This window comes from Mixophyes fleayi, chromosome 6 (genome assembly GCF_038048845.1).
Source record: "Mixophyes fleayi isolate aMixFle1 chromosome 6, aMixFle1.hap1, whole genome shotgun sequence".
NCBI classification, from domain to species: Eukaryota; Metazoa; Chordata; class Amphibia; order Anura; family Limnodynastidae; genus Mixophyes; species Mixophyes fleayi.
In genome coordinates, this window is record NC_134407.1 from 222048290 (window position 1) to 222174952 (window position 126663).

At 41.9% G+C, this 126663-nt stretch overlaps 2 protein-coding genes and 1 long non-coding RNA gene across 6 annotated transcripts; all 3 read right to left on the reverse strand.

The window, feature by feature from the left end:
• Positions 1 to 20641: 20641 nt before the first annotated feature.
• On the reverse strand, positions 20642 to 62716 carry LOC142095285 (uncharacterized). Of its 2 annotated transcripts, none has more exons than XM_075178232.1 (5): positions 62623 to 62716; positions 57088 to 57189; positions 56834 to 56963; positions 25169 to 26745; positions 20642 to 23102 (listed from the first exon to the last, which is right to left on the reverse strand). In XM_075178232.1, exons 4-5 carry the CDS (start codon positions 26625 to 26627, stop codon positions 21166 to 21168), a joined length of 3396 nt encoding a protein of 1131 aa, XP_075034333.1. In that variant the 5' UTR covers positions 26628 to 26745; positions 56834 to 56963; positions 57088 to 57189; positions 62623 to 62716; the 3' UTR covers positions 20642 to 21165. The 2 variants fall into 2 exon arrangements, with proteins under 2 accessions (XP_075034333.1, XP_075034332.1); XM_075178231.1 differs by having other exon boundaries at positions 57006 to 57189.
• Positions 62717 to 69467: 6751 nt separating this feature from the next.
• Positions 69468 to 75572, reverse strand: LOC142095286 (uncharacterized). 3 transcript variants are annotated; one of them, XM_075178235.1, is made up of 4 exons: positions 74893 to 75067; positions 74302 to 74704; positions 73340 to 73425; positions 69468 to 71875 (listed from the first exon to the last, which is right to left on the reverse strand). In XM_075178235.1, exons 2-4 carry the CDS (start codon positions 74337 to 74339, stop codon positions 70911 to 70913), a joined length of 1089 nt encoding a protein of 362 aa, XP_075034336.1. In that variant the 5' UTR covers positions 74340 to 74704; positions 74893 to 75067; the 3' UTR covers positions 69468 to 70910. The 3 variants fall into 3 exon arrangements, with proteins under 3 accessions (XP_075034336.1, XP_075034337.1, XP_075034334.1); XM_075178236.1 differs by lacking the exons at positions 74302 to 74704; positions 74893 to 75067 and adding an exon at positions 75488 to 75572; XM_075178233.1 differs by having other exon boundaries at positions 74302 to 75067.
• A 16911-nt stretch (positions 75573 to 92483) lies between these two features.
• LOC142095287 (uncharacterized) lies at positions 92484 to 103865 on the reverse strand. The gene is made up of 4 exons (XR_012677771.1): positions 103718 to 103865; positions 101861 to 101911; positions 94303 to 94383; positions 92484 to 93623 (listed from the first exon to the last, which is right to left on the reverse strand). It is a non-coding gene; the product is annotated as an uncharacterized LOC142095287 (long non-coding RNA).
• Between the last annotated feature and the right edge of the window lie 22798 nt (positions 103866 to 126663).

A 126663-nucleotide genomic window follows, 5' to 3' on the forward strand; every position in this document is an offset into this window, starting at 1 on the left:
TTTAAATACTTTGACTGTTCCACCTGTAAGAGTGATCGCACAGTCACAATGTCATGTCATTTAATATTTGGCTCTTATGTAGAGGAGAGGAGGGGCCCACAGTGGATGACAGTTGGTTTATAAATTAGGAAACAATTATATTTGTACCATATTACGTACAGGCCGACTGTCCTAATTCGTGGACCTCAAAAGCTGTTTAGTTTGATGAAAAAGTGCATTGGATCCAGGACTTATCCTGGTTTTGCATGTATAAATGTCGGGAGGTTGGATAGTATTAAAAGGGACATCGTGAGGGCGACTAGTTTTTTTTTTTAAATTCTTTATTTTGGTTGGTCATATAAGCAAATACAGGGAATAAAAGTGTTATTATTGAACAGACGTACAAAAACAGTCAGAACAATTGAATCAACATGTACGTAGAAGCTTATAATGAGACAACCATTTTTACAATTTTATATGCGGTATCAAATTGTATATAACTGTAGTGAAAGTGTGAAATGTGGGAGTGGGGGGAAGGGAATCAGAAAGGAAGTGGGGGGGGGGAGACCACAAAGCAGGTATATGAAAGAGCTCAGGGGGTGGAGAGTGTGTAGACGACTCAAGAAGATAAGGGGGCAAAGCGTATAAGGGAGCTGGACTTACCCCACATGGGTCCTTATCACGGGGCTAATTGTTAGGGGGACGCGAGCTTTCCACAAACTGCCAAGGAGCCCAAACCTGGTTAAAAACATGGCCTCTATCATGGAGGTAATAGGTAATCTGTTCCATGGCTGCGACATGCCAGATTTGTTTTTTGAGGGCTGTTAGAGAGGGGGGGGACGTTTTTTTCCAGTTTAGCGCGATAAGGGATTTAGCCGCTGTCAGTATATGTGAGGCTAGTTTTTTGGAAAATTTGTCAAGTTCTGGAGGAGGATAGCATAGTAGAAAGACCCAGGGGTCCTTTGCGACGGGAGCCTCAAATAGAGAGTTTAGAATGCCACAAACCACATCCCAGAAGGAGGAGATAGTTGGGCAGGTCCACCATATATGGAGCATAGTTCCCCTGTGGCCACAACCCCTCCAACAATAAGGTGAAGAAGAGGGAAACATGCTGTGGAGTCGAGTAGGGGTATAATACCAACGGTAATAGATTTTATAAGAGGTTTCTTTAAGTTTGGTGGATATGGAGCTTTTGGCTATCTCCAGTCTCATGTCGTCCCATGCCTCATCGTCCGGAGGGGGGCCTAGATCCTTTTCCCAATCAGCCTCATGTGCCCTCGGAGTAGGAAGGACAGCAGCAATAAATATACCATAAAGTTGGGATATCAAGCCTCTGTCCCTAGGGTGATTTTTACAAAGATCTTCAAAGGGGGTTAAATCTCTCAAAACACAGGTAGGTGGGAGGGATCGCAAAAAATGACTAATTTGGAAAAACTCAAACGGACTAAGTATGCGGGATGGGGAGTGACGTTGGAGTTCTGCCAGTGGGAGCCAGTTGTTTGCTTTGGAAAAGTCTATCGGGAATTTAAGGCCAGCTTTATTCCAAAGACGAGCTCTCGCGGCGGAGAGTCCAGGAGGGAATACAGGGTTGTGCCAAATGGGGGTTAAGGGGGATAATTGTGTGGTAAGCTTCAGTTTAAAGGAGTAAAAATCCCATAACTTGATGTCAAACTTGATAGTAGGGAGCATTTTAGATGCAGGAGGGCGATGTGCAGGGGAGAGACCCCATAAGGGTGTAAGATAGGGCAAGGTAGTATAAGCCGATTCTATATCGAGCCAGGAAGTGGAGCCTGGGGGGGCATATGAGGTAACAATTTGTGAAAAGTGGGAGGCCAGGTAATATAGTTTAATATCGGGGAGACCTCTGCCGCCAGAAGAGATTGGTCGTTTGAGAATGCTGGCTGAGATCCGTGGGGGTCTGTGATTCCAAACAAAACGGATGAGGGATTTTTGTATGTTAGAAAGGAAGGAGGCAGGAACTGCGACCGGGAGTGTTTGAAAGAGGTATAACCATTTTGGTATAATAGACATTTTGATTGCTATGATCCTGCCCAGCCAGGAGATAATGAGGCGTTTCCAGGAGGTCAGGTCAGAGAGCATCTTAGTGAAAAGGGGAGGGAAGTTTTCAGGAAAGAGGAGGTCATAGCGTGAGGTGAGGAAAACTCCCAAATATTTGATCTTTCTTTTTTGCCACTTAAAATTGAAGGTTGTCTGGAGGAGATCCGTTTCCCGAGGGGAGACATGCAGCAGCATGGCCTCTGATTTTGCATAGTTTATTTTATAACCAGAGGTGATCCCATAGGCTTGGAGAATTTCATAGAGATTGGGGAGGGAGATCGCTGGTTGGGATAGAGAGAGGAGGACGTCATCCGCAAAAAGAGAAATTTTGGAGTTGATGCTACCCACCTGCACCCCCTGAATGTTGGGATTGGATCTAATTTGGGAAGCCAAGGGTTCGATCACCAGAGCGAATATAAGGGGTGATAGGGGGCAACCTTGCCTTGTGCCGTTTTGGATCAAGATCGGGTCTGAGGGTATACCATTAATCAAAACTTTGGCACGGGGAGTCGTATATAATGCCAGGACGCCAGTGAGGAAGCTGCCAGCAAATCCAAAGGCCTCAAGGGTGGCCCTCATAAAGTCCCAGGAGATCCTATCAAATGCTTTTTCAGCATCGAGAGAGAGCATAATAGTTGGGGAGCTCCTTGAGTTGACAACGTGGATAATGTCAATGGCTCTTCTGGTATTATCTCTCGCCTGGCGTCCCGGGATAAACCCCACCTGGTCATAATGGATAAGGGAAGGGAGGATTTGGTTTAAACGATTCGCCAGAATTTTGGCATATATTTTCAAGTCAAGGTTAAGAAGGGAGATTGGTCTGTAACTTGCACAGTGGAGGGGGTCCTTCCCTTCTTTGGGGATTACTACAATTCTAGCTTCGAGCATTTCAGGGGGGAAGGAGTCTCCCTGAAGAACATTGTTGTAAAGGGAGCGCAGGTGGGGAGCAAGCAAGCCCGAAAACTTCTTATAATAAGCGGCCGTGAAGCCATCGGGGCCTGGGGCTTTGCCTTTTTTTTGCCCTTTAATGGTTTGCTGGATTTCCTCTATCGAGATCTCCTCATTGAGATGTTCAAGAGCTTGGTGGGGTAATTTCGGAAGTTTGGAGTTGGCTAGAAATTCTGAGATCAGAGTGGCATTGGATTGTTGTGTTGGGGAGGTGGGGGAGGGTGGGAGGTTATACAATTCTGTGTAATATTGTTGGAAGGATTTTCTGATGGCCGCAGGATCGTAGAGAAGCTGGTTGTGGGAGTTACGGATCGAGACAATATTATTATTCGTCCTAGCGGTGCGGAGACGTGATGCCAGAATTTTATCTGCTTTGTCTCCTTTCTCATAGAAAGTTTGGCGAAGCCATTTGAGTCGCTTGGCAACTTGTTTGGAGAGAAGGAGATCCAGTTGAGCTTTTGTTTTATGTAAGGCCACTAACGTGGCAGGGTCAAAGGTCATCTTATGTTGGGTTTCTAAATCATGGAGTTGGAGTGAGAGTTTATTGATATTGGAGAGGGTTTCTTTTTTATTCCTGGAGGCCATGCTGAGCAGATGTCCCCTCATGACCGCTTTATGCGCCAGCCAGAGAGTAGACTTAGAGATCTCCTGTGAATCATTTAATTCGAAGTAGGTCTCTAGGTGTGATCTAAGCTGGGATACTATGTCTACATTGTGGAGGAGAGATTCGTTAAGGCGCCATGTCATGGGGCGTGGACGAGGTGTGAGGCCAGAAAGATCAATGGAAATGGGGGAGTGGTCAGACCAAATCAGGGGATGGATCCGGGCCTCCTGGAGGTTTAAGGCAAGGTCATGGCTGAGCAGGATCATATCTATGCGGTAATAAGATTGGTGAGGTGAGGAGTAAATTGTGTAGTCTCGAGCTGTTGGGTCTTTTACTCTCCAGGAATCATAAAGAAGCTGGGACTTCATGAGACTGAGGAGAGATTTAGAGGAGAGTGGGTCTGAAATGGGTAGGGCTGCAGCCACAGGGGAAGAGCGGTCGAGAGAGCTATTTAGGACGGTGTTGAAGTCTCCCGCTACTATAAGGTCCCCCTGACGGAGTCGTGTCAACAAAGTATCCAGTTTTGAGAAAAAACGATGTTGGTTTTGGTTAGGGGCATAGATGTTAACCAGGGTACAGAGTTTATTGTTAAGTTTACCTACCAAGATGAGGAACCGACCCTCTTTATCAGCGAGTGAGTCAATGAGTTCAAATGTAAGGTGGCGCGAAAACATAATGGCCACTCCGCGTTTCTTGGCTGAGTGATCGCATGCATGATGAGTGTTAGGGTAAATTTTTGAGCGTAACTCAGGGTGGCAGTTGTGTAGAAAGTGCGTTTCTTGTAGGAAAATTAGATCGCCTGTATGAAGTTTGAGAGTAGCAAAGAGTTTACCGCGCTTCTGGGGGGTGTTAAGGCCCTTTACATTAAAGGAGAGAACTCTAAGACCCATGTGAGGTAAGAAGGAAAAAGATAGAGATAGAGCCCAATGTGTAGGGGGCCGTGGGAAGTCTCAAAAAAGTGACAGGAGGGCACTTGGGGGGTTGTGCAGTACACGGGGGGGTAGGTGAGAAAGTCATATCTGAATGTTTCATGTGGTCGGTTTGAAAAAGGGGAAGGTTGGTGGTGGGAAAAGGAGGGGAAAGGGTAGGAAGTAAGTCACACGGCAAAGTAGGCCGGGACCAGTGGTGCCGACATCTGGAGAGGATACTATGTACTGGGGGAGTACATAGGTCAGCATAGGAGCTAACAGCTCCGGGGGAGCGTGGCGAGGCATCCAGCAGACGCATCGCGCTGGCCAAAGAGAACGGGTCAGAGGGGTGTATCCCTCTGGGTTACCTGAAATAGAGGCTTTGGTAGTGGATTAAATGTGGGTGTTGGGCGAAGCAACCTGGGAGGGGGGTGGGGATAATGAATTTATGCAATATTGTAAGGGGTGGGAGTTGAGGTGAAGTATAGGAGGGGGACGGTAGGGAGTGTAAGAGGAAGAGGGCAAAGGTATAGCGAGGAGTAGAAGTATGGAAGGTATAGCGAAGAGTAGAAATATGGAGCAAGACATATCAGTGTAACCAAACATATTGAAATTAAACAGAGTAGAATAGCACTAAGTGGTATTGTAGTGAAATACTGGAACCATATAACCATATATTTAACAATTACTCATGGAAAAGAGGTATCAGTTGCTAGTGGAGTAAAACAAAGATTGATAACTGATCGGGTGATCTCATGTAACAGCCCTCATTCAAAACAGGTTAGGTGGATAAATAAAGCGGGAAGATTAGGCAGATGACAGCCTGGGCCATCAAGAGGCACCTGTAGTGAGGGTCTGCGACACAAGAGCACCCAGCAAAGATGCTAATAAACAGTACTACTAGCGAGTATAATGCAGCACAGTACAGTGGAAAAAAGGTTAAAGATCTACCAGGAGCTAGGGTCTCCCAGACAATATTAAACAAGATGAACCTAACCATGTAATAATATAGCAAGTGGCATACAAAAACATAACGGGGTTTTAACATGTGAGACGTTACGGAATAAAGTAGTGTTCCTTTGCGAGCCCCTCAAAGTGAGGGGAGACCTCACTAGAGGTGTGGGCCCATTGGTAAGAGAAGAACACAAATTACAGGGAAAACAAAACCTAAGAATGGTAATCAAGTCACGGAAGCTTCATCAGGTGGTGGCGATGATGTCGGCACAGTGGTCCATTCAGCACTGGGAGCTTGACGTGACGGGGGTCTTGCTGTTTTCTGAGGGAGAACGGATGACTCAGAAGGGGTTGGAAGACCGGTAGTAATTCCAAGTTTCGGGAGTAGGGAGTGGGCTTCAGATAGAGTTCTGGCCATTAGCATTGAGCCCTGATGCCAAATCAGGATGCGAAAGGCGAATCCCCAACGGTATTTAATTTGTCGCTGTTGAAGAAGTGTGGTGATAGGCTTAAAGTCTCTCCTTTTGGCTAGGGTGATTGGGGAAAGATCCTGGAAAATTTGAAGGGTAACATTGTCGAAGGTGATGGATTGAAGGCGGCGGACTTCTCTCATGATTTCTTCCTTCGCTGTGAAGTAGTGCATTCTGAGTATGACGTCCCTGGGTTGGGACGGGTCCTGGGAGCGGGGTCTCAGCGCCCTGTGGGCTCTGTCCAGGAGAAGGTGTTCCTCAGGAGTAGAAGGGGAGAGCTGAGAGAAAAGTTTCTTGAGGTAAAGGTCCAAGTGAGCTGGCTCGATCTGTTCCGGTATTCCGCGGATTCTCAGATTGTTGCGTCGTGCTCGATTGTCTTGGTCTTCTTGTCCTTCTTGCAGTTGGGTAATGTCTTGGCGAATTTGGTGAAGGTCTGTTTCGTATGATTGTTGATAGGTTACCACTTCTTCCACTCTGTGTTCCAGATGATCGGTTCTACCGCCTATTTCAGCAATATCTGCTTTAAGTGAGTGGAGGGCTTGGACCGATGTTTTGACTTCCTTCAGTTCTTTGAGGAGAGATAGAAAGTCTCGGCGAGTCAAAGGAGAACAGTCCTCACTTTCAGGATCTGAGTCAGAGTGATCACTAGATCTGGCCGGAGTTTTCTGTTTGGAGAGATAAGGAAGGAGATCTCCTCCTGAAGGTTTCTTTCCTCCTCTGGGCATCGTAGTAGAGTGGGAAGAAAACCCGTTGAGGAAGTGGTGAGGGAGGAGGATCGGTTGCTTCGCTATGTGTGGTTCAGGGCCGAGGGGGATAGAGAGACATGATTAGCATCTAGACATCTGTTGATCGTCTGGTGGGAAGTGTGGGAGCCCCCGCATTATAAGGAATTTGTCGGTCAAGGCCCTTCTCAATAAATGGAATTGTATAAGCACTGAAGAGACCTATGGATATATAGGTATTATTTCTTAGAAAGTTATAGAGCGCAGTGCCCGGTATTGGCCACTGGGTGGCAGCACTGGTGTTGAAGTGCAGATAGGAACAAGCAATTTCTATTGTAAAGATCTGGTTGACCCAGGTGGGTTAATAACAATGAAGATTTATGTTCCTCCGAACTCCTATTCCCAGTAGGGGATCTTAGAAATTTGTGTGGCAGCCAGCCTCAAGGCAGAAGGAGGGTATTGTGACTCACCGCTTGGAAGAAGACAGGAGCAGGTCAGTGCAGCGTCAGCAGCTCCCAGGATGGACAAGGGCTCCCAAGCCACACAGTGCAGCTAGCAGACTCCAGGGGGAGAGAGGCCAGATGAGATGGAGCTGCCCTACAACTGGAGGTCCTGTGAGGAGAAGCGCCTTCGCGGCAAGATGGCGGCCGCGGGGTCAAAATCGAGGCCCCGGCTTTCCGGCGCGGGCTAGGCCTCACTACCGTCGGGAGGTCCAGGAGCACGGCGGAGATCCCGGGGGCGATCTGAAGTGCAGCAGCGACCTCCGGTAAGTCGCGGAAGCGCTATAGGCAGGGTCTTGACTATTGGGGGGCAGTGTGGAGTCCCTATTGACAGTGGACTTCCACGGAGCTCAGAGACAGCGCGACCGTCCGTCGAGGGCGACTAGTTTTGTCTAGTTAGTGATTATAAAGTACGATGATTGATAATGGCTGACCAGCCAATTTGGGCCACCAAATATTATAATGTATAATGACATAAAAGGATTCTTAAAATTGTATCTGCCTGATTGCTGTACGTTTTATCTTACAGTTATTAAGTAGCACGGCTCACAATCCCATTGTAGCTGTTGTGTTGTGCAAACAGTGGAAGGGACATATGACCTGTGAGGGGGCTGGTAGAGGAGGAGGGGGGCTACCAATAAGTAAAGTTCCTCATATACACATCAGGCTCTGGTGATCGGGTCTAACTCCGTTCTACGGACATCACAGGAATAGTAGTTGTGCTTGGTAATGGGGCAATCCCGGATATCGCACTGGTCGTCAACAAATTTCTAAACGTCCATGTTCCCTAGGAGCTAATAGAGGGAGAATGTAAGATGGAATATATTAGAGGCTTCTGTTGTATAATCCTGCACTTCACAGGTATAAAGGAGCAGCTCTCTTACCCAGATAATTTCCACCACCTTGGACACTCCCAAGACAATGACTTCTAGCCATGAAGTTTAAGGCTTCTGTGTACTTACTCTTCCCCCTGTCCTTCTGTGGGTCATGTCATGGATGACTCCTTTACACCTTTCCAGAAATAAATATGGCTGCTTACAGATCATGGGGCCGATAACATTTTGAGCAAATGTACTTAAGTAGAAACATCTGCCCAGGTATGTACCTCTTCAGGGTAATATTGAGAGAATGCTTAGCAAAGACCAAAAGGAAAATAATACAAGCACTCCTAAAGCAGCTGGATTTTTTTTAGGGGGGAGGGGGGGGGGAGGCATTAAGGGTCTACTGATTCCCCTTTAGATGAAGACCAGAAAAGTAACAAGTCAAAACACAGCGCTGAAAGTATATCTTCATCATATCACTGAGGTTATATTATAAGGTTATTATGAGGTTGATTATACTGTATAATTGTAGTATAATCTCAATCCTTAAGTAGGTATGTTGGCAAACTAAGCCTCCAGCTATTGCACAATGCCAACTTGTAGTTGTAGTTCCAAGACAGCTGGGGAACCATATGTAGCACTGTTTAACTAATAAATATATAAAGATATAATTTATAATAATTACTTCTATATATTTTTTACAACACTGATGAATTATCTGAAAATTGACGTCTTCCTTGTAACGGCCACTAGATGGCGCCAATGCATCACCGAAGGACTTGCTCAGCTTATGAAGCGCTCCTGAGTAGCCTTTGGCTGGGCAATCACGAGGGGTCTTGGAACGCAGAGCCTGGAAGTGAATTGGGAGATGCAATATAGTGCAGGCACATAGAGGAATTGCATTAATTCATAGTTAATGAGCATTGTACAGACGAGAGCCTTTTCTTCCTCTGCTCCTATGATTTAGATATGTGGAGATAGATCACATGCAGACGAAAAGTGGATTTAGCTGCAGTTGTTCAGGTTAAATGCTGTATATAATACATGGATCTGGTGTGAGTACTGCAGCTGTTAATCCCTACCAGGCCATTCCTCCATCATGCTATCTAGCAGTGGCTGAAGTTGTACATAGATTTGAACCACAGTTTTGCACCCTGCAGGGTTACATGGAAGGCAGAATATAATATCTGGAAGCACAAAAGGGGGAATGGAGGATTTACTTTGGAAAGAGACGTATTCTAGGAAAAATGCATTTTTTTATTGCATTCTGCTATTACCGTATATACTCGTGTATAAGCCGAGTTTTTCAGCATACTTTTGTATGCTGAAAAAGGGCACTCGGCTTATACACGGGTGAACTTACCTGGTGTCCGGTCCCTGGCTGTCAACTTCTGCATATGCGTTCCAACAACAGGAAGTTCGGCATTTGGAACGCAAACTTGCGTTCCAAATGCCGAACTTCCTGTTTTTGGAACGCATATGCGTTCCACTGCCGGGTAGGTAACAAAAAATCTCACCCTACGTCCGCTTCCACCTGTAGTCAGGAATAACGGCATAGCGGCATCTTTTGGACACTGCCTTCTCCATTCATCTGTCTTGATCTCAGCAGCGGCAGCTCACTATACTGATGTTCCCTCCCGGCGGCTGACAGGTAAGCAGATAATGCAGTTCGGCTACATAGGTTTGGAGACACTAGATATTGCTATCATAGAACAACTGTATGCTGCTAAGATATTCTATAAAAACGCATCATATGCACAGTATGCATTGAAAGTCTCTCTCTCTCTCTCTCTCTCTCTCTCTCTCTCTCTCTCTCCCCCTTTATTTAAGTTAGTTTGTACCCAATGATTTCATAATCATTTATGAATGTTCCTTGTCCTCTAGCTAGAAATGATTTCATAGATTGAACCTATCATTTTCATTTAGGTTTTTAATTTAGCGCTCTTTTCCACCCTAGGCTTATACTCGAGTCAATAAGTTTTCCCAGTTTTATGTAGTAAAATTAGGTGCCTCGGCTTATATTCGGGTCGACTTATACTCGAGTATATACGGTAAATTTCCACCTGTACTTTATATTCATACCTCAGTGATTTAGCTGCTGGAGGAACGATAAGCTGCGTCCTGTGACTAATTGTTTCATTCCACCATGTGCTTAGGTGACAAGTCCACATTAAGGGTCTCGTATCCGATGCTCCTTCTTTATAAGAGCTGGTCTTGAAAGTATCTAATAATTATAGTTGATGGGTACAAGGAAAATATTCTGATTTACTAAGGATGTTTTCTTGCTACATATGCAAAACATTTATCAATCTTCCGATTGTGCAAACTCAAATCCGTCTTTCCCCTCATCCCCATTATCTCATCTTCACCGTCAGATCAGAGTTGTTGTTTTTGTGGATCTGATCTCATAATTGTGAACTAAAGTCTAAGCTACTGGTCCCCACTATCTTACTTCCAGGTGTTATGGCTCAAATGATTTTATTCACTTGTAGACATTTCATTAATTGAAAGAAGCGCACCTTTTTCTCTTTCACTAATCTCTAGTTTGTTGGGGAGTCGACACCACTCCCTCCACGTGCTGCAGGCTTTATAAGATGGAGGTTCAGGGGAAGGTTTTAAATGACACACCCTGGGGGGTATTCAATTGTTAGCGAGTTTTTTTTTTGACTGTGTTGTCATTTTAATGCTGTTTTTTTTTATCATTTTTGAGCGAGTTAACTTTACCCACAGTTCAATTTATTTTTTAACGCCACGTTTTTTTTCATGAAACGCTCCTCTCGCGCTCCAGTAGAAGGTCTATTGAAAGTATAGGGAGTGCGAGAGGCAGCCGCGTTAAAATTGTTTTTTAACGCAGCGGGTAGAATAGGCAAATATGCTGTTTTATCTCACACCTCTTTGGGGTGTGCTAAAAATAAAAAACCTCTGAAAAGTATTTGAAATCATGTAATAATGTGGAAAAACGTTAAACGTATGTTTATCACTAATTCCTAACTTGTGTAAGTTGATTTTCTTGTGAAAAAATAATGAAATAAAAAAAAATCACTAATTAGTTATATTTATGTATGTTTTTGGTACAAATATGAATGTAGTAATGTGTTTTGACATGGAATAGATGATTGTATGGTAAAAAATAGTTCAATTAAAAAATATGCTAAAGAAAGTCCTGTAATGTAGATATTATCAATGTGTAATGCAATCTAATGTATGGAAATTCGTTTTCTTGTGTTATACATGACTGCGTGAAAACTCCCCTTTGCTCCCCTAAAATCTCGCAAACACAATGTTTAACGCGCGGGGGCAACGTTCCCTCTTTTTCTATTGAATTGCACAAGTTTTCCCGCTGCACTAAATCAAAACGGTCGCTATTGTCCTCAAAAAAAACAACTCGCTAACAATTGAATACCCCCCCTGAATATAAATTTGTATGACTAACTTAGGGACTCGCCTACAGGAGATGCCTTGATGTTGGCAGGTGAGCTTAACCCCAATATAGCTATATTGTGCACAGAATTCTCCTTTATATTTATGCTGAACAAATAGTGAGTCATATATTGTTTGTTTCTTAGCGCCGGACAACATTTTTCTTTTATTTGCACTTTTAAGAAGTGCACCTTTTTCTCTTTCATGATATGAATTGAGGGTTCAATGGTGTGAACTGGGGCACTACTGTGTGGCATAACGTTTATTTGCTGGTCCTATTACTGTTAATGACGTAATTTTATATATATATATATATGCCCAACTGGCACACCTGGGCTTGACTAGTTTGTAACCGGCACCATGATAGATACAGGTGTTGTACACTATTTATCTTCAAATTAAAGCTATGTCAGCAATGCTAACTACTGCGGCACCACGTGTGGCCCCTATAATCCTACACGTCCCCAAAATGTAGAACCCTTTTTGTATATTACTACTTATCATATAAAACAACCAATGGCAGGATATCATAGATAAATCAGCTCCAATTTGCCAAGATAAAAAGTTCAATTAAACTTGTATTTTATATCCACATACTCTACAGCGTCTAAACAGGTAAATGCTATTATACGGAAACATTGGCATGTCAGCTCTCACCAAACATCCTCCACGTATCTGCTACAGACATAACTCGGAGGACCTTTCAGTCCATTCTGTATTTAAATGTGGTCGTTAAGGAGAATCATCAGGTGTGACGTACTGGTTAACACCAAGCCTAGAAGTGATTTAGGTGTGTCCATCTCTCATATAGAGTAACAAAAGTAGGTTACAGGTCCAAGATTCTGGCAGAGAGACATATTAGAGTCATTTTCATACTCTTGAAGATTGTGTTTTCAATAGGGAAATGTAATATACTGTCTGTCTTAGAAAGTATTAGTTATCAAACAACATACCATGGATTGTATTACATAGTTGGATGTCTATTTACTATAGGGAGATAAGTCAATGGACATGGTAAAAACACAATATGAAGGTACCGGTATATATGTATACAATATGCAAGATATAAAATACCCTGATGCGTTTTGTCTCTATACAAGACTTTGAAAAAAGTATTGTATCGATACACATTAAGGAGAGAGATTGGACTATAACTCGGACATCTAGACGGATTCTAAGGCTTGTGTTGTGAATCGATCTCGATTGGAGACCGAGTTGAAAGCCTGAAGCATTAAGGAAACTAATTTTTCTTTGAAGGTTTTATAATAGGTAATGGTAAACCCATCGGGACCCGGGCTTTTTCCAGATGGCGTAGATTTAATCACATCTACTAACTATATAGTGGTAAAAGGAGAGTGGGGTAGCCAGCGTCTGCTAGATAGGAGGCATTGTTTAATTGTTTCTCAAGTATGTCGTTCTCAACGCCTTGGGACAAATTATATAATGTGGAATAATAGGTATAGAATGCTCTAGCAGGGAGGCTATATCTTAGGTGGTTACATTTAGTCCCCTTGTCATCAGATATTGTCTGAATAAACAAGTGGCTCTTGTAAGGCCTTGGCCAGCATCTTCCTCGGCTTATTGCCCCATAGCGGCTACTATCATGATCATGTAGAACAGGATGTAGAGGTCTCCACCCAGCCGCCTTTCCCATAGAGCTTGTTGTGCTCACAGGTACTCAGATGCCTCCAGATCTTACACTCAGCGTAGTGCAAGCTTATGATGTAGCGCAGCATTGGAAAGCGGGTGATGACAAGCGAAGCGAGGTCAGGAACAGGCCGTGGCCTTGGGTCCGAAGCAGGTAATCTGTAAGAAACAGGCAAGTGGTCAGGGCTGGCAGCAATCAAAGGAAAGTCCATATAACTAAGCAAAGGTCAGGGCAATCAGCAAACAATCAAAGGTCCAGGAAACAAACAGAGGGTCATGCACAGAGAATCAATCCAAAGGTTCCAGCAGACACGAACTGAACGCTATAACCGGCAGGGAGGATAAGCCCTCCCTGCCTTATATACTCAGACTGGACAATCAAAGAAGGGAGACACAAAAAGCCTAATCAGCCTCGTAAGGCTGCTGATTAATTACCCGACTGACAATTTAGCCGGGCCGTGGCGGTGAACAAGAGAAGCGTCCCGGCTGTCTCCCTGGTGACTATCAGGATGTGCGGGAGGAAACTTACGTCACTGGCCGTCATGGTGATGGCCTGGATGCGAGACCCAGCTGAGAGCGAGCCGCAGCGCACTGCAGTGAAGCCGCGTCTCATGACACATTGAAAGTGTAGTACAGTATGAGTTCTGCAATAATGTTTCATTTAGTTTCCAGAAACTTAAGATTTATCAAATTAGAGCGTAAGAGAAACTGGAGCGTGGTCAGACCAAGTGGCTTGCCCAATTGCTGTGTCCTGTACCAAGTGCAAATGTCTATGTGTGAGAAAAAAATAATCTAATCTAGAATAAACTGTGTGTGGGTAAGGAAATAAAGTATAATCATGATCAGTGGGACGGCGGAGTCTCCACACGTCAGCCAGCTGATGGGCACGGAGGGTGGAGAGTCCAGTTGAGGTCCCCACCAAAATTCCCTCCAGGAATGAGTCGACTTGCTCCATAATTTCCTTGAAGAAGCCAGGTTGACCCTCGTTAGGTGAGTAAATATTAACAAAGGCGAAGGTTTGGTTATACATTTTACATTTCAGCAGAATACCCCTCCCCTCCTCCAACCTATGTTTTCTACATTAATAAGCGGGAGTTGCTTAGAAAAGAGGATGGCCAAGCCCAGAGTCTCCCCCTTACTGTTATTACTAAAGTAGGCATGAGAATAATAGTAATTACGAAAGGAAGATGCTGAATCTTGTTTGAAATGCGTTTCTTGAAAGAGAGCTACGTCGACCTTATCGGCCTGGAGTTCCCGTAGTGCCCTCGATCTTTTTTCTGGGATATTTAACCCCTTTGCATTGATAGAAACAATCTTTAGTTTCACTGCCATGATATTACAATCAACCAAATGAACATCCATTCAATCTTGTCACAATTTACTTGTAAAGGGGCAAAACAATTGAAACGCATGAAAATGACTGTAAGAGTGTATGAAGACTGGATCCTGACGGGGGAAAGGAAAGAGGGAAAGGACCAGGAGGGGGGCAAGGGGAAGAAGTAAAATTAAAACAGCATACAACCAAAAAGAACCATACCACATTAGAAATGTGGCGATATTTAAACCTCTCCTGATACGAAAAAAGACCATCCATGTGCCGGAATTGGGGTGTGCGGTTAAAGGGGGGGGGGGGGGTTCACAGGGGGCGGTGACAACCATAAAATAACAAATCTATTCAAAAACAGATATATGTGTAAAGCACATCAATAACAAATTAGAACACTTACTTAATGTAAAAAAATAACACCCTTGAGAATTACAATCTTATTTGAGTGGTAAAAAGCAGTATGTATGGAATAGACCGATGGTGGACCTATATCTTGCAACACTCAAATCTCCAAAAAGTGGACTAGAAATCTAATAAACCATAACCCAATAGTCTGACCAATTAATACTTGAAATACAAAAGGATCTTCTGACTGGATCTTGCTCCTACAATGTCTGTGCCAATGATCAGAGCATAAGCCAATCTCATCTAATGCACCTGTAGAGATAAAGGGAAGAGACATATAATAACATGTAGGCGAGAATTAACTATATGTCACCAACTAGGACATCATTGAGATCAGCAAAGCGTCCAAGACCTGAGAGGTCAATTCAAGAGAAATTAAGGTAGATGAGTATGTTGAAGTATTTTCTTCAATAAAAGAACTTTGTCGTCTCCTGGCATTTCTCTTCGGCTTCCCTCCAGTTGCATATTTTCAGAGCCTGCTGAAGTCATTTGTGGAGAAAGCAGTTGACGATGAGTCTGCCATTCATATAGATCACCTGAAGGTCAAGGGCGTTACAGAAGGACTCCAGCTCAGAAGGTTCACGAAGAATCACGGATGTCCCTTTGTGAGTAACCTGGAGACTCGTTGGATAACCCCATCAGTATCTGATATTGTTCTTACGAAGCCCTGTCGTTAAGGGTCTTAGCATTCCGCAAATTTGTAACGTATGCCAAGATAAATCTGGAAATATTTGTATAGTGTTGCTGTCAAATTCAACATTATCCAGACATCTGACTTTGTTAAGGATCTCCTCCTTCTGGGTAAAGTAATGGAGCCTGCAGATCTCAAGGTTTTTCAGTTGCAGCACTTGTCGGGCAGAGAGCTGTATGTGCTCTGTCACATGTAATAAGCTCATTTGGATCTTGCTCCAGGATTTCGTTAAAGATTTTTCTTAATACATTAACTAAGCCTTGAGTCGGGATATCGTCTGGGATTCCACGTACCTGTAACATTGTTTCTGCGACCCCTGTTGTCCAGGTCATCCATCCTAGATTGTAAGAACTTCAGTTCTGTGACTTGGCGCTTGACCACTTCTTTAAGGCTGTTAAAATTTTCTGTAGCAACCTCTTTACTCTCTTCCAAAACTGATATTCTGGTGGTGATGCAAGAGAGACCTGCCTGGATATGTGCCACTTCCTTAGGGACTATATCTTGGAGCTTAATTTCCAGTTTCTCAAAGTCCACCTTAGTCGGTAAGTCTTGTTTAGTTGGTAAAGACTTAAGCAATTGTAGGACTTCACTTATGTCATGAGAACCATCTAGAAGATTGGAAAGCTGACCATTATTTAATGGATGGCAAATCAGAAGATGTCAAAGAGGCAGGAGATGACTGTTGGAGATGTTCAGACACTGCCGTTGAGCTGGAGACTTTTAGACACTGATGAAGATCAGAGCGATGAGAAGAATTAGATAGGCTCATTGACCCTTGTTTGGAAGCGCCTCTTCTATCTGTACCTATAGATCGGAATGGTCCGAATATTAGGTTAGTGTTAAAACCCAGAGTGTTGCTGAGATGTACTGTAGATTCAACGGTAGTCACTGGCCACTCTCCGTGTTGAACCTAGGCGGCCACTTAGACTAGATTGTAGACATCAGTATACAAAGGTTACGTTTGTTTCGACTCAAAGCACTGTGCATAGCATTTTAGTATTGAAAAAAATGGAGTCAGATGGCTCTGCATTCACTGTCTACAACAACCAGAAGAAGGCAGTTTGGCTGTTAGAGTAGAGAGAATGGTAGTAGTGTGCTCTATAAGTTAAGAGCGTGGGCTCAAAATACAGCAGTCAGTAGCAGTTTGATTTGCTGAATAGACTTAGAGGTGATGTCACTTCAGGTATTGCAGATGTACAGAGGATGATTCTCAAAGTCATGGCTCCAATTACAACTTTTGCCACTAGATGGCAGCACAGTTTATTATACAGCAATTGAATGGCAGAGGAATTAAGACGGATTGAGTGGATTAACAGGTTCTGCCACTAGATGGCGGTGAAGGGACAGATTCTCCTTTGCACCACTGAATGTAACGTGCCTCTGTCTGACAGGTTGAATGGCTCATGTAGATGAGGCAGCATTAAAAGTAAACAGCATGCAGATGGAATCTGGCTTTAGAGCAATGTGGAAGTGAGCACAGGAGTATGCAAGTAGCCCAGATAGAGGTGCTCTTAATTAGCTCTTTAACAATGCAGATGAGTTCACATCTATGTAATAATGTGAGAGTCTTTCCATGAACAATGTCCCACACTTGCTCCAGTCTCCCACCTCTGATACAGCGAGCTTATACCCGGTGACCATAGTCTCTGCAGATCTGCCTTAGCAGCTGTGGATGGGAAGCGGGTTGGGTACGGTTTGCAAAAAACCCGACACCCACTTGACCTACAAATAAAAACGAAAGTGTTAAAAACCGAGGTAAATATTAATAGACTTCCCTTTAAACCGACTGTGCAGATCACCAATGGAGCAGTAAGCCAGGCCCCCGCAGGTTAAGTGTTTGTACACTTTACCCGACATTGCCACTTTAAATTCAGATTAATAGAAGTCGTGATGACACTAAACCCTAGTGCCGGACAGCTCTTCAGACGAATCACTTGCGGTCAGCATACTGCTCTATCGGTGATCTGCACAGTCGGTTTAAAGGGAAGTCTATTAATATTTACCTCGGTTTTTAACACTTTTGTTTTTATTTGTAGGTCAAGTGGGTGTCGTAATTGTATTAATGATTACCACCGTGGGAAGCAGGGTCAGTGAGAGGACCTGAGAGTCGCTTGCTGTAGAGTTGTTAGATGAGGTGGGGTCAGCAGAACTGTCACTCCTCTGATTTCAGTGTCCAGAAATGTTATCACAGGGGGAGGGGAGGGGGACGGGGACTGGTCAGTGTAAGGTCTCTCCTCTCCGGCAGCTACACTCCATCATCAGCTATTTATATAGCACCACTAATTCCGTAGCGCTGTACAGTGAACTCACTCACATCAATCCCTGCTCCTTTTGGAGCTTACAAGTTTCCTAACATACAGACATACAGACAGAGAGAGACTAGGGTCAATTTTGATAGCTTGATGGTTGTTCAGACCCCACCTGACACTCAGGGGGCAGACTCTGGAAAGTGCACACTGCTGACAGACACTGCAAGGTGTCAGAACTGAAGGGTCTTTACTCGGGGTGGTCTCGCACCTCTCCTCTCACACTCACCCAGTCAGCCAAGGGTAGCCACGATTTTATGAATTGCTAGCTGGTGTCCGTACCCAGAGGTCTGGTTGGATGAGAGGTAAGTGAGGGCACTTATTTTAGTGAAGGCAATCAGCCACTCCATCCAGGGGTCCACCGAATAAAGGAGGAAGGGGTGCTGGTAACAGGCGAGGAGTATTATCCGTTAGTTCAGCACAGCCGATCCAATTATGGTGCCAATACGGCGTTGGCGCCAAACTAGTGTCCTGACAGGAATCCCTCCTAAAAGTGTAGTTGGAGAGCTTCTCCATCAGATGACAGCTCCTCCAGTATGGAAGCTGATTCTATAGGCTGTATTAAGATTTGTGTGCTTTGCTGTAAGTTGGTTTAACGATCTGACACAGCCGTAAGGAGCCATCAAAAAGCTTGTGCCGCCATCTTGGTAGCCATGCCACGCTCCCCGGATATGGACTCTTTGAAAAAGTCTCGCATAGAAACTAAAAGCGGTATTTTGGACAAAGAGGATGGACACTTTGGGGCCAATTCAAGTCGGCCACGTTATTCTATGAATAATGCGGCATGCGCACTATCATCGTTAGTACGGTAAAAGTGCGCAGTATTAACGTTAGTACGGTCATTTTAATGCTGATTTTTGTTTGCACCTCTCGGGGCAATAATGCGTGAAATAATAAGGTTGGAAAATTGCCTTTATTGAAGACGAGCCGTTACCCGATCCATCAGAACATCCCCCAACTTGTCCAGCTTCAAACGGGCCTTAAAAACCCACCTCTTCCTTAAAGCCTTCCTGTCCCCCTCCTACCCCCCCTCTCCGTCTCTGCCTCCGTTCTCCCCCTTTCCTCCTCCTACACTTGCGTCACTGTCCGTCCTACCCTCCCCTTATATTGTACACTCCTTCGAGCAGGGCCTCCTCTCCTCCTGTTCTCCACCACCTTAACTCTGCTCTCCAGCACCTTGTCTCTTCTGTGAGGTCCTCCAGCCCTTCTACCCCTCTCTCTACCCCGCTGGGGGCTCTCACCTCTCATCTAGCTACTTTGAGCTTCCGAGTTAATGTGCTTTTTTGTTAACTATACCGTGCTGTCTCACCCTGTATCATGTTTCTGTTTGTCCCTGTATGGTGCTATGGATACATAGTGGCGCCCTATAAATAAAAATTGATATTATTATTTTATTATTCTTAATTTTTATTTATAGGGCGCCACTAGGTGTCCATAGCGCCGTACAGGGACAATTACAATACAACGTGTGACGGAACAGTACAGTAAACAATAAGCACAGTAACTCAGTAAGCTCAAAGCACAGCTAGAGGGGGGAGGGAAGACCTGCAAGCGCCGGAGCCCAAGAGGCAGGGCGCGGATGACGGGGAGACCCCCAGAGTGGTGGGGGGAAAGGTAGCTGGAGAGCAGAGTTAGAAGTGAAGGAAACAGGAGGAGAGATGTCCCTGCTCAAGGGAGCGTACAATCTAAGGGGAAGGGTAGACAGAGAGACACAGGGGTGAGAGGGAGAGAAGGGGGAAACGGAGGCAGATTCAGGGGAGGGGGAAGAAGGGGGAGAGGCAGAAGAAAAGGTAGGAAGTTAAGAGGGAGACTGGAAGGCTTTGAGAAAGAGGTGGGTTTTTAGAGCCCGTTTGAAGCTGGACAGATTGGGTGATGTTCTGATGGAGGGAGGGAGCTTGTTCCAGTGGAGGGGGGCATTAATAATAATAATAATAATAATAATAATACCCGCATTTTTCCACATACATTAAGGTGGAGATTGTGTGCACTGACTCAGTCCATATATTGGAGTTTTTTTTTAGTGTTTATGGTATTATTATTACATGTTGTATGTATAACACATACCTCAGTGACTGCCCTGGAGCTCATTGTTAGATTTTGTTCACAACATATTTATTTACTGTATACCTACTTTCTAAACCATATTAGCAGCGTTTTATTAGCCCTGGATTACTTTTTGCTGCTTACAGCTGTTATTTAATTCCTACGGCAACTTCGGTGGGCTGTTACTAGTACTAGTTTATTTATATTACATTTATACACTTTGCTGCTTTAGAATGATGAAGCGTATTTTTTCTATATAATGATGCCCTTTGTCAGACATTAATATATATATAAACAATATGAATTTTGGATTTTCTTTTTCTATTTAGTCACGGGATATAATTATTTATAAGGACAATAATGTTATACAAGGGAATCCCCATATAAAACATGATTTTCAATACAGATCACATTTCTTTTGCACAGAAGCACGTTCTCTTTGGATATTATCGGTTTTATTGTGAGATGAACTATATTGGTGGCAATCAGTTCATATAATTGTGGATTTCATTCTTGTGTGCTGTATTAAGCCAATTGTGTCTCTTGCATAGTATTTGTTTTAAATCACGTCATGGATAAAAATAAAAACTTTTTATGCACTTCTGTTTTGTCCCCCTGGACTTTCATCCTAGAATTGTGGGATCCTTATATAATTTTCCCAAAAATTCCTACCCTGGATTGACAGTGATACATTGGTGAGCGATCCTGTGTTCTAATAATCTAAAACAAGCGTGAATGTAATGTGCCCAGCAATTACCCTCCGTACCAACTCCAACGCCAGCTGATATGGACCAGAGGCACCACAAATAATTGTTTATTTTTTTTTACAACAAAGCTTTATTGATATTACCCAAGCATAGTAATATATTATCACACTGTATTAATAAATTAAATCTATAGCGGGTCGCTTGACTGATGTGTTAAGAATACATATGACATTTTACAGGCATTTATTTGCTCCATTACTTTGGTCAAATGTGTTATAGAAACATATTTTTATGTAATAAAGTAAGAAAATACAAAACAATTTGGATAGTTTATTTTCTTATTTTTTACACCTTAAATGCCGTTCTTTAACCTACTCCCTTTTCCTTTATACAGCTTGACTTCTGTACGAGATCTTTTTTTCATGGTCCTTAGCTGTAAACTTCCTACATTATTAATGCTCACTGTGCAATGCCGGAACTACTGTCGTTGAATCTGCTGCAGCAGATACGGGACCCGGTAGAGCAGAGCATGGGTGGCGGGACAGCATCAGAACACCTTCAAAGTTTCGCTATGGGTCCCAGTAGTGTAGTGTTCTGTCCCTTCCACTGTGCATTATTTCTGTGAATGTATAAAGTTCTTGCATACATTCAGTCATTACTGAGGATCGTCAGATATATTATCTTCATGGATTTTTAAGTGCTCTTTTAGTTGACTTTTATAAGGAAAATGTTTAGCGCATTCAGGACAAGAAAGCTGCCGCCGAACTGTGTGAATTTTCCGATGTATGTTGAAGTTGGACTTGGTAGTAAATCCTTTATTGCAATCGGCACAGATGTAAGGTTTCTCTCCTGTGTGGACTCTTTGATGGATTATCAGATGGTTTTTCTGCTTGAAACTACTGCCACACTCCGAACACACAAATGGCTTCTCGGTTGTGTGGATTTTTCTGTGGTTTATAAGACCTGACCCTGTGCTAAAGCACTTGCCACAATCAGAACATACAAATGGCCTCTCTCCTGTGTGGATTCTCTGATGCTTGACAAGCTCGCCATGTCGAATAAAACACTTCCCACAGTCAGAGCAGACGTAAGGTTTTTCGTCCACATGACAGCGCTGGTGTCTGAGAAGAACTGCGTTGTGGGTAAAGCTTTTCCCACAGTCAAAACAAGAAAACGGCTTCTCTAACGCATGAAATCTCTGATGCTTCACAAATTTGTGGTGATCGATGAACCACCTTCCGCAGTCGGAACATGTAAACGTTTTGTCACCCTCATGCTTTCGCTGGTGGCTGATTAGGTTATCTTTTCGAGAAAAACATTTCCCACAGTCTGAGCAAGAAAAAGGTTTACTCCCCGTGTGAACTCTTTTATGTTCTGCGAGGTTTGATTTATTGGAGAATTGTTTCCGACACTCAGAACATGCAAACGGCTTCTCTCCGGTGTGAATTCTCTGATGTATTACTAGTTGGGAGTTACAAGTAAATTGTTTATTGCATTCAGAGCAATAAAGATGTTTATCAATTTTGTGCACTTTTCGATGTGCCAACAGGTCACATTTAAAAGAAAATTTGGCTCCACACTTTGAACAAGTTGATTTTCTTGCTTTAGGAGGGTCCCGCAATGACTTGTCGATTTTGTGGGATTGCATCTGATGGACCAAAAGGTCTGACTGAGACAAAAACTGATCCCAGCAAATTGAACAAGTCGGCTTCTTTCCTTTGTGAGCTTCGCGGTGTTTCACAAGATTCCCGTGATTATTAAAACTTCTCTGGCACACTGGGCATGTGTACATTGTCTTAGTGGTTTGAGAAGATGGAGCTGTGAATTTAATATATTTACTGCCTTGTGCTAAATGTGGAGGTATCTGTTTTTCTTCAGCATGTCCGTTCCCATCAGTATATTCCCCAGTAAAAGTAAATGCATAAATGTCAGTGCCGATGACATTCCCTCCCTCGCAAGAGACTAATTCCTCCTTAATATGAGTAGATGTATATTGTGTATGATCTGTGGGTGTATAAATGTCAGTGTCTGTGAGGTTTCCTCCTTCACATGAGACCGATTCCTCCTTAATATCAGTAGAAGTATATTGTGTATGATCTGTGGATATATAAATGTCAGTGTCTGTGAGGTTTCCTCCATCACATAAGCTTGATTCCTCCTTAATATCAGTAGATGTATATTGTCTATCACCTGTGTGTGAATAAATGTCGGTGTCTGTGAGACTTCCTCCTTCACATAAGAGTGATTCCTCCTTAATATGAGTAGATGTATATTGTCTTGTATCTGTGGATGTATAGATGTCAGTGACTGTGAGGTTTCCTCCTTCACATGAGACTGATTCCTCCTTAATGTGACAGGAGTCTTCTTTCGTATGCGTATATAAACAACAGTTGATGTCTGTGATGTTTCCTTCTTCAATTGATATTGAGTCTTCAGGAAACTTTTTAACAACATTTGTCAGGTCCGGTTTATAGTTTGTTGAGCATTTTATTTTTTGAGTATTCCTAATTAATTTGTATTTGTTATTACCAGAAGTCAGAGAAGTAGTAGAGTTGACGATTTTTCCATTTGCATTACTGCCCTCCGAAAAATCTGTTGAAAAAATATTTTACAATTAATAAAAATTAATAAAAATGGTCGCTTGAAAGAAATTAATTACACTAGTGACATTGACATTTATATTTTTCTGTAGTCTTATATCACAAACAAGAGTTCAGCCCCACCTATAATTGCCAGTCAATGTACACTGCATGATTGAAGAAAATCATTGCAATACAAAACAGGTAAGAAGCAGATGACATAGAAAACAATAAGTTATGAAATGGTCAATCTCCATTATTAAATTAATCTCTCGAGATTGTTTGTCTAAAAATTGCTGCTTTAATGGCCAAATAATTATACCATGAACTCACTTACAGAAAATGTACTTAATTGCAATTTCCAGTATTGTACGTAAATGATAGGAACAGAACAAGATTTTAATGATGGTATTGCTTGTGCTTTGATAATAACCTAACAAAATAAAATTGCACAACTTTCTCACTATTACCAAGCCCAGTTAAATAGCATATTTATAGCTATAAATTATATTTTGAAAGCATACATTTAATCATATCTATTGGAAATATAGTTTATTCACTATATTTGCTTGACTCACACAAATACTTAGAAACTCACTTTAGATTCCTCTTAGGACCTGTCCTTGCATTGAAGCAAAGTTACAGCAACGGCCAATTTTCTTTTTCATCTACTAAAAACTTGGCTGAATTGGTCTCATCCCTCTTTTCTAACTCTTGAAACTTTTTGTGCTGGAGACACTATTCTATTTTTGTAGCCATTCTTTGGTTCTTCTCTGGGGTATCAATATCCTAAATTGTCCAGAAGAGGACAAATGTTCTGAACGGTGTTAGATGTTCTTCTCCTGAGAATGCAGACTATCAGCTATAACTACAGCCTTCAGTCTGTCGTCCAGTGACAAAGCACCCGGATAACACAAAGGTTAACACCTGCAAACTTCTAGACGAGCTGCAATTCTTAGTAACGCATAGTATTATAAAACTAGTGGATGTTAACAATAAAACAGAGGACAAGTCTTGTATGCTAAAGAAAAACTTTTATTGAAGTTACACTAGATGTTCAGCAACATTCACCAATTGATCTGCATTCATGAAACTGTAAATTTACAAAGTATACAATATATATCTTTGTCTTGCCAACCATACGGATTGTGAGAAAGTACAGCATTCACAGGAATCCGACACAGGTATGCTGAACCACTTAACTGTTTATTAGCAGTTGTCAGGATGGTAAGCAGTTCTAGTGATGGTACATCAGTCATCCAGAAAAAGCAACACAAAAATCCCCACCACCTACACCTGGCTAAACATTACTTCCCTGTCTGCAAGCCAGCCACTTACTGGCATCGGTGGTCCCACCCACACATACAGTGTTTTTATCCTCCACCCCAAGCACTACAAACACATCATAGCAAAGCATAACCAATCACACCCATGTGGGACACCTGTGTGTGTGTGTGTGTGCTTAAAGAAGATCCCAGGGAACCTTTAACCCTGTCTGCAGCCTGCTGCTGCAGACTACCTATGTTTTTATTAGTTCCCTTATTGGGGAACTGTGGCAAATATGCCTCTTTGCCACAGTTTATGTTTAATAACTTAAGAACAAAATCATAGAAGCATAGTAATGTGGACTAATAAGAACAGAGGAACTTGTTAGGTTGAGTTTCACCCAGACTAATATTATATATGCAGCATAAACAAGTTGAAGATTTTTTAACCATTACGGAGGATCATCAAAGTTACCTTCTTCATGGCTTTGCAAATGTTCTTTTAGTTTACTTTTGTAAGGGAAATGCTTACCACATTCCGGACAGGAAAGTTGTCTCCTAACCGTATGAATTCTCTGATGTATATTAAAGTTTGACTTAGTATTAAAACCTTTACCGCACTCAGAGCAGGTAAAAGGCTTCTCTACTGTGTGGATTCTCTGATGTCTAATGAGGTTGTTTTTCTGTTTGAAGCTATTGCCACAATCGGAACATGCAAAGGGCTTTTCCGTGGTGTGGATTTTCTTGTGGTTGAAAAGACCCGACCCAGTGCTAAAACATTTCCCGCAATCGGCACAGGCAAAAGGCTTCTCACCTGTGTGAGTTCTCTGATGCTTGACTAGTTCACCTTGTCTCGGGAAACATTTGCCACAGTGGGAACAGATAAATGGTTTCTCATCTACATGAGTCCGTTCGTGTCGAAGGAGAAGAGCCTTATGAGTAAAACATTTCCTACAACGAGTGCAAGAGAATGGTTTCTCCAACATGTGAAATTTCTGATGTCTGACGAATTTGTGCTCATCAACAAAACACCTTCCACACTGAGAACATGTGAATGTTACGTCTCCCTTGTGAATCCGCTGGTGACTGATCAGATTATCTTTTCGAGCGTAAGATTTTCCACAAGCTGAACAACAGAATTGTTTCGATCCGTTGTGAACCCTCATGTGTTCGCCAAGATTTGATTTATTGGAAAACCGTTTACCACAATCAGAACATGCAAACGGCTTCTCTCCTGTGTGAATTCTCTGATGGATGATGAGATGCGAGTTGCTAGCGCACATTTTATCACATTCGGAGCAGTACAAACTTCTACTTGCTCTGTGTGTTCGTATGTGCACTGAAAGATCAGTTTTATTGCAGAAGTCGGCACCACACTCTGAGCAAGTCATCTTCTTTCCTTTGTGTGTTTCTCGGTGTCTTACAAGATTACCATGATTATTAAAACTTCTCTTACAAACAGGGCAAGTATACATGGTCTTTGTTGCTTGGAGAGAAGATTTGTCTTGTGGGGGCTTTTTTTTTTCTTGGAGATTATCAATGCCTTCAATATATTCTCCAGTAATAGTAAAAGAATATATGTCAGTATCTGTGAGACTTACTTTTTTACAAGAGACTAATTCTTCCTTACTATGAGTCAATACATGATGTGAGGATGTGTGAATGTTGGGGTCTGTGCTGTTTCCTCCATCACATGAGACCGATTCCTCCTTAATACATTGTGTATGATCGGTGGGTGTATAAATGTCAGGGTCTTTGAGATTATCTTCTTCAGAAGGGACCGATTCCTCTTTAACATGAGTAGATGTGTATTGTGTATGATCTGTGGGTGTATAAATGTCAGTGTCTGTGAAGTCTTCTCCATCACTTGAGACCGATTCCTCCTTAACATGAGTAGTTGAATATTGCGTATGATCTGTGGGTGTATAAATGTCAGTGTCTGTGAGGTTTCCTCCATCACATGAGACTAATTCCTCCTTAATATGAGTACATGTATATTGTGTATGATCTGTGGGTGTATAAATGTCAGTGTCTGTGAGGTTTCCTCCATCACATGAGACTGATTCCTCCTTAATATCAGTAGATGTATATTGTGTATGATCTGTGGGTGTATAAATACCAGTGTCTGTAATTTTTCTTCCTTCAAGTGAGACTGAGTCCTCTTTAACATGATCTGTTGAACTACATTCTATCTTCATCATGGGTGTATTGATATTTAGGCCAATTAGTTCCTTAAGTGAGGTTGACTCCCCCATACCTTTTAAATAGTTCATTTTTTTGTCTTTTGTTATTTCTTTGGTGTGTTTAACAAAGGTTTAATCTTCACTTTAATGGTTGGATGTAGAAATAATTGTATTGAATCCTCCAGATCATTCATGGCCTCTCAAAGACCTGTTAGAAAGAAATACAAAATAAGTACTTAATTCTTTAACCATCTGCATTACCCTAAATTTTAAATCCAAAAATGTGTTTACATATTAATCAAATGTTTTGCTTGGAAAGTGTTTATGATTAAAATTTTCACCGATGCCAGTGTGGTAAATGAATGAGCAGCTACACAGACTCTCCAGCTCCTTGTTATAGTGATGAACAATACACAACTTATAATCCATGAATAATAAATCAAGGTGCTTCACTACGCAATATTAAAATACCAATAAAAATAATGCGACCATAGTATATGAATTATATAACCTTGTTATCATGAAGTGGCCGTGTCATGAAATGTGTTGGGTAGGTGAAGTGGCTGTGTCACGAAATGCATGGATCGGTGAAGTGGCCGTGTCATGAAATGTGTTGGGTAGGTTAAGTGGCCGTGTCACGAAATGCGTAAATAGGTGAAATGGCCGTGTCATGAAATGTGTTGGGTAGGTTAAGTGGCCGTGTCACGAAATGCATAGATAGGTGATGTGGTCGTGTCATGAAATGCGTTGGGTAGGTTGCAGTAAGGAGCAGAAAGACTCCCTCTACGTGTGATATGACTAGTAATATCTTTTATGTCTCTAATTGGTTCCTAGATCTGCCATTGGCTTCTATAAATCATGAGCTCAAGAACGTTTTACAAGGATCTCTGTTTTGCAAGTACATTTTTCAAGCTCTCATGGCTGTTTTTTAATGAGTCGTCATTGTAGCAGAATGAGGTCTCTTTTCCAGGGCCCCTTCCTGTTACCTGAAGCCAATATCATCCATAGTGGGGAAGCGTAAGCCATCCAGTCCTCTTCAATAATATGACTTCTGATAGCTGCTTCAGGTAATAGGGACAGGGCAGTATGAAGAGGAAAATATACTATATTTCTAATAGTCTATTAAATGTTCAGTAAATGTGTGGCCATATCTATAGCATTCCTCACTATTCATAAATATTATCAGCGCAAGTGGCAGTTTTGCTTCCTTCTCTGATGTAAAAAGAAATGTCATCCATAGACAAAACGGACATAGTCTTTTAGGCACAAGAAGTACTATTTGCCATTATTAAATTATAATGTTTGAAAAAAGTCAAGAGATGGATGTGTCCTTGTTTTAGTACAGAGACGTTTTTTGGTATGGTTTTAGTAAAATATCCCTTAAAAAGTTGCCAATCTACGTGAAAGAACACATGACAATGGTTACTCTGATTTGACCCACCCTAGTGCCACTGATTTGGCACTAGCGATCATTGATAAGTCTTCATTGTCTGGCGAAGTTATCTTGGTTCTTCTCAGACGTCTTTGTGTATGTTTAGACTGTAAGCTCCAATGAGTGATTCTGATTGGGAACCCCTAAGGTTAAGTGTTTAAACACTTAACCCGACATTGCCGCTTTAAATTTCTATTCACAGAACATCGTGATGACGTCAGCCTGCAGTGCCGAACACTTCTTCAATCAGAATCGCTTGCTGTCAGCATCATGCTCCCATCGGTAAAGCGAACCCAACCCCCAATGAGGCAGGGACCGATGTGAGTACGTTCTCTGTACAGCGCTGCGGAATTAGTGGTGCTATATAAATAAAAAAAATGATGATGATAACTCTGGGATAACCTGTGTCGTACGATGATAACTCCTCTTCAAGCTTTCAAGCTTAGTCAATTATCTTCTCTGTAGACTCTTACAGATGGTGACCTTATTACTTCTTTTGGATTTAAGAATTGCCTTTATATGTAGACAAGACTCAAATACAGTATATTTATCCACTAAAGAAGTTCTCTAAAAACAATCCTCATGGATTACGTGATACCTTTTAAATTAATCAAAATCTGAACTTGCAACTATGGAACCACAAGTTGTCTCTGACAACAGGGGTGTAACTTCCCTCCTCTCTCTCACCAGAGACATGGTCCCCACACACTGCAATACATCCGTTTGGCATGTCAGCTGAATCAGTGAGGATATTGGCCACACATGTGGAAGACCAAGCTGCTGTATACTAGCTGTCCAAGGCCCGATCACTGGTATTTACCATGGCCACCTACGTTTCCAACTCCAATAATGATGCTACTCATCCAACGAATGGAGGAGGGAGGTGAGAATGACCAAACTGTCTTTTCTGGAATATAACTTGAAATACGATCAGGCTGGATTATTTTAGGTGATTAGTCTGTGATAAATTATTATGCTGATCTTGTTCATCGATTTTATATATCCCTAACCCCACACTGTTCTTAATCCATATTGCTTATTTCGGTTATTAAAAAAAAACAAAAAAAAAAAACACCCCAAAAGTTTCATCTTAAGGGTTTTTTTTGGAGATGCTGTAAGAAAGTAGACTATGGCTAAAATGATATTCGGTGCAAAATAAAAGAGTGTTGCTTTTTTTTAAATATAGTGCCATTGTAAATCACAATTTTATTAAAAATAATTTTATTGACGGTCAATGGTAAAAATGTGTTTATAATGCCAATGTTATGTTTACTTTACTAAACACTAGCTCATTACTACATTTTATTCAAATCCATCCACCGTCTACAGACGGTGAAGACGGCCATTTTGTGTGGGCCAATATTCATAAGAAGGCAGCCTATGATTCCATGGTAAACTAGTGACTCCAGCAATATTCTCCATGTTTTCCATCAGTGATATAGGTCACTGGTGACGAGTGAATTGACATACTGCATTTTTATGAATATTGATTCAAGCCACAAAATGGCTGTCTTCACTTTGTCCCTGGGTAATGTCCTGTGACACGATGGACCTCCTATGCCACCCTGTCTGTTGTGTTGCTGGGGACTGGCTGGGCTTGCCTTGCCACCGTCCCCTTTTCTTTAGCCCACATGCGGCCTCTAACCTGCAGTAGCAGGGGCTTTTGCTGCTGCCACCACTGGGCCCCTTAGCAGCATCTACACGTGGAAGCTTCTCTCTCACTGCTAGTGTACCCCCTTGTTTGTATATCAGGGCTGGTACCCTTGACTTCTTGCCTTCAGATCAGGGTTGCTGTGGATGGTTCCCCCTGACCTATCACACTGGCCAGAGCTGCAGGGTATCGGGTAGAGAGTTGGTACCAGATGCTGGGTCCCAACCACAGAACAGCCGGATAATGGATTAGATTAGGTCTAATCTATAGGTCACAGGAATTACATCAGGTAAGTAGTCTTTAAAGCAGGTTCCTTAAGCAGTGATGTTTATTAGCTCAGGAAGTCCTAAAAGGACAGTTACACACTCACTAGTTTGAGGTACTAGAGATATCCAGAAAGTACAGATGGAATACTACATGATCAAACAGTGTCCTTTTATACAGATTTACACAGATACCCTGACAGGAGGTAATCCAAACTCCTGCCCCTCTAACCAATCCAGGTGCTTCCTGCAGCCTGCCCCTTAAATCACCTTTTTACTACTGCTACTAGCGGTGCCATGAAGTCTGAGCTTTTCTATTAAATGTTTACCACCAGGATATAACATTTATCTAATCTTGCTTTGAATGCTATTTAACTTGCAAAATTCACATTCATCTGTGATCACTTGCATAGGGGGTCTACTAGCAAGTTTAATTACCTCCTCCTGTCTTTCAGGCTCAACAGATGTTTTGGAAAAGGTCTAATTAACATGAGATTACCTGTCTCTAGACAGTTGCAAAACGCAAACGTGACATACTGTCTCAGAAGTCCATACATACCAATATAAAAAAATAAGTACATTTGCAATGATATAAATGATTTATATGTGATCCAGCCAAAAATAAGTTTTTTTTTATAAAAGTGATACAGTCACATGTCGCTTGTTGCCAGTGAATTGGTACTCTACATAATTAGTCCAGCTAACAAAATGGCAGCCTCCACTTTGCAAAGACAATGGCATTGCCTAATTTGTGTTGTGAGATGTGCAATGGCTAAAACCCTTTCTTTTCATATATACAACTCACAGATATACCAGCATATAGGAACAATGTTATTTCAGCTGGAAGACTAATGCCAATGTATTACCATTTTATCTCTTAATAGTACTAGTCCTCCCATATACACCGATCAGTCACAACATTAAAACCACCTGTTGTATAGTGTGTAGGTGTCCTTTGTGCTGCCAAAATTGCTCTGACTCGTCGAGGCATGAACTCGACAAGACCTCTGAAGGTGTCCTGTTTGATCTGGCACCAAGACGTTAGCGGCAGATCCTTACAGATGTGCTGCAAGTTGAGAGATGAGGCTTCCATGGCTCTGACTTTTTTCCAGCACATCCCACAGATGCTCGATTGTATTAAGATCTAGGGAATTTGGAGGCCAAGTCAACACCTTGAACTTGTGTTCCTCAAAACCATTCCTGAACAATTTTTGCAGTGTGGCAGGGCGTATTGTCTTGCTGATAGAGGATATTGCTATCAGGGAATACTTTTGCAATGAAGGGGTGTACTTGGTCTGCAACAATGTTTAGGCAGGTGGTAACATCCATATGAATGCCAGAACTTAAATTTCCACAGCCGAACATTGACCAGTGCATCATACTGCCTCCACTGGCTTGCCTTCTTCCCAGAGTGCATCCTGGTAAACGGGGCACACTCACCCGGCCATCCGCATGATGTAAAAGAAAACGTCATTCATCAGACCAGACCATCTTCTTCCACTGCTCTATGGTTCAGTTGTGGTGCTAATGTGCCCATTGTAGGTGCTTTAGTGGTGGACAGGGGTCTGCATGTGCACTCTGATCGGTCTGCGGCTACACCGCTCCATATGCAGCAACCTGCGAAGCACTGTGTGTTCTGACACCTTTCTATCGTAGCCAGCATTAACTTTTTCAGCAATTTGTACTACAGTAGCTCTTCTGTGGCGTTGGGCCAGACGGGTTAGCCATCACTCCCCATACACGTCAATGGGCCTTGGGCACCCATTGCTGGTTCACCGGTTGTCCCTCCTTTCACCACTTTTGGTAAGTACTAACAACTGCATACTGGGAACATAAGCCGTTTTGGAGATGCTCTGACCCAGTCGTCTAAGCATTACAATTTAGCCCTTGTCAGAGTTGCTCAGATCCTTTTGCTTGCCCATTTTTCCTGCTTCCAACACATCAACTTCAAGAACTGACTGTCCACTTGCTGCTTAATATATCCCACCCCTTGACAGGTGCCATTGTAACGAGATGCTAAATGTTATTCACCTCACTTATCAGTGGTTTTAATGCTGTAGCCGATTGTTATATGTAATTAAAATCAACGATGCTTATCCGTTTTCCTCAGCACCCCAAACAGAGTGTATATCCCAGGTTTCAACACAGAATTACAGGTAAAATAATATAAATTGAACATGGACCTTTTACAAATATCGAACCTCTTATATACACACATCTGACCCTGTGGGAGAGATGCAAACAAAATGCCATCTGTATCTATAGTTGGGAGGATTGCTTGGGGGAATTATTCCAGTTATGGGATATGGGAGGAATCTTTAAAAACCTATGGGGTTATGGATTTGATTTCCACCAGGTCCCGATCTGTGCGGAGTTTGTATGTTCTCCCCCTATTTGCATGGGTTTCCTCTGGGTGCTCCAGTTTCCTCAGACATCCCAAAAGGGTACTAGTAGTTTCATTGGCTGCTGACAATACGGACCCTAGTGTGTGTGTGTGTGTGTGGTAGGAAATTTAGAATGTAAGCTCAAATGATGTGAATGATTGCACATTCTCTGTACTACTCAGCGCAATATGATTGGTGCTATATGAAACAAATCTAAATAATTAATGAAAGCCATCTATTAAAAGAACAAAAAAAAAATACCAAAAATTACATGTTGACCCAATACGATAGTATACCATGCAAAAGAAAACATAGGAGCGCTATGTCAATCACTTTATAAAAACATATTCATTTATTAATATCATAATATACTTGTGAATATGGCCATAGACACTGAGACTTTAAAAAAAACCATGTAACAATAAACTGTCACATGAATATTTAAAACATATGTAAATACATAGTGCCGTTGTGGAGAAATGTATAAAACTACTAGAACAAAGGATGATATCCGTTATTGAACTCTACAGTATAGTTTTTTCAAGTGGAGCTGAGATTGTGAATATGATATCCCTATTATCCAGCTCTTAAGATCCAACCTGTAAAACACGGGAACTGAACCTCGCTGTCCTCCAACAGAGTATAGTCAAATATCCCCAAAGTTCCCTATATATATAATGTCATATCTTCCGCTGTGAGACTGTTCGTCAATACAGCTAAGAATATATACATAACTCACTGACTTACTGGCAGCCAAACATTTTCCCGTAGGAGTACTGAATAGGTATCACCTGATTAATCTTCCAGCCAGTTTTTTTTGTTCTGGCCCCAGTTTTAGATCATAATTCAGAGCACACTGTATGGTCATGCACATAGAGAGGAGTCCCCGGGGTCTCGGCAATCACATAAAATCACAAACAGCTTGACGCATTTCTCACTCAGCCTTACGGCTGTTTCATCAGAAGCAAGTCTGATAGTATACCATGTAAAATTAGTACAAGCACTACAAATTTTAAAGAAGGTATTTGGTAATATCTGATAATTTTTCAATAATTGAATAGGTAAAATTATCTTTCACGTCCTTAGCATTAGAAAGTAAAAAAGGCGGGAAAAAAAATCTTCCCTCGCAGTACTGGCTTCTCCCTTGCAATTATAACAGGTTTTTTTCTGTTGTTTGTATAAAAACCTGAGGAATACTAGCAAATATAATTAAACTCGTGAATAAAAAAAATATACCGATTGATAGAATGACTTTGAATTGTTTTAAAACTGAGGAATTCGTTGTATGCAGTGATTCCAGTCTGTCGGAGATTATAAACGTCAGACTTGTTCTGGATTGTTACCAGTTAGTGTTAGGAATCCTAGTGCATTCATGAGGCAGCAACAGAAGTATGAAACCAAATGTCTTCATTCAGGCAAAATATAGGACAAGGATTCTGTTCTGAGAATATGCAGATTTCGGAAAGCAGGATTAACAGGTACACTTCAACCACAGTTATGAACAGGTGTGATTAATGGCAAAAAATGTCCACAGAAATAACAGGTTCCTGGACCCTGCAAACGTGCAGGGTCCAGGAATCAAGCCGAGGGTCACAACAGAAGATCAAGCAGTAATGGAGCAAACACAGGAACAGGGTAGCAGCAGCCAGGAATAAACAAATGAACTGCACAGAGCACAGCTTGAGGCAGGTATTTGAAGCAGTGCGACAGGTGCAGTTCTAATTAGGCATCATGCAAGGAGATTAACTACTTCAGGCATGTAGAAGAGTTCAGGAACAGAACAGCAGCACCTCTGGTGGTATGAGGTACTGCTGCTAGATACAAAGAACAGGCAGAGTCGTAACAGTTAGTGAATCATACTGCAAGCACGTTAAAATGAAACGGTAAGAAGTACACAAGACTCTTATTACAAAAACATTTTTTATTGAAAGTGCACAGCTTACATAGCAATATAAATATAATATTACTCTGCATGCTAAGCTTATAGATTTCACATAGATCTGTATTAATAAAATGGTAGATTGATTTTACTTCACTGAAATCAACAACAAAAATATAAAAGCAAGATAACATTAAGGACAATAGTAAGCAAGGATACAGAATGCATGCTGTGGCTGGATCACTTAGAAATAAGTTATTGTATAGCACTGCAAATGTACTGATTTTTGTATTGTAAATGTACTGATTCCTGAGGCAGTATGCCATGTTTCTGTAGGACATTCTATGCGCATGAGGGGGCTGTTATCCTTTCATCCTGTGTCTTAGAGAGAACCTATCTGAATAACATAACAGCAAGTAATTTGGGAAATCACAGATTGATGTAAATTTTGTTAAGGTTAAATTGCATTAAATCCAAGTATAGAGAATATATTTAATCCTGATGCTAAACATTGGATGGTATATCTCTGACATTGTAGTGCCAGGTAGAGGCAGGGGGGTGATTTACCCTCTGCCAACATGTGTATCAGAAACAGTATTTAAAGAGCTGTATTTTGCATTTCAACTGATATATCCCATCTGAACTTCTGGAGATCACTAGTACCTCTAACTAATTTGTAACAGTCCTTATAATGGCCCTTTCTGGGCAATAACCATCACTGCTTCAGGATCCTGCTTTAATGTCTAATTACCTGCTCTAATTCCTGTGACCTACAGATTAGACTACTCTAAAAAAAAAAATACTTTTGAAAATGGTCACATTGGAAATATATAATAAATTGCAAGTACTCCTGTCTACTTTTTCTACAGCAGCAAAAACTCGAAAATGAAATAGTACTAAATAAACTGCAAAAAATGAAAGCACCTGTCCTGACAAAGACTTTAATCCAATCCTCTCCATTAGTATAACTAATACATCTAGTATTGTAATAACCATCTACCTGCTGATTTTTTCTGGGGAAGAGGAAGAGAGTTGGCCAATTCAAATACTGCATATGGAGTATCTGTAGCCCGAAACGACAACATAAAAAATAAAATAATAAATCGTAGACAAGTATAAATAATGGTCTAACGCAGGGGTCGGCAACCCCCGGCACGCAGCCCCCTTAGTCCTGGCATGCTGGCTGTCTGACTGTTCTAAATGACAGCCGGAGAAGAGCTGAACTGCTGCGCAAGCGCAGCAGTTCAGTGTCGGCTGCGCAGTTCCTCCCAAGCACCTTTGCGGACCGGATCACTGCTAGAAGAGGTAAGTATAAAATTATATAATTTTTTATTAATTTATTAGTGTCCTAAAAAAATGTTTTATGCAATTCTGAGGCCATAAGAGTAAATGGGGCATAAAAGATATTGGGGACATTACTGTGGCATAAAATGTATTGGGGGCAACTGTGGCATACTATGTGTTTCTGGGGCAACTGTGGCATACTATGTGTTTCTGGGGCAACTGTGGCATACTATGTGTTTCTGGGGCAACTGTGGCATATTATGTGTTTCTGGGGCAACTGTGGCATACTATGTGTTTCTGGGGGCAACTGTGGCATACTATGTGTTTCTGGGGGCAACTGTGGCATACTATGTGTTTCTGGGGGCAACTGTGGCATACTATGTCTTTATGGGCAAAGTATGAACTGGGGGCACAATTATGAGGTATGATGTGAACTGGGGCACTACTGTGCGGCATAACATTTTTTGCTGGTTCCTTACTGTTAATATGATATTAGCCTCATAAAATGAGAAATAATTATATATATATATATATAGCCGCCGAGAGGGGAGGGGCGGCTACAAATTGCCTGGGCCTGCATGGTGGCCCGAGTCCCCTCTGGAGACCTAATTTTGAAAAAAAAAATAATATTTTAAAAGTACTTTTTTAAAAAAAAAATTATTGAGTGCAGGGGGATTGGTAGTGACTAAATCCCCTTCAGCTCAGGTACCTTCAGACACCAGGTCATGTGACTGCAGTGGTCACATGGTACTCGGCGGGCTGCTGGATATCTTCCCATGCTGTGCAGTGGAGAATAAGGTAAGAAGAAGGTGTGATGGAGAGGGGCATGTGTCACTAAAGGTGCTGGAGAGGGGCATATGTCACTAAAGGTGCTGGGCATAGGGGGGGCAAGTGTGATTAAAGCATGTGGGCAGAGGGGACATATGTGAGCAAAGCTGCTGAGCAAGGGGGCATGTGTGAGTAATGCATTTTTCTGTAAGAGGGTGGCCTGGTGCTTTTCACCTGCTAGACACGCCCCCAATGATGTACTGCCACACCCCCAATTGTACAACCACTCGCATGGGGAAAAAATGTCGGCGGCGGCAAAACATTTTTTTAACTATGCTTAACTATAAGGGAGGATCCATGGAGTTGCTGTACTGGGGCCATGAATTTCTCTAGGCAGCTCTGTATGTGTGTGTATCTAATATATAAATGCTTAGTGGCATCTGTGTGTGTGTGAAAAAAGAAAAACAAGTTGCAGCGCCACCTGCTGGGCAGAGTTATACACTGACCTACTAAATTCTTAGTGTGTGTGGGGAAAAAAATTCAAAAAGGGCTGAAATTTGGTAGGGCTCAAACTCATTTTCGTGAGGTAATTTTACCTCATGAACACACATGTGTAGAGGCGTGCGTTAGTGTGTGTGTGTGTGTGTGTGTGTGTGTGGAAAAAACTATTTTCTCAGAAAGGGCTCATCCAATTGACCTGAAATTTGGTATACTGACATTATTTGACAAAAAAATTAGAATAGTCAAGTCAGTTTTTCTTCATAGCTCCAGCAATCATGCAGCGGACTGTCAATCATATAGGATCAAAAGGAAGTTTGATTGACAACCCAGCTCAGAATCTGACAACCACAGGACAAATTAGTTATGGAATTTTTAATTAGAATAAACTCAAAAGGCAATTGTGTATCGATGGTGAATTCGTCTATAGGTCCACTTAATGTGGACAAAGTATATAAGCAATTCAGCTATTTAAGGTTTGGTTTATTAATTAGCGAAAATACCATTAGTTTGCTTGCACATACTGTCACGCCAAGGAAAATCTAGCCAAATTGGCAAAAAAAAGTGTTTTGCTATTTTTTAATTGAAATTGAATTAAAGAATACTTGTGTATTTTATTTTCTAATATTTTCCAAAAAATACTTTGTGTTCTTGCTTTAGCAATAATCCACCTTTCCAAAACAGCAAAAATCAGAATACTACATTTTATTTTGCAGCCTTGAACGAAATGCATAAAATGTGTAGGCATAATATGGATCGGCAACCTATAGCATCAAATAAGGGTACCCCTGTGTTTACTGAAGCCAGGATGAGGGAGATCTGAGCATTAGAACCCCCCATCTCTGGACTTATTAACACTTTCTGTAGTGTCGGGTGTTATTGTCTGGTGATTACCAAACAATAACTACTAAGGGAATACATCATTTTATAGAGGGAGTCAGGATGGGGGAGATCCCCCTCCTAACTGAACTTCTTAATGATTTCTGAAGAGGTTTTATCTGGTGATCACACACGATCACCACAAAAGAACTTCTCTGGGTCAAAACAGTTTAAAAAGAGGGAACTCTCCTCTTGCAAAAGAGAGTAATCCTGAATGTTTAGGTGCCAGAATTAAGGACATATGGCACTTAGGGGCGTATTCAATTGTTAGCGTTAACGCTAACAAACGAGCGCTCGAAAAATCTTACCGTTAATATGGTAATTACTCGCGGAATTTCAGCTCGCCGTGAAATTCCGCGAGTAAACTACCGTATTAACGGTTTTCGCGCGCAATATTACCGTATAAACGGTAATATTTTTCGAGCGCTCGTTTTTCAGCGTTAACGCTAACAAGTGAATACGCCCCTTAGTGTCAGAATTTACCATACAGCAGTCGATTGGAAGGGGCGGGGCATATTGACATCATTACGACACCTTGCTGACATCATCAAGTCTTGGCTATTTCTCCGCCTCCCACTGCCATTTAATACCTTACAAGTACTTCTCGTTACTTTTTTTTACATTCTTTAAACTTTTGCAGTGCAAAAGAGGAGTGGAACCCATCCTTGGCACTGAAGGGGTTAAAGGTCAAATTTTTACAGGTGGCTGGACAAGACAACGAATATTTCCTCTTAGCCCATGAACACACAAAGACTGATATAGTTAACGGTCAACATGAAATTTCTTCGGGCTCAATTAAATTTCCATTCGTTTGGACCAACCTTGATTTGGACCAGTGGTCTCTGGGCTTACATGTGGTCATTTCAGACAAACTTCACCATCCTCAATTCTGACAAGTTGACATAAATTTTACATATACCGGATCTCAAAGTGTAGTGTATATTAGTAATTTACTAGATTATAATTGCCAGCATTGTACTTAAATGATAGTAATATAAAAAGACGCTAATGATAGCACAATGATAACACAATCGATACTTTCTTACCGATAATTTATAATAACCTAACAAAAAAGCACTGAACAACTTTCTCAGGATTGCTTAGCCCAGGTAAATATCATATTAATATCTATAAATAAAATTTTGAATGTGTACTGTGGCAAAGAGGGATATTTGCCACAGTTCCCTGTAAGGGAACAGGTAGGAACACAGATAGTCTGCAGCAACAGGCTGCAGACAGGGTTAAGTTTTCCCTAGGTTCCTCTCTTAGCACGCACACACACACACACAGGTGTTCCTCATGGGTGTGATTGGTTTGCTGTGATTTGCTGTAGTGCTTGGGGTGCAGGATAAAGCCACTGTCTGTATGTGTGGGTGGGACCACCGATGCCAGTAAGTGGCCGGCGAGTAGACAGGGAAGTAATATCTAGCCAGATGTAAGTGGTGGGGATATTCGTGTACTGTTACTGGATATGATGCTGTACCAGCATTGGAGCTGTTTTACCATCCTGACAACTGCTAATAAACAGCTAAATGGTTCAGCATTACTGTGTCCGATTCCTGTGAATGGTGGACTCTCTCACAGTACATTTAATAATATTTATTGGCAATATACTTTATTCACTACATTTGCTTGACTGAACCCACAAAACTTTATAAACTGAATGATGTACTCCTTTTTAGGACCTGCCTTTTCGTTGAACCAAAGTTACAGCAACGCCCATCTTTCTTTTTCATCTATTAAAAGCTTCGCTGAATTGGTCTCATCCCTCTTTTCTGACTCTTGAAGCTTTTTGTGCTTGAAACCCTACTCTATTTTTGCAGCACTTCTTTGATTCTTCTCAGATGTATCAATATCCTCAATTGTCCAGAACGGGCCCAATGTTCTGTACGGTGTTAGATGTTCTTCTCCAGAGAATGCAGACTATCACTATAACTGCAGCCTTCAGTCTGTCGTCCAGTGACAAAGCACCGGAATAACACAATGGTTAACACCTGCAAACTTCTAGACGAGCTGCAATTCTTAGCAAAGCAGAGTATTAAAAAAACTAGAGGATGATAACAATAAAGCACAGGACAAGTCTCGTATACTAAAGAAAAACTTTTACTGAAGTTACACTAGATGTTTAACAACATTCACCAATTGATCATCATTGGTAAAATTGTAAATTTACTAAGTATACAATATATATCTTTGTCCTTCCATCCGTACATATAACTGTACTATAACTGTAAAAACAAAATCATAGGAGCAGGGTAACATTCACGAATAAGAACAGATGAACTTGTTGGGTTGAGTTTCACCCTGTCTCAGACTAATATTATATATGCGGCATAAACAAATGAAATATTTTTTTGCAAGTTCAACCATTACTGAGGATCATCAGAAGTTATCCTCTTCATGACTTTGCAAATGTTCTTTTAGTTTACTTTTATAAGGGAACTGTTTACCACACTCCAGACAGGAATGTTGTCTCCTAACCGTGTGAATTCTCTGATGTATATTAAGATTTGCCTTTGTATTAAAACATTTACCACACTCAGAGCAGGTAAAAGGCTTCTCTACTGTGTGGATTCTCTGATGTCTAATGAGGTTGTTTTTCCGTTTGAAGCGATTGCCACATTCGGAACAGGCAAAGGGCTTTTCCGTGGTGTGGATTTTCTTGTGGTTCAAAATACCTGACCAGGTGCTAAAACATTTCCCGCATTCGGCACAGGCAAAAGGCTTCTCACCTGTGTGAGTTCTCTGATGCGTGACCAGATCACCTTGTCTCCGGAAACATTTGCCACAGTGAGAACAGAGGAATCGCTTCTCATCTACATGAGTCCATTCGTGTCGAAGCAGAAGAGTCTTATGAGTAAAACATTTCCTACAACGAGGGCAAGAGAATGGTTTCTCCAACATGTGAAATTTCTCATGTCTGGCAAATTTGTCCCCATCGACAAAACACCTTCCACACTGAGAACATGTGAATGTTACGTCTTCCTTGTGAATCCGTTGGTGACTGATCAGATTATCTTTTCGAGCGTAAGATTTTCCACAAACTGTGCAACAGAATTGTTTCGATCCGGTGTGAACCCTCATGTGTTCGCCAAGATTTGATTTTTTGGAAAACCGTTTACCGCAATCAGAACATGCAAACGGCTTCTCTCCTGTGTGAATTCTCTGATGGAGGATGAGATGTGAGTGGCTAACGCACATTTTATCACATTCAGAGCAGTACAAACTTCTACTTGCTCTGTGTGTTCGTATGTGCACTGAAAGATCGGTTTTATTGCAGAAGTCGGCACTACACTCCGAGCAAGTCATTTTCTTTCCTTTGTGTGTTTCTCGGTGTCTTACAAGATTACTGTGATTATTAAAACTTCTCTTACAAACAGGGCAAGTATACATGGTCTTTGTTGCTTGGAGAGATGAAGAAGCAGATTTGTCTTGAGGGGGCTTGCATTTTTCTTGGGGATTATCAATGCCTTCAATATATTCTCCAGTAATAGCACAAGAATAGGTGTCAGTTTTCGTGAGATTTTCTTTTTTACAAGAGACAAATTCTTCCTTACTATGAGTCAGTGTTTGATGTGTGATGTCTGTGATGCTTCCTCCATCACATGAGACTGATTCCTCCTTAATATCAGTAGATGTATATTGTGTATGATCTGTGGGTGTATAAATGTCACTGTCTGTGAGGTTTCCTCCATCACATGAGACTGATTCCTCCTTAATATGAGTAGATGTATATTGTGTATGATCTGTGGGTGTATAAATGTCAGTGTCTGTGAGGTTTCCTCCTTCACATGAGACTGATTCATCCTTAATATCAGTAGATGTATATTGTGTATGATCTGTGGGTGTATAAATGTCAGTGTCTGTGAGGTTTCCTCCATCACATGAGACTGATTCATCCTTAATATCAGTAGATGTATATTGTGTATGATCTGTGGGTGTATAACTGTCAGTGTCTGTGAGGTTTCCTCCATCACATGAGACTGATTCCTCCTTAATATGAGTAGATGTATATTGTGTATGATCTGTGGGTGTATAAATGTCAGTGTCTGTGAGGTTTCCTCCTTCACATGAGACTGATTCATCCTTAATATCAGTAGATGTATATTGTGTATGATCTGTGGGTGTATAAATGTCAGTGTCTGTGAGGTTTCCTCCATCACATGAGACTGATTCATCCTTAATATCAGTAGATGTATATTGTGTATGATCTGTGGGTGTAATAATGTCAGTGTCTGTGAGGTTTCCTCCACCACATGAGGCTGATTCCTCCTTAATATGAGTAGATTTATATTGTGTATGATCTGTGGATGTATAAATGCCAGCAACTGTGATTTTTCTTCCTTCACATGAGACGGAGTCCTCTTTAACATGATGTGTTGAACTATATTCTATATTCATCATGGGTTTACTGACATTTAGGTCAGTTAATTCTTTACGTGAGGTTGACGCCCCCATATGTTTTAAACAGTGCATTGTTTTGTTTGGTGTATTTAATAAAGATCTAATCTTCACTTTTTACAGTTGGATGTAGAAAATAGCGGTAACTGAATCCTCCAGATCATTCATGGCCTCTCAAAGACCTGTTAGAAAGATATACAAAGTAAGTACTTAAATCTTTAACCATCTGCATTACCCTAAATCTTAAATCCAAAAGTATGTTTACATATTAATTAAATGTTTTGCTTGGAAATTATTAATGATCCCAAATTCTGACTGATGCCGCCGTGGAAAAATACACAACTTACAATCCATGAATAATAAAACAGTGCACTTCACTACGCAATACTAAAATACCAATAAAAATAATGCGACCACAGTATATGAACTATATAACCTTGTAAATATGTAGGGCCCAGTGTCACGAAACGTGTTGGGTAGATTGTAGACTCCCTTCTAGATTTGATATGACTAGTGATAGCTTCTATGTTCTAATTGGTTCCGAGATCTGCCACTGGCTTCTTGTAACCACTCTATAAATCATGACCTCAAGAACTGTTTTTTAATGAGTGTCAAAATTGTAACAGAATGAGATTTCTTCCCCGGGACCCATCCGGTTACCTGAAGCCGTTATTATCCATAGTGGGGAGACTTATTCCCTCCAGTCCTTTTCAATAGTGCAATGATATGACTTCTGATAGCTGCTTCAGGTAATAGGGAAGGGGCACTGTGAAAGTGAAAACATACTGTATTTCTAATGGTCTATTAAATGTTCAGTAAATGTGTGGCCATAACTATAGAATTCTTCCACATTCATAAATAATATAAGTGCAAGTGGCAGTTTTGCTTCCTTCTCCGATGTAAAATGAAAAGTCATCTAAAGACAAAGAGGACAAAATAATTTTGGCATAAGAGGTACTATTTGCCATTATTAAACTATAACTTTTGAAAAAAGTCCAGAGATGGATGTGTCCTTGTTTTAGTACAGAAGACGTGTTTTGGTATGGTTTTAGTAGCATAAGCTTTAAAAATTTCCCAATCCACTAACTTTCTCTAAAGTGGCTTCTTTTTTCTTTGTGTGCTTGTCTTAAGAAATCCCTGGGCCTTCTGCACAATTAATAATGTTCTCCATGCTTCCACGTGAAATAACACATGCCTATTGTTACTCCGTTTCGACCCAGACGCTACATTTGGCATTAGTGATCATTCGCTTCTTATTCAGACACTGTCGGACAATGTTATCTTGGTTCTTCTCAGACTTTTGGCTAACCTGTGTCGTACGGCGATACCTTCTCTTCATCTGTAACCTTGATTTCAAGTGAGCTTTCAAACTTAATCAATTCTCTTCTCTCTAGACACTTGCAGTTGGTGACCTCACCACTTCAACTGGATTTAAGAAATCGACTTTATATATAGACAACACTCAACCACAGTGTATTTGTCAACTCAAGAAGTTTTCCAGGAATAAAATCCTCATAGATTTCCTCCTGAATAACCTGATGCCTTTTAATTTAAATGCATCAACAACTGAGCTTGTAATTTTTTTTCCCCAATAAGTCCATGGAACCACTGGTTGTCTGACAACAGGGATGTCATTTTCCTTCTCTCTCTCACCAGAGACATGGTCCCCACACACTGCAATACATCCGTTTGGCAGGTCAGCTGAATCAGTGGGGATATTGGCCACAAATGTGGAAGACCAAGCTGCATTTTCCATGGGCACCTACATTTCCAACTCCAATAATGATGCCACTCATTCAACAATGGAGGGGGAGGTGGGAATGCCCAACGTGTCTTTTCTGGAATATAACATGAAATACGAACAGGCTGGATTTATTTTTATTGTGTGTAACATTTCTTATAGTATCCGCTCGCAGGCCAAGTGCTCGTGAAAAATGCCCCCTTTAATAAACCTATTGGCACCCTGTGTAGGCAGCTATATTATTTCCTGCTTCTTCTATATGAGAAAAGGTGATTAGTCTGCAATAAATTATTATGCTGTCCTTGTTCACCAATTTTATATTTCCCTAACTCCACACTGTTCTTGATCCATATAGATTATTTTGATTATATAAAAACCCAAAACAAAAAAACCCCAAAACAAAACATCCACAAAAGGTTCATCTCAACGTATGTTCTTTGGAGACGCTTAAAAAAAGTAGAGTATGGCTAATAAGGCGCAAAATAAGAGTGCCATTATATATAATGTCATTATAAGTCACAATTTTATTTAAAAATTGTTTTATTGATGGTCAAAGGTAAAAATGTGTTTATAATGCCAATGTAATGTTCTGTAGTAATGAACTAAACATGAGCTCATTACTACATTCTATTTAAATTCATCCGCCGTCTACAGACGGCGGATGAATTTGGTTGGAGGTGGTTATTTTGTGTGGGCCAATAAGAAGGCAGCCTATGATTCCACAGTGAACTAGTGATTCCAGCAATATTCCCCATGTTTTCCATCAGTGATATAGGTCACTGGTGTTCAGCGTTGCCAGTGAACTGATAATCTGCATAATTAGTCCAGTCAAAAAAATGGCAGCCTCCACTTTGCACAGACAATGTCTAATTTGTGTTGTAAGGTGTGCAATGGATTAACTCCATTTTATCCTAACTTATTGTTAAAACCCTTTCCTTTCATATACACAACTCACACATATTCCAGCATATATGAACAAAGTTATATCCGCTGGAATGCCAGTGTTTTACGAATTAATCACGCAATAGTAGACCGATCCTCCCATATAAGTAATTAAAGTCAGCGGTGCTATCTGTTTTCCTCAACTCACAAACAAACTGTATTTCCCAGGTTTCATGGCAGAATTACAGGCATAATAATATAAATTGGACATAGACCTTTCACAAATATTTAATCTCCGATATACACACTTCAGACCCTGGGGTCATGCAAGGCGCAATGGAACTTCTCGAAGAGAAGCGTGAACAATATGGAGTGGTTACTAACAAGTCTACCTGTTTGCCAGACCAGATTCATTTTCACACTTCAGTCTCCCAGTGCACTTGCGTGTTTGCTGAGTGTGTGGGGCCACACATCCCCAAATACTCTCTTCCATGAAGCTTCAAAAGCACGTCAACAGTCTTTCAAAAGGTGCTCAACTTAAACGACACAGAATTGGGTCAGTTGGCGGAATTCCTTGAGCACAACATTAGGGTGCACTGGCAGCATTATCGCCTTCCAGAATGTACCCTCCAACTTGCCAAGATTAGCAAACTTTTATTGACTCTGGAGAGTGGCAAACTGGCTGAATACAAAGACAAGAATTTGTACGAGATGGACAATAATCTAGGCAGTAAGTTGGAAATATTGTGTCTGATGCATCGTTTTGCAATGCAAAAGCACGTGGTCTTCTCTTATTTTTCACAGATTGGTAATGGACCACTTTGCTTCCTTGCAGGTTGTAAAGAAGTGTGGAGAAAAACCTGCGACAGAGATTAGGTCCAAGCTATGGCGAGAATATGATCAACGTTATCCAAACAAGCCGGGTACACGGACAGCGTGACTGCGTTGCATGCCTCATGGCTGAACAATCAGTAGTGAAAGTTCGGAACTAATCGGCTGCGAAATTCTACATAAAGAACTGTATAACAGCTTTAAAGAGAAATCAAACTTTTTAAAACGATACGCAGTGGTTGACTAGTGCTGTAACATCCATGGCTAGGTGTCTGTGGGCGTGTGGATGCCCTCACACACCTGACATACATAAAACTTTCCCCATTATGCAGTCCCTGTCAGTACTTTGTAAATCTCAAGTGGTGACAAACAGCTCCTACACATACCCATATGATTCTCCTGCTGACAGGGCATTAGGAAGGTGGTGTCACTATGTGGCATGTTCCAGACATGGGTCCTCACGATGCAATAAAAATAAGTATGTGTTAGGGAATTTAGAATGAACGCTTCAATTATGTCAATGATTACATATTCTCTGTACAGCTCAGCGTAATGTGACCAGTACTATATGAAACAATTTTCATCTGCTATGTTTTTGCTGATGGCTTGCCAGACTTTCTTTGCTGGTAAGACACGTCCCACATTCTGAGCCAAAAAAAATAAATGGTTTAGCACCTTTGTGAATTTTCTGATGTGTAACCACATTTGATTTATTGGGAAAACGTCTCTAGATAGGTTTGACAACAATACAATCTATTTTTTTATGTGCATTCATATAGTGTATTATATATCTGTTTCCTTTCAGTGCTGCTTTAGGACCATGACAGTTTTGTGTAGATTTATGTTCTTCTGTGTACTCTCCTGTGTAAAGGCCAGAATTGCATTATCACTAAGATCACCAGATGAGGTTCCATCCCAATTAGAAGTAGAAGAACATTCTGCTGGTTTATGTTTTAAAATACGCTCATCAATAGAAGATCTGTGGGTGTATAAATGTCAGTGTCTGTGAGGTTTCCTCCTTCACATGAGACTGATTCCTCCTTAATATCAGTAGATGTATATTGTGTATGATCTGTGGGTGTATAAATGTCAGTGTCTGTGAGGTTTCCTCCATCATATGAGACTGATTCCTCCTTAATAACAGTAGATGTATATTGTGTATGATATGTGGGTGTATAAATGTCAGTATCTGTGAGGTTTCCTCCATCACATGAGACTGATTCCTCCTTAATATGAGTAGATGTATATTGTGTATGATCTGTGGGTGTATAAATGTCAGTGTCTCTGAGGTTTCCTCCATCACATGAGGCTGATTCCTCCTTAATATGAGTAGATGTATATTGTGTATGATCTGTGGGTGTATAAATGTCAGTGTCTGTGAGGTTTCCTCCATCACATGAGACTGATTCCTCCTTAATATGAGTAGATGTATATTGTGTGCCCTTACGTACATTACGGGCATGTTCACCTACCTGAGACACAATTAGACTTGAATATATCAGCGGATGTACTTTTTAGGAGGCATATTCTCTTGGGAGGGTTGGTGCGATGATAATGACAATCGCCAGCACTATTTAGCCGGCGATTGGCAACTGGCATTTTTTTTTGCAGCTTCTGGTGGTGCGGTACAGGTGGAATGAGTAGAGATAGGCTTTAGCTTTTGTGCTGTCTGGGCACTCTTGGGCTATCTGCCAGCTTGGAGTAAATTTATGCCCAGGATTTTTGTTGGCATCATGCTTGGACACAGAGCCTGGAGACTTGTTCACCATGTCTGCGGTTGCTACCACCAAGGAGGCTGCCGAGATTGCCAAAGAGGAAGAGAGATGGCAACAGCAATAACAGTTGAACTGTCTGGGTCCAGCAACTGAACTCAGATTATATCCAGCAGATCTTCTAAACAACCACCCTGTCCTTGGTGTGAGGACTTTTCGGCACCACCATGTAATGCCCTACCACCAAGGAGGCTGCAGAGATCGCCAGAGAGGAAGAGAGATGGCAACAGCATTGACAGTTGAACTCTCTGGGTCCAGCAACTGAACTCAGATTATATCCAGCAGATCTTCTAAACAACCACCCTGTCCTTGGTGTGAGGACTTTTCGGCACCACCATGTAATGCCCTACCACCAAGGAGGCTGCAGAGATCGCCAGAGAGGAAGAGAGATGGCAACAGCATTGACAGTTGAACTCTCTGGGTTCAGCAGCGGAACTCAGATTGTATCCAGCAGATCTTCTAAACAACCACCCTGTCCTTGATGTGAGGACTTCTCGGCGCCATCATGTAATGTCCTACCACCTTCACAAATTTGTGACTGTTTAATAGTTGTGAGAAGACGAGTACATGGGAGGAATGGCACAGACCTGATTAAAGTGCAGCCACGTCTAGCTGCTGTCTGAATGCCAGTACTTAAATCACTTGAGTCGTGGTTATTTTATATCAAGTCACAGTATATTCACATTACTTACTTGGCATATCCATTTTGATTACTTTCCTAAAGTTGATTCCGATTTGATTGTAAGGGTTAAAACAACAGATGTTTGTATGTGATTTAAATCTTATATGAAAAATGAGACATCTGCATTATTAATAACAGCCCAGAAACGATCATCTCTTTAGTATATAACACTTCTTTACATTACCCTATTCGTACATAATATAGTAATATGACATTATCATTTACTACTAACACTGTCACACACGCTAACTGTCCGCTATCTTCACACTATCATGGGGTCTACGCATACGCACTTGTATTCTTAATGTACCTCTGGTGCAAATGCTAATGTTTTACAGCTGGACGCATCATGGAGCTATATCATGAACACACGCACATAAATACTGTTGATGTCAAATAATTGGATGGAGTCGTTCTAAATGATCAAATATCAATTGTAATCTTTTCTGTGTGATTGCGATTAGCACGCTACGTCATACCAGGGCTAATAACGCAATGGCACGGGAAAACAACACACACATTTACACTTGGACATAGTACACATTTAATAAAGTTTTCACTCACATCAATTTATTAGCAAAGGTTATTTATGCAAATATAAATTTACATTACAGGTATTTATGGTTGAAGCACTAAGAAATGTATGGTGTTTGGTCCTCTATCATTCCTCATTTCGCCAGAGTAGCGATCGCACCTACAGGTCGTTAGTTATGAATAAAATAAAATTGATGCTCTATAATACTGTAGGCAGCACATGTTTATAGGTTGGTTTAAAGTGGATTAGGTGGGTTCCCTAAGGTACAACATGTGCTCAGCTGCTGGGAGTAAGCTGCTCCCACCTTATCAGAGGAATCCTTTGAACTGACCTATAATCATCACCGCTTATTTATACAGCGCTGCTAATTCCGCAGCGCTGTACAGAGAAGTCATTCATATCAGTTCCTGCCCCACTGGAGCTTACAGTCTAGTTTCCCTAACAAGCACAAACACAGACTAGAGTCAATTTGATAGCAGCCAATTAACCTACTACTATGTTTTTGGAGTGTGGGAAGAAACCGGAGCACCCGGAGGAAACCCACGCAAACACGGGGAGAACATACAAACTCCTCACGGATAAGGACATGGTCGGGAATTGAACTCATGACCCCAGTGCTGTAAGGCAGAAGTGCTAACCACTGAGCCACCGTGCTGACCTGCTCCATACCTATGACACACATACATTGTATTTAGAAACACTGGTAGCACAAACAAATAAACAAATCTACTATTATCCCAATTCAAATTTTTTTTTTAAATTAAAGTTACCAAATATTTTCAGACAGGGCATGCTGGGACTTGTAGTTCAAAAACAGCTATAAAAGGCCCTAGAAAATAACCCATAAGATATATTTCAACTATATAGTTATAATGTGACAGCATATTTGATCTACATAAATTAAAATAACATTAGAACAAATAAATAGAAAAAAAGAAAAAGAAAATGGAAGGTAAAATCAGTAAGTTGAACCACCGAGTTATAAGTAAAACAAAAGTACAAAATGAATTAATCCAACATTAATTCAAAGATTACTATAAAGGTGTGGTTGTATTTTGCTGCTTGTATTATTGAAATTAGTCCAATTTGCTCAGTGTTTATTTTTAGCGTATGGAACTTGCAGTTCCACAATGGAGTTGAAGAGCAGTTATAGATTTAATCCTAGTTCTTTGTACATCATTATTTCTTTGTTCTAGCTAGAGCAATCCACTACAAGTTTGGAGGTAATAGGAGAAAAGTATGTCAGCCAGATGGCTCAGGCCCCATTCCACGTGCTTCAGTAAAATATTTTAACCTTACTTTCCACATACTAGGGTTGATGTGTGAGCAACAGAACATTAATATAGAAAAATGAATACGCTAATATATATATATAATGTGATTTTTTGTGTGCTAGGCTGGGCTGTGCATTAGGGAATTGTTTTGTTGGTATTGCTTCTCATGTATATGGATGTAGAATGTACCGATGCATTTCTGATGTATAACGCCCAGGGCATGTTTTGCACGAAGCTGTGACACAGGATATGAGAAGTTAATTGCGCATCTGGTCTGAGCCCGGGGAGGGGTATCACATTGACCACTACATTCTTTCGTTGATAGCTGGGAGAGGCACAGTGTGAGGTCTTCCTATGTAGAGGAGGACTGGTAGGGAAAACTGCCCTAATGGTAAATCATACCTGTATAGCTATGCAGTTACTAAGGAAATAGCAATGGATAAGAGTTTAAACCAGAGAAATAAATCTGTTAATATTCATTAGATATCTACATGGTATAGTAGATGTAGATTAGAAACAATAACTAATTTAAATATCATAAAACAATGTGCATTACAGAAATTAGTAAATATTCACATAATAGTAAATATCATACAAATGGGATCAATCCTTAATGTTAATATATAATCTTAATGTCATTGGTAATCTATTACAAACTACTAATCTCAGTGAGGTTACAAATATCCACGCAATACACAGAATACAATTAGAGACAGATACAAACTTAAGACTTCTTTCTCTTGGCAAAGGAAAATGAATGAAAAGATTGGCCAGTGATAACGGAACCACAGGCACTTCCACAGTGGTAAATAATTCATATTAATAATAGAAAGAAACCCCACAGAGCACATAGTTCATCAATCCACAGCACAAAGCTGTCAGTTCTTATATCAAACGGAGGATCGGAGTAAGATGATCCGTATAACATAGAAAGGATTACAATCCTCATGTATCAGCTGTCTCAGTGGGGAAGCCTTACTGATTTATGTTACACTACTGTTAAGAACTGTGGGGATTATCGCTGAAACTTACAAAGTGATTAAGGAATCACAAAATACTGTTGAAAACACTTAAGCAGACAGTGTCCCCTGTGATTGGGAGCCAACACCATGATGCCAACTATTAGTGATGTATCTACACCATCTCCCAGATTGGTTTAAGTGGTTGTGTCTATTTGATGTTATGGCGGTGATGGAAACTGCTTTTACCTCTATATAAGGAGCACATGTCATTGTGTATGTTTGTCTCCACTACCTTAAAGTGCTGGTACAAAATATATATTTTTTTTTATTTAAAAAAAAAAGTCCCGGTCAGCAGCTGATTCATGGATACACGCTATTGGCGTTTTACCGTCAGATCTGTGCTCCTCATCTGCCATAGCCACAGGCTGAAAGGATATCCAGGTCCAGCGGTTAACACCAGATAACCCGTCTGCTACACTGCAGCATAACACCCAGGTTCAACCACTGCAGAGAGATGACGAAGCCAAGTACAAATTTGGATGCCGAATCGAGCAAGACACACAGAGTTACCCTACAGGCTAGGACAGGCGTTCCCCATTATTTCCGCATTATACTTTTTTTTACTTATTCACTGCGTGTAATAAGTATGTGCCACTCCAGACACACACACTTAGCATACAAGACATTGCACACATGTAGCAATGCAAAAGCTGTTACCGACACCTGTCTGCAGAACTAAATTGAGTTCTGCAGATTTTTTTCTTATCAAAAAACAAAAAGTCACAGTATAGTATTGTCACGGTAACATACAGGAGTACAGCTAGGAGCCACGAATATGGTGAAAACACTCTGTTTATTTGCAGAAAAAGTATAAATAACAGGTAATCAAGAGTAGTCATAGATACCAGGTGCAAGCTGATGCAGGAAGTAATATGAATGACCAGAAACCAGCAGGTACACAGCTAATGCAGGGAAGCAGGAGGTATGAACGGATTCCATGCAGCATGTAACCAGAGGAGCAAGGCAGCAGAAGAATCCACAAGGTGCAACAACAGGATATGACATCAATAACCAGCAATGTGTGTTGGGAGTGACAGGTATATAAAGGGAAATTAGAACACACCCAGGTGCATGGAATAATTAGTGAACAGTGTTAACTCCTAAGGTACTAGGAGCACAACAGGCACAATAGCAGCACCTCTGGTGAGCAGAGGTACTGCTGCTAAGACACAAAATGAACACAAAATAGTAAAGACTGATAGTCCAGGTTAGGAGCTGCCATGCAAAGCAGTATGCTGCAGGCAGATCGTGACAAGTATCTTCTAGCATATGGCTAGGTATTGGATGGGACCTAGTCACACATTTTGCACACTTTGTAGTAATATAGCACAGTATATCAGACAACCCTGTGTGCGGAGTGTGGATCTGAGAACACGTGGGATAGGTCAGTGTGCGAATGTGTCATGGTGTGGAATATGCTGTACTCCCAGTACCTGTCCCAGTGCGTAGATCTGTAAATGTCTATGTGACACTTATATGTGAGTGTGGGTCTGTACGCGCTGTCACACAGTTTCCATGAACCTGTCACTGCTGCCAGGAATATCTCAATACACGAGGATTAAGCAAGAATAAAGTACCTAAGTGTCTGCACTGATTACTGGTTTGTCACATTTATATCTAGCACAATAAGAGGGAATACGTCAGTAGACATAGTTTCATCTCTCCCACTGTCTGCGAAATTAGTGTGTGTGTGTTTATGTGTGTGTATGTATTTTGTAGGGGGATCGGTGTGTGCTGCATGAAGACTGGGGAGAGGGAGTAGTAGAGAAGAGTGTCTCCGACAGTCTTGAGTACCTACACACTGTAGAATTGCAATAATATTGTTCCACCGTTGAACAACATTTTTAGTTCAGTTTAAAAATCAAATGAAATGATACGTTGTGCTTTGGAACAATAATCGTTCATCGTTGCAGGGTACATACTAATGCTATATCAGGTCGTATATTTGTTTATCGTTTCATTGATCCGATACTGGGCTGAATCACTGCAGTGTGTATCCAACCTAAGTAATAAACACTATTAATAAAGACTTGCTATATCCTGTGACAGATAGGGGCTAGAACTCTAATCTGTCACCCGCCGGTCCTGTGTTGAACCCAGCATCATGGGACATTGATCTGCACTAACCACACGTCCTGATCCAAAGTAAACGGTCAGGATGAACCCAGCCACACATCACCAGCAAAGGGCTACACACAATCCAGAAGGAAGCGATTCCAAGTGCCGTGGGCGAGAGTGGTGGTAGTGGCAGGGACCACTCTCCTGCAACTGGGGCAAGACAATCTGTAACTCCCCAGACAGGCTGGTAAAGTAATCCCATCCTGTCACAAAGAGAATTCACCTCTTCCTATTGATACAAAAGCTTAAACAAATCCAAACCTGTTTGTAAAAAGGTCTGGTTTGTAATAGGTAAGTAACCAAAGTGATTTCTCCAGCGCATTATTATAATATAATTTATCAGTAATGATCTGTGTTTCTTCCATATTCTTATATTATATTTTTATTAAATGCCCATGAATAGCGTGTAAACATTCTTAGAACTAGTCTCCAAGCCAAGCGGGACCTCAGTGATGGACCTATACCCAATGCATCCATTATGTAGACGGTAGTTGTCTGAGAGACCAGTTGTTAAAACACAATAAGTTAACATAATAAAATATGTTTTAACAGATAGGTGCAGGCATAATCATAATACATGTGAACACATATGACGAGAAAAAAAACAGACTACAAATAAAACAGTTGCAAACACTATTTTACCAACAAGCTAGAGGTAAAGTAGAGAACAAACGGTACTCTAAACAACATTCACATTGGCTATAGTATAAGTCCAGGAGACTGGGCCATGATCAAGGACACACCAGAAGAAAAGTTCATTAGATCCCAGGTGGAAGGTCCATACCAGCTACTGCTGACTTATAAGACCTTGGTGAAGTGACAGCCAGCAAGGATACACAGTACGTCCTCCTAGATAAGAAAGCCCATCTGTAACATACTCCCTACCCTTAGGTTCAGGATAATAAATGGCTCCCATCTGACTGGCCAGGAAGCTGCAATATAAGACATGTATTACCTGCAATGCAACACTCCCCTTCCTTACCATGAGGGATGATTAGGAACGTCAAGAAATAAATCTGATAGCCATGACTGATGGAGCATTTGGAATAGTCTTTCATCACTCTGCAAACGCCTGTATTGGCTCCCCGTTTCCTCCAGAATTCAATTCAAGCTTCTCTCTTCAAAGCCCTCACCAACTTCTCCAGTTCTATTATCTCTGACCTCATCGCCCTCGATCTGCCTCTGACATGAACCTCACCTCCTCCCTTTCAGCACTCTCAAAAAAAAACCACCTCTTCACTATAGCCTCTCTTACCCCAAACCTATACTTCTCCCTCTGTATGTTCTACCAGCTACAGTCCCACCTCCACTAGGAGTCCTACTTGCTCCTAATGTCTCAGCAGTGCAATCTGTCTAAACTGTAAGCTCTCATGAGCAGGGTCCTCTTCACCCTCCGTCTCACGTCTGCACCTCTTCTGTCAACCTCACCTGTACTTGCTCTATATTGTTATGTATTTTGTATGATTTATAAGTCTGACTGTTAAGAGTCTTCTGGTGTCCAATAAACTTTGACAAGGATTAAAATGATAGTTTTTCCCCCATAAAACGTCAAAGATTACATGGATTAGGGATTAAAATGGTTAACAAAACGACCCCAGCCCTGGATAAATGAACTAAAGAGGTCAAAACTACTAGCACAGTTGCCCTTCAAAACAGAGCAGCTGAAACTTTATTGGTTTGAGTCTGTGTGAGAGCGATATAGGGTGGCTTGAAGCCCCAATACCCAAAGACATTCATAAAACGGACCTCACACATTGCATTTTATATTCGTACGCAAACTGTAGCGGGATTACTTGTTACATGGCTGATGTCTCAACGGACAGTTTTATAATGTTTATTTTATGAGTTAATGTTTTCGTCTTTAAATGAGGACAACTTGTATAAACTTCAGTAACAGAATGTAAATGTTTATGTTACGCAAGTCAAATATCTTCTACATACATATATAATTACATGTTAACTACTACATGGACTCACAGGCATTATCCCGTGTTCTGTACAACAATACAATCATATAACTTAATAGTAGATTTTCCAGATCGGCCATTTAATACGAGACATGTACAGAAGGGTTGCATTGCATTGATACTTGATGCATACTTTTATGGCTATTATTTATTTATAAGACTCCACCGATTCTTTCCTGGTGACTTCTATATTCTATTACATGGACTATACAGCATTATCAGATATCATACCCAACAGGCTTCCTGTATAGGTATTATTGCAATATATCAGCTTCTATTGTACACTACCACTTTACACACCATCACGAGCTCCTGTGACATCTTCTATATAGACACAGATGGACGTTAAACACAAACACAAACAAAATGTGACCACGCATTAACCAGAACAATGGACCAAGTTACATGATAAATTATTGGCTTACATTCCCTATATGTTTACAGGTTTGCATTAATAAAGCACATTTCAAACCAACTCACGGCGCTGTAGTTTACTCTGTAGAACCCTGTATTGAAAAGTTTGATCAGCAGTCTATACATTACCCACAATGCTTCTGTTCTGTGCCAAAGTTAGCTGGCAAATTATATATTCTGGAATATTGAGGTGAGTGGTTTTAAATTTATAAATAATCCATAAACGGTCCATGCAATTTTTTTTATATAAAAATATATGTTTTTTACATTTTCATTCAAACTCAAACTTATTTACCGGTATTACTTTTAGGATAAAAAATACGAAAACAGGTTTCTAAATTAGTACGATTTAGTTACTTAACTTTTAACGCCTTAGTTGCAGTTTTGTTTTACTGAAAACAAGCATTTACAAGGCCCTAACTTTTAAAATAATACATATTAGAATATTAAGGTTGACAAATATGTTTTTGTGTACATTGTTTTGTGCTGTTTAAAAGTATATGATATAAAATCTCATGAGAAAAATAGTGTAATGCTAGGGCAATAAAAAGATCCTAAAATGCGGCTTTTTGTTGCTGAGGACATATGTAATAAAACATAAATGCACTCTTTCTGTGAACTAGAAGGATATTAGAAGTGAACTTCTGGCTCTGTGTTCCACATAAAACTATTTGGAAGGCGGTCTTGTCCTTTATATCGGAAATAGAGACAAACTTGCCTAGGTGCTAAAAACACAATAAAATTTACAATGACACATTTGAGATACAAAAAGCAGCGACTTCTGGGAAATAGCTCTGAACGCCTCAAATCTAAGGACAAATAGGAAAATCAGAAACATGCATGGACACTCATTGGCTATTGGGGATTTAAATTTCTACCCGGATATACAGGTGAAAATTGCAAATCGAAGAAAGTAAAGAAACGCGTCAGTGACACTATATGTGTGATTTAGAATCTACTGATCCTTCATCGGACCACTGACCGCACACATCTGTCACCACTATCTCTGCGTTATACAGCCGCCAATGTTGGGGACACCAAAAGAGTCTATGACATAATAGGCTGGTGAGATAATACCAGCGTATTCTGTTCAACCACTCCAGATTAATATTATATTTATAACTGAGAACTCTTGATTGCAGTCTACTGAGATTTATATACAAAGCTCCTACCATCAATGTGTGTCAGATACTGTATACTGGAAAAGGCCGATTTAAATACATTTGTTATTCTTTGCCAAATATTATTCTTTATTTGAAATAAATGTCATCGTAATTTTTTTGTTTTAAAAGAATCCCTATTTTATTTTAACTATGTTCTTCTATATATTAGAAGAGAAAGAGGAGGCAGATTCAGCAGCGGGTTAAAGACTAAGAGGTTTCTGACGCTGTCCTGGGGAAAGGAACTTGAAGGTCTTTTCAAAAAGGTCATTCTGGTTTATAACACACGGTATATTACAGAAACAGTAACATGATATTTTAAAGAGTCTCACTAAACTATGAAACATGTGAACATTTGGCCACATTGGGTCACTGTGTGCAGGAGGTTCTAATTCAAAGGGGTGAGGGGGAAAGTGCTGTAGAATAAGTAAGTAAGGCGGTGAAGAAATCTCCTCTTACCCGTTGACGTGAGGGTCTGGTGAGTCTCCATTGCCGCGTTCTTGCACAGACCCCCTGTGTCCTTTAAATACTCCCACTCCACTTCATGTGTCAGGATTGATAGAAATGGGGCTCTGGATCCCGGTCAAACCTCTTGACTCATAGGGAGATCTGATGGGGGGTTGAGTCACACCTCTTGACTCTTAGGGAGATCTGATGGGGGGAGAGTCACACCTCTTGACTCTTAGGGAGATCTGATGGGGGGAGAGTCACACCTCTTGACTCTTAGGGAGATCTGATGGGGGGAGAGTCACACTCCTTGACTCATAGGGAGATCTGATGGGGGGAGAGTCACACTCCTTGACAACAATATAATTCTGTGAATAGAGAGACACGTCAATATTAGACAATGAAGAGGTTAATAGAGAATTGCATGAAAAAAATTGTAATTTGGGCAATAAATCCCCATTTCCCGGTATAGCACAGCCAAGGGGATCCCAGGCACGATTCAGGAGAAAAACCAGACCCTTCATTTCCCGTAGTCCCATGATCCTGCACGGGGTTTAAATGTGATCTGGTGTAAATGGGGGCTGTCAACATGGCTGATGGGACGTCATGTTGTCGTTGCATCTTTAGTTTACCTCCAATCACCTGGCTGTGAGCCCGAAGCGTCATAGTCTTACAGGAGACAAAGGGCCTGATCTTCCCCTAAACAGCATAGTACCAACCATGGCACCTCTGCTGCTCTACTTGCTTGTAGGAGGGGGACACAGTTCTGTTATGTCCACAAAGTTGGGCAAAAACAAGAAGGAGAGTTTTTTTTCAAATGCATCCTATACCCTGAACCCCCCCAAGCAGCCATCTACCTCATTTATTTGTCAACTTACAGGTACTAAATGTTACCGTTTTACACAGAAAAATCTATGTGATGTTAAATAGTTTTGTGTCAAAAAAACAAACGTATTATAGGAGTGATACCTTTATTGGCTAACCAAAAAAAAATATTATTATATTTGCTGCTTTCAGAGCACAGAGGCCCCTTCGTTAGGCAAGTTTACAAATGAATGACTGAGAAACAGGCACAACATTTAAGAGCTGTTACATGAAGAAATTTGTACAGGGAGGGAGAGCAATACATCATCAAGATAAGATAAAGTAATAAAAAGGAGGTTTTCATAATGGATGGAAGAGTAAAAGTCCTACGAGTTTAGAGATCTGGAGTCACTTTGCTGTGCGGTGTGAAGTGTATCCATGTAGTGGGTCATAAATCCAGGTGTTAGATTGAGCCCTTCAGTTAATGACTGGAATGTTCTTATCAGCTTGAATTCTCATATTTTTCTCTCCCTGTCATTTTTTAAAAAGACCTCTCCGTATTAGGGCTTTTAAATCTATCATACTGTGTTCTGGTCCAGAGAAGTGTTTACCCACAGGGGTGTCCAGACGTTTCTTTATTCTGTGTAGATTCATCCTGGATTGTAGTTTGTGCTTGGTCTCTCCAATGTAAATTCCCTCGGGGCACCTTGTACACTGTATCATGTAAACCACATTGGAGGATGTACATGAGAATGTGTCAGTGATTTTATAGTATCGTTGTGTGTTGGGTATGTGGACTTGCTTTGTTGGTAGGACATGGGTGCAGGTTTTGCATTTTTTGTTTTTGGGAGGCTGTTTATATGAAAGGAGAGGTAAATCTGGGAATATTTCCTTCAGTCTGTTGTCTCTCTGAAATATGGGTTGAAGGTCAGCAGCAATTTTCCCCAAGATGTTCATGTGGGGATTGTAAGTGACCACTAGGGGCACCCTGATGTTAACCTCCTTTTGTTTGTAATAAAGGAGGCTACTCCTTGGGATCCTTGTGGCTCTGTTCATCTATAACTGTTGGATGGTATCCTTGTTGTAGGAATGTATTCCTCAGTGATAACAGGTGTTGTTTTCCGTCTTCACTGTCTGAACAAATCTGAATGCATCTCAGAGCTTGGCAGTAAATGATGGACTTCTTTATGTGTCTCCTTTCTCCCCTCCGCTCTATACTCAACGCGGCTGCAAGACTCATCTTCCTCTCACGCCGCTCCTCCTCTGCCGCGCCCTACACTGGCTTCCCTTCCCCTACAGAATCCTCTTCAAGCTCCTCACCACCACTTACAAGGCTCTCTCCCACTCTACTGCCACCTACATCTCTAACCTCCTCTCCATTCACACTCCTGCCCGTTCCCTACGCTCAGCCAATGACCGCCGCCTCTCCTCCACTCTTATCACTTCTTCCCACTCCAGAATCCAAGACTTTTCCCGTGCAGCCCCCCTTTGCTGGAATGACCTCCCTCGTTCCATCCGTCTCTCTTCTAATTTGTGCTGCTTCAAACGTGCACTAAAAACTCACCTCTTCCGCATAGCCTACCAACCATCCACTTAACCCCTCACCTCCGCTACTCGCTCTCCCTTCTGGCTCCCCTTGTGCCTGATTCTGTCTACCCTCCCTTAGGATGTAAGCTCACATGAGCAGGGCCCTCTTCCCTCCTGTCTCCTCACCTGTTCTTCTGCTCCGTGCTTATTGCATTAGCCTGCCTGGAGTTTCTGAAGTATTGGTATTTTTGTTTATTGTTCTGTACTGTTTCACCCTGTATAGTCTACTGTTTGTACTGTGTACGGCGCTGCGGAAATCTTGTGGCGCCTAACAAATAAATGATAATAATAATAATGTGTCCTGGGTGTATGCTGTCCCAGATACAACAATCTGAACAGCTGTCGGTGACTGGTGTTACCTTAGTTAATTAACAATAAATACACCTTTTCTGCCACCGCGAAGGATTTATTATGGTGTCCTTACGTTCACCAGAACCACTTATTAATGTTTCACACTTCAATCGCATACACATGTAGCATGAGCCTACCTGAGCTTCGTAAGTTCACAAAGAATCACGGAGAGTACGCTAGATAAAATATGTTTAATCTGAAAAATGTTTCCAAGGCTTATTTACATAAAGGTAATAAACAGACATACAATAGGTTTTGCACAAAAGAGTTTCAGAAAATAAAATAGGAAATAAAACAAGAGTCCTTACTTACAAGTTCAGGATTTGGCGTGTGAGGAATATACATTGAGGATAATGGCACATTTCAGCCTTGACAGGCTCCCTCAAAGAAATGAACAATGTGGTGTACATGATACAGTGTACAAAGTGCCCTGAGGGAATTTACATTGGAGAGACCAAGCAGAAACTACAATCCATGATGAATTTACACAGACACACAATAAAGAAGACTCTGGACACCCCCGTAGGTAAACTCTTCCCTGGGCCATGACATAGTATGACAGATTTAAAAGTTCTAATACTAAAAGGTCTTTTTAAAAATAACAGGGAGAGAAAAATATGGGAATTCAAGCTGATAAGAACATTCCATTCATTGACTAAAGGACTCAATCTAACACCTGGATTTATGACCCAATACACGGACACACTTCACACCCCACAGCAGAGTGCCGACTTCTGAACTCGGACTTTTACTCTTCCATCCGTAACGAAAACCTCCTTTTTATTACTTTAGCTTATCTTGATGATGTATTGCTCTCCCTGCCTGTACAAATTTCTTCATGTAACAGCTCTTAAATGTTGTGCCTGTTTCTCAGTCATTCATTCTGTGCTCTGAAAACTAGCAAATATAATATTTTTTTTTGTTAGCCAATAAAGGTATCACTCTTATAATACCTTTTTTTTTTTACACAAAATTATTTAACATCACATAGCTTTTTAAGGTACAAATCTGGGATTGAATAATGGCATTAACAACCAGGAGGAAGACAGGGGAAACGGAGTTCATTTATGGGATCCCGAAATCTGAATACACAAGACAATGATGGGAGGATGGAAAATAATTGTGTACAAACATGCCACTCTTCAGACCAAGACCAAATGATGTCCTATTACCAATTGTCTGTGTAAGGAATGATATATTTCTATGGCATCACTAGAGGTGGAATGAATGCCAAACTACACAAATCCGGGCGCCCTTACCCCCTGCTGCCAATGTCACCAGAAGTGTATTCATGGTGAGACAGTCATACCTGGTGGTGATGACTTAGTAAGAGGATTCAGATGCTGTCTAGATCAAAGAGTCAGGCAGCAGTTACCATTAAGAGGGGAACTATCACGATACCTCCTAAATTCTTGCTTCTATGCTACCTTAATTGCACACCCATTCAATGACATGACGCCCTGTATATAAATGTTGTTCTGTGGGTGAGAAAAAAAAGGATGTGCTGTACTTGTTGTGTTTTGTTGTGTGTTGTTGTTGTGTGCCTCCAATCAGCTTACAATAACAACTAAAAACACCCTCCCCTATATCACAATTATTTAACCAGCAACATAATACATTATAGAAGTCACTGGACTATTACAAAACAACATTATAGGAGGGTCTATTCCTGACATATATAATATACAGTAATAACACTGATATCAGGAATAGACCCTCCTATAATGTGATATAAGATGTAAGATGTATATAATATACAGTAATAACACTGATATCAGGAATACACCCTCCTATAATGTGATATAATATGTGACATGTATATAATATACAGTAATAACACTGATATCAGGAATACACCCTCCTATAATGTGATATAATATGTGACATGTATATAATATACATTAATAACACTGATATCAGGAATACACCCTCCTATAATGTGATATAATATGTGACATGTATATAATATACAGTAAGAACACTGATATCAGGAATACACCCTCCTATAATGTGATATAAGATGTGACATGTATACAATATACAGTAATAACACTGATATCAGGAATACACCCTCCTATAATGTGATATAATATGTGACATGTATATAATATACAGCAATAACACTGATATCAGGAATACACCCTCCTATAATGTGATATAAGATGTAAGATGTTTATAATATACAGTAATAACACTGATATCAGGAATACACCCTCCTATAATGTGATGTAAGATGTTTATAATATACAGTAATAACACTGATATCAGGAATACATCCTCCTATAATGTGATATAAGATGTAAGATGTTTATAATATACAGTAATAACACTGATATCAGGAATACACCCTCCTATAATGTGATATAATATGTGACATGTATATAATATACAGTAATAACACTGATTTCAGGAATACACCCTCCTATAATGTAATATAAGATGTAAGATGTTTATAATATACAGTAATAACACTGATATCAGGAATACACCCTCCTATAATGTGATATAAGATGTATATAATATACAGTAATAACACTGATATCAGGAATAGACCCTCCTATAATGTGATATAATATGTGACATGTATATAATATACAGTAATAACACTGATATCAGGAATAGACCCTCCTATAATGTGATATAATATGTGACATGTATATAATATACAGTAATAACACTGATATCAGGAATAGACCCTCCTATAATGTGATATAATATGTGACATGTATATAATATACAGTAAGAACACTGATATCAGGAATACACCCTCCTATAATGTGATATATGTGACATGTATATAATATACAGTAATAACACTGATATCAGGAATACACCCTCCTATAATGTGATATAATATGTGACATGTATATAATATACAGTAATAACACTGATATCAGGAATACACCCTCCTATAATGTGATATAATATGTGACATGTATATAATATACAGTAATAACACTGATATCAGGAATAGACCCTTCTATAATGTGATATAATATGTATATAATGCACAATAATAAAACAATAACACTGATAATAACAGTTAACCCCTCTCTCACCGGGATATATTGGGGTAGGTGTGATATCCCAGCCGCAGTGTTCCCCCTTTTGTGTTAAAGGCCTGGACCGGAAGTGATTACCCCTCCTGTCATCTACATCCCGGTCTGCGTTCCACCTGACTTCCGGGTTGTGCGTGTCACCGTGCGCCTGCGCAGTTCTACCCAGGAGGTCTGCTGCTTTCCCTGGTGGAACGCACATCCCAGCATGCATCGCGGCGGCCTCATCTACTGCTGAGGTCTCACTAAGCTGAGTGATTACCCAGGAGCCCAGCTCTGCTGTATTCTGTGTATATAAATATGTATTATCATATATAAAGCCAGTATTATATCCCTGTGAGAGCTAAATGCTGCTCCCACTACTATAATAGTACATAGTAAGACATGGATATTATAGTTACTGTACAGGCCTTGTATAATTCCCAGCTCTGGCTTTTCTGGGCAGTAACAACACAATAAAGACATTACAATGAATGCATTATTATTACTGGTCAATACGGGCATAACTGGCAGCAACATCTGAGAAGGAGGCTACTGGAACGATATAACCTTTGTTTAACCTAAATCCCGGCCACATTGTATATTAATGTTCTTAATTATCTCCCTGGACAATCTCTTGTGACTTTTTATGTTGTGGTTATATCGTACACATATATGTAATAAGAAAATGCTTCCTTCCGTGCAAGGAGCAACGTGTGGAAATGCAAGGGGAACATTTCATTGATATTGACAATATTGTCAAAATTTGCATGGGTCTATGGCAAGTGTTACCACACTGACAAGCGAATCATTTTCCATTTGTCCTTAGGTCCTCCAAATAATTATTTCTTGGATGTAATGGTAGAATTATCTAATAATACATTTACCACAACTTTTTGTCTTATTAAAACTCAATTTAATAATGTCCTGTATTTGTGTTCTTAAATACTTTTTATGATGCTATATTTATGCTGTGAATTGTTTGGTTTACAGTAGCTCCGATTAAATTATGGTGTGTTAGTGATTTGAGAGGTATTCCTAGTGAACGCTACCTGAGGGATATTTATTTAACTGCTTCATGGTAGGTTTAGTATTCCTTCAGCACATTAGAGAGTGTTGTTGTGGCTGGATCACTTATTTATACTTACTGTATAAATTTATTTAAATTAGTGTCGCAGTGCACCGATTTATATAATTGCAAGTGTACTGATTTTTCATATTATTTAGTGGAAATGTATTGATTTCTGAGACAGCATGCCAGGGGAGAAAATTGTTTTTTGTTTTTTTTATTACTTTGCCAAAAGAAGTGCTAATTAGGCTTTTCCATTTGTGAATGACCAACACTTGTTTAGCTTGAGCATCCAGCAGGGAGTCGTTAGACTCCTATCTCTCTAAGAAAGGATGCAAGTTATTTAGGAAATCACAGATTGATGTAAATTTTGTTAAAAGTTTAAAATCATGTTTGGAAATGGGAGATTGGGCATGTTAGTGACTTATTGAATTGTTTGAAAAAATGTGAAAATATGTATTTATTTCATAATGCATCCAATTGTATATGTGATATTGTATACCTCAATAAAAAACTGTTTATAAAAAAAAAAAAAAGTTTTAAATCACGTTAACGCCAAGTTTGGAGGATATATCACATCCTGATGGTAACTATTTGATGTAATATATCAGAATTTATGGTGCCTGGTCTGAAAACTGAGCTGGTTTACCACCTGCCAACATGTGTCAGAATCTGTATAAAAGAGCATTGTTTGACCATGTAATGTATCATTCCATCTGTAACTTCTGGAAGACCGCTAGTACCACAAACTAGCGTGTAACTGTCCTTATTAGGATGGCTTGAGTTAATAAAACATCACAGCGTCAAGATCCTGCATTGATGCCTACTTACCTGCAGTAATTTCTGTGACCTACAGAATAGACCAATCTAATCTGTTATCCAGCAGTTCTGAGGTTGGGACCCAGTTTCTAGAACCAACGCTCTGCCCACTACCTATCAGCTTTGGCCAGTGTGATAGGCTAGGGGGAACTATCCACAGCAACCCTGATCTGAAGGAAGAGGTCAGGGGTACCAGCCCAGGTGCCCAGCAAGGGGGTACACTAGCAGCGAGAGTTAGCCAGAAGGAAGCGGTTATAGGTGCCAGTGAAGGAGCCTAGCGCTGACAGCAGGCCCCTACTACTGTGGTTAGAGGGACGCAATTGGGATAAGGAAACGGGACCGTGGCAAGACAAGCCCAGCCGGTCCCCAGCAACACTAAAAGGGTAACATAGGAGGTCCATCCTGTCACAGTTTTGCTGCTCTGTTATCACAAGAATACTTGAAGTAAGTCAACCAGTGACTGCATGAGGAGCTGGGAATATGAAATGTATAAGAAATAATGATAAGACTATTGTATGGGAGAAGGTGGCGGGCATGAACACCAATGTCCATGGAGGCTTGACTCATCATTCATCATGGATAGTGGATGCAAGCAATATTAAAGCCCAGGATATTCTCAAAATTTTCACCATCGGCTTTCCGTTCATCATATACACAATGAATGACACTGGCCGAGTCTTTGTGACCTACTGTGATGTTACCTTGATTTTAGATTAATGTGGGCAAGAGTGGCCGCTGCTTTTTTGCCTCGGCCATATGAGTTAACTGGTGTGTAGTCAACATAAATTTGCTTATAATAGTCCTTTCAGAAGCTACTTCTGTATGCCCTACCCCCCAGATGTCCAGGTAACCTATTTGCCATGACCAATCAATGAAAGTGAGTAGAGCAATGTTCTTTATGTTATTTATTTTCACTGTGGTATTCTCTCGCTTTTTGTCATTGCAGATACGTAAAGACAGTTTGACCAAATCTGAAGAGGCTGTGTGCCACACACCCGTGTTCTAAAGGATGCATGAATATATACATGATTAAATGTGTTCATCAACCCACCAGATTTACCTTCCAAGAGCAACATCTGGTGGACCCCAATAAGATGTTGATCGTAATCTGGTGGTCTTTTTAGGTCCATATAAGCTGAAGTTTGTGGTCAATTAGGTCTAAAAGGGCAGCACAATGGTACAGTGGTTGGCATTGTTGCCTCACACCGCTGGGGTCATGGGTTAGATTCCAACCATGTCCCTATCTGTATTGTTATTATCGTAGATTTGTAAGGCGTCACAGTGCTCCACAGCGCCGGACAGTAGGGAAAACAGGACATACATAAAACGGACATACAAGGTAGACAAAATAAATGCAGACATGAAAACAAAGGGTATGAAGGACCCTTCTCATTACAGAGCTTACATTCTAAATGGAAGAGGGCACAGCTGAAACAAGAGGAGCTAGTGTGGCTTAGAGTGGAGTTTGTATGTTATCCCCGTTTGCGTGGGTTTCCTCCGGGTGCTCCAGTTTCCTCCCACAGCCCAAAAACATACTGGTAGGTCAATTGGCAAAATGAACCCTAGTGTGTGTGGTAAGGCATATAGATTGTAAGCTCCAAAATGTCATTGTGATACTCTCGAGAAGCTTTCTCAAAACTTTCCAGAGTCAAATCTGAATTGCTGGTGGAACTGTGGACATAAGGTTACAATATTACACAGTTGGCGGACTTATCCTTGTATAATCCCTTTTTGGGACAAAGTCCATCCAATTATTAACTCGATGTCCGAGCAGCCAGTACCCAAAGACCCATGTAACTTTTAGCTTTCCTGCCCCTGACAAGTTGTGAGTAGTTAAACTAACATTGAATAAGAATACCGTTGAAATATATTGAATAAGAACAAAATCCATAGTCTGTCTGCGCACGTGAATTTGTGAGTCGAATGTGTTTTTTATTTAGTGTTATTTGATTATTATTCAAGATGTGTTTTTGCTTAATTAGTAATTACAATTTATTGTAACTTTTGGATAGTCATTACATTATATATATATTTATTTTTTTATTTTTACTTTTGTCAAAAATATATATCCATATTTATAATTTATCTGTTCAAGTATTATTTTAGTATATGATTATATCCATCAAGTTTTATATAATATTTTTATACGGTTTATTATTTTACATATTCTAGAATATTGAGCCTTTCTATGTTTTTCACCCTTTCTTCTTTTTTTTCCTGTGTATTATTTATATATGAGGAAAATTGTATATTAGCTTTGTATTTTAATTGCCATTTACTTTCTGTATCTTCAAAACGGTACCGTTTTGTTGTTGGCGAACTCGTGTCTACTTATTTTGATATGTAATATCATTGTCACACGGAGCTGTGACATATACAAACACCATATTCCGGATTGTATACCATCACTAGATGCACACGTAGCTGTGCTCTTACCATTCTATATCCGTCTCACATTGAGAACTGTAACTGTTGGTGGTTTAATATCTGGAGATTGTATCATCGCTGTTCATTCAGCTTCCTACAATCAATCAATCAGTATTACACAGAGACTGTGGAGGATTTAATCGATTAATTACACACTTGTCCTAAATCAGGGTTGTCCAACCCGCGGCCCAGCAAGCCTGTAAATGTGGCCCAGAAGGAGTGTTGGTTGTGGCAAGGAGGCAGCACTGTTAATGGAAAAAAAAAATCCTGCAAAAAAAAGAAAAGCAAATACTTACCTTGCGGTCACGTCAGCTGGTACTCTGGCTCCCTCCCTTATCTCCTCCTCCATGCGGTGCTCGCAGTGAATGTCGAACATCCATTGCGGAGCGCAGCACAGAGGAGTCACCAGCAGGAGAAGAAGAGAAGAGTACAGGAGAACAAGCCGATTAAAAGGTAAGTTAAGGGGGATTTTTTTTATATTATTTCAAGGAACGCTGACCAGTGAATAAAAGTCACCTGGTCCTGGAGCATCATGGACCTTGTCTCCCTGCTACATACTTCTACTTGTAATACTAATGGGGCATTATATATTATTATCTTTGGCCCATTATAAGTTGTTATCCCTTAACTAACATAGTGGTGTAAATAGCAAAACAGGTCACAATTTGGGGTCACAGTGGTGTATATGTCAGGTACCGCAGGCCTGGTCAGGGCACCCTGATATACAATGCCTGGCTTAAATGCACTTTATTGATCTTGCATCGAAACAATACAAAAAGTGATTATAGTATAATAACTAGAGAGGATTTTTTGAACAGGGCGATTGAAAGGTAAGTATAGGGAGATTTGAAAAAAAAGTGATATATATATATATATATATATATATATATATCTCACTTTTTTTTCTCATATTTATATGTTAACTATGTTTTCTATGGTTTTTTGGATGATCAGCTATCGTTATTGTTAGTGTATCTTATGTGCGGCCCAAACCAACTCGTCGTCTTCCAATGTGGCCCAGGGAAGCTAAAAGGTTGGACACCCCTGTCCTAAATGAAAGTCCTTTGCTCCGTAATTTACATATGCAAACAATTTTTTCTATGATCAGTCTGTTTTTTAACAGATGACCATATGCATACAGAGCTATACCTATAGAGGGATAATTATAGGAGCACCTGGTTGTAATTGGATACTAAGTATTATCGAGTGGAGTAATCACTGTCCACAGTAATTAATATCTTTACTCCCCGATATGACAACTTGAATGTTCTATGATAAATATTTTTTACAATTGGGATTAATCTCTTGGTTTTTTTGATTTATATTTATTTTGTTATTATATTTTTTTTAATTGTAATAAATTTATTATTATTCTACCTTAGTGCTTTTTATTCTCTTTTTATATCTTTCAGTTATCCCCCACCTTCTCTAAGGACCCAATTCCCTCTTTAGATGCAAATACTATTTAGGGAGCATGCTCGTTGTCTTCTCATGGTCCCCTGCAGGTTGGACCAGGATATGATTCATTAACCTAATCAAATAACCTTAACTTGATGAAAGTGATTTATACACATTACTGTTGTTTTATTTAATTCATCTTCAATACGGATACTAATGTTATATGCTATGTACCTGCCCACCCTACTCCCCTCACTCCCCCTTCTCAGTTTTATTTAAAAGAACAAAGGGGAAACGTTCATGGTTTGATGTTTGGAAACGTTTTTTTGTTGTTGTTGTCCCCTTACGTTTCTCCAAAAAATGTAAAGTTATAAAAAAAAATAAAAAATAATCCTATTGTGTATAAGCAACTTCAGAACCAGTATTATAAAACAACAACAATCTGAAGTTACATATGAAAAAGCCTTGGTTGGTACAATGTTCTCACGTGAGCCAGTGATCTGGACCTGTGCATGGCATAGTGTAGTTATAAAAATAGGGATATGTATTTTCTATGTAAAATAGGGACCATCAGTAAACACTGTCAATGTTTTCAAGTAGCTGCTTGACCATGAACACTTAGCAACCTATAGCAACCAATCAGATTCTAGCTGTCATTTTGTAGAATGCACTAAATAAATAACTAGAATCTGATTGGTTGCTATAGGCAACATCTCCACTTTTCCAAACCCGCAGTTTAGTAAATCTAGCCCTTAGGGCCTGGTTTATTTAGGACAGTAAGGCAAACAAAATTAGTAAGTTTTCTCCTGGACAAAACCATGTTACAATGCAAGGGGTGCAAATTAGTTTATTATTTTGCACATATGATATATACTGTCTATCTTTTCATATAGCACACACTTGATAACTTTATTTGTACACCAGAATTTAAAGTTAATCTAGGACATGCCCTACCCCAACTATAAATCTGTCATCACAAGGTGCAAAGTTACTCAGTTTTTTTTGCTTTACTTTCCTTAATGAATAGGCCCTATTTTTGTAAATCAAAACAAGCTGCGGTTATTACACCATGAACGCAGCACCTATCATGGTATCACCGACTGATGTGTAAGAGCCATAATGCAATAAATGGAAAAAAACAAACAAATACCACGGATAAATATACAATTTTATTTATTATTATGCAGAGACATTAAGGGGCAGATTGATCAAAACTTTAAAAAGTAAAAGAGGAGGTGTTGCCCATTGGAACCAATCAGATTTTAGCTATAATTTATCTAGTACATTTTAGAAAATGATAGCTAGAATCTGACTGGTTGCTATGGGCAACACCTCCTCTTTTACTTTGTTTAGAAGGTTTGATAAATCTACCCCTAAGTGTCATCTTAAGATCCAAGTCTATTGAGGTTTTCTTACACAGTCTCGGAGTTACAAATGTACATAAAACACAAAATAAATCTGTGTTAATAAGCAAACTGAACAAAAAAATGCTGTAATGTGTCTTGACAAAAAGTGCATTAAATGAAAAGCCAACATAAGAAAGCAAACACCAAACCCAATATTCATATAATACAGCTCTTTTTGTCAGAATAAATATGCTTTTTCAACGACCCTCAAACACACTTCCTGCATTTCAGGTGGGTCAGTTCTGAAGGTCAGTAGAGCCTTCATCGGCTATGTGGTCTGATCTGTGTTTACTATGGGGATAAACTAGTTTATCTTTCACTCATGTTGCCCATTTTTTAACCAGGTCTTAGATATATCATGATATTTTAACATGTTATATGAATTTGTTTCTTTATTTGATGTTGCACTGAAATGCGATCTGCACATTAAGATGCATGGTTGCATAGAGTCTGTAACCTGTAAAATAGTTCAGATTTTAGGAAGAGCGCGGTAGGACTGAAATCTTGACACCCAACCGACGGAGATAGTAAGTTGGCTTTAGGACAAACTCCTCAGTTTCTGCATTTTCTAGAGAATGTGGTAAGCCTGTAGTGTTCTTCAAAGACATCATGCTTTTTGGAACCTCATTATGGCAACACAAGACTCTGCAGAAGAACAATGGAATTTTGACTTGCCTGTTGTGACCATCTCCCAACGGTTAATTCATTGGTGAAATGATATCAAGACCCAATCATTAATTTTTCTCTTGTACAGATAAAAAGGCTTATGGACAAGAGGGCTACATGAGAGCTTCTTGAGATGCATCCCACTGCTGACACCATGAGAAGCTGTCCGAAATGTCTCAAATTCCATAAATGGTATTTATTTTTCGCTTTTCCTTGTCCCTTCATGGTATCCAACCAAAACTGGGATTTCTCAAATGATGGGGGGAAAAAACAAATAGCCACAAACATCACAACTTCCTTGAACACACAGGATTTCAAACAGCTCGTCCTGTTTTAAGTGATCATTAGTGGACCACTAGACCGAGAACACGAGTTGCTCGATATAAAAGAGCTAAAAGAAGTATCATTCACAAATATACATGTTTAAGTTTCAGGAACTTATCAGAAGATATTTTAGATTTAGAAAATCGTGGTAGTGATATAGGTGAAGGTTTTCGGTTACTCCTGTTATATAAGCCAACCTGTACTCACTGGTCCTTTAACATTTTTTCACTAGTAATAAAGACAGGAGGTGGTTTTGGGTGGGTTTTTTGATGTCTGAGAAGTTTGGAGTACTGGGTAAAGTCTTTACCACAAACGGAACACAGAAACAGTTCTTCCACTGGATGGATCTTCCGATGGGCGATGAGCTCCGACTCGACTTTAAAACATTTCCCACAGTCGTTGCACGAAAATTTTCTCTCTCGGTTGTGCATCAGCTGGTGATTAAAAAGATCATCTGTTTTGGCGAAACCTTTCCCGCATTCCGAGCAGGAATAGATCTTCTCTCCAGAATGAATCTTCCCGTGGGTGACCAAACTTGATCTGGCATTAAAACATCTTCCGCACTCTGTGCAACAATACGGCTTTTCCCCGGTGTGGGTTCTGCGGTGTATCACGAGAGCGGTGTTATGCCTGTAGTATTTCCCACACTCGGTGCACGGAAAGAGTTTGACATTTAATGTGTGCATGGGCTCGTGTCTGCCAAAAGCTTCGCTGGTGGCGAACATTTTCTTACACTTAGAACAGTACGTCGGAGTCAGGACAGACGTAGAAGCTAGCTCTGTGTTCGGCTCGCCCAGCTTCCTGCCCCTAGATCCCAAGAGGTGCTTGTTTTGTTCTATAATGTAACTGCTGCTTTTACTAAGCTCTGCCATGGCAGAAGGGGAGTATTGTGTCTGGGTGTATTGTTTGGGTGGCGGAATGCTTGGTATCAAGAAATTTGCTTCTTCACTTGAGACTTTATTGCGGATAGAAGTATATTGTGTCTCTGTGTGGGCTGCGGATGTAAACAAGTAATTAACTTTGCGTTTTCCTTGTTCATGCGAAACTGGGTCCTCCTTAAGCCGTTTAGACGCATACTGCAAAGTATCCGTGGAAGTGGCGGTATTGCTGCCTGTGCGGTTACCTTCGTCGCAGGACACCAGATCTATCTTAACATGAGTAGATAAACCTGTGGATAAGACAGCACTCCGATTATTAATTACACAGCAACGCTCACCCTTGTAAAACTTTAAAGGGGGTTCCACCTTCAGATTACTTTAATTACCGCTTGCATTTCCCCCCAATGTAACTTTTACTAGATATAGTGCTTTATGAGGTGGAAGACAGCAGGAGGTTATCTGAGGAGCAACCTAATATCTAGTTATGGGAACGGTCACTTAAGAGCTCAGAGGGGCATCCCAAAGCCTCTCTGCTCCCTACGTCATGTGCCTTGTGATTGTTTTTACCATTGTAGTCTATGACACTGTGCACAATTATAAATCATTAATAGAAGCCTTAAGGGAAAAAAAACATGAGAAATAAGTAAATACCATCATTCTTCTTATAGTCTGCCACACTAATTTAGGTGAAAAAAAACCAAAACCTATTTGTGTCCATGGGATTTCTGTTTTCACAGATTAATATAGTATTATTGTTCCTTTCAAGTGTGCATGAATGAGATCCATTGACTTACATTTTTGGATTGTTTTTAACCATTTAATTGTAACCAATTGTATGAATTTATCAGCAAACCAATTGTATTTATATATAATATATATATATATTTAAAGAAAGTAATATACCTTTCTCTCTTCAATAGGACGATATTCACTACTGTGTATATTTCTATATACAGGAGAAGAAAGTCTCCTTTTGCTACAATTGTTTCTATTTATGGGAGTTGAGCGCTATATAAAGTGAGTTTGCTTCTTTGCTCTTTGTACATGAAGTACGAAGTCCCGACAGGTTAACCAAAAATTGTTGTCCGGTTGTGCAAAGATAGTAGAGGGAAAGTTGTGAAACTCTGGATGTTGAAGAGAGAAGCAAAATATCAAATCATCTTAACAACAACTAGAAAGCCCCAGAAAGCTGTATAATAAACACCAGATCTCTGCTGGATGTTATCAATATTTTGACATATTACATGGATGATTTCTGGAGATGATTCCACCACGGATTTTCATCAGAGTGATGAGCACTGAGCCATCGGGTCTGGACTTTGGACTCCTAACTACTGATCTCATCTAATTTTGCCTATGTGGAACCATGGTGGACCAAATCTATACCTGTCTGTCTTATCAGGCAATGTCCTGAAGGGTTTTAACTACCTACATGCCCATTGAAACTGAATAATACTCAATAGTAAGAGAAGATGGTCCAAAACAGGTCCTCAAATAAACCAGTTTCCAAATACCATATATTTGTTTAAATATCTGACAAAAGCAAGTATTCCATTATCACGCATCCAGTTTATGTTCTCACAGATTTGGTCTACTACAATGATATGACAGATTGTCCAGTCCTGCTGTCTTCTCGAAGCTTGAGGGTCAACCCCTTGTGAAGAACTTCAGTACAACTACACATGTAACAAGGTGTTTACACACGTGATGTATGCTACATGTATGAACATGATAGTGATAACACATTTTCATACCCAGTGATGAAAGGCGCTGGTGATTCTCCATCGTAACGTCTTTGTATAGATTGTTCCGTTCTTTGATACCACGAAGAAAGAGGAACCTGACAAACAGAATGATACAGTCATCATCCAGACACATCCCTTGGTGTTAGTAGGTTGGTCCTGCTGAAAGGTCCGGAGTGTTTTGTCTGTACTGTCAATATCAATCCTGTCAACAATGTGCTACCGTACCGGTCTGCTCCTATTCTTCCATATTTTCTAACTGCAGTCATCTAGGCTGCATAAGTTGGGTTCAAAAAATATGTTCAGGAAATGTATTGCTGCTGGAAATCGGGGAGCACGCCCCACTGGTGGGAATGGGTCGTGGCCGCAGTTGAGGCGTAAATGACGCCCCACACTGGTTATTTAGTAGGTCATTGCTAACCCAGCACACACATTTATTAGCAGCAGGACCATGTCAACCCCACCGATACGGACCTATTACAAGTACAGGATCCTCAAGGATGATGAGCTGTTAGACCATTGTCACCAAAAGCGCAGCCCTTAATCATAGTTTAAACATGTCATTCATTATTTCTGCTATGGACACCTATAAAGGTATCCAGACACAGGCAGATCAGGCTGCTTGTTTAAAAAACCAGATCTATGCCCAATTTGGTAAAATGCCCATTACCCCTCCACCAGGCCAGTCACTTTGTCTCCCCTTCCCCCCTATCAGTCATTATGTCAGAGTTGGACGCAAAATGGATTAAATTACTCTTAACAAAAAGAGCATGGAAAAATAGCGTATTTCCGCCCATATGCAAAGCTGTACACATCTCGAGATGTCTCTACCTTCTCATTAGTAGCACCACAAGTCACCAGAGCACCTGCTCTATAACAGGTACAAAAGATAAAACTATTAACAGGAGTATCTGCAGGTCTGCATGAGCTGTATTTGTGTAAACATGGCCTTACTGTACCCAGCCGTTAGTCACCTGGACAGGCAGTGTCTCATAAATGGGTCGGTCACCATCTCTTCCCCTGGTCACCCATCCAGACACCTTCTTCTCCCCCCATCCAATCACCGTCTCCTTCTCCTGTCACCTGGCCAGCTACTGTCTCCTCCACCTGTCACCCGGCCAGTCACTGTCTCCTCCACCTGTCACCCGGCCAGTTACCGTCTCCCCCACCTATCCAGTCACTGTCTCATCCACCTGTCACCCAGCCAGTTACCGTCTCCCCCACCTGTCCAGTCACCATCTCCCCCACCTGTCCAGTCACTGTCTCATCCACCTGTCACCGTCTCCTCCACCTGTCACCAGGTCAGTCACTGTCTCCTCCGCCTGTCCAGTCACTGTCTCCTGCACCTGTCACCCGGCCAGTCAACGTCTCCTCCACCTGTCACCGTATCCTCCACCTGTCACCCGGCCAGTAACCGTTTCCTCCACCTGTCAACGTCTCCTCCACCTGTCACCCGGCCAGTCACCGTCTCCTCCACCTGTCACCCGGCCAGTCACCGTCTCCTCCACCTGTCACCCGGCCAGTCACCGTCTCCTCCACCTGTCACCGTCTCCTCCACCTGTCACCCGGCCAGTCACCGTCTCCTGCACCTGTCACCCGGCCAGTCACCGTCTCCTCCACCTGTCACCCGGCCAGTCACCGTCTCCTCCACCTGTCACCGTCTCCTCCACCTGTCACCCGGCCAGTCACCGTCTCCTCCACCTGTCACCCGGCCAGTCACCGTCTCCTGCACCTGTCACCCGGCCAGTCATCGTCTCCTCCACCTGTCACCCGGCCAGTCATCGTCTCCTCCACCTGTCACCCGGCCAGTCACCGTCTCCTCCACCTGTCACCCTCTCCTCCACCTGTCACCCGGCCAGTCACCGTCTCCTCCACCTGTCACCGTCTCCTCCACCTGTCACCCGGCCAGTCACTGTCTATCACTTGGACCACCCCATACCAGTCTCTGGCCCCTCCCCATGTCACTGTGGCCCCTCCTCATGTCACTATAGCTCCTCCTTTTTCCCCAGCCGGTCCATGAGCCCCCATTTAGGTACCAGTATATATTATTATTTATTCTGCCCTCTTCCCTGCCTGAGTATACTGTCCACCCCATTCTGTGTCCTGCATAATGTGTCTGTAAGGTGACAATACTGTAATAACCGTATAATAACCACCTACCGACCAGCACAGTCCTTCCCGTCCTGTCTACACGGCGCCGGAAACACAACCTCCAAGAGTCAGGGAATCCCGCCTCACTTCCGGCCTGTGCGGTCCAAATAACTTCCGCCCTCACTGTCAAGTGGTGCGTTCCACCCGATTCACTTCCGGGTGATGCGTTCCAAGTAATGTCCTGAGCCCTGGGAGCCGCTTCCGGCCTGTGCGGTCCAAAGCTTGTACTTCCGGGTCCCGGGTCTCTCTGTTGATCTGTATGTGACACTGAGCTGCTGCTGTGACCAGTAATTATCATTATTATCACACTAATATCAGAGTATGATTGTATCCAGCCAGCTCTTCCTGGTTCCCAGGGACTGTCCCTCTTTTTCAGTAATCACCCCCTCCCCCTATATAACTCCTTTCTCTGCCTGCTGGATACAATTCATATAAATCATCAATAACTCTTATCAGTGTTGGGAAGATTGTGATTACATTATTGTAGGTGTGAGGATTAATCAGCTGCACAAGAGTATTGAGAATAGAGGTTAATGGGTCCCATAATTACATTGTGAATGGCCCATCCAGCATTTTAGATGATAAGTTAGTGTAATATTTCCCAAACGCCCCAATGCACAATTTACAAAAAATAAGCTCAAAATAAAAGTGATAGACGTTCTTATCTCAAATACTTCTTGGGGCCAGGAATAAACAGCTGGAGGGGGCGTGTCTCGCACTGCCCAATGGGCGTGTGACATAAGAGAAGTCAGCGTGTCTTGCCAAAGTCACTCCAAAACACCAACAATTACCCCACGCATAGAACACCTCTAGCCACCCCCCACTCACACCAAATCACTTCTAGTCACCCCCAAAACACCTAAACACACACCTCAAACACATCATAATCACCGCCAAACACTCACGCGGGTGGCCTAAATGCCTCAGGCAATCACAAAGTAATACATTATCTTCTAACAAACACCACTGTGCACAATGTGTCAGGTGCGAACAGCGATTTTATAGGTACTGAACATCCCGCAAGGCTCCTATGGGGCCCAGGGCCAGATTAATGGCCACATCAGCCTGGGGCTGAAAATGATAAAGGGCCTATTTTGAGAAGTGCCGACCCACCGAAGGTCTGGCTAATGTTTTGTTGTTTTTTTTCCCCTCCTGGCTGGCCTGGCCCTATTTCTTTGGAGAGGCCTGGGGCTGCAGCCCCATCAGGCCCATTGTTAATCCGGCCCTGTTAATGCCTCAACCGTATATTACATCCACACCAATAGCATCAGGAACTATGCAACATTATACTGGGAGCACATCTCAAAGGGATACAAGTGAAATTTTGCACTATGAACAATTATAAACTGTTGCTCTGGCACTAATTATGTCATTGCATTTACTGCTACTATAATGTTTATTTTGAATATTATCTATGTTAATAAAGTTCAATTATTTTTTATAATGAACACTATTGCTTTTTACCAACCTTCATATACTGTTCACGGAGAACTTCGATGATAGCATCAGAGGTGTCAGGTATTATCATACCTAGAGCTTGAGGTGAAACAGCTGAGCTGTATTTCAGATCTGTCAGTGTCCTCCGTGTTGCCAAAAACCTTAGCGTTGCAACCAGTCTTTGCTCCGATGCCAGGGGTCTCTTTAAATGGGTGTTCTCCCTCTGGATGAGAGGGGCTACTGGTTGGAGCAGTTCCTTAAAAGTGGCTTCATTCATGCGCAGGAAAGTCATCTGGATTGTTGTCCCGTATCTCCTGTAGCATATAAGAGAATGTGTCTCTCCTCTTGAACCAATCTTTGCTCCAACAAGATCTACTCTTCCTCCTTCTTTCTCTTCGGTTCCTGCAGTCTTCTTGTCACAGCAAGCAGGAAAAGTGCAGTTGTTTGTTCTTCTTCTACTGTATCCATTGTAGGGAAAAAAATAGGAATGAATGAAGAGACAGTGTTGCCTTCTCTTTTTATGCGTTTTTGGGTGTTAACTATAGTGAACGCTCTGCCCCTTTATGGTAATGTCTTTGGTATATCGGTACATCACCTGCAAATGTCGCTTCAGTGTGAACGAAATTGAAATCATTGTTCACGACAAGATGGCTCTAAAAGTCGCTACCGGGACGGCTGCTTTTCCATTTATCGTCTAAAACAAGGCTAGTGTGTATGCAGTCTGTAGACCAAGCGATCGGACCATCGATTGGATGTTAAATGGATTATTATTATTATTATTATCATTTATTTGTTAGGCGCCACAAGATTTCCGCAGCGCCGTACACAAAGCAAACAGTAGACTATACAGGGTATAACAATACAGAACAATAAACAAAAATACCAATGCTTCAGAAACTCCAGTTAGGTCAATGCAGTAGAGGCGAAGTAGAAGAACAGGTGTGGAGACAAGAGGGAAGAAGGCCCTGCTCATTCGAGCTTACATCCTAAGGGTGGGTGAACGAACAGACACAATTGGAGGAATTTGAAGTGTGGGGAGAGGGACCGGGAGGAGAGAGAGTAGAACGTTTGGAGGAGATGCGGGTTAGGTAGATGGTTGGTAGGCTTTAAGGAACAGGTGAGTTTTGAGTGCTCGTTTGAAGGAGCACAGATTAGGAGAGAGACGGATGGAGCGAGGAAGGTCGTTCCAGTGGAGGGGGGCGGCACGGGAGAAGTCTTGGATTCTCGAGTGGGAAGTGGTGATAAGAGTGGAGGAGAGGCGGCGGTCATTAGCTGAGCGTAGGGAGCGGGCAGGAGTGTGAATGGAGATGAGGTTAAAGATGTAAGGGGCCGTAGACTGAGAGAGAGCCTTGTACGTGGTGGTAAGGAGTTTGAAAAGGATTCTGTAGGGGAAAGGGAGCCAGTGTAAGGCAAGGCAGAGAGGGGAGGCAGAGGAGGAGCGGCGTGAAAGGAAGATGAGTCTTGCAGCCGCATTGAGTATAGAGCGGAGGGGTGCGAGGTGGGAGTGGGGGAGGCCAGTAAGGAGGATGTTGCAGTAATCAAGGCGGGAGATGATGAGTGCGTGTATGATAGTTTTGGTGGCTTCCTGAGAGAGGAAGGGACGGATGCGGGCAATGTTGCGGAGTTGGAAGCGACAGGCTTGGGCGAGGCATTGAATGTGGGGGGCAAAAGAGAGAGAGGAGTCAAGAGTGACCCCAAGGCAGCGGAGTTGGCCGACAGAGGAGATGGTGGAGTTGTTAACAACGATAGAGAGGTCATGGTGGGAAGGGAGTCGAGGTGGGGGAAAGACAATGAGTTCAGTTTTAGAGATGTTAATTTTGAGAAAGCGCGAGGACATCCAGGAGGTGATGGCTGAGAGGCAGTCAGATACACGAGAGAGGAGGGAGGTGGAAAGATCAGGGGAAGATATGTAGAGTTGAATGTCATCAGCATAGAGGTGATACTGAAGACCGAAAGAGGAGATGAGAGCGCCAAGGGAGGAGGTGTAGAGCGAAAATAGTAGAGGGCCCAGAACAGAGCCTTGAGGGACTCCAATAGGGAGAGGGGAGGGGGTAGAGGAAGAACCAGACGTGGATACAGAGAAAGAGCGGTTAGCAAGGTATGAGGTGAACCAGGCATGGACCGAACCGGAAAGGCCAAGAGAGAGAAGAGTTTGCAGCAGGAGGGGGTGGTCTACAGTGTCAAAGGCCGCGGAGAGATCGAGGAGGATGAGTAGGGAGAAGTGACCCTTGGCTTTGGCTGATAGGAGATCATTGGTAACTTTGGCCAAGGCAGTTTCAGTGGAGTGGAGGGGGCGATAGCCAGATTGGAGGGGGTCGAGGAGGGAGTTGACCGAGAGGTGTCTGGTGAGGCGGCTGCAGACAATCCGCTCGAGTAATTTGGAGGCAAAGGGGAGAAGAGAGATAGGGCGATAATTCGCAAGGGAGGTGGGATCAAGATTGGCTTTCTTGAGGATAGGAGAGATGAGAGCGTGTTTGAATGAAGAGGGGACTGTGCCAGAGGAGAGTGATAAGTTGAAAAAGTGAGCCAGGTGAGAGCAAGCAGTAGGAGTAAGAGAGCGAAGGAGGTGAGAGGGGATTGGATCAAGAGGACAGGTAGAGGGTGGAGAGGAAAGAATAAGGGAGCGAACTTCATCACCAGATGTAGGGGTGAAGGAGCACCAGAGCTGATTAATAGAGGGCGGTGAAGCGATGGTGGTGGCGGGAGAGGGATTGGAGGAGGAAATGTTCAGTCTGATGGCCTCAATTTTGGAAGAGAAAAAGGTGGAGAAGTCAGAGGCGGAGAGGGAAGATGGGAGAGGGGGAGGGGGGGGGAGAGAGGATGGAATTGAAGGTGGCAAAGAGGCGACGGGGATTGGAGGACTGAGAAGAAATGAGGGACTTGAAGTAGGATTGTTTAGCAAGGGACAGGGCAGAGCAGAAAGAGGAGAGCATAAATTTAAAGTGGAGGAAGTCAGCCAGGGAACGAGATTTCCTCCAGAGGCGTTCAGCTGTGCGAGAGCATTTTTGAAGGAAGCGTGTAAGTTTTGAGTGCCAGGGTTGGGGAATAAGGCGCCGGCGGCGGATAGAAGAGGCCGGGGCGACAGCGTCTAAGGCAGTAGTGAGGGATTTGTTGTAGACAGAGGACGCCTGATCAGGGCAGGCCATAGAGAGCAGCGGTGATAGGAGAGTTTCAAGAGAGGAGGAGAAAGAGATGGGGTCAATGGCATCGAGGTTGCGCCTGGTGAGGGTGGCTTTAGGCGAGGCGGGAGCGGGGGAGGAGGACAGAGTGAAGGAGAGGAGATGGTGGTCAGAGAGTGGGAAGGGAGAGTTGGAGAAGTCAGAGAGATCGCAGAGATGAGAGAACACAAGGTCGAGGGAGTGACCAAGACAGTGGGTAGGGGAGGAGGTCCACTGAGTGAGGCCAAGGGAGGAGGAAAGGGCGAGAAGTTTGATGGTGGCAGGGTCAGAGCAGTTGTCAATAGGGATGTTAAAGTCTCCTAGTATAATGGATGGAAGGTCAGAGGAAAGATAATGGGGGAGCCAGGCGGCGAAGTTGTCAAGAAAAAGAGAGGTGGGGCCAGGGGGACGGTAGATGACGGAGACACGAAGGTGGATGGGGGAGAAGAGCCGAATGGAGTGAACTTCAAAGGAGGAGAAGGAGAGGGAAGGTAAAGTGGGAATGACCCGAAAAGTGCAGCTAGGGGATAGGAGGAGGCCCACTCCACCTCCTGGACGATCATCTGTTCTGGTGGAGTGAGTGAAAGAGAGGCCCCCATAGGAGAGAGCAGCAGGAGAGGCAGTATCCGAGGGAGTGAGCCAGGTTTCGGTAATGGCAAGAAGATTGAGATAGTTGGAGATGAAGAGGTCGTGGATGGAGGACAGTTTGTTACGGACAGACCTAGAGTTCCAGAGAGCACACGAAAAAGGGATGGAGGGACCGGGGGAGATGTGGATGAGATTGTCAGGGTTGATGGAGCGAGGGGGAGGGTGAGAGATGGGGCTGCGAGAGTTAGGCCATAGGTGGGGGCTAGGGGAGAGTATGGGTATAGGAAAAGAGCGAGGTGGCATGATGAGAGATGGGGGACAAGGGAAAAGAGAGCGGCAAGAGTTGGCAGGGGAGGGGTGAGGGAGTAACAGAGGGCAGCAAAGGGAGATTGTAGTGGAACAGAGCAAATTAGACTTTTAGTTCCCTAAGGGCTGACGAGCAGAGTAGAACAGTAGAGGGCTATAGACAGGGTGGAAAAGAAAGGCAATGTCAGAAAACAATATGGAGTTCAGTAGACATAAAATAAAATTAAATTAAATATAAATTAAATTAAATAAAAATTAAATTAAATAAAATTAAAGTTGAAATAAAAATAAAATGAAATGGAATGCAGTAAAATAAAACACAGTAAAATGAAATGGAATGCAGTAAAATAAAACACAGTAAAATAGGCTTAAAATAAGAGTAGGTTAAGGTGACATAATAGTACAATAGAAGAGAAGAATGCAACGTAAAATTGAACTGAAACACACAATGCAAAAATTGAAATGAAAAATACAATGTAAAAGTAGAAAGGAGGACAAAGAGAGCCAGGTACCAGGAGGAAGGAGACCACCGGAAACAGGCGAGTGCAGGCCTCTATAGTCCAGGCAGGCGAGTCCAGGTCACGGGTAGATTGCTGGAGGGACAATGGTCTAGGGATCAGGGTTAAGGCAAGACGAGTGATCCAGAGAGTCAGGTAGGACCAAAGTACAGGTGACCAGAGATGATGTGGGTCCAGGTGGACGGAGATCAGGAGGGCCAAAGGAGCATTGGAACCGAAGCACGGGATGCGAGGTATGGGAGCGTGGAGGCAGCTGTGGCCGGAGGCGGACTGGAGGCAGGGATGGCGTCAGGACCGGAGCTGCGGGATACCGGGAGTGAGGCACCAGAGAGACGTGGCAGCAAGCAGACCAGGAACAACCAGGAACAACGTCATCAACGGAGCTGGAGCAGCAGATGGAGCAGCGTCAGAAATCCAGAAGAGTGGAGATGGGAGAGCCGGAGCAGCACACGGAAGGGGAGCCTGAGGAACACGTGGAGCCGGATCGGCACTTCGTGGGTTTGTGGAGGTCGGAGAAGCACGAGGAAACAGGAGCCAGAGGAGAGCGTGTAGCCAGATCATCACCTGCAGCGGGAGCCAGAGAAACACGTGGTGCGGCACTTGGAAGCGTGGGCCGGAGCATGGAGAGGTGGACGTCCACAGACAGAGCAGAGAGCGGCAGCTGCGTCGACAGAGGAGCTGGAACGGTGGCAGGCAGGTAAGACGGAACAGCGGAGCCCATTGGAGATTAGACCAGGAGTAGGGCCAGGCTGGGTGTAGAGGCAGGCAGAGGTTTCGTGGGTGTAGTGGAGTAGGTCCAGGTGGAAGTCAGGTAGGGCCCCGAGCCACGGCCTAGAGTGGAGGTGGATGCCGGGGAGGGGTGGACGACTACGCGGGTAGCACTAGCCATGTGCACCCGAGCAACAGCAGGGAGCTGCGGCCAGCGTCAGAGAGACATCACCGGGGGATTGGCATAAAAAATTGGTGAAACATGAGGCAGTGTGCTCCCAGCTTTACACAGTAGTACAATAAAACCATTGTGCTTTGTTTCCAGGTTAGCTGTGCAAGATGGCATCAATTTTTTCGAAAGTCTATCATAGGCAAACCGAGAGGGGGTTTCCTAGTGCCTGGAAACCCCCTCCAAGCTTGGGGCACTGTATATTTCAGGTGGCTGGACCCTGCCCCCGCTTCACACGGCTCTGCTCGGAAAGAGAGAGCTGCATGCACCTAACACTAATGCACGCAGCATTGCCCATGTATATTATGGGGATAGGAAGAGTTGGAGAGCAGCCAAACACTCTCTAAAATTATAGCCACGCTCTCATGCATGCTGGTCACGCCCACTGGCAGCGTGGTGTGGAAACCCCCCTCTGCAAATCCTGCATTTGCCCCTGTCTATGTGGATAAGTTCAGATGGACAATTGATGACCAGGGAAGTCTGTGGTTGGATATATACGTTACCCTTGTAATTAAATTAAAGGGTAATGAACAATGTATTCTTTGTGGGTTTATTCTTTGTGAAAGGTCATAGAGATTTTCAGACATGTAGTTTGCTGGCAATGTCAGACCAGGATGTGGAGTATAGCTACAGTTACAGGACAAATCTGTTCCACGTGCATCTGGCTCACACTTGTGCGCATAAAAGCAATAACAAATAAAAACACAGAGATACAACGCTTAGACAGACCAGGAAATAGTAGTGAATAGAGAACAATATAATATGACCAGTGTGACCAATCCAGAGCAACTCCCATTATAACTCCACAGTAGACGTAAGAGCAGAGTACAGAGGCAGGCGCAGCATTTGCAGGCTTACTGAATAATAGTTTCATATACTTTTCACAGATTAAACTGCTGCAGAGGGCAGGGAGAGTCTGGGCAAATATCACAACAATTAACTGGTTGCAGGGAGCTCAGATAAGACTTCAAAACAAACAGATTCTGGAGTAAGTTAAGTGAAAGCATTGAGAGATGAAAACAGTACAAATATGAGATTTATAACTGAGAGATGAATTAAGCTCAAGGGAAATTAAAAGCTGAGGTGTGTTTGTGACTTTATTTTCCACTTCTCTAAAGGGGCAGGCAAAGTGTAGCTTGGGTACCCCAATGCTGTGTCACTGTGGAGGGTCACTTATGCCACATTATATATGTTTTTTCTTTTGGCAGTATATTTACTAAACTGCGGGTTTAAAAAAGTGGAGATGTTGCCTATAGCAACCAATCAGATTCTAGCTGTCATTTTGTAAAATGTACTAAATAAATCATAACTTGAATCTGATTGGTTGCTATAGGAAAGTAAATGTGCATGGTATTAGATCCAGTCATCATCATGGAACATAGGAAAAAATAGCAAATAATAGTGAAATATTGTTAAAATGTTTTTACTCCCAGAACACAAATACACATAAATGCATTTACGGAAAAGTAGTAAATTTATTACTTAAACTGTCCATTTACTCATCATTGCATTGTAGAAAATTCAATTAAATAATCAGAGAAACCAGATCATTGATCCCACTCACTCCCTCTACATTTTAATTCAGCAATTCTTAAAGTCTTACCTAAACCTGGGAGACAATTAGAGGATCCGGGTTCGTACAGGCCAATCTCTTTGCTTAATACTGACTACAAAATTCTCACCAAAATTCTAGCTGAAAGGCTAAAAATTATTCTCCCCGCAATAATACACAAAGATCAGACTGGTTTTATTTGTTGCCGTAGCTCAGTTACAAATATACATAAGAGCCTGATGGTATTATCACATGTTCAATCTCAACAAAGTTCAGATATTAGTTTTCTTTTGTCGCTAGAAGCAGAGAAAGCTTTTGACCTAATTACATGGGATCACCTATTTGAATCGCTGAAGAAGTTTTGCTTCCCCTAAGCGTTCATTCAAACCTTATACCATAATCCTCAAACAGCAATAATTGCTAATGGTCATATTTCATCACCGTTTGAAATCCTCGAGGCACCAGGCAAGGATGCCCCTTATCCCTGTTGCTTTTTGCATTGACTCTAGAACCTTTAGCTATTGCCCTTAGAGAGAGCCCAGAATACACAGGTATACATGTTCGCCCAGAAGAATGTAAATTAGCATTATTTGTGGATGATATGATGCTGATGATCACATACCCGGAGAAATCTATTCCTGCAATTATTGATATCAGTGAAGCTTTTGGCTCTTTTGCAGGATATAGAATAAACTTTCAGAAGTCTGAAATGTTGCCCATATCAAATGCAACAATGTCCCCTGAACAGACCCAGACTATATTAAAAATTCAGATTAGTTAATCAAAAAACTAAATACCTAGGCATATATATATATATATATATATATGTCGTTATGTCTGATGGAGACTGAGAGGGATTACCTCTGAAGAGGAAACCTCCATATGATCTTTACTTCTTGAATACATCCTTACGGTACGCAGTTATTACATCTTCCCAACACCACATTTGTAATATTACACATTGGGGCGCCCTACTTGTTTTTTCTGTTGCAGCATTTTCGTTATCCGGATTAACCATCTGGCCACAAGTATCCTGAGGCTGCCGCTGTCAACTGAGCTAAGTGTTGTTTTATGGGACTGATCCTTCAATACTGGACTTTATATACTATCTATACCAGTTGTTTATCTAAATTGTATTTACGTTGTGGTAATTAGCGCCATCATATATATCTCTTTTTGCTTGTTATATATATATATATATATATATTCCTGCCTCTTTGGGTGATTTATATAAAAACAATTATCCTTCTATAATTTGAAAATTAGAATCCATGTTGGATAATTAGAAGAATCTCCCATTGTTATTACTCGGTGATCAAATCTATTATTTTTCCAAAACTAACTTACCCGTTGCAGATGCTCCGTCTCTGCCTCACCAGGTCGGATGTGCATAGATGCACCAAGATCTTCACTGTCTTTTAGTGGCGAGACAAGCGCCCCAGGATCCATAATATTAAACTTAAACAAAATAGATCTAAGGGCGGTATTGGTTTCCTAGACATTTCTGTGTTCACGTTCTCTGCTCGCTTCCGTTATGCCGTGGGTTGGCTCTTAAATCAAGAATATTTTGTCAATTTATCCCTAGAGTCAGAATTAATTTACCCATACTCACTAGGGGCACTTCTCCATCTTCCAAAGAAGCAGATCCCAGAAACAGTTATGCGCAATATTTTATTTGCTGATACTTATAAGACCTGGAATGTTATTGTGAAACGTTTAGATCATCCGAGATGTACAACACAGTATATAACAATCTGGGGAAACCCTGCGTTCCCTCCAGGTTTAGAGAATAATTGCTTTTCCCTCTGTAAATCTAAGGGCATTGCATCAAATAAAAGATGTCTTTGCTCCCGGAGGCACTTTACTTTCAACAACTTAGAAAAAAATTAAATTTACAAAATAATATTTTTTTTATGTACCTGCAACTGCGGCATTACATCATGTCACACACAGACAACAAGATGTGTCTCCCAGTATCTAGTACATTAGAAGACTTAATACATTTTTCCAAAGGACAAAAATTCCAAATCCGATTTTTATACTCTGACTTGTTACCAGCAAAAATGTCTATAATCTGGGCCACTACATATAATGTCTGGACAGAAGACTCTCTCATGCTTGATTCTGTGATGGATTTAGTCAAATAAAATGATAATATATTTCAATGGCTGCATTCCTCTAGATTACAGGAGATTCATTTAAAGTTTATCAACTGAGCCTATATTTCCCAATCCCTGAGAAGATACTATGTCCCTGACGAGCAGGGCTGGACTGGCCATCTGGCTCTTCTGGCATTTGCCAGAAGGGCCGATGGCTCTGTGGGCCGGTCCGGCTCCTAGCGCTCTCAGGTCCCAGTGCTTTAAGATTTGCGCGATGTGACGTCATACGGGGCCGCGTAGGAGCCCTCACAATGTGCGGTTCAGCTGTCGAGTACGGCGCAGAGTGAATGCCAGCAGCTGATGTTATGAATCCCTGTGTTCTTAATGGTCTTGTTTTTAGCATTTTTAGCTTGAAAATGGTTAAATCACTTGCAGGCTCCGAATCATTGAAATCCATATATCATCTCACAGCTTGAAAAATCATAACACTAATATATACAATTGGTTCTTCAGAGTTCTACAGAGAGGGTTCTACCATGTTGTACTGTACTGGAATCGGACAGGGGACATTCAGAATATTTGATATATTAATCTTGATAGCAACTCTGTTGGGATTTTGTGCCATGTAACGTTGACCTTTTCTACAAAGCAGGCGCGGGCTGACGGACGTCAGCCCGGGGGGCACACGCCGCACAGTGGGCCGCATCGCGTCATCAATGACGCGGCCGCATCACGTGTCATTTATATTACTTCCGGGGGGCGGCCGGCCCTAACAGCCGTGATTGTGAGCGGCCCGGGGGGCCGATGCCCCCCTGCCCCCCGGCCCAGCCCGCCCCTGCTACAAAGTGATGATTTCTGAGATAACTTATCCACATTCTCCAATTTCCATGTTGTGTCAATGGTTAGTAAGGAAAATAAAGCAAACAAATGAGTAACTTTGCACCTGGACAAAACCATGTTGCATTGGAGGGGGAGGCAAATTTAAAATGTGATGGCAGATTTATAGTTGAGGTAAGGCATATTCTAGATCAACTTTAAATTTCAGTGTACAAATAAAGCTATCAGGTATTTGTGTGCTACATGAAAAAACAGCCAGTATTTTCCTTACATGCAAAATAATCAACTAATTTGCAACCCTTGCATTGTAACATAGTTTTGTCCAGGAGCAAAGTTACTAATTTTTTGCCCTACTTTCCTTAATGAATCAGGCCCATTATCTGTATTACATATATTATTTAAGTATGGTATTTTATTAAGTACAATTATATGTATATTTGTATTATATTTTATATCCTTGTAGATTATACATGATACTTTCTATTGATACAAGTTCTCTTTGCTGATGTTTTCCAAATGAGGGGCGGTTTTGTTTAAATGAGCAATCCGATTTACACAGACCTGTCACACTCAGTAATCTACCTCTGGGAAAGTCTTATACCACAAGGCGAAACTGAGACAATCATTATATATATATATATATAAGCTTATATTCTTTATAAAATGTAAAACTTCATTGTACAGTTTTCTTTGCTGTGATGCAGGTGTTATATGACTATAAATGTAACTGTTTTTTTGTTGTTGTTGCTGTACAATAAAAATTGTTTTAAAAAAAAATAAAATAGAACATTTATCAGAATGATTGAAGCGTCAGAACCCAATATGGAAGTGCTGGAGTGTGCAGTAGAAGTCTGCTGTATTGGACGCATGCAGAGAAATGCAAATAGTAAGCAGAGGGGAGACAAATATAGAGGGACAGCCACAGATCACCTTCTGCAGACAGCATATACTGCGCACATTGTGGCCTTAACCATAACAAACACACTCTATATTCTAGATGGGTTACAATTGAATTTTCTCTTGCAATTCCATATCTATCTATCTATCTGTGTGTGTATATATATATATATATATATATATTTATCTCATACTGTGCATATTATATATAATACAGTATTAATGACAACATAGATGATCTATAGTAGTGAGGCTGTATTATATACATTATGCATTGTATGAGGAGATGTGTATAAGCTTTTTATGACATCATCAAACTTTAGTAGGTCTACCTCCATCCCCTCCCACCTCCTTCGCTCTCTCTCTCCAACAGCCTGCTCTTACCTAGCACACCTTTTCAACCTATCACTCTCCTCTGGTGTAGTACCCTCCTCTTTTAAACACGCTCTTATCTCTCCTATCCTCAAAAAACCCAATCTTGACCCCACCTCTCTTGCTAATTATCGCCCTATCTGTCTTCTCCCCTATGCCTCCAAATTACATGAGCGGATTGTCTGCAGCTGCCTAACTAGGCACCTCGCGGACAATTCCCTCCTTGACCCTCTCCAATCTGGCTACCGCCCCCTCCATTCTACCGAAACTGCCCTGGCCAAGGTTACTAATGATCTCCTATCAGCCAAATCCAAGGGTCACTTCTCCGTACTCATCCTTCTTCTCCCGTGCAGCCCCCCTTCTCTGGAACGACCTCCCTCGTTCCATCCGTCTCTCTCCTACTCTGTGCTCCTTCAAACGTGCACTCAAAACTCACCTCTTCCTTAAAGCTTACCAACCATCTACTTAACTCCCATCGCCTCCCTTTGCTCGTCCTCCCCTCTCTTCTCTTGCCTCAACTGGCTCCTCTTGTGCCTGGTCTGTTTTCCCTCCCTTAGGATGTAAGCTCGTATGAGCAGGGCCCCCTCCCCTCCTGTCTCCATACCTGTTCTTCCGCTCCGTCTTTACTGCTTATGACTGGCCGGAGTTTCTGAAGTATTGGTACTTTTTGTTCATTGTTCTGTACTGTTATACCCTGTATAGTCTACTGTTAGTACTGTGTGCGGCGCTGCGGATACCTTGTGGCGCCTAACAAATAAATGATAATAATAATAATAATAATAATACCTGTCTAGAACAATGTTCCCTGACTCAGGATGATTACACAGACAACTACATATGCTGCAGACGATATTAGCTTGACAAAAAAAATCATGAATCAATGATGTGACTTAATAAATAAGCCCTTATTTCCATGTAAATATGTTACAGTACGCATGCTGGCTTCAAATTAGTCTATATGTCATCACGTGATACAGATCCAGACAGACAACAGCTATTTAATTGGCCTCAAAACCACAAAGAGACTGGTGAATAATGTGATAAAGATTCCTGCAGGTAGTGCTCTTGTAGTAGAAGAAGAAGCCATAATTGTTGGATGTAAATCATTATAATCTGCTGAAACAATAATAACACTGCTGTTTAACTTAACACAACTGTCATTTGTGAACACATCTAGTTTTGAATGACGCCAACAGTTATTCCAGTTACTAGAAGTGTCTGAAAAATATAAAATGCCCTAAGAACATTGTCACTTGGATCCACTGTGTTTCTGCCATTTCTACAATGTTGTGCTCCTTATAATGGCTGTGAGAGACTAAAACACTTTATGTATCATAGATCTCTATTCCATATAAATAACAGAAGTGGTCAGGAAGAGGTTAACATCCCATAATCATTATATAAAGATAGTATAAGTGGGGCGGAGCTCAGTCTACCGTCATGTCAACACACCTGTCAGGTCTCCAATCCAATGTATTGACTGATCAGTCCGATCCTCATAGGCGGGATACAAGGTAGGAGGAGCTGCTGCCACTGGGCATGTGCTGGGAGGAGAGGAGGGAGGGGTGTGTCCCCCTCCTAAATGGGCGCCTGCTAACTTTCGTTCAGGCTAATTTTCAATTAGACACTTATCCCTGAGTAACTTAGACCACTTGATATTCACCAAACCTTTTGAATCCTTGTGTTTCCAGGGTCAGAGGCAATAAGGTTTGATTCCACCGCTCCTCCTGCATTTGTTCAACTCTCCTACATGTTATATTGAGAGAACGGATTAAATTTTACACTATTGTTTGAAGACTGGGGGAAAAGTTCTGAGATGCCAAGAAAACGTCTATGTGTACGACTGTGACATAAAACATTGACTAAATGTTATTCTAACAATATTATACAGCTCTCCCTGGTAATGGAGGAAATACCTGCATAGATATTTTCTTAGCTACGTATTTTGATTTTCTTCAGTCGTCTGATGATTTTGAAGAGGAAATACACCTTTATGCAGACCTGTTTGTGCTGGACGTTCCACCTCATCCACATACCTATGTCAAAATCTGGTCCTAACCTCACAAGTCCTGAACAATAAATGTTCAACTGCATTCTTACTGGAGGACACTGCACCATTTCTCTTATGTGGAACCCACCTATCCTCCCAGACACTAAGGCAGTTGTCCACATACTACTCTCCATTCATTCCCTGGAGCACCTCACTGAGTAACAGCACCTCACTGAGTAACAGCACCTCACTGAGTAACAGCACCTCTTTTACAAAGTTTGTGGCCTCTGTGCAATATTAGATCGCTCCATATTTTAATGAATATAAGCCTTTTTCTTAGAGTGCTCCGGACAACCACCTCTCTCCTTCCCTCACGTGTTGTCCATCCGACTCTCCGACGCCTGTTGGTTCAGTTAACTTCAGTTTGTTAAGTTTTCTTTATTGTCTTTCAGTTTTGCCGCTGTCCTTATATTATCAAAATAAGGGACAGGGTGGCACAAATACCATTAAATGTGAATCTTTATATAGGTGCATACCCCCGCACACTTATAAACTTGTTCAACATAAAGAATATTTTCTCGATAAAACAGAACAATAAAAAGTATTAGAATATGGGGGTGTACAATTTAAAGTAAGAGGCAGCTGTATATTGAAAAGTACATAGAAACTTTGGACAAAGAAACATAATGTTACAGCTAGCGCCCCAAACATAAACTCCTGGAACAGGCAGTAGAGGTCTTCGCCTATAGCAGCCACCCATAGAGCGGATTATGCTCACCGGTACGCGGTTTACCCCAGGTCTTAACTCTAAGTGGTAGAAGCTTATGTTTGGTGACCGTAGTGCAGGAAGTAAGAGGATGTCCAGGAGACAGAATAGACTCTAGCTGATGGCCACGGTCCGGCAATCCGGTGGTGGTCAGGGCAGCTGGCAAAACAGGTAAGGTCTAGTAAACAGGCTGAGGTCAGGTCAACAGGCAAGGTCTGATAAACAGGCAAAATCCAGTAATCGGGCAGAGGTCACGGCCGTGTGCAGTCAATCATAGTAATGAGCACAAAGGCACGACCTGGAGCTGGCCAGCAAAAGTGTAAATAGAAGCTATAACCGGCAGAAAGGCTACGTCCTCCCTGCCTTAAATAGTACTCCCTGCACAGATTAGCCTCAGAGGAAAATGAATTAAGCTAAATACGTGGACACACACACGGCTGTTTGACAGCTTGCCAGGCACGGCGGCAGTGAGGAGGGATCGTCCTGGTTGCACTGCCAACAGCCGGGATGCTCGGGCAGGAAGTGATGCCCGGCTGCCAGGGCAACAACCGGGACGCAGGAGAGCGGACGGCCATTGCAAGCAGCGCGGCGGCCCATGACACATAAGTTCTATGTAATAGATAAAAACACCCCCAGTCTACCTGGCAAGAAATTCAACCTGGTATAATTAAAACTGAAAATTGAGGGTGCTGAAACACAGCTGATGATGGAGATAATTCAGGAGCACTATTCTGATGTTTTCAAAAGTTTGGCCTCTTTGCTAAGAATTTGCCCCATTAAACTGTAACCTGAGACACAGGAGTTATTTTTCCAATGAGATCAGACCTTATAGATCTTAGAGAAACAAATTGAACTTGCTCATATGGGAAACAATGGGTGTAATAGTGAGGTCCACAGACCCATTAGAGTGGACCAGTTTAACAGCAGCGTACAAAACTAAAAAAACAGATTTGGCAATATGGCGCTAATCTAATGTACACGGAGAAACACAACTGATGAACGTATCTTCAAAAGGAGAAAAGGAGCATGTATAATATCAATACTCACTAATTTCTGTATGGTAATATCAACCAGCCTCTTAGTATACAATCTCCAATCTTCCATAGTCCGCTGGTATATAGGATATCATATAATGATCTCTGAAACCGATGTATGTAGATAAAAAAATAAAAGGAAACAACAATAGCGTAGTATGTTTAAGAAAATACACATACACCCTGTGTCAATAACACCTCCACACTCCCAGTGTCAGTAATGGTGAGTAGTCACTCAGTTCTCAAACCAATGAGTACACAGCAGGGTAGAGGAGGTAGAGGAGGAGAATTATGAAGGGTTATATCTATAATGAGGGGATCTCCTTCACCTGAAATTCAGAGTCCCTCTCGTGAGTGAATTTACACAAATGAGTATTAGATAAACTTCAATGTAAAATGATCACCAACGTTCCACATTGCATTCCTTCTACAACCCTCTCCTGGATTACTCCTGGATGTATATATATTCCATCCATATATGTGAAGAATGTAGAGATAGAGGAGACAAAGGAAATAACATAGTGCTTTATCCTTTAATAAAAATGAATTAAAAGCGATAATAAAATCAAATTCACAATCCACAGTTGCAGCACATACATAGAAGTGGCAGGGCCGCCTACTAGAGTCCCATGATAAAACAGCATGTAGCATGCAAATCCACACCGTCTCTCTCACTCACAAAGATGGTGACTTGTGCTGGATCTCCGGTATAATCGTTCTGTCACTTACACCCGCTGACGCGTTTCGACCCATGTGTCAGTGTATAGCTCACTATCATTATTTTTTGTTGCGGACTTCTCCGTAGCTTCTCTAACCTGTAAACACTACTCTTCTTTGGTACGTATGTCTCTAGTGCTCCCCTAGTTTAGTATAATAGATATATAAAGGCATTCTGTCTGCCAGTTATTGAGGCATTCACAATGTCTGGCAAACAAATACTGATGTAATGCAGATAGAATAAAAGTTTTTAGTGCAAAGAGACAAGTCTGAGTATTCTCATAAAAATACGTCTTCATGAAAAGGTCCCTTTTACCACTGTGTAAAATACAATGATAACACTCTGGTTTTGACACTATGAAGCAGATTTGGGGGTATATTTACTAAACTGCGGCTTTGAAATAGTGGAGATGTTGCCTATAGCAACCAATCAGATTCTCGCTGTCATTTTGCAGAGTGCAGTAAATAAATGACAGCTAGAATCTGATTGGTTGCTATAGGCAACATCTCCACTTTTTCAAACCCGCAGTTTAGTAAATCTAGCCCTTAGTGTGCAACCTGCATCTCGTCTTGTGTTTAGTAGATTTGCATAGATTTGTTACCGGCCTGTCTGATCACGTCAGTTTGGTGCCACTGAGGTCAATCAAATATCCACAAGGTTTAAGTCTTTCCAAAGGGGGAGAGTAATGCAGACAGGTCACACTTGTAGAGCGTTCCAGAGCCCGTCTGCATTTATGTGGTTAATAGGATTCAAGTTGACATTAGCGTCCTTTTGATGTCTATATAGACAAGGGGGATTCCTTGCCTTCGTCTTGAACAAAACGTATTTTGGTGAATGGAGATGGAACTACCACAGTTGTGAAAGGGAAACGTAAGGATGTGAAGTGTCTTTTGGCAGAACAGAGGTCTCAGAAGTTAGGGCGATCTTCTCTGAAATCTGAAAAATAAAGGAGAAAATGAGACAAATGTTTTTTTTCAGTGACATGAAAACAAGAAACTTGCAGCCATGTATGGTATTATGGCACAGTGGTTAGCATTGCTACTTCACAGCGCCCGAGCCATAGACTTTATTCCGACCAGGGCTCTTTCTGTTTGGAGTTTGTATTTATTCCCCGTATTTGTGGGGGTTCCCTCCCGGTGCTCCGGTTTCCTCCCGTACTCCAAAGCCATACTAGATGGTTAATTGGCCTCAGAATAGATCCTAGTGTGTGTGTGTGTGTGTGTGTGTGTCTGTGTGTGTGTGTGTGTGTGTGTCTGTGTGTGTGTGTGTGTGTGTGTGTGTGTGTGTGTGTCTGTGTGTGTGTGTGTGTGTGTCTGTGTGTGTGTGTGTGTCTGTGTGTGTGTCTGTGTGTGTGTGTGTGTCTGTGTGTGTGTGTGTGTGTGTCTGTGTGTGTGTCTCTGTGTGTGTGTCTGTGTGTGTGTGTGTGTGTGTCTGTGTGTGTGTGTGTGTGTGTGTGTGTGTGTATGTGTCTGTGTGTGTGTGTCTGTGTCTGTGTGTGTTTGAATTTAGACGGTGAACTCCAATGGAGAAGTTACTGTTGGGAATGATTTAATATTCTCCCTAAATAATAGGATGTAATATATAAGTAAATGACAGTATTAATAATTCCACTTACCCTACATTCTTCTCCCACTGATCTCTATCATGTCCTCCTCCTCTGTCTGTTATTCCTGCTCCACAGTACATGAGTTCTTATCTTCAGAAAAAAGAGCAGATATATACAAAAGATATCTCTATTAAGTGTTTATGCTTACTAGTCATAACTAATATATGTTCTATTAAATATTTGTTATTTGTTTCTCACTGTTTATTTTATCTTATTGACCACCTAATGACTTTCCACTATGACTATCCACCAGTGTCAGACTGAGGCATGAAGAGCCCACTGTGGTGAATGCACTGATCGGAGCCCATGAAATAGTGCTTATCCACTATTGAAAGTGCGTGGCCAGCCACTAGACGGCGTATTCAGCCCATGGAATAAAGGCGTGGCCAGCCACTAGATGGCGTAGTCAGCCCATGGAATAAAGGCTTGACCAGCCACTAGACGGCGTATTCAGCCCATGGAATAAAGGCATGGCCAGCCGCTAGATGGGCGTAGTCAGCCCATGGAATAAAGGCGTGGCCAGCCACTAGATGGCGTAGTCAGCCCCTGGAATAAAGGCATGGCCAGCCACAAGACGGCATATTCAGCCCATGGAATGAAGGCGTGGCCAGCCACAAGATGGGCGTAGTCAGCTCATGGAATAAAGGCTTGACCAGCCACTAGACAGGCGTAGTTAGCCCATGGAATAAGGCATGACCAGCCACTAGACGGCGTAGTCAGCCCATGGAATAAAGGCGTGGCCAGCCACAAGACGGGCATAGTCAGCTCATGGAATAAAGGCTTGACCAGCCACTAGACAGGCGTAGTTAGCCCATGGAATAAGGCATGACCAGCCACTAGACGGCATAGTCAGCCCATGGAATAAAGGCATGACCAGCCACTAGACAGCGTAGTCAGTCCATGGAATAAAATTTTTTTTTCTTTTGGTATTTGTACAATTTTCGCTTTCTCATTTTTCTGACTCTAGTGCAGGTATGAAAGTGGTGCAGGGAGGCCAGCCCAGAGTCTGGCAGGGGACAATGGTGGCAGGTGAGGTGCAACACAAGGGGAAAGATGAGCTCATGTTGGTCAACAAATTAGTTCATGTTCATACTGAAAAAGAGAGACAGAAGAAAGAAGGTCATAGAAAGGTAGATAGAAACAGAGGGGTACAGCAGGGGAAACAGGGTGATGAAGGAGGGCACAGGTGATAATGGAGTGGACACAGTGCGATAAAGTAGTGTGCTGTTTGATGAAGGTGGCTGCAGTTTGATGATCAGGGACAAAGGGTGAATTAACTAGTGAGAGGGAATAATAGGAGCAGGAACAGGGAGAGATAGAGAGGATTAAGGGGTAAGGAAGGAGCAGGACAAGCAGGATGTGAGGTACAGGGTGATAAAGGAGTGGGCACAGTGCGATAAAGTAGTGTGCAGTTTGATGAAGGTGGCTGCAGTTTGATGTAGGTGGCTGCAGTACGATGAAGGTGGCTGCAGTACGATGAAGGTGGCTGCAATTTGATGAAGGTGGCTGCAATTTGATGAAGGTGGCTGCAGTTTGATGAAGGTGGCTGCAGTTTGATGAAGGTGGCTGTAGTATGATGAAGGTGGCTGCAGTATGATGAAGGTGGCTGCAATTTGATGGAGGTGGCTGCAATTTGATGAAGGTGGCTGCAGTTTGATGAAGGTGGCTGCAGTTTGATGAAGGTGGCTGTAGTATGATGAAGGTGGCTGCAGTATGATGAAGGTGGCTGCAGTTTGATGAAGGTGGCTGCAGTACGATGATCAGGGACAAAGTGTGAATTAACTACTGTGAGGTAATAATAGGAGCAGGAAAAGGGATAGAGAGGATCAAGGGGTAAGGGAGGAGCAGGACAAGCAGGATGTGAGGCACAGGGAGGAGCAGGTAGGGAGGGAGAGAGGTTGATACCTGCAATGAAGATAGGGGCACACAGGAACAGAGAAAGGAAACAGATAAGGGAAAGATAAAGTGTAACATGGAAGATATAAGGGAGATATTCTTGATAGTTTTCTTATAATATGGAGATATGAGGTGAAGTACACAAAGGAGACATAAGGGACACAGAAGAAAGGTAATTGGACACAGGAGAGGTGGGGGACACAGGGAGGATAGCCTTGCACCATTTAATATGCTTAATATTGATTTTATATGATCTAATGTTAAAATGTATCTAAAATTAATTTCACTCTATTAATATCCCTAAACCTTCGAGGGATCTAGGCGGCTCCCAGCCATTCAATTCAATGAAAGTGGAAGTTCCATACCAGCACTTTGACCACTGATCACTGACCATGACGTGGACAAGCTGCAATCAATTACAGCCCCATCACTTGCAGGATGATGTCCTCACAGTCAGATCAGTAATTACTAGAGATGCTCACTGACCCCTATGTTTTGGGTTTGGTTTTGGTTTTGGATCCGGATTACCTTCGGGTTTTTGGTTTTGGTTCTGCCAAAATCGCCCTTGCATGTTCTGGTTTTGGTTTTGTTTAGCTATTTTTTACAAAATTAAATTATTTGGGGTAAAATCACATAATTTCGGTATTATTTTGTACCTACATTATTATTAACCTTACTAATACTAAATTTCAGTGATTTACAATCAATTTTTACCATCTCACAGGTCACAATATGCTTTTCATACACTTTCAGCCAAATACTGCAGCGAGCTGGCTGGATGTTAAGCGACAGAGCAATGACACAAACACACTGCGTGTGTAGAATGGCATGTTGGCAATTTGTTTTTATCGGCAGTTAGCTTTTCCCGAATTACAGCTCTTTTTTTCTTCAACAAAGGTGTTTTTTTGTTTGTTTTTTTCCCTGCCTTCAAAAGACTATGTACTTTTACATAGGCTTTACCAGATGACGTACAGGGATAACTATCATCAGGACTGGTGGCAGCAGCTGCTTGTTGCTCCTGCTCTTCTGTGTACTGCTGTGAATCCATTTGGATAACACCCTACACTTTTTGGTGCAAATTAAGAAAAAAAGACTGCAATGACTTGTAGATTTGTATTTCAGCAATGAAAAAATTACCAGCGCAGCTCTACTCTTTGGGTGCATATTAGACCCTACACTTATTAGTGCAAATTCATAAAAAAGCCTGCAAGGACTTGTAGATTAATATTTCAACAATGGAGCTCTTCTATTTGCCACTCTATCCTACCCCTTCTGCAGCCAAATGGCGCTAAATTGCCGTGGAGGGCGATATTTATAGATTCCAAAAATCCCGAGATCCGGCAATGTCACAATGACGTTTTGCCTCGCTTTGGAATCCGAATAGACGCGAAAGTACCGAGCCGACTCGGCTCGGTACTCGGATCCCCGAAAGTTCGGGTGGGTTCGGTTTTCAAGAAACAGAGCCCGCCCATCTCTAGTAATTACAGGCAACATATAAGCTGGAAGTTCAGCATTGACACTCGTCGTGAGCTAGACTCAAGGAAGCGGTAATAGAGGTGGAACCTGGCGTGGCCAACACAGAAACTGAGCATAGTAATAGTTCTGTGTTAGGGAACCTGACATAGGAACGGAGCACAGCAATAGCTCAGTAAATATAGACTCAGCTAGTACACTGAGGTGTGCAGTAACAAGATGTGCAACTGCACACAGACTACAGGCAGAGAGATTGTAGTCAAACAATGCATGGGCAGAATGGCAGCTAGCAGCAGTGATCAGTACAGAGCAGGATGCAGGATTGATGGACACTGGTCTGAGAGGCTCAATCATCTGGCCCTGGATCCTGGCACTGACGGTATATTTACTAAACTGTGGGTGTGAAAAAGTGGAGATGTTGCCTATAGCAACCAATCAGATTTTAGCTGTCATTTTGTAGAATGTACTAAATAAATGATAACTAGAATCTGATTGGTTGCTATAGGCCACATCTCTACTTTTTCAAACCCGCAGTTTAGTAAATCCAGCCCCAAGACTGAGACAGTTTGTGACATCTCAGAAGAGTTAGTGCTGTAAATAAATATATATATCGCCATGGCAAAAATAAAAACAAACACACACACACACACACACACACATTATATATATATATATATATATATATATATATATATATATGTATTCTCAAACGTAGGACTAGATCGTGTTTGGTGGTGGTTTTAAATCACCAAATTTACTATAGGGTAGTTTGGGGCTGGGATGTTAAGTTGTGATGTGTGGTAGGTTGCAGACTCCTAAACACTGGCGTTTTTGTCGAACCCTTCTAGCAAAACTGTCAGAAGAAAAAGTTTTTTTTTTTTATACCTGCTTCTGATTGGCTATGTAGCTCAAATGCTTTAGATGTCTTGCCATTCATAAAATAAGAACAGGCATCATTGACTTATGAATTATGGGGACAATCATTATTTATTGATTAGTAGGTAAATAATCAATTCATTTATGAGTAAGTTGAATTATTTTGTCATATTAAGGGACAGAATGATTGTTCATTACATTAGGGGGCCAATATTATTTGATTGCTAATGGGGGCAATACTTATTTATGATGGGGGCTACAATTATTATTTCAGGATGGGGCAACATTTACACTGTTTAGTAAATCGAACTGTTTGAATTTTAATTATGTTAAAAATCAGGATGGCGACTTGTAAAGTGGTGCTTTGTAAAACTGTGGTTTTCAGGGGGTTTAGGCCTTTAGTAAATCCGTCAGTCTAGAAATCACAGGGAAAAAAAAATGCAGGAAACTGGAGGTCTAAGCAAGCGGCCGTTTAGTCAATCTACCCCGTAGACTCATCCATCCATGAAACTCGTTTCCAGGTAACTCCGTCCAATGTTCTTTTGTCCATTTTACCTTTTTTTTTTCCTATTTGCCAGTTTCAAGTACGGTTTTGTCTTTACATCTCTGACTATAAGGCAGCATCCCAGAGTCTTCTTGTCACTGTGGCAGATGACACTGGTAGTTGGTGTGTACTATTTACAACACAGGACCTGTCTGCAGACTTATCCTCTTGCTAAGTTGGGCATCTGGTCTTTCTGTTTCTTTTTCTGTCCTGGTTAGATCCAATTTGTTCTTATCTCCCAAGACAGTAGTGGACGCCTGTGGATGAGATCTTCAGATTCCCGGCAATGTGACTAATGGAATAGACTTTATTTCTCAAAACAACAATATGTGTTTCTTGTGAAAGCTGTTTTGTTTTGCCCATTTTTTAACCCAGAACCGAAAACTTGAGCAATGGCTGTTGGAAATGGGGCTCTGCTTTCATATGTGAATAATACGATGTAAATCAGTCATTTCAATCAGTAAGAGTCATTTACAGCGTTAGTAATGTCTTTACTATTGTCTATAGATCAATTTAATGGTAAACTTGTATACGTTAGTGTGTGCTTATATATATATTTTTTTCTATATGTCAAAACAAAAGAATGCAGCAGGACAAATTACTTCTGTCCTAGAGAAACCATCAGAAGATGATCTCACACGGTCACCAATCAATATAATAACATTTTTTAAAAACCATAAGAAAACAACATTAAATTAAGTCAAACAAAAAATGCTAAGAACCCTATAGAATTGATATTAGTTCTTGAACTAAATAAACTATCTTACTGGATACAATTATAAGGAAAGGTCCACTACCTAAAATCCTAATGTCAGACGCCGTCCTCGCACTCTCCATCGGTGCCAGGGATGGACGTCTTCCTTTGCCAGCAGCTCATCCCGTTGCTTGGCAGCGAGACGCCGTCCTCTTCCTCCCGGGTCTTTCCTTGCCGTGTGCATGTGTGTCCGCTCACGTCTCTGTTTCCAAGCAACGGGACACTTCTCCACACTTCCTGTTGGCGGTCAGCTGTTCGGGCCGCCGGTTCCACTGCCACCAATCACGGATAGGGCTCCACTATTTAAACCTGCTCCTAACACCAGGTAGGCACCAGAGTATCTAGGTCTTCCTATGCTCCAGCGTCCCAGCCTGTTTCCCTGCTCTCTGACTGACTTTCTGTGTACCGACCCGGCTCTCCCTGGTTCTGCTTCTGGATCTCCCTTTGGCCTGACTGCTCCCGCTGTATTTGCTGTAAAGATGGATCCCCAACCAGTCTGGGGAACAAGATCTCAGGCAGGAATTCTGTTTGGGCCATGAATTGAGAGTATTGAAAAACACAGGAAAATAATCAATTGGTCTAAACTGTTCTTTGAGGCTCAACGAGCCATCTCTGTAGTCGTCAGTAACAACACCAATTTGGCCGGAATCCATCAGATGTCTGAGAAAACACTAGTAGAAAATACAGCTGTAATATGGAATTGTTAACATGTCCTATTAAATGAAAGAACCGTTTGTGAGGAGAGACTCTCCCATTATATCGGAAATGGTATTAAAATTGTTTTAACACAATATCGGGGACATATGAAGGGAAATATCTTGCAGTGAGGCTGCAGGGGTTAAAGCCCAGCACCGGTGTCATTCTTCTCCTCCCAGTTCTGGAGTCCTGACAGGTCTTTGTGTTTATCTGTCCTCACAAGACATTGGGTCCTGCAGCCAAGTTCTCCACCCTCCTCCTCTGCTAGACACAGCCAGGAACCGTCCAAACAGCTCCTACAGTCATGTATCCAGGACACGTTCCTCTCACTCTCTCCAATGGTCAAAAGAGGGACTTTAGGGTCTGTTCTAGAAGGAGGAACGTCTTCTTGTGTCCATAAACAGGTGTGAGCACTTCACAGGGCGTACAAAGCAGGAAAGCACAACGTAATCTACACAATAGCTGCTTATATCTGCAGCACGGTGGCTAAGTGGTTAGCACTTCTGCCTTACAGCCCTGAGGTCATGAGTTCAATTCCCGACCGTGGCCTTATCTGTGTGGAGTTTGTATGTGCTCCCCGTGTTTGCGTGGGTTTCCTCTGGGTGCTCCAGTTTCCTCCCACACTCCAAAAACATACTGGTAGGTTAATTGGCTGCTAACAAATTGATCCTAGTATCTGTGTTAGGGAATTTAGACTGTAAGCTCCAATGGGGCAGGGACTAATGTGAGTTCTCTGTACAGCGCTGCGGAATTAGTGGCTCTATATAAAAAAAAGGTGATGGTGATATGTATAAGTGGCTAGTAATTATGTGGTGGACACACAGTCCATAAACCACACGTAATGTTCACATTTATTATTTTTATATTCATGTTCATTTTTAGAATACAAAAATGACTTTGAAACCATATAGACCCTTAAAGGGGACTCCACCTTCAGATAACATTGATCTATCAGTTTGTTCATAAAGTCCTGAAATATTTACTAAAGACTTTGCTTTATTATTTTTACACTTTCAGACGTGTTTATATATCAGACTGAGTTGTTTATTATTATGGCCTCTGGATACACCACAGCTCAGCTTTGTCCTAGACATAAAGTTGTATCCACAGAGCAGTTTTGCATTGAAAATAAAAAACATTAAACAAACTGTGCTGTATTGATATAAAATGTTTGGTTAATAATACAGAAAGAACTAGAAAGACAAAGCAATATATTTAGCCATGCCCACAGGGGGCTATAGGAAAAATATTTTGTTAAAGGTGTATGATGGTGTTAAAAAACACTTTAAGACACTGTGATCTCTTAAGAAGAGGTTTAATGCACTTACTGCCATCCGTTTGTCCCCTCTTCCAACTCTAGGCTGTTTTGTTTTCATTTTCTACAGAAACAGACAACAAATCAGTTATAATTGACAATATTTGGTTAAAGTATTTCTACAATCCACAATTAAAAGTATACTTTTTTTTTAACCAAAACATGAAATAAGGATTCACCCAGACGTCTCCCTGATATTATGTTTTAGATATTAATGTGGACATGGGAAATGGACGGACTTTGTCCAGCTGAGAGACTGCTCCCTCTTCTAGCCAATCATGATTCAGCCTCTGTTGTCTGTGTACTACACCCTCAGATCACGTCCCGTTTCTTGATCTCTCTTTATAAAACTTCACTTTTACACCCCTGGCAATGGTCCAGAGCATATTTAGCTGGCCAGAAGCAGAGCCAAGGACAGATGAACGATAACGAAGCCCTTCATGAATTCTTAGTTTAACTTCTTGTTGTCTGGACATTGGAGAGTGACACAGACAGGACGAAGCAGCAGTGTGGGACCCGGGGATCGGTATAACAAAGTCTGTTATCTCCACAATTTATCAAGAAGATATAGCCGGGGCAGCTGGCGAAACTCAGCTGCTCTGGCAATATTGTGCTGGAACGGTAAGAGTTATGGTGTAAAAATAGATAAAAAATATACTTCTGCAATGCTTGTAAAAAATAGTCGAAGATCGGCAAATGTTATTGGGTTTGTAGGGTTAGTGTCCGGATTTTTGCTCCTAATGCAAAAATATTAATGTATGAATCGGTTTTATAAAAGGACATTTGAGCAGAAACCGCCGTTCTTCCTACAAGACCCTACATAACACCGGTTATCTTCTCCGATCCTGTGACCTACAGACGAGAGCTGACACTGTTGTCCGTTCTCCGGCTGTTCTGTGCTGAACCCAGCACCCCAAGTCAATGCTCTGCCTGATACACTGCAGTCCTGATCCTATGTAAACTGTCAGGAGGAACCAGCCACTGTCTCTAGCAAAGAGGTGCTGCAGCAGCTATAAGACCCTTATAACACCCGTTTACTGGTGCCGGTGAAGGAGTCTGGTGGTGGCAGAGACTACTCTCCTACAACTACTGCTCAGCTGGCACTTATAGTTGGTGAGTGTCTGGTGGGCGAGTAACACCATTAGGAGTGGTCAGTAACGGCAGGTTACCAACGGTAAGAGGGAACCCCAGGATGAACCAGTAAAACCACTGGTGGCAACGAGACAGGGTGGCAGAGTGTGCCCTGTTACATCCCACTAAGAGCCACGCCCAGCACCACGAGAGGCCACCTTCACTACATAAACAAGGCTCCCTGTTGGGAAACGTAACCACTGATTCTAGGACAGAGTGAGAAGGGGCCGTAACACATATAGTATTTAATTATTACAGATTATAAAAGTTTAAGAGCAAAGTTATGTATTCCACCGGTATCCTCAAAATAACGCCAGCACGGGATAAATGACCCACAATCCAGGCTAACTACTGCAGGTAAGTAATAATATACACTCGCTATAGAGACATGAAAGTGCTAACTCTACTGCTCATTTATGGCAGTGTGCAGTGTGTAACAACAAGTACTGCAATAAAAAAATACATTCACCAAAATAACAGTTATAACCATTCCTTTTATGGTCTAGCAGCTGTATCTAATATCTGGGAACTTTGATTGAGAGCTCTAAGGGTGACAGCAGAGCACCGAGTATAGAGGGGGGTGGGGGTGGGGGGCAGAGGACTGACAGACGAGGGACAGATACAAAGTACATCTACTAACACTGCAGTGATTCCCTGCCTGCCCTGGAGTACGCAACAGTCTACATAAGTCATATGATGTTAGGTGGATCATAGAGAGAGGTGTCTCCCCATTACTTACAGGATGTCTGGTCTGTGGGGGCCTCTCAGCAGCCCCCCCCTGGTATGGCAGGCACATCCCCATCTCTATCCCGTTATGTCCAGCAGCGACAGACACCCAGCTGAGTGTGAGGAAGTTTGAGATAAGTTGTAGCAGAAGGGGAGTCTCTCAGTCGCAGGGAGGGAGAGATGGAAATAGGAGGGCAGCAGAGGGAGGGGGGATTTGGAACAACAGAAGATTTATCCATTCGTTGGAATAACAGGATATATTAAAGTCAGATCAGACCTACGATGAGCTCAGGTTTACATCAGAGCTGACACTCACTGGTCCCCTTTCGTCAGGGACAGAAGTACCGGCCACAGCAGAGGTTGGGGGTAATACAGGGCGCAGAGGTCCCCGCTGCCCACGAATGGTCCACACTGAAAAGAGCTGTGGTCTCTTCTGAGCAGTCAGTGGGTTACTGCATGTGTGCTGATCCCATGGATGTTCAGAAGAGGTCCAAATGTGGACCCTGGGAGGTTGAAGAGGCATCGCCAGGCCCCACAGCACAATTCGGGTAGGGGTCTGGCCCTACCTCTCGACCTCGACAATGTCTCTATCATCTATAAATATATTGAGACATATATCCCTCAATAGATCTGCAGAGCATTGCTTTGCCCCATCTACCCACTGACAGATAGTTATATATACTGCAGATTATTACATTACTCTCTATAGATCTGCAGAACATTGCTCTGTCCCATCTACCCCCTGACAGATACACAGTGACATATTCTGCAGATTATTACATTACTGACCTCACTAGTGATCTGCAGAACATTTATCTGTCCCTTCTACCCCCTGACAGATACACAGTGATATATTCTGCAGATTATTACATTACTGACCTCACTAGTGATCTGCAGAACATTTATCTGTCCCATCTACCCCCTGACAGATACACAGTGATATATTCTGCAGATTATTACATTACTGACCTCTCTAGTGATCTGCAGAAAATTTATCTGTCCCATCTACCCCCTGACAGATACACAGTGATATATTCTGCAGATTATTACATTACTGACCTCTCTAGTGATCTGCAGAAAATGTATCTGTCCCATCTACCCCCTGACAGATACACAGTGATATATTCTGCAGATTATTACATTACTGACCTCTCTAGTGATCTGCAGAACATTGCTCTGTCCCATCTACCCCCTGCAGGGCTGCCAAGAGGAATTCAGGGCCCGGGTACAACAAATTCATGGGGCCCCCCCTATTAGTTGAGTAAGCCCCAGTAAGCGCAATTTTTTTTGGGGGTGTGGTCATACATTCAGGGGCGTGGCAATGCGCCGTTGGTTCGTGGCTAGCCAAACGGCGGCGCAAATGTTTTCGGGGGCGTGGCAAATGCGCCATTGGGGCGTATCTAACATCAAAATCACTAGGCTCTCAATTTGCCCGAGCGTCACATATGTCCAAGCACTCCTGACTTTCAGGACATCTACCACCACAGTGTAGTATACAAAGAATGCAGTGTGTACACAAAGAGTTCAGTCTTGGCCTACACCTTACATTGGGCACAACATTCACCAAAAATTGGTATTGTCCCTACTAGAATCACAACATTTCACACACTGTGCTGCTCTCTCCTACCTGTTCTTCTCACTTTCTCCACATGTGGCTTTCTTCACCTGTGGCTGCTGGTTTCTTTAGTTGCGGCTTGTCCGGATCCTGGAATGTTGAAGGACCTATTTTGAAAAAAAATGGCTACATTTAGAAAATTACAGCCAGCCCCGGCGTTAAATCAATAGCACCCACGATTAATAATTAGGCCTTCCTCCAGCCCCAACATTAAAATAATACTATTCACATTTAATAAATAAACCTATTCCCCTTCCTGCAAACAGCCCCAGCAATACCTATTTCCCGCAACCATCACTGCCATTAAATAATTCATAGTCACATTTAATAAATAGACCTCATTCTCCCCAAACTCACCCCAACATTCAATAGCCCCAAACCACCCCATCTTAAATTAATAGTCCCCACTATTAAATTGCCCCACCATCACCCTACAAACTAAATACCGCCCATTAATTAGCCACCACCTACCGCACACACACTACATTGCAACAAGCCCCCTGTGCCATCACACACACACAATACTGTGCCCCTTCATCACTACACTGTGCCCCCTTATGCTCACACTGCGCCCTCCATGCTGCTTCCCCCTTCTTTTTCCCTCTGTTCCTCTCTCCCACTTTTTTTCCTCCTCTGTTCCTCTCTCCCACTTTTTTTTCCTCCTCTGTTCCTCTCTCCCCTTTCTTTATAGTACTGTCCCTCTCTGTTTTCCTCCCCTTGCCTCTCCGTTTCTTTACTTACCTTTTGTCAACTTCTTTCTTTTCTTTTCTTCTGTCTTCTTTCTTCATGCTGGCTGCGGCGCTCCTCACTGACTGACAGGCGTGACTTGATGACGTCACGCCCGGCAGTCAGTGTGAATGGAGAAGAGGAGAGGAGGGACACGGCGCTGCGCGTTTACGTGAGTATTGTCTTTTTTTTTTTTCTTCCAGTTCCCCCCACCAACGAAACCCAAGACCCCACCCCCCCACGGGAAAAAAAAATAAAAAAGTAAAAAAATAAATAAATCGCAAAAGTAAAAAAAATAAAAATTAAAAATAAAATCTTTTAAATTAGCAGCGAGGGCCCGGCACGGGCCCCCTGGCATGGCCGGGCCCGGGTAAAATGTACCCGCTCCCCCCCCTCTCGGCGGCCATGACCCCCTGACAGATACACAGTGACATATTCTGCAGATTATTACATTACTGGCCTCTCTAGTGATCTGCAGAACATTGCTCTGTTCCATCTACCCCCTGACAGATACTTAGTGATATATTCTGCAGATTATTACATTACTAACCTCTCTAGAGATCTGCAGAACATTGCTCTGTTCCATCTACCTCCCGACAGATACATAGTGATATAGTCTGCAGATTATTACATTACTGACCTCTCTAGAGATCTGCAGAACATTGCTCTGTTCATCTACCTCCTGACAGATACGTAGTGATATATTCTGCAGATTATTAGGTTACTGAATTTTCTATAGACCTGCAGAACATTGCTCCTTAACATATAGATAAATATATTCTGCAGATTATTAAATACCGACCTTTCTATTAATGTGCAGAACATTGCCCTGTTTTGTGGAAACAAACTCAGTAAGTGTCGGTGGTATATTCACTATGCGGTGGTCCAGTACAGCCGCCGATTCCCAGCCCTTTGAATTCATTTTCTACAAACTGGTGGGCTCTGTGTTTAAAAAAGGTGCCATTTTAAAAATTGACTTCAAAGCGATGGGAATCGGCAGTTCTTCAGGACCGCCAGACAGTAAATATACCCCACAGTATCTGTCCACAGACACACAGATAGCAGCAGTAACCAGTACAGAGCAGGATACAGGTAACAGGATTGATGAACACTGGTCTGAGAGGCTCAATCATCGGGCCCTGGATCCTGGCACTGACTGGATATTATAAGCTCAGGTCTTCCCTCCAGCACCTGCACAGCAGCAGTGTTCATCAAGACACCGTCAGATTAACCCTTGCTGTGTTTCTTTAGACCCAGACGAGCTGCTATTCTGGAAATGGTCTGCGAATGATAACTCTTAGCAAGTCTCTTGGATTGCACTTGTTTTATAGGAATTGTGCGCCCTCGGAACTGAAAACGAGGCAAAACATCATCGTCGCGTCATCATCTCGCAAGTTTTGGATTCTATAAATACCGCCCTCCACGGAGATCTGGCGCCAGTTCACAGAGAGACACAGAAGGAGTAGCAGGGTTGTTGTCAGTCTCCAGTGCAGTTGCGCAGCGTCAGAGATAGAACAGAAAGAGGAGGGGTGGCAGTGTTCTTCAAAGTCTCCAGTAACATTCTACTGTGCCATAGCTTACCCAGAAACAGGAGAGGTGGCAGTGTTCAGTGCTAAAACAGAAATTCTAATAATAGGACTGTCAGTGTTCTTAAAAGTCTCCAGTGACATTCTACTGTGCCATCAAAATGGATTCACATCAGTCCACAGAAGACCAGGAGCACCAAGCAGCTGCCGATACCAGTCATGATAATAGTAATCCCTTTACGTCATCTGCTAAAGCTTATGTTAAAGTGCATAGTGTTTTTGAGTCAGAGAAACAAAAATGTAAAAAACACATTTTACTTTGTTAAAGAAAAAAACACCTGTAATCAAGGCAAAGTTAACTGCTGAAAAAAATTAAATTGCCAACATGCCGTTCTACACACTGTGACAAGGAAAGAATCAGGCCTTCGCCTTTCTCTATGAGTGCTAGTTCTTCAACTGTCACTGAGGCATCTTCTTGTAAGGTCAGTCATGATGATTTAAGACCTTGTCATTTTGACACAAAAAGTGGTGCCCAAATACTTTTACGTGTAAAAGCTGAGCTGGAAGAAAACAGTAAGGCATTAGAAGGAACTGTATGTTCAGATTCAGAAATGACACAAATTCCTGAGGAGAGTCTATCCATGAGTGCTATGTGTAAGCCTTATCTTTCCGATAGTGTACTCATGAAGAAAGCCCCTTTCAGCAATTCTGCAGATGTGTTCATGAACAGCCCAAGTGTAGCCGGTGATACACAAATTGAGGATGCCACTTTGGAATTAGAAGAGGATAAGGGGGAGATTTGTGTAGGCGACGAGGGCGCTAATGAGAATGTTGATGAAGATGATGTTGTTTGTGTAATTCCTGCACCAGTGGCAGCAGTTCTTGCACGTGATAAGAAGAAGGCCATTGTCATGCCTGGGCATAAGACCAAAAAATCCACCTCTAATGTGTGGAATTATTTTTACCCAAATCCAGACAGTTGTCTAGCCATTTGTAGCGTTGGTAAAGCCACAGTCAGTAAAGGTTGGGACTTTAGCTATCTAGGAACCTCATTCATGTTACGGCATTTGAAGTGAGTTCATGGCAAGCTGTTGGGAAAATCTGAAACTTATGCTAAAAAAATAACAACAATCAGTCCATCATCAGCTACCTCCCTTCTCTCATCTAGATCCCAGCACCCGCAATCTACACCCCCAACACCTTCATCATCAATATCCTCAGTAGCGTTTGGAGTTAATCCTGCATCCAAGTTGCTAGATGACTCCTCCACTATCCTGGATTTCTCAGAAGAATTCTTGAGCATTAGTCACACTGCTGTTGCTGATGGGGTGGCTCTTCATCCCAGTAGAAGACCAAGAAGAAGACTACTAGTAGTTTAAAACAATAGACTGTTAAAGAATCCTTTGCAAGAGGAAGTATGAAACCTGTCACCCAGTCGCACAGTGGATCACAGACACCATGGCGACTATGCTAGTATTAGATCTGTGTCCAATATCCACTATTAATGCAGCTGGTTTTAGACAGTTAATTGAGGTTTTGTGTCCCCGTTACCAAATTCCATCACAACACCATTTTACTATAAAAGTTATTCCTCACCTGTATAAGAAGGTTCGTAAAAATGAAATTTTTGGGCTACAAAATGCCATTCTACCCACTGTACACTTAACACCAGATATGTGTACAAGCGGAACTGGGCAAACTAAAGATTATATGACTGTGACAGCCCACTGGGTTGGTGATTCACCTTCATCAGCAGGAACAGCAGCAGCATGTACCCAAGTACGTCGCATTTGTCAGAGGCAGCTACTCTGTATCACTGGCTTCACTAAGAGGCATACAGCTGTTACAAAAACTAAGGGATATCATTGCAACATGGCTTATCCTGCTTGGACTCTCCTCAGGATTTGTCATTGGTGATATTGCCACCAATATTGTGAGAGCATTACAGATGGGTGAATTCCCTCACATTCCCAGGTTTGCTCACAAAATAAACTTGGTGGTGCAAAGATTTTTGAAAAATGACAGGGACGTGCAGGAGATGCTGTCTGTGGCCCGTAAAATATCTGGACATTTCCGGCATTCGGCAACAGCATGTAGGAGATTGCAACAACTACAAGAGCAATTTAATTTGCCCTGCCACCAACTAAAGCAAGAGGTGGTGACAAGGTGGAATTCCACCCTGTATATGCTTCTGCGGATGGAGGAACAGCGAAAAGCCATCCATGGTTACTCCACGAGCCATGACATTGGGAAAGGAGGGGGGATGTATTTAAGAAGATTAAAGATGCAGCACGAGCAGACATGGTTTAATAATGTAGAGTTCATTGACAGCACTGTTGGCCTTAAGGCAGCTAAGCTATTGGTAGCTTGTTTTGTGGGGGCCCAAACAAACCAAGCACTTCAGCCACAAAAGTTACACTGCTTGTCGCTGGAGTGCTTGCTTTGTTAAACTGTACATGTCCTTTTCAATATCTTACATAAGGGTGTGTGCGAGGTCCCAAGGACAATTCCATCTTGCACCACTTTTCTTTTCTGCCACTGCTGTGTGCCAATGTGTCCTAGATGTGCTAGGAACTGCCGTGTGTTTGTGTCATTGCTCTGTCGCTTACCATCCAGCTAGGTCGCTGCAGTATTTGTCTGAAAGTTGATGAAAATAATATTGTGACCTGTGAGGTGGTCAAAATTGTCTGCAAATGACTGCAAATTAGTGTTATTGAGGTTAATAATAATGTAGGATAAAAAAAAAGAGCAATATTATATGATTTTAGCATATTTTAGCAATTTTTCTAAAAAATATAGATCCAAAACCAAAACACGAACTTAATCCAGATACAAAACCAAAACCAAAACATAGGGGTCAGTGAACATTAGAGATGGTCACTGACCCCCGTGTTTTGGTTTTGTATTCGGTTTTGGATCTGGATTACTGTTGTGTTTTGGTTTTGCAAAACCGCCGTTGCGTGTTTTGGTTTTGTTTGGTTTTATTTGGTTTTGTTTTGTTTTTTTGTTTGAAAATCAATGTTTTTGGGCCTAAAATAAACAAATTTAGTGCTCCACCTGTTTCTTGGATAAGTAATGTAATTGTAAAGCTAATAAATTATCCAAAAAACAGTTTAATTCCTGGTAGGCCTTCATTAATTCTACACACAAACCAGATTGTCTTCCTCTCCATCTATGCATATTGGCAATGCAGCCACCGTCTTTGGGTGTATATTACACGCTACACTTATAGTTAAATATGTAAAGAAATGGACAAAGGCAGTTTGGTTTCTGTCTCTCTAGGCCCCCCTCCACTTGTAGAAAAAAAATAAAAAATCAGCCGTTATAGACTGTACAATATTATTTGAAATGGACAAAGCCAGTTTGGGGTCAGTCTGTCTATGACACCCTACCCATAATGAGAAATTGCCAAAACAGCAGCCTTTCAAGACGGTACTTGATATGAAAATGCCAAAGTCCCTTTCCTCTTTGGGGGTAGATTGCACCCTAGACTTAAATAGAAAGTTTTAAAAAGATGTTATCATCATCATCTGAAGCTTCATCCTCACCCTCATCAGTGTGTACGTCATCATCACAGACTATCAATTCATCGGCGCTTGAATCCGCCATTAGAGAACAGTCAGTGCTTGGATGTCTTGGATGGTGAAGGCCTTCCTCGTGGAAGATGTAGTTCATTTTTATAAACATCATTTTCTCCACATTTTTGGGAAGTAACCTTCTACAGCGATCACTGACTAAGTTCCCGGCTGTACTGAATACTCGTTCAGAGTACACACTGGAGGGTGGGCAGCTTAGGTATTGCAAAGCAAGTTTGTACATGGGTTTCCAAATGGCCTGCTTTTCCACCTAGTAAGGAAAGGGACTGTCTGACATTTCCATATCAATTACCTCTTGAAAATAATCCTCCACCATCCTTTGCATGTTTGTACTTGTATTGGATGGAGTTATGGGCAAAGTGACACATTTTTTTGAAAAATCCTTCAAACCAGCCCAGGGGGTAAATGTATCAAGCTGAGATTTTTCCAGCGGGTTTGAAAAACCAATCAGATTCTAGCTATCATTTATTTAGTACATTCTACAAAATGACTGCTAGAATCTGATTGGTTGCTATAGGCAACATCTCCACTTCAAACTCGCCGGAAAACTCTCAGCTTGATACATTTACCCCCAGATGTTAAATTGTTCTGGTCTGCCCCCTGCGTCTTCCCTGCTTCTTTTTGGGAAATTAAATTTTTTACGAGCAGCAGCAGTTTGAGAAAGTGAAGGAGGACACGTCGTCAAGCCGAGGCCCAGTTCAGCGGCCCAACTTGCTGAGCAATAGCTCCTTGCAAAAGTTCACATTTCGCTCATTTACAAATAAAGACTCAATATAGGTCTTAAACCTTGGATCAAGCACAGTGGCCAAACCGTACTGATCCGAGTTCAAGATCTTAATAACTCGAGGATCATTGTGAACCGAATTACGTACTTGATCGACAAGGCCAACATACTTTGCTGAATTGCTTGCTTTCATCTCCCCCTTCAGTTTCTCAAGTTGCTTTTCCAATAGTCTAATTAAAGGAATGACTTGGCTCAAACTAGCAGAGTCTGCACTCACTTCACACGTCACAACTTCAAATGGTTTCAGCACCTTGCACAGCACTGAAAGGATTCCCCACTGTGCAAGACTGAAATACATCCCCCCTCCTTTCCCAATGTCATGGCTTGTGCAATATGCTTGGATGGCTTTGCGCTGTTCCTCCATCCTTTGAAGCATGTACAGGGTGGAATTCCACCTAGTTACCACCTCTTGCTTAAGTTGGTGGCAGGACAAGTTAAACTGCTCTTGGAGCTGCTGCAATCTCCTACATGCTGTGGCTATATGCCTGAAATGGCCTGAAATTTTACGGGCCACCGAAAGCATCTCCTGCACCTCACGGTTATTTCATAGGAAGCTCTGCACCACCAAGTTGATGGTGTGAGCAAAACAGGGAATGTGCTGGAAATCACCCAGCTGTAATGCTCGCACTATATTGTTGGCGTTATCAGAAATGACATATCCTGGGGAGAGTCCAAGTGGTATAAGCCATGTATCAATCACATCTCTCAGTTTGCGTAACAAATTGTCAGCTGTATGCCTGTTAGTAAAGCCGGTGACACAAAGAGTGGCATGCCTGTGACAAATGTTACGTAGTGGTGTACATGCTGCTGCTGTTCCTGCTGGTGAAGGTGAATGACCAACCCAGTGGGCTGTCACAGTCATATAGTCTTTGGTGTGCCCACTTCCACTTGTCCACATATCTGTGGTTAAGTGGACAGTGGGCAGAATGGCATTTTTCAGCGCAATCTCTACATTTGTACACACTTTTTGGTATAGTTGTGGAATTGCTTTACGGGAGAAATGGTGTCGCGATGGAATTCTGTAACGCGGACACAAAACCTCAATTAACTGTGAAAAACCAGCTGCGTTTATTGTGGATATTGTACTCAGATCTAACACTAACATGGCAGCCATGGCGTCTGTGATTTGCTTGGCGACTGGGTGACTGCTGTCATATTTGCTTCCCCTTGCAAATGATTGTTTCACAGTTAATTGCTGAAATGTAGGACTGCTCATTTTCTTGACCTGCCTTTGGGCTGACGATTCACCCCCAGCAGCAGCAACAGCAGCAGCAGCAGCAGGACTAACGCTTTCTTCAGAGGAATCAATAATAGTGCAGGAGTCATCCAGCCTTAATAAGTGGGATGCAGGGCTTACTCCAAGCGCTACTGAGGATATTGATGAGGATGGTGTGGTGGGTGTATTTTGTAGCCATCGGGATGTCGGTGACCGGAGGGTCTTAGCTGATGATGGAGTGCTGTTTTTTTTTTTTGGAAGAACTTTCAGCTTTTCCCAACACTTTGCCATGAACTTTGCCGTAACATAGACAAGGTTCCAAGATGGTTAAGGTCCCTCCCTCGACTGACTGTGGCTTGACATACACTACAAATGGCTAGACAATTGTTGTATGGATTTGGGTAGAAATAATTCCACACATAAGAAGTGGATTTTTTAGTTTTATGCCCAGGCATGACAATGGCCTTTTTCTTGTCACGTGCCAGAACTGCTGCCGCTGGTGCAGGACTTACACAAACAACCTCATCCTCATCAACATCCTCATTAGCGCCCTCATCGCCTACTCAAATCTCCCCCTCATCCTCCTCTAATTCCAAAGTGGCATCCTCAATTGGTGTATCACCGGCTACACTCGGGCTGTTAAGGCACACATCAGCAGACTGCTGAAAGGGCCCTTCTTTATGGGTACACAAACAGAATGCTCACGATTAGACATCCCACTTTTGGATGGACTCTCCACAGGGATTGGTGTAATTTCTGATTCAGAGCAAACATCCTCTAATGCCTTACTGTTATCTTGCAGCTCGGCTTTGACGCGTAACCGTAGTTGTGCACCACTTGTAGGCTCGGTACAATTTTTGGATCTGCCACTAATAGAGAAAGGCGAAGGCCTCATTCTCTCTTTGCCACTGCGTGTGTAGAATGGCATGTTGGCAATTTTTTTTTATTGGCAGTTAACTTTTCCTCAGTTACACTTCGTTTTCGCTTCAACACGGTACATTTTTTTTTGGTGTGTGTTTTTTTGGCTGATTTTAAAAGACTGTGTAGTTTGACATCGCCTTTCCCAGATGACGTACTGGGAACACTACCATCAGGACTGGTGACAGAACCTGGTTGCTCATTTTGCTCATATGTGGACTGCTTTGAATCCATTCTGAGCCCAAAGCACTTGTAATGCTACAAATTGTTTTTGACACTGCTGCAAAATAGTACTTTTTTCACAGCCAGACAAATTTCAGCTAAAGAATGGGGGACACCCCAAAGCACTTGTTGTGCCAAATATTGAAAAAAAAGACTCCTCTATCCTCCTCTCTTCTCTATCAATTGTTATCAGAATTGTAATCAGAATTGTATTCTCTGTCCCTGCTCTAATCAGCCTGTAACTACACCCTGCTCTCTCCCTCTGTCAAATGGCGATGGATTGCTGTGGAGGCGGGTATTTATAATTTTCAAGTATCGCGAGAACCGAGCCCCGAGATCCGACGACGTCACGATGACGGTCGGCCTCGATTTGGTATCCAAGCGGGCGGGAGAGTACCGAGCACTCGGATAGGCAAAGTTCGGGTGGGTTCGGTTCTCGGGGAACCGAGCCCGCCCATCTCTAGTGAACATCTCTAATCTTTATAGATCTTTTTGAAACAACCTTATAGAATAATTACTGAATTCCTTATTGTGCAAGGGGTTCAAAGATTCATGCTCATGGCTACAAAATTGTTTATTACTGGTGGTCCTAATGAGGCCTAATTTTTAAATACATTATTCACTGACTTGTGCTCCTGAAAGATGTAGTGAAGAATAATTCATTATGCCAGTCACACACTTTAACCGAATGCTATGGAAAGAAAACTCCTATGGTAAAAAGTGACATCAAGTGGAATTTGTGGGTATGACAAGGAATCTTACCTTGTTCCCAATGATACTATTCACACTAATGAACCCTCACAACTATCCCAATCTCCACTCTGAGCCACACTCGCTCCTCTTGTTACAGCTGTGCCCTCTTCCTTTTAGAATGTAAGCTCTCTAATGAGCAGGGTCCTTCATACCCTTTGTTTTCATGTCTGTATTTATTTTATCTACCTTGTATGTCCCTGTTTTATGTATGTCCTGTTCTCCCTACTGTACGGCGCTGCGGAGCACTGTAGCACCTTAAATATCTACAATAATAATAATATGATATAATAATATGTCAGAAAACTCATAAATGTAAAAGTTCAGAGTAACATCAGTGGTTTGTGGATTGGGACTGATATCAGATTGTGGGGTGTATAAGGCACAGAATAACCTCATATTGACTACCCCAGCAAAGATGGAAACAGGAGCATAGTGAAGGGGAGACAGGCGTATGGGATGCACTTATTAGAAGGACAGACAGGACCATGAATTCTGCACAGTTTCTGTCTCTCAGGGGATCAGGAACTGGGATTTGGGTAATGAGAAAAAATAACGTCTTTACAAAATGGTTGTTAGGGTAAAGCATGAATGTAGTAATGAGAGTGTTGGTGAAACCAAACCAGTATATAGAGTTTTCCAAGGTATGTCATTAATCTCTGTGGGGAATGTTATGGACGTGATGTACACTGGGTGTGAGGTGGATGTGAGATGAGCTGGGTGTGAGGTGGATGTGAGATGCGCTGGGTGTGAGGTGGATGTGAGATGCGCTGGGTGTGAGGTGGATGTGAGATGCGCTGGGTGTGAGGTGGATGTGAGATGCGCTGGGTGTGAGGTGGATGTGAGATGCGCTGGGTGTGAGGTGGATGTGAGATGAGCTGGGTGTGAGGTGGATGTGAGATGAGCTGGGTGTGAGGTGGATGTGAGATGAGCTGGGTGTGAGGTGGATGTGAGATGCGCTGGGTGTGAGGTGGATGTGAGATGAGCTGGGTGTGAGGTGGATGTGAGATGAGCTGGGTGTGAGGTGGATGTGAGATGAGCTGGGTGTGAGGTGGATGTGAGATGCGCTGGGTGTGAGGTGGATGTGAGATGCGCTGGGTGTGAGGTGGATGTGAGATGCGCTGGGTGTGAGGTGGATGTGAGATGCGCTGGGTGTGAGGTGGATGTGAGATGCGCTGGGTGTGAGGTGGATGTGAGATGAGCTGGGTGTGAGGTGGATGTGAGATGAGCTGGGTGTGAGGTGGATGTGAGATGAGCTGGGTGTGAGGTGGATGTGAGATGAGCTGGGTGTGAGGTGGATGTGAGATGAGCTGGGTGTGAGGTGGATGTGAGATGAGCTGGGTGTGAGGTGGATGTGAGATGCGCTGGGTGTGAGGTGGATGTGAGATGCGCTGGGTGTGAGGTGGATGTGAGATGCGCTGGGTGTGAGGTGGATGTGAGATGCGCTGGGTGTGAGGTGGATGTGAGATGTGTTGGGTGTGAGGTGGATGTGAGATGAGCTGGGTGTGAGGTGGATGTGAGATGCGCTGGGTGTGAGGTGGATGTGAGATGAGCTGGGTGTGAGGTGGATGTGAGATGCGCTGGGTGTGAGGTGGATGTGAGATGAGCTGGGTGTTCTAGTGATGGGAAATCTAGATAATTTTGGAGATTAGTTCATTATGATCTAGTTCACTCAAAAGATTAGTTTATTTAGTTAATTTAGTTCAGTTAGAACACTGGCTCTGGAACACTGCTGAGAGAAGAAGGATAGCTCTAGTATATCACACATACAGTAGATATATCTACTACTACCTCATTAGATGAGTTATATCCTGTTAAAATGATCACATATGTTTAACATGTTTAATGTCTGATCATTTTTAACATTTTAAAAAGGCAATCACTTATATAACAAACTAGTAGTGTCAATTTGACTTCTGCAAAGTTAATACAATTTTCATGAATATTTTTTACTTCCATAATATGCAAATGAGAAAGACCCAAATTCAGTATTGTAAAGTGTCACTTTTTATACTTTTAAAATACATTAATTAGAATAGAAACTCAACTTTTCCACTTTATTTCTCTTCTTGATAGTTTGATACATCTCCCTCTATATATGGTGGAGTAAACATAACTACAGTATATAGCATGCAGCACTCAGCTCTGTGTCTTATCTGACAGGGATGGTATCCTGTGACTTGTGAGCTTAATGATCTACATGATCTAAATGGACTAAATGATATAAATGATCTAGATGAACTGCTGAGCCAGGAGAATGACTCATAACAATATAGTTCAGTGATCAGCTCCATAGAGTCCCACACAATGTCTGAGCACAGCAGCGCCACCTGTGGTAGTTTAGAGGTACTGACTCATGAGTATTACATAAGAGAGCTGAATAGCAGCGCCACCTGTGGTAGTTTAGAGGTACTGACTCATGAGTGCAGGACCCAGTACCAAGGCCACTTGTTTTAGATCCTGATGAACTAATCTTCACCAGAGCTGATAATATATACAATGGAAGATGACTGGCAGTGAAGGAAATCTTTGTTTCCAAGTTAATGCGCAAATATAGAATAAAGCAAATGGGATCTGATTATCCACAGAATACTTGTTTCCCCGTAAGTTTTATGTGGTATAGAATAATAGCTGTTAAGACAATTTTGCAAAAATAAAATTGGTAAAGAAAACAGGTAAAACTAACACAAAATCATAACGAATATCAGGAAGGACTCAAAATTCATGCTCACTGATAGGCAATATATAAATACTATGTTCATCTGTAATAAATAGGCCCAACCTTTCCAAACACCATTCACTGATTTGTGCTCGTGGAAGAAGTAAAGTCAGATATAGATCACTATGCCAATCACACATGTAACCAGATGGAAAAGAAAAGTCTTAGAGTGCAGAGTGACATCTAGTGGACATTGTGAGTATGACAGGAATCTATGATGTCAGAAAATTCACATATTTCAGATCAGACAATCATCAGTGATATGTAGATTGGAACCAATATCAGATTGTGGGAGGGGCTAAGGCATAGAGTAACTTCCTGGGGCTGGTTTACATATAGGTGCAGAATTTGCAGCGGAGCAGCTCAGATAAATATAATTACTCCAGGCTCCTGCACACTACATATACATACTATAAATGTCATGCAAATTATTCATTTTTATTTTTACTCAGTATTGAAACGTGTTTAGATTTTCCTGTTTTTCTAGAAAAACAGAAAATAGTGTAGCTATTTTGCACGATTATTATTTCTGCAGAAATAGTGGCGCTATATAAATAATGATGATTATAATTACTATTATTTTTTTTAAAATAACTTATTTATTTTCAAGGAGGTATAAAAGTCATCAATGTAGATAAAAAATAGTAACAATATAAACAAATCCGTGTTTAAATTACCGTAGTAACGGTAATAATGCGTGGCCCGCGTCGTTCTTTAGAATAACGCAAGGAATTGAATCCGACCCTTAATATTGTAACATTTCCCCAAAATGTTATTATTTCCATATATGTAACACATTTCATTCAAAAGAGGTGAAAAGAGCAACAAGCAGCGTTAGAGCGATTACACGGAGTTTAGCTCTTTGAGCATCTGTTCTACAGTCGTCAGACCTGATTCATCAACACACGCATTCTGAGCAGAACCCGCGCTCAGTATTATGCGCACCTATCCAGGGTTTAAGTGCCACCAAACTCATCAAGCCACGGATCTTAAGAGCTGTGTCCTGTTGAATTTGGCTGCTTTTCTCTACTACATAAGACATAGGTAAGTACGTACCTGTCAGCGTCTGCAGAGCCGGCGGATTGGACACCATGACATCCGCTTGACCTGCTTGCTCTGTATGGTGCAAGAAAATAATTAAAATATAATAATAATAATAATAAAAATAAATGCATGGGGTCCCCCCCTTCCTGGTGCTATTAACCCTTGTGCTGCCAGCTTCTTGGTACGGCCTGGGTGAGGGGGTTAGGAACCGCCCTCCGGTTTAGTCCGTGAACACCGGCTGGTGCTCCCCGTAGTGGTTAGTGAGCAGTTCCGTTAGTGCACCACACCTAGTTAGTCATAGTTGTTTGACGTAGTTGCGTTGCCGACCATTAGAGCGTTGTTAGGGTCGGGTCGCTGTTGTAGTCAGTTTAGTTTTGTGGGTGCCATCTTAGTCTCACTGAGAGTGCAGAGGGAGGCTGTGTGTTCCTTGTCATCCGCAGGTGTCGGGGAGGTGCAGGAGAACCGGATCGGAAGTGGGAGTGTCCCAGTGAGTATCACGCTCGATTCCCCTTTCGGTTAGGCCCTCACTGGCAGGATTGCGAGGTACTTGAGGCGGAACTAGTCCTGGTCTCAAGTGCCTGTAGTCCCCCGTGCCTTGGCAAGAGCAAAGTGAGGAGGCGGCAAGTGAGCTTGGACTGAGAGTGTTCTTGTTCATTGCCGTATTCTCGGACAGCCCTTACCTGGTAGGCACGGCCGTAATCTTTGTCTCTTTCTTAGAGGGACGTGGTTGGAGGTGACAAGGGTTGCGGCTGTGGATCTGCTGGGATCAAATCGCAGCTGGGATATCGGAGGCGGACTGGAGGTGACCATGGTTTACAAGGTAAGTTCTTTTGTGTTGCGTCTGTCCTGTTTCCCCGCAGGGGCGCTACACAAGTACTTGCTATTGCAGGTTTTCTTGCATAGTTGGACTTTGCAGAGATGTTCTCTTTGCAGAGATGTCTCGTGGGGAGGGGTAGTTTGAACGCCAGGTGAGTTTGATGCACATTGTTTGCCCTCATGTGCTCTTTGCAGTTTTTGTTGTGAACTTTCCTTTAGTTTTTCCTGTATTTGTTCTTGAGGCTTCTGCATTCTTTTTGTTTGAAGCTGTTGCATTCGCTGTTCCATTTGTTTGCTGCTAGTTTGACTTTCCAAACCTTTGTCTTGTTTAGTAACTGCACTTACTTTCTGTGTCACATTCACTTTTTCTTTTTCCACAATCACAGCTCTGCTAACATTCACCACATTACCTGGCTGAGAAATAACTTGAGGTTTTGAAAGCACAGTTGTTTGGGCCTGGTAGTTATCTCCCAGAAAAGGCCCAGAGGCCTGGGGCTTGCCTGTAGAGTCTCCCTGCCCAGCTTGGCCCAGCTTGGCCCAGCCCTGGGCTTGCACCAGACATCAGACAAGCACAACCACACTTACTATCAGGAGTTAAAAGGAGGGGCAACAATAAAGTCAGTTTTTTCATGTAGCACACAAATATCAACTTTAAATGTCATTGTACAAATAAGCTATCAAGTATTTGTGTGTTACATGAAAAAACAGTCAGTATTTAACTTATGTGCAAAACAGAAAACTAGTTTGCACCCCTTGCATTGTAACATGGTTTTGTCCAGGAGACTGAAATAAGGATCCTCTTCATTTAAGATCCTTAATGAATCAGGCCCTTAGTTAGCATTTCCTGCTATCAACAAAACAGACTCCCCCCACCCATATGCCTACTAGGAGATTTCCTCTAGCATAGTTACAAAACGCAGAACAATACATTTCCTATAGTAAAATACCCACAATATCAAAAATAAGTACATTTGCAATTATATAAATAAGCGCCCTGCGCTATTTACTTTAAATAAATTTATACCATAAGTTATTTATAAGTGATCCAGCCGCAAATACAATTTCTATAAATGGTACGGCATTTTTGCTTTCGGTTTTAAATCAGACATCTAGTTTAAACTAGTTTTAGTCTTCTTAACAATAACTATTCAACCCTTTCAGGTTTCCAGATCACTACATACAGGTGTCTGAGCATTGTAGTGGAAGGGATAATCCTTCTTACAGTAAATACCTTGGATCCTGCCCTACATAACATGGATTGTATCTTCTATTCTGTGCTATCTATCTTTTATAGGTGCTAGTTGGCAATTCATTTTGTTAGTGAACCCCCCATTCTTCTAAGGTAATACCTGTAATTCAGCATTATTTTTTTGACACGCTTTGCATGCAGACATGATTATATGTAGTCAACCTACTAAAGACACCAGGAAATCGGCGACTTTGCATTGAAAATTTAAAGTGGCGATGTCTTGTAAAGGCAAACTTGCCTTTACAAGCCATCGCCGCTTTAAATTTTCAATGCAAAGTCGCCGATTTCCGGTGAGTTGAAAAAATCAGAGCATGATACATTTACCCCAAGATGTTATTCCTACATTTGTACAGATTTTTCGATGCTGTGAAACTCTGATCCTGCAAACTGCAAGAATAAAGATATTAACTTCTTCAAGATATTTCTCCCAAATCCTATTATTCCACAACAGCATGAAATACATGTTAGTTTCCATATAGAGTACAAAAGCAGTCAGACCATCAGTGCAACTTGTAACAATAACTTGGTGTCTTCTCTTATATGAGCTAAACTTTATAAACCCTCATTGTGCTGTAATATGCACAAGATCTGCGTCTCTCGTCCACACTCATTACATCCTCCTATTCCCGATTACAGCACTTTTTCCGTGCTGCACCCAATCTATGGAATTCTCTCCCTCGCACAATAAGACTCTCCTCTAGTCTACAAGCTTTCAAGCGTTCTCTGAAAACCCACCTCTTCAGACAAGCTTATAATATTCCTTAACCTCACTACATTACCCTATTACCACATGTTATACAACTACTCCTTGACCAACATTGTTGTGTGACAGGATCATTTAGCTTATGAGTCACTTTTAGCTTTGCAGTCTGGCTGGGCCGACTGCAAATGTAGACTTAACCTCATGTGTCAATCTCCCATTGTCCCATAGATTGTAAGCTTGCGAGCAGGGCCTTCTCACCTCCTTGTCTGTTTTACCCAGTTTGTTTATTAGTTTACTATATTTGTCCCCTATTGTAAAGCGCTACGGAATATGTTGGCGCTATATAAATAAATGATGATGATGATGATGAATACACTTATATCACACTATTCCATTGTTCATTAGCTTTATTAATACTAAATCCACTATAGTTCATTACCCATAATGCTTTTCTACTGAATGATCAGCAGCTGGGTTCTTGGGCTAAGTATTTCAGAGTAGCTGAAGTATCTTCTTCAATTTCACTGGCTGTCTTTACAGGAAAATAAAGCATTGAACTCAGCTAACAAGTGTCCTATTGCCACTGCTCACTCTGTGCCTGATTCATTAAGGAAAGGAAAGCAAGAACCTTGAGTAACTTTGCACCTTGGCAAAACCATGTTGCATTGGAGGGGAGGTAAATGTAAAATGTGATGGCAGATTTATCGTTGGGGTAGCGCATGTCCTAGATCAACTTTACATTTCAGTGTACAAATAAGCTATCAAGTATTTGTGTGCTACATGAAAAAAAAACAGACAGACAGTAGATATCTTATGTGCAAAATAATAAACTCATTTTCACCCCTTGTATTGTAACATGGTTTTGTCCAGGAGAAAATGTACTTATTTTTGCCTTACTTTCCCTAATGAATCAGGACCATAAGAGAGAGCAGGTTTTCCAGATATCAATGATGCTATTCCCGAAATTCAGCACTCTCCTGGACATTTAGGTGGAGTAGTCAAGCATGCTATGGAGGTTGAAAGGATCTTAGTAAATTAGGACTCATCTTCTCTGTAAATCTACATTATGGTTGAAGAAAGACAATTGTGTAATAAGCACTTTCTCCTACATTATAGCAGGACCTTCTAGTTCTGGAAAATGCTCCATCATTATTAACCTTCTTCACCAATTATCACTGTCATTTCAATGTCTTTTCTAAGAGAAACAAATACTAATCTGTATTTCCCCAAAGTGCCCATAGCTTGAAGATATAGGGCCTGATTTATTAAGGAAAGTGAAGTAAAAAAATGAGTAAGTATCTCCTGGACAAAACCATGTTACACTGCAAGGGGTGTAAACTAGTTTTCTTTTTTGCACATAAGTTAAATACTGGCTGTTTTTTTCATGTAGCCACAAATACTTGATAGCTTATTTGTACACTAAAATTTAAAGTTGATATTTGTGGCTACATGAAAAACAGACATTATTTAACGTATGTGCAAAATAGAGAACTAGTTTGCACCCCTTGCATTGTAATATGGTTTTGTCCAGAAGACTACTTACTCAATTTTTTTACTTAAGTTTCCTTAATGAATCAGACCCATAATAAGAGACTCAAACCCAGTTTCACCAATATTGACTAAAACATAGTGGACTAATGTTACAGCGTCCAGACGATTCATACTACAGATTATATAACTGTCAAGCTGTGGCTTTAACATGAGAAATGGGGACATTTTTATTGAAATCTCTTTTCTGCAATCACTGTACAAGTTTTGATTTAGACCAAGTACTGTATCATCTACCTCTAGCATGACAATACCTGTAGAGATGACAGACACCTAAAGCTGCTTCATGGGGTATAGGTGTTCACCTGTAGCAGTCCCCTTTCTTGATGAATGCGATATGCTAGTGAATGCTCGGTTGCCATCAGTACTTACTCACAGTAATATGGGCTTATTTTCTCTGGGTATTGGGGGGTTAATAGGTGGACAGAACATGGTTGGAGGCAATAGAAAAAACAGAGCAGATATCTGGTAGAATGGTATCTCTAAGCGGTGAGAGCAAAGTCCAATAAGCAAGATCCAATTCCTAGTCCGGGTCACAACAGAGAGCCACACACTAAGTACATGTATAGAACACGCTGTCACCAGCACATGGGTACAGGAAAGAAAACCTAATAAAGCCTGGAGAGCCAATGAGGTGAGGTCTAGAAGATTCGCCCTCTGATCACATGACCCACCTAAAGAATGTGCCTCTTAACCTATGAATCAGCGGCACCTGTGAATAGCCTATGGCCTGTTGTTAAGAGACCATGGGGTAAATGTATCAAGCTGAGAGTTTTACGGCGGGTTTGAAAAGTGGAGATGTTGCCTATAGCAACCAATCAGATTCTATCTTTCATTTTGAAGAATGTACTAAATAAATGATAGCTAGAATCTGATTGGTTTTTCAAACCCGCCAGAAAACTCTCAGCTTGATACATTTACCCCCAGAAGAGGAACATAAACATCCGCTTCAGCGGCATTGGCTGCAGTCACTTAGCACCTAGACTGTAAGCTGACTGATAGACACTGGTGACCTTTGCTACACAACGGCCACTAATGCTGCGCCGCACGCTGCTGATCATAACATCCACATGGTAGATGGTGAGACCTTTCACGGCCACTTCGAACTAGACGTGGTCACTCAGTGGAGGCAGTTTAAAATATTATTAAACTTCAGGTAAATTGCCCCCTACACACGGCTATAATCAGACTATTAAATATTGAGTTAACGTGCTGATCAACAGACTACACCTATTTTATGTAATCAAATCACACAATGTAATATCTTTACTCTCCAGTTCCTGGAACATTGAACCATCTGGAGATAGATGGTATGACCCATGGTATAATACAATGCACAGAAGTTGTGGCTCTAGCAGTTTATGGCTATCAGGAGTGTGACTTTTTGTATGAGCGGTTTCATAATAGAGAATGTTTATGAAACGAGAAAAACTTTAACTGTGGAGATTAGAAAAAGCTGTTTAGCGCCAGGATGGATAAAAGCTTCCATCTTACACTATAACTATTTCTATGTCTAAGCTGGTATCTCTTCCATATATAAATATATGTGTAAATAGTAGTGGAAGGGGTTAACCTTCTTACAGTAAACATCTTTGACCTTTCAAAACATATCTTACATTGTATATTCTGTTCTGTGCTGGGAGTAGTTTAATCCATCTGTTTCTCTAAGCAACTAGCTCGTTATTCTGTGTTGCCGGAAACTTTGATTTCATGTATGGCAAAACCTGTAACTCTGCATTCCCTTACTGGAAAGTGCACATTATGCATACGGGTATGAGTATATAACAAATATACAAGAGAATATGAAAGTGCTCAGTGTGGGGTACTCAGGAGTCTACTACACCTTAATATATATACCTGAGTTCAGATTTGAGACAAGTGCAGCATCTCCATATACTAGTTAGATCATATGAACAAAGTTCTCTGTTCCCTACAGACATTTAGGGGCTGATTCAATTCTGCGCAATGTGCTCTGGAAAATCCATGATGTAGGTTACCATAGTATACAGTTGCAGTCGGGTTTGCTATTCTAGCCACCGCATAGGAGATGCAGGACCTCCTGGGGATTAGAGCAGGCCAGGAGTTCAGAGAGCTCCATCAGTGGCAGGCCAGGGACTGCTGCCCTGGGATCTGGCTGCCTTCTCCCTGGAGCCAAATTCAGCCAGATGGGAGAGCCAGACCCTGGTGCAGGGTCCTTGGAAGTATTTCTAGGCAGGATAGTTAAAGATAAATCTCCTGCCCTAGACTGACAGGCACCAGGGATGGAGAGAATGCAGAGCTCCTCTCTCCCTGGCAGCTTGTGGACTGGGGGGAGTACACTCCCTCCTGTCACTGGCTACAATCTGAAAAGCGTGAAACCCCTCCAGGCTGATTCATATGCAAGCTGCGTGAATCAGCGTGGACTGGTTAAAGGGTTAGGAGGCCGGATTACCTCCTGCCAGGTTATGTCTTTTATACTGTTGACCACGTAAAGTTGTATACCATCTGTACTTCTGAATGATCACTAGTACTTCCAAATAGTGTGTGAAGGTCCTTATAAGGGCTCTTGAGCAATAAGCATCACTATTTTAAGATTCTACCTGACACCTATTGTGTGTTGTATCCTGTGACCAACAGGTAAGAGCTTATACGCTAATCTGTTCAATGGTTGTTCTGCGTTGAACCCAGCGTCTGTGTCAACACTCTTCCCACTACTCAGCAGTCCTGATCCATAGTAAGCGGTCCGGAGGCACCAAAAAGCCCACAGAAAAGAGGCGCTGCAGCAGCTATACCAGCTATACTCAGTTCCAGGTACTGGTGAAGGAGTGCGGTGGTGGCAGCCCTATCCTCCTACAACTATTGCAGAGTTGGCATTCACAGTAGGCGAATGTCTGATAGCAAGTGACACCAGAAAGAGTGGTCAGTAACATTCTGTTACTGACGGTGAGAAAGCAACCCAGATAAACTGTGTAGGGTCCACCCCAGACCAGGTGGTAAAGTACGGCCATTCGGTCACAGTTTGTAACTGGTGGCAAGTGGTGAGATAATCCCTTGTTATTTTTTGGAGACCAGCTCGTGAGGTCCAAGTTACTCAAGTGAAGGATAAATGCAGCACAGGGGAGCACACAGGATGTCTAAATACAGCGCAATGTCTAAGGCAGACCTTGAGATCCTGTGTCAACAAGGCCCAACGAAATTCCGTACTTAGCGACAAGGAGCTAAATTAAAAGGGCGCTGATGGTCTGGAATGAGCAGCACTGGTCAGCAGATGAAGAAGCTGGTTGCAACAGTGACCAAGAGGAGCCCCAAAATCCAAACCTAAAGGTATCTGCAGTAAACTCCCAGAACCTAGGACCTGTTCCCAGTGGCAGCCCTCTACACCAGAGTAAACCAGTGGCGCAAGTTCAACATCCTGATGAGGGAAACATTTCTGTACTAAAGCGGCAGCTGGAGTTAATGGGAGACAAAACAACTTATGTGGAATAGCTGCTTATTATTAAGCTGTGGGGCAACAGGTGGGCATTACCTTCTGCAGCATCCAGCGAACA

Bases quoted from the DNA above. Each gene is read 5' to 3' on its own strand.
- LOC142095285 (XM_075178232.1), bottom strand. From the start codon at position 26,627: ATGAACTATTTAAAAGGTATGGGGGAGTCAACCTCACTTAAGGAACTA. The intron at 23,103-25,168 runs GTGAGAAGCCTT...TTTTTTCAACAG, and splicing joins GCATCAGAGAACTCACACAG to ATTTTTCGGAGGGCAGTAAT.
- LOC142095286 (XM_075178235.1), bottom strand. From the start codon at position 74,339: ATGGTGACCGACCCATTTATGAGACACTGCCTGTCCAG. The intron at 73,426-74,301 runs GTGACTAACGGC...TCTGTTTGTCAG, and splicing joins ATGAGACACTGCCTGTCCAG to GTTCCTCTTTCTTCGTGGTA. The intron at 71,876-73,339 runs GTATGAAAATGT...TCTTATCCACAG, and splicing joins CCAGCGCCTTTCATCACTGG to GTTTATCTACTCATGTTAAG.